The sequence below is a fragment of the Hippopotamus amphibius genome, chromosome 3, assembly GCF_030028045.1.
Source record: "Hippopotamus amphibius kiboko isolate mHipAmp2 chromosome 3, mHipAmp2.hap2, whole genome shotgun sequence".
NCBI lineage: Eukaryota > Metazoa > Chordata > Mammalia > Artiodactyla > Hippopotamidae > Hippopotamus > Hippopotamus amphibius.
Genome location: NC_080188.1, coordinates 98,707,674 through 98,839,301, shown reverse-complemented (window position 1 = coordinate 98,839,301; position 131,628 = coordinate 98,707,674). Strand labels below are relative to the sequence as shown.

General features: G+C 59.6%; 11 protein-coding genes across 59 annotated transcripts in view; 5 read left to right on the top strand and 6 right to left on the bottom strand.

Moving 5' to 3' along the window:
* The window catches only part of EPS8L2 (EPS8 like 2), a 20,129-nt gene extending 14,238 nt beyond the window's left edge, over positions 1-5,891 (bottom strand). Inside the window, exons 1-5 of one of the 13 annotated variants that reach the window (XM_057726866.1) lie at positions 5,778-5,876; positions 3,655-3,734; positions 3,231-3,353; positions 3,069-3,124; positions 2,226-2,290 (exon numbers count right to left, since the gene is read on the bottom strand). In XM_057726866.1, coding sequence (XP_057582849.1) covers positions 2,226-2,290; positions 3,069-3,124; positions 3,231-3,274 — 165 coding nt within the window. In that variant the 5' untranslated portion in view covers positions 3,275-3,353; positions 3,655-3,734; positions 5,778-5,876. Of the gene's footprint in view, positions 1-2,225; positions 2,291-2,562; positions 2,684-2,960; positions 2,982-3,059; positions 3,125-3,230; positions 3,354-3,654; positions 3,735-5,777 lie in introns of those variants that run through there. The other 12 variants (XM_057726855.1, XM_057726854.1, XM_057726856.1 and 9 more) reach the window with 12 other exon arrangements.
* Positions 5,892-7,759: 1,868 nt separating this feature from the next.
* On the bottom strand, positions 7,760-13,478 carry TMEM80 (transmembrane protein 80). 6 transcript variants are annotated; one of them, XM_057726531.1, is made up of 6 exons: positions 12,797-12,959; positions 12,034-12,222; positions 11,186-11,205; positions 10,271-10,364; positions 10,090-10,182; positions 7,760-8,773 (listed from the first exon to the last, which is right to left on the bottom strand). In XM_057726531.1, the coding sequence occupies exons 1-6, from the start codon at positions 12,912-12,914 to the stop codon at positions 8,568-8,570; spliced, it is 720 nt and encodes a 239-aa protein (XP_057582514.1). In that variant the 5' UTR covers positions 12,915-12,959; the 3' UTR covers positions 7,760-8,567. The 6 variants fall into 6 exon arrangements, with proteins under 6 accessions (XP_057582514.1, XP_057582511.1, XP_057582517.1 ...); XM_057726528.1 differs by having other exon boundaries at positions 12,034-12,197; positions 12,797-12,918; XM_057726532.1 differs by having other exon boundaries at positions 8,639-8,773; positions 10,090-10,157; positions 12,034-12,197; positions 12,797-13,464.
* Positions 13,479-13,534: 56 nt separating this feature from the next.
* On the top strand, positions 13,535-37,186 carry DEAF1 (DEAF1 transcription factor). 11 transcript variants are annotated; one of them, XR_009052579.1, is made up of 12 exons: positions 13,539-13,923; positions 15,934-16,031; positions 17,364-17,493; positions 17,809-17,928; positions 18,384-18,613; positions 19,631-19,696; positions 23,288-23,414; positions 24,187-24,315; positions 24,726-24,854; positions 26,515-26,762; positions 33,068-33,458; positions 36,764-37,186. XR_009052579.1 is itself a non-coding variant. In XM_057726523.1 (12 exons), the coding sequence occupies exons 1-12, from the start codon at positions 13,635-13,637 to the stop codon at positions 36,866-36,868; spliced, it is 1,812 nt and encodes a 603-aa protein (XP_057582506.1). In that variant the 5' UTR covers positions 13,541-13,634; the 3' UTR covers positions 36,869-37,186. The 11 variants fall into 11 exon arrangements, 4 of the variants coding, with proteins under 4 accessions (XP_057582506.1, XP_057582509.1, XP_057582507.1 ...); XR_009052577.1 differs by having other exon boundaries at positions 13,540-13,923; positions 17,782-17,928; XR_009052578.1 differs by having other exon boundaries at positions 13,541-13,923; positions 17,782-17,928; positions 33,092-33,458.
* Positions 37,187-40,446: 3,260 nt separating this feature from the next.
* DRD4 (dopamine receptor D4) lies at positions 40,447-43,322 on the bottom strand. The gene is made up of 4 exons (XM_057726527.1): positions 43,083-43,322; positions 41,447-41,559; positions 40,769-41,373; positions 40,447-40,649 (listed from the first exon to the last, which is right to left on the bottom strand). The coding sequence occupies exons 1-4, from the start codon at positions 43,320-43,322 to the stop codon at positions 40,447-40,449; spliced, it is 1,161 nt and encodes a 386-aa protein (XP_057582510.1).
* A 12,561-nt stretch (positions 43,323-55,883) lies between these two features.
* Positions 55,884-57,975, top strand: SCT (secretin). Its single transcript, XM_057726988.1, has 5 exons — positions 55,884-55,951; positions 56,042-56,143; positions 56,225-56,317; positions 56,512-56,676; positions 57,897-57,975. The coding sequence occupies exons 1-5, from the start codon at positions 55,884-55,886 to the stop codon at positions 57,973-57,975; spliced, it is 507 nt and encodes a 168-aa protein (XP_057582971.1).
* A 131-nt stretch (positions 57,976-58,106) lies between these two features.
* On the top strand, positions 58,107-64,819 carry CDHR5 (cadherin related family member 5). Its single transcript, XM_057726986.1, has 15 exons — positions 58,107-58,161; positions 58,250-58,425; positions 58,767-58,817; positions 60,355-60,447; positions 60,579-60,680; positions 60,766-60,876; positions 60,977-61,147; positions 61,721-61,811; positions 61,935-62,032; positions 62,138-62,338; positions 62,439-62,552; positions 62,629-62,713; positions 62,800-63,327; positions 63,884-64,089; positions 64,397-64,819. The coding sequence occupies exons 1-15, from the start codon at positions 58,107-58,109 to the stop codon at positions 64,817-64,819; spliced, it is 2,505 nt and encodes an 834-aa protein (XP_057582969.1).
* A 1,140-nt stretch (positions 64,820-65,959) lies between these two features.
* Positions 65,960-69,035, top strand: IRF7 (interferon regulatory factor 7). Of its 4 annotated transcripts, none has more exons than XM_057727838.1 (9): positions 65,960-65,992; positions 66,218-66,532; positions 66,616-66,778; positions 66,872-67,079; positions 67,369-67,427; positions 67,527-67,563; positions 68,022-68,555; positions 68,634-68,752; positions 68,824-69,035. In XM_057727838.1, the coding sequence occupies exons 2-9, from the start codon at positions 66,510-66,512 to the stop codon at positions 68,989-68,991; spliced, it is 1,311 nt and encodes a 436-aa protein (XP_057583821.1). In that variant the 5' UTR covers positions 65,960-65,992; positions 66,218-66,509; the 3' UTR covers positions 68,992-69,035. The 4 variants fall into 4 exon arrangements, with proteins under 4 accessions (XP_057583821.1, XP_057583817.1, XP_057583820.1 ...); XM_057727834.1 differs by having other exon boundaries at positions 67,527-67,719; XM_057727837.1 differs by having other exon boundaries at positions 65,966-65,992; positions 66,616-66,752; positions 67,527-67,719.
* A 503-nt stretch (positions 69,036-69,538) lies between these two features.
* PHRF1 (PHD and ring finger domains 1) lies at positions 69,539-95,666 on the bottom strand. 9 transcript variants are annotated; one of them, XM_057726241.1, is made up of 18 exons: positions 95,524-95,666; positions 91,742-91,920; positions 91,410-91,520; positions 87,825-88,039; positions 86,813-86,896; positions 85,360-85,478; positions 80,209-80,306; positions 79,759-79,934; positions 79,106-79,232; positions 76,089-76,216; positions 75,511-75,692; positions 74,976-75,095; positions 74,365-74,519; positions 71,224-73,827; positions 70,829-70,986; positions 70,394-70,666; positions 70,197-70,325; positions 69,539-69,873 (listed from the first exon to the last, which is right to left on the bottom strand). In XM_057726241.1, exons 1-18 carry the CDS (start codon positions 95,664-95,666, stop codon positions 69,730-69,732), a joined length of 5,145 nt encoding a protein of 1,714 aa, XP_057582224.1. In that variant the 3' UTR covers positions 69,539-69,729. The 9 variants fall into 9 exon arrangements, with proteins under 9 accessions (XP_057582224.1, XP_057582226.1, XP_057582225.1 ...); XM_057726243.1 differs by having other exon boundaries at positions 70,394-70,660; XM_057726242.1 differs by having other exon boundaries at positions 74,976-75,092.
* On the top strand, positions 95,149-112,507 carry LMNTD2 (lamin tail domain containing 2). 7 transcript variants are annotated; one of them, XM_057726256.1, is made up of 13 exons: positions 95,149-95,237; positions 107,952-108,159; positions 108,249-108,410; positions 108,808-108,895; positions 109,037-109,192; positions 109,512-109,583; positions 109,672-109,760; positions 110,096-110,397; positions 110,810-110,921; positions 111,036-111,225; positions 111,309-111,428; positions 111,513-111,709; positions 111,948-112,194. In XM_057726256.1, the coding sequence occupies exons 2-13, from the start codon at positions 107,972-107,974 to the stop codon at positions 112,192-112,194; spliced, it is 1,923 nt and encodes a 640-aa protein (XP_057582239.1). In that variant the 5' UTR covers positions 95,149-95,237; positions 107,952-107,971. The 7 variants fall into 7 exon arrangements, with proteins under 7 accessions (XP_057582239.1, XP_057582238.1, XP_057582235.1 ...); XM_057726255.1 differs by lacking the exon at positions 95,149-95,237 and adding an exon at positions 106,084-106,283; XM_057726252.1 differs by lacking the exon at positions 95,149-95,237 and adding an exon at positions 106,084-107,451 and having other exon boundaries at positions 111,036-111,153.
* RASSF7 (Ras association domain family member 7) lies at positions 103,155-105,876 on the bottom strand. Of its 5 annotated transcripts, XM_057726262.1 has the most exons (6): positions 105,507-105,747; positions 105,060-105,190; positions 104,159-104,871; positions 103,893-104,021; positions 103,735-103,816; positions 103,481-103,652 (listed from the first exon to the last, which is right to left on the bottom strand). In XM_057726262.1, exons 1-6 carry the CDS (start codon positions 105,599-105,601, stop codon positions 103,621-103,623), a joined length of 1,182 nt encoding a protein of 393 aa, XP_057582245.1. In that variant the 5' UTR covers positions 105,602-105,747; the 3' UTR covers positions 103,481-103,620. The 5 variants fall into 5 exon arrangements, with proteins under 5 accessions (XP_057582243.1, XP_057582242.1, XP_057582244.1 ...); XM_057726260.1 differs by lacking the exon at positions 105,507-105,747 and adding an exon at positions 105,754-105,876 and having other exon boundaries at positions 103,155-103,816; XM_057726259.1 differs by having other exon boundaries at positions 103,155-103,816.
* A 691-nt stretch (positions 112,508-113,198) lies between the features above and the next one.
* Positions 113,199-130,864, bottom strand: LRRC56 (leucine rich repeat containing 56). The gene is given in 13 exon segments (XM_057726269.1): positions 113,199-113,509; positions 114,756-114,889; positions 115,060-115,190; positions 115,291-115,355; positions 115,436-115,612; positions 116,002-116,185; positions 116,935-117,135; positions 117,216-117,312; positions 125,368-125,428; positions 126,025-126,138; positions 128,207-128,394; positions 128,893-128,966; positions 130,779-130,864. Coding segments are annotated over 12 exon segments (1,701 nt in total). The 5' UTR covers positions 128,931-128,966; positions 130,779-130,864.
* Between the last annotated feature and the right edge of the window lie 764 nt (positions 130,865-131,628).

Genomic DNA, 131,628 nt, shown 5'->3' with positions numbered 1-131,628 from the left:
AAATCTTAATGCAAATGTAGAACAGTCAAGAAAAATCTTAAAGAAAAAGAACAAAATTGCCTGATTTCAAGATAGCTAGTAAGCTACAAAAAGGTGAAAGTGTATGAAACAGAGAGAGTCCAGGAACAGACCCCTCCAGATCCAACTAGCTGATCTGTGATGAAGGAACTGAAGTAATTCAATGAGGGAGAAAAAAATCTTTTCCCTATAGCTGCACATCCCTACAGGGAAAGTTAGCTTTGAGTCTCACACCCAAAAATGAACTGAAATTGGATTACAGACCTACATGTAACAGCCTAAACTACAAAGTATCTAGAGGAAAACAAAGGAAGAAATCTTCAGAGCTTTGGGTCAAGAAATGACTGAAATAAGTAAGATTTCTCAAACCCCCAAAAGCCCTCACCATGCAAGAAAAAATGGATGTGACTGGACATCATCAAAATTAAGCATTTCTGCTTGCTCACACAACTTATGCATGTGCGTCAACAAGCCAGGCTGGGAGAAGATGTTTCTCATCCACGTACCTTTACCTGAATGTGGAGGACCCCCTACTGTTCAACGAGAAGCATGTACATTAGTGTGTGGACACAGGTAGTGCCACACGGAGGGTCAGGGGCCAAGTGTGGCTGGAGGAAATGTCCCCTACAGTGTCCCCTAGTGCCCTGGAGAACTATTCTCTACACACAGCGTGTTTTTGAAGTAAGTTCGCAAAGCAGAAGTGCAAAGATGGTTACAAACGATAAGAAATCATTTTTAGGGGATTTTCAAAAAGGAAAACCGTAGGAATGGAGGACAGAGCAGTGTCGCCAGAAGTTGGGAAGGGGCGTTGCAACCACATGGGGTCCGCACATGCGAGTTTTGGGGTTGAAGGAGCAGTTCTGTGTCTTGATGGGAGTGGTGGTGAACCTCACACCCCCCTCCTCAGTATCAACTTCACTGTAGGTTAATTTAGAAAAAAGAAAACAAAAACCCCACAAGGCTTCGGTCCCCCCCCACCGCCCTTCGCCCTGGCCCGCTGCGAAGGTGGGTCTGATCGTGCCCCACCTCTCACCCTCTCTTTTGGCCTCAGTTTCCTCACCTGGGAGGGGTCAGCAAACCCATCCACTTCCCTAGCCTTGTCTGCTGCTGGGCAGGCAGGAGAGGTGCCCCCGGGCCAGGGTCCTTCCACAGGCTAGCTTGGACCGAAGTCTAGCAGAAGGGCTGGGAGGCCCCGGTGGCACAGGTGGCTCCTGACCAAGGAGGGCAAAGTCCCTCCTGCAGAGTGGGGGCAGAGCTGCCCTTGGTCACCAAGCCAACAGTCATGAGCTGGCCGCACAAACCAGCCCCCACCTGCCCAGGCTGGCAGGGAGGGCTAATCACCAGCACAGCCCAACGCAAGAGCCCTAGGAACGCCCATGTCTCAGGTGAGTAAACTGAGGCTCAGGAAGCAGTGACTCACCTGGCCTCTGTGGGCATGGAGGGTTCTATGGGGAGGGAAGTTCTTACCTTCTTGGCCCAGGGCTCCCCACTTCCTGATGCAGGGCCCCTCACCTTCCTGGTCCGGGCCCCTCACCTTCCTGGTCCAGACCCCCCCACCTTCCTGGTCCAGGGCCCCACCTTCCTGATCCTGAGAACCCCATCTTCTTCTCACATCAGCTGTTCCCAGCCCTGTTGTCCTGCCAGTTTGGACGATGACCAGGAACCAGGAACTTGGCTGGCTGCCAGGAGCAGGAAGGTCATTTAAAAAAACACATCTCCTGAGTTCTAAGTGTGAATTAAAAGTGACCCAGGAGCAAAGGCCTCCTGCGCTGGTGGCTCATCTAGAGCACAGCTGCCCATCTCAGCTGTCCAGGCATCGTGGGATTAGCCATGGAGGCTGTCCCTACAGGAGCTCAGAAAAGGGCATCTGCTCCATCTCCTCCCTCCTAATCTAGTTCCCTGTTGTGGGGCAGGATGACAGTTTCCCTCCCACTGGGTCTTCCCGTCTGAAGGCTGCTGGGGGCACCCAGAGCTGGTCTTCACCTGCCTGTTGTTGCCCCTGGCATCCGTCTCCCCAAAGTAGCTCCAGGGCTCCTGTGCCCCTCAGACCATGTGCTCTCCAGGACTGGAGGGAGGCTCAGCACCAGGCGGGAGCCCAGAACAGGCTGCCTGCTGCGGGACCACATCTCCCCAGGCCTCAGTTTCCCCACAGCCCAGGGACCCCGGAGCACAGAGGATGGGCATGCCCTGCAGGGTGGGGGGCTCACCTGCACGTGGTACTGGGAAGTCTCATGCATGATGACGTTGGAGTTGGAGTACTTCTTCCTCTGCTCTGAACAAGGAGATACCATCACTCACCCCTGAGGGCGGGACCCCCAGGTGGGGCCGCAGGGAGGGCAGAGCACAGGAGAGGAGAGCTGCTCTGTGGGCCCCTTGTTGCCACCAGGAAGGACACGAAGGCAGGGAACAGAGGGAAGGCCCCTCCAGGCAGAACACGGACCTCCCTCTGTCCCCAGGGGCTGGCAGTGGCACAACTGTGCCTGAGGTCTGTCCTGGAGTGGGTGCTGGAGGCCCAGCCTCCTCCCACGGAGGCCCCCTGCCCACCTTCCTGGGGAGGGGTCTGGTCCAGGGCGTCCCCCAACTCCAAGAGCTGCCAGCTACCATCTTCCTGCCTCTCCGTGCCCCTCCCTGGGGCTCCTTGCTTTTCGGTCAAGGTGCTCTGTGGCTGGGGGAGGGTCAGAGCTGGGGGAGGTGGGGGCCAGCCAGGCCCCGCCCACCCAGAGCAGACACCTGGCACTCAGGTCGGCAGAAGCCCCCCGCCCCGAGGATCGGGTGGCGGAGAAGAGCAGAGAATCTGATATTGATGCTCCTCAATTATTAGTGAGGCCTCTCCCCTTACGCCCGCTGCGGGGAGCCCTTCAGTGGCCAGAGTCTGGGGAGGGACCTGAGCACCCGTTGGTTGATTAGGGTCCAGGGGCCTCCTCTGGGCGCCCAGGGCTGACCTGCATCTCCTCGGGTGGGGTCCTGGCACAGCCCTGGGGAAGGGCATAGGCGAGACCCTCCCAACTGAGCTGTCCCCCACGGGCCTCTAGTTCTCACACCTCACTCACCAAACAGGTCCTTGGCACTCATCTTGGCCACACCGTCAGACCGGCCCAGGCTGCCACTGCAGGGGAGGGGCTGGTGAGGGCGGAGCCCATGCCACACCCCTCCCTGGGGACTGCTGGCTGGGTGGGGGTGGTGGGAGTGAGTGGGTGGGGGTGGGGGCTCACTTGGCAGCACCCGGGCAACAGCTCACAGACCCTGATTGGCTCATGGCGTCCTCGACGGTGGCTGGCGGTGCGAGGGCAGACCTCAGAGTGGCTGGAGTCCAGGGCTTAGTGCCCGGCCCACACCTGAGTGGACAGGGGAGCCAGGCGGTCACCTTGTGGGGACCTGGCCGGGGCCTGGCTGCTCCCAGCACAGGGCCAGGGCCTCCTCCCAGCCCTCCCGGATCCAGGGCCTGGAGCCTGATACCTGGTCAGATTCCCCAGGGTGCCTGGGTGGGCGATCCTCAGGGAGGAGAGCCCCACCTTCTGGACACACCAGGACCACCCCTGCTCCTCATCCCAGATGGTGTTCTCTGCACCCCTCTCTCTCCCTGGACACTCGGTCCTCCACAGGGACCCCCAGGACGTGCCAGCAGAGGGGTCCCACCTCCAGAGGCTGTCTGGGGTAGGGCTGCGAGGAAGATGTCCTGGGGGCTCTGAAGGGGTGTCAGGAGGAGAAGGTACCTTCTGAGGAGAGGGGACAGCATGTTCAATGGTCCCGAGGCAGGTGGGAGCCAGACAAGGGAGAAAGACAACAAAGGATGAGGCTGGAGCCCAAGGCGGGGGCTGGGGGGCCTGGGGACCCAGAGTCCAGGGTGAAGTGCAGAGGGAGCCCACCCTCTGGGGGGTGAGCAGAGCCTAGCATCCCCAGGCCAGGGTGACACGTCCTGTGGGATTTTGTGCTCTGGGGGGACCTCTAGGCCCACACTGGGCCCCATCAGATGTTACCAGTGATGCCATCCGTCTGTGGCTTCAGTGTTTAGGGGGGTGCGGGGTCAGGTAGCAAGCCAGGGGTACTGGTATTCAGGGCAGGGAGCATCCAGGACTTTCTGGCTTGACCAGGTACTACCTACAGGGAAGGCTCCTAGGAGGTGTGAGGGACCTGGGGGCTTCAGGCCACCCCCTCCCTCGTGCCACCGAGGGTCCAGGCTTGGCCAGATTCCTCTGTCCATCTATCCGTGGAGAATGTCCGGAATGCTCATGACCTCAGTGGGTGAGCCCGAGTGTTTGCTTAATGGGATTCCTGGCAGGCTGAACCGAGGGCGCTGGGCACGTGTGTCCAGATACACACATACACCTGGGAGAAACCCAGGCCTGTGGGCACACACAGACAGCTAGGTCATGACACTCAGCCCTCTCCTAGGAGAGCTGAGGCCTTCGGCTCCCTGGGGCGGAGTGGGGGCCCCAGGGCCAGCCAGGGAGGTGTGTCCAGGCATCTGAGTTGGGAAGCAGCTAGGGCAGGGGCCTCTTACAGGCTGGCTCCAGCTGGGAGCAAAGGGGCTTCCTCAGCTGACTGGGGTGGGGATGACACTGGCCTGGAAGGCCCCAGGGCCCAGGCTGCACTTTGGTTTCACTGTGGCCATTTTCCGGGTGCAAAGGGAATGCTGAATATGGTGCCTCGTCAGGCAGTGGAAGGGGAGGAGGCCCCAACAGGGCAGGGAGGGTGGAGGGACCAGCTCCAAGTTCAAATTCCAGCTTGCATTTGAGTGACCTTGGGGAGGAGTTAGCTTAGGACCCAGGGAGCCAGGTAGGGCCCTGTGACTGGGGAGTCCCTTGTGCTCTGGCTGTGCCCAGGTCTGGGCGCTGGGGGCTGGAAGAGGAATAAGCCTGGGAAGCTGTGGGTGGGGAGCAGGGCGCCCGACCGTGCACTTGGGAGACCGAGGCAAGCAGAGAGCTGGGCGGGGCGCTGAGCCCTGGGCTGCACTAGGCAGAGACAAGGAGAGGCCCAGGCCGGGCAGGCTGTGGGGGGAGGCGCCGCCAGCTGGGCCGGGCCTCCCAGAACAGCTGGGACTGACTACACCAGGGGTGGGAGCAGAGGTGGTCAGCGGCGCACTCCAGAAGCACCAGGAGCCCTGCCTATCCACCTCACTGCCCCCAGGGACACCTGAGGTACAAGGGCTGCCCCAGGTCAGCCTTGCCCGGCCCAGGTGGGAGACACAGAGGCCCCTGCAGCTCGGCCCCCAGTCCCCTCCTCCCTGAAACTCCCACACCCCAACCTTGACGGAAAGCCTGACCCCAGCCTGATGCTTCCCTGGCCCTGTGCTTCCTCCTGGCTCTGACACCCAGGAAGCCAGCTGGCACGCCTCAAGGGTCTGGCGCCCAAAGGAGCCCCCAGCCTGCCCAGGCAATGTGGGTGTGAAGCCTTTGAGGGGCAGGGGCAGAACCCCCTCAACAACCCCTTCACTGGAGGAGGGGTTCCCCTCACTGAGCCCCAGGGCTGGGAGGCACCGGCTGACTCAGAAGCCACTGGCTCACAAACATCTCCAGCGCACTGCGCCGCCCCAGGACCGGACCGGGCAGGCCAGACCGCAGGAACCCGGCTCCTGGCCATCAGCCCAGGGAAGGCCCGCGGGCCCCGCGCGGCCCCTCGCGCCTGATGCCCCGTGCCCCCGGCCAGACCTGCAGACCCAGGCCAGGGCCCCGCGCCTCGGGGAAATTGAGGCCCGAAGCGGGTGCGGGCTCCAGGCGCGGCCGGGGAGTGCTGGGGCCTGGACCCCGCGGGGCACTCACCTGTTCCTCTAGCGGCCCCGCGCCTGGCCGCCCCTTGGTCCCTTCGTCCGCGCGTCCGTCCGCCCGTCTGTCGGAGCCTGGCTCCGGAGCAGAGAGGGACGCGGGGAGGGGCCGGGGCGGGGCGCGGGGAGGAACCTGAGCAGCAGGTTAGAGTCGCCGCGCGCGGGCGGGCACCGGGCAGGGGCGGGGGCGGGAAGAGGACGGCCCGCCCCAGACCCCGCCCCGCCGGAGCTCCCCGCGGACGGTCCCCACACCCACCCGGGTCCGCCTGCGCAAACTCCACCCCTAGAGCGGAGCGGAGCGGGGCGGGCCCAGGCCCACCGCTCGCAGGGGTGCTCAGGACGACAGCGCACCCTGATGCTCTGAGATCTTCCCCGGGGCAAGCCTAGCTGCCTGCGCCCCAGAGGAGTGGCGTGGAGCCCTGGGGAGGTCAGACCTGCCCCTGCCAGATGTCCCCAGCCTCAGGTCCCCCAGGACCTGTGGCCGAGTCCCGTCCTCTTCCGCTGGGGCCCCTCTGGCCTGGAGGGAACGCTAGGGCCAAGTTTCAGTCTGAGTGAATCTCAAAGGTAGGTCCATCGGCCAGAGGCCCTGCAGGCCTGCTCCCTGAGCTTGCCAGGTCCGGGGCAGGGGTCCCTCCTCCACCATCTAGGAGCTCCTAAAGTCTCTTTCTTTGTGTCACCCAGCCCAGTGTGGGCACCCCCTAAGGGGTGGGGTTATGCCAGGAGGTGGTGTCGGGACACCTGTGGCCTTCCCTGTCCTGAGTGCCAGGCTGTGAGGGCGCCCCGGGCAGTGACCCCCGTCTTAGGCCAGGCCCCAAGCTCTGCCCACAGTTCTGTCTTTTCTCCTCCTGAACTGACCCCCAGGATAGCTGTGCCCTCCAGCTGGGTGAAAAGGAAGTGGAGAAGGAGCAGAGGGCAGGCTGGGGGGTGGTGGGCACCCCCAGACATCCACAGGGACCCTCATGGCTCCCGCTATTGTTCCTGGGGTGGGGGGGCAGGAAAGGGTGTGCCAGGAGGTAGGGCCCCAGGGTTTCGGTCCTGGAAGGGCAGGGCAGCTACTGTGTTTGCCGGGAGCCCCAGAAAAGAGGCACCATGTCCTGGAAGGTCAGCGGCACCGCCCCTCCCCACATCGCCAGGACCTAATTGCCCGCTTTCTGGGGTGTTACAGGTGAGCTTGCACAGGGGCGCAGGGAGTGGCCTTCGTTCTCTGGCCCCGCCCTGCCCCAGAGCCCTGGCGAGGCCTGGCTTCCTGGTTCTCCCTCTGCTGACAACCCGGAGGGGAAGGCACACCCGCCCTTCCTGGAGGCTGAGCCCTGAAAAGGCAAAATGTGGGAGGCACGGAGGGAGGGGAGCAGCTGAGGTGGGCACCCTCTGCTTCTGAAACCAACGTGATGGTCATCAGGTCGGGAACACTGACCCCCCATGATGCAGTTGGGGGCCCAGAGTCCCAGGCTGCTTGGTGGCCGCCTTCAGTGTGGTGTGCTCCGTGGCCAAAGTGATGGGGACATCAGGGGCCTGGCCCAGACCCTCAGGCGGGCTGTGAACCAGGAAGGCAACAGGTATCTTCCTGCTCAGGGCCTGCAGGGGAGGGGCTGAGGTCCCAAGACAGCAATTGCATCCATCGTGGCCTCCCGGAGCCCACACGGGTGGGTGGTGGGGAGGTCTGCTGAATGCACAGGTGGGTGAGCAGAAGGGCACCTCCACCTGGCCTTCGGGGCTACAGGTGTGCACTGGTCCTGAGCCAAGGAAGTCAGCTGAGCAGAGAGCTCTCGTGTTCCCACTCGCCCCCTAAGGACAAGACCGACGAGGGTGACACTGCCAGCCTCCTCGCGGCCAGCCCAGTGGAGGCCCAGGCCGGGGGAGCACTGCTCCGGGGCTGCTGGGTGAGGCCAGGGCGGGGCCCGCAGGGCGCAGGCGGCCTGAACCCTGATGGGCTGAGGGAGCACCCGGGAGGCAGGTGGCTTCAGTCAGGAGCAGTTCAGGGAGATATAAACATTCCTTTATTTAAAAAATATAGTGAAGAATAAACATCTAGATATTCAAACACAATGTCATTCCAAACGTAGAGAATATAAAATTGAAATGAAGGGAAGTTACTAGAAAACATCCACTCAGATTTCCTCCCAGCGCACATACAGAGGATCTGGGAATTCTCAGTTCTTCTGGTGAGGGGGGCGGTACCCCCAGGTCTCCTCCCTCCCCACAGTGCTGGGGCTTGCTGATCACCTTTCTTCCAAATCCCCCAAGGGAAGGCATCATGGCTGCGGGGGAAAACCCCCAAGCACTACGCTGCCTGGCTCTCGGCAAGTATCTCCTGTGGGAGGCAGAGCGTGCCACCTACCCAGGGCTTGGCCCGCAGAGCCCAGGACTGCTGGCCCCTGTGCCACCCTGAAGCTGCAGGGACAGCAGAGACCTCCGATCCCTGCCTGAGAAGGAGATGCCACGGCCACCACAACGGTGGGGCCCGACTGCCTGCTTTCCAGAGTCTTGTCCCCTCTGCACCCCAGGGGTGGGTGGCTGCTGAAGCCAGATCCTCACCAGCCAGACGTCCCCGTGGAGATGCCGGGGCAGCCCCACCCCTGCCCAGCATTTTGTTCTGCCCTGGTTCCCGACCCCACCTCTGCCTCGTAGACCCCGCCACACCACCTGACCCTCCACCACCACGACAGGTCAGCATGAAGATGCCCTTCCTGCTTGGCAGCCGTCAACGGGGAGGTGGCAGCTGGGGGATGGTCTGGCTCTGAGGAGGGGCTCCTGTCCAGGGCTGTCCCAGGGGCCAGGCACCGCCCACTTAGCTGACGAAGGCAGCAATGGCCACCACCTGCAGGACAGCCTCCAGGCTGTGCAGCGCCAGCAGTGTGGCGCTGAGGGCCGAGTCCGCCCGCAGCACCAGGGTCTGCCAGAGCAGGAAGTAGACGGACAGCAGGGCACCGCCCACCGTGAGGACCAGGCTGGCGGCCAGGGGCACCTCGGCCTCCATCAGGTTGCCCTTGGTGCCTGAAGAGAACAGATGTGCTAGTTGAGAGCCAGGCTTTGGGATGCATGTGCGTGGGAGACCCCAGCGTCTTGGCCATGAGACCAGTGCCAGCTTTGACCACCATGCGATGCTTGAGGACTTCCAGTGAAAGATCCCACTGTGACCACTGCAGGGGACTCATCAAAGTGTTGGAAGACAAACGCAAAAGGGAGCATGTCTTCCTCAGTGAGGGTTGAAGACAACCGAGGCTGTGATGTTCTACTTGTGGCCCCTGGGTCAGTCATGGGGGTGGGAGAGGAAGTTTGGTTTTTTAAAAATGATCCAATTGCATTCTGACACCTTTTCCTAGTTCCACATGGACTGAGAGGATTTTGTTTAAAATTTCCAAAAATATTTCACACTGGGCTAAGGTCATTCTGGAAAATTTCACGCATACTCACAAAAACAGAGCGACTGCACATGTACAAGCAAACGCATCAGCATGGAAGACGCTGATCTCCAGTTGTCCCGGCCACGGGGGCCCAGGGCCCCCCAGTGCCATCTGCTGCCCACCCATGGGCACGGGCTCATCTGTGTCACGGGTGTGTGTGTGTGCAGGGCGGGGGTGGGGGTGGGGGCCCAACGCACAGGCTGTTCCATCAGCCATTCCAGTTCCAGGGGCACGAGTGAGTGTTTCTTAGATGTGTTGACGTGTCAGCAGAACACACAGTGTGATCCCGTTTAAAAGAGACGTGCCCATGTCCCTGTGCCTGACGGGGAATGAGGAGGCCTGGGCCCTGGTGGTGAGCTGGTGGGGCCGGGGGTGGGGGGGATGCTCTCTCGGGGCTCCTTTAGCACCTGAGCCTCAGGATGTGAGGTGGGGCGGCCAAGCGAGGCTCCAGCTGGGGGCCTCCTGGAGCTGGACTGGGGAGCCTTCCACCCTGCAGGCCCTACTGGGGGCCTGACACAACTTTCCAGATCCTTCTCCTCCTGACCACTGAGGCCAGCGGAAGAGGAGGCAGGGATGGGCAAGTGTTTGGGCCCCAGAGTCATGGCTGAGCTGGGTTCTAATCTCAGAGCTGTTTGTCAGCCGGCAGCTTGGGCACCATATGCTTCCAAACGGGAAGCGTCCCCACCAAGGACGTAGCCAGTATCCTTTGTCTTGTGGACCAAGCTCCTGCATAAACTAATTAATACTAATGACACTGTAAGGCGAGGCCTGCAAGACCATGGTTAAGCAGTTTAAATCAAAAGTGTCTCTAGGAACCATGTTACAAAATGGCGAATATTTAAAGGTTCGCACTTAAAGCTAGCGATTCTGTTATCTCAAGTACTATGCGGTTTTCAGTCAACTCACCAAAGTATAACTGCATTGTTTCCAAGATCCCCATCAGAAAGAGCAGAGTCAGGTCCAGGACCAGGTAACTGTGAGGATAAGTGAAAACCTGACCTGGAGAAAAATGGGCAGGAGAGCTGAGCTCCCGCTAGAGGAGGGAAGGCGCCCAAACCTTGGAGTTGCCTTCTCCCATGTGACTTACTTTTATACACAATCAGCAGGAGCGTAGCTAGGAAATAAAGGGCGCAGTACGTTCCACTCAGATAGAGCACCATCTGGAGCGGGAGTGATGAGAGCTGGCCAGTGGTTAAGGACTCTAAGGCCCAGTAGATGACCCTGCAAGGGGCACCCACAGTGGGGGGGGGGGGCAGCAAGAGGGGCTGCTCTGCCACCTGCTCAGAGGCCCTGCACACATGTAGCTCCAGCCCAGGCACCTATGGGTGACCACAGACACCCGGCCAACGGCCCCCATCTGGCTTCCATGACACTCCTTCCGGTGTCACCACACCTGGCAGGGCCCCTGTGGGCTCCGGGCTGGGGCCGGGGCGTCCCCCTAGGGGACATCCGACCTGGAGCAAGAGGGCCAGGCACATCCTTGGCAACCACAGGCAGGACAGCCTCAGCAGCCCCCAGGGCTTCCTCAGGTGGCATCCCCCTGACCTGGGTCCCACTTATAAGACTGAGAGCAAAAACAGACTTTTTTCACTTTCTTCAAAGAAAATGTCTTTCTCTCCTTGGGCGGTGGGGGGAGCAGTTAAATACTCACTAGCAACTTTCTAGAGCTCTGAGCACTTTGTATTTCTTTATGCTAAACACGAGTCTCTACATTTTCCAAGTGAGGGGTTTTCATTTTCCTGCCCGCTGGGCCTGATGGGAGTCAGGCAGCCACCCCTCAGCGCCAGGCTGAGCAGGAGGCACCAGTGGAGGAGGTCATACCAACTCTCTGCCTGTTAGTGGACACCCCGTCCACTCAGAGGTGCAATGACTACTCAGAACTTAAAGGAAAGGTGGGGGTGGGGCTGGGGGCTTAAAGGAGCAAAAAGCAGGAGCGGAGAGCTGACTCCCGGCGCCTGTGTCTTGGCTGACGGAGGGGCACAGGGATGCAGCAGCAGGATACCACCGTGGAGGAAGCTCTCCCTGGAAGAGAAGGTACAGTCAGCGAGGCCGCAAGTCCTTACAGGATGCTCGACCAGCCTGTTCTCCTGTTGCCACGGATTTGCGGCCGGAAGCTAGGTTCCTCTCCGGCACCTCCACACCCATCGTCCCTCCAGGGAGGACATGACCACCTGCTCTTCTGAACCTGAGGCTGGGAGACAGGGCATACCCAGGAGGCACAGCCCAGATGCATGCCCGAGGCCAGATGCCAGGATGGTGGTGGGGTCCACTTGCTGGAAGAGGAACCAGACATGCAGCTCCTCTCATCTCCTGCGGCTTCTGCATATTTGCCACACACGCACAGATGAAAATCTTTTCTGATTTAGGTTTACGAATCTTTGTCATTTGATAAAAGATGTTTGCTTTCCTCTGGAATTTTATTCACAGCCCAAATGTCCCCCCCAAAACAAATTTCCTAAGCCAGCAGTCCAATTTCTTTCCATTCTTCTCCCACCACACAGCAGTTACATATCCTGCCCCCATCCTGAGATGACAATGTATGATGACACACCAGTGACAACTTGGGATTTGCCGGCAGCAAGCAGGACAGTGTCCTCTCCTCCTCCATTTACTCCTTAGTCCCCCGGGGGCAAGGGAGAAACTCCGGGCCTGGGTGAGCCCCTGCTTCCTGGGCAGAACCAAGGTCCTCTGGGGAGTCTCCTTTGGGTGGGGGTCTTAGGTGGGTCAGCACAGGACACGGGTGATGGAGAGGCGGATCATTAAGAAACCTGCACCGCCGCACGGAAAAAGTGCTCTCTCGACCCCACCGCTTCTCTCCCGGGCCCGAGCTAAAGGAGGCCGCCTTGGTACCTGTCATTACTTGGGCGGATTTCACGTTCATGAGGGTTTTCTTCCCTTCTGACCCTCTCTTGACGGTTCGCTTCAGAGCTTCCCATCTCTTTGCTAGCCGCGCACTGCTACGGGGATGGCGGGCTCGGGGGGAAATGCTGTAGCAAACCTTCAGCGATGCGGGCCTTAAATAATTCACGCGAAGCGCCGCTGCAACCAGATACGCGGGCACAACGATTCCAGCCGCGGCGGAGAGGGCCCCGCACCCCCTGCCAGCGCCTTGCGGCGGCCGGGAGCGGGCCGCGCGGAGTCGGAGGCGGGGGGAAGAGAACTGGCCTTTCCCCTCGGGTGACACACGTGGGGCGTGCGCGATCGCGCCCCTGGGGGAACGCGCACACCTCGGCAGCCGTGACCTTCGGACCCCACGCCGGGACGGCTCTGCGCGGGGCTCGGGGCTCAGGCCTCGGGCGCGGCGTCTCCGCGGCCCCCTCGGGCCCTCCCGCCCCGGGCCCCGGGCGGCGCCCACCGAGGCTGCAGGCGCGCGGGAGCCGGGCGAGTCCCGGCGGGAACCCGAGCCACCTGGGCGTCCGCTCCTTCCGCCCCGCGCGGGGCCACCGGGGCCGGGGGCGCCTGGACACGCTGCGTCCACCGGCTAACGGCCCCGGCGAGCGCCCCCGCCGCTCGGCCTTCCCCACACCAGGAAGAACTGGACCAACCGAACCCCTCCCCCGGGGCGACCTCTGACAGCCCGCTGGCCCCCGCGGCGCCCCACCAGACGCCTCACCTCGCTGCGAAGCCGCCATCTTGTCCCTGGGCCCCGCCCCGCGCCGCCCGGCCCCCAGAGTCCGCCGCGATCCCGGCAGCCTCTCGGCGCCGGACGCGAACGGCGTCCCTTCGGCCATTTTCGCTTCTGCTCCCGAAGGGGCTCGACGGCGCCGCGTTTCGGGACTTGATTCCGAACCGTGGCCGAGGCCCAATTAGCCCTTCCGACAGCGCTCGGGCACTTTCGGACAGGAGGAGGAGGAGAGCCGAGGCTCGTGAGGATCCCGGCTCGGGAGCGTTCGGCTCCGCTCGGCTCCTCCTCGGGCGGGCTCGGCTCCCGCCGGCGGCGGGGGCGGGCGGAGCCTGCAGCGCAAGGTTCTCCAGGCTGTGTCGCGCTGCGTCCGAGGTCGGCGGAGTTGGCCTCACAGTAGGTGACCCCATTGGCTGGGGACCACGGCCCGCGCGACCTCCTAGGCGCTTAGGAGAGCTAGCACAGAGCCGCTCGGAAACCCTCGTGCTGCCTCGGACCAGTTCGGACCGACTCGGCTTCGCACTTCGGACCACTTCGGCCTCCCTCGTTTCCGGACTCTGTGTCTCGGCTCGGCTCGACCGGGCCTCTTCGTGCCGTTTCGGCCTCTGTTCGGGCAGCCCCGGCTCGGCTCGGCGGCCGGCTTCGGGCGGCCTTGGCTCGGCTCGGCTCGGCTCGGCTCGGTTCGGGCGGCCCTCCTCTGGCGAGCTCGGCTCGGCTCGTCTTGGCTCGGCCCGGCTCGGGCGGCCTCCTCGGGCGCCGCGCTTCGGGCTCCGTCCCGGCCTTCGGGCGGCCCCGGCCGGTGCCTTCGGGCGAGCTCGGCGGAGTCCGGATGGAGGACTCGGACTCGGCCGCCAAGCAGCTGGGCCTGGCCGAGGCGGCGGCGGTGGCGGCCGCGGCCGCTGTGGCGGCGGCGGCCGCGGCCGCGGCGGGAGGCGAGGCGGAGGAGCCGGTGCTCAGCAGGGACGAGGACTCGGAGGAAGACGGGGACTCGGAGGCGGAGCGCGAGACGCGGAGGGTGACGGCCGTGGCGGTGATGGCCGCCGAGCCCGGGCACATGGACATGGGCACCGAGGCCCTGCCCGGCCCCGACGAGGCCGCCGCGGCCGCCGCCTTCGCAGGCAAGTGGCGCCCGCCCGCGGCTCCCGCGCACATGTCCGCACCCGCCCCGCACCTGCCCCGCGCGGCTGCCCACCCAGCCTCCCCGGCTCAGGCCTCGCACCTGCCTCGTGGGCCCTGGTCCCCGCACACCTACCTACACGCACGCCTTCCCCCCAGACACCTTCCCTCCCTCCCGCGCTCTGTGCTCTCCAGAGCCTTTTCGGCACCTGCCTCTTGCCCGGTCCGCCCGTCCTCGGTCCCTCCTGGGTGCTGGTGACATGGGGGTCAGACACGGGCCCTGCCCCGGTGGAGCCTGGGGGTGGGTGCGTCTGGTCACCTGGCATCCCAGGGGTGGGTTCAGGTGTGACCTGAGCCCTGGGGAACAAGGCTTGGCACCCGGCCTGGGGGGCCTGACAGCCTTTGGGGGCAGTGGACCCAGAGGCCAGCACCGTACTCCTCATTCTCCCCTCCAGCCAGTCCCCGAGGGCCCCCATTTCCTGTAGGGATCTTTCCTCCTGGGGGACCACCTGGGTTGCTGTCTCATTCTCAAGGCTGGTGAGCCACGCCCCAAAGCGCCCTTTAGAGGTTTTGCCTCCTTGGCACCTCCCAAAGAGGGTAGAGACGTCCCCAAGCATGTTGCCTCCTGCTTGGGGGCTCCTGAGTGGCCGGCAGAGCTGGGAGCTGGAACCCTTGGGGAGTGTGCTGAGGCCCTTCTCCCCTAGGGAGCTTCATGGGTTTCAGAACCGGACAGCGGCCTCCCTACCTGGGGGAACCCAGCCTTTATCCTGCCCTGGAGGTGCTGGGTGGGGCCTGCAGCCCGGCCCTGTCGCCCAGTGCCTCTGGTTTGGGTGTGCTGCAGTCTGTCTAGGACCCTCGCAAAGGGCAGGAAGCGGGCTTTGTGGCCTTAAAGGGCCCCATTTTTGTAGCTAAACTGGTTAAAGTTGAGATTTTGGATGGTGAGGTGTTTTTTCAGCTTTGTTTTTTCTGAATGCAAGAAAGAAATGTGACGCTATTCACCACGACATAGCAGAAATGTATCAATAGCAGGTGTTTTTTTCCTGCAGAGTTTTATAGTTGTGTTTTTTGACTGTGTTAAACTTGTTCGTTGTGAATTACTGAGGTCAGGTGATTCCTGGGTTTTTGTAAGCAGCGGGACACGTTGCTGAGGCTGCCTCCTCTGGGCTGCTAGCGAGCTCTTTAGACTTGAGCCCCAGGCTCCCTGGGACATGGTGGAGGAGACAGGCTGGGAGCAGGTGTCTTGGAGAAGTTTAGTGAGCACGGACTGATGGAATGTGCGGGACTTGGCCAAGCTGAGCACCTCCCCCAGGCCACAGACTCTCTAGGCCCTGGACAGTCTGGAACATGGTGCCACCCCCAGGGTGGGGGGGAGTTGAGCATCAAGGGAAGGCTGTTCAGGGTAGCCCATTAGGAGTGGGCCGTGGGTGGTGGGGGGACATGGGGGGCGGGGGGCAGCACCCCTGTGTGCAGACGCTGCTGGGAGGGGCCGGGCTTGATGTTGTAGGAGGGCGGGGGGGGGGGGCACAGGATGGTCTGCCGCTTTTCAGGAGGAAGAGGTCAGTGGCAGGTGGAGGTGTGGGGGATGGTGAGGGAGGGCTGGACTTAAGCTTGTCCTGTGCTGGGGGGGGTCCCTACCCAGAAGGGAGGGAACTCTGTAGGATTTGAGGGCCCTCCTTGGAGTGTGTTTTTTCTTAGAAGGGCGCGAGAGGCCAGGTTGGTCTGGCAGAGCCATGGCCGGCTTAGTGAGTGTGTGGGGGCAGGCGTGCCCTGCAGTCTTCAGTGTGCATGGCAGGCTCTGCAGGGAGGGAGAGGTGGCCTTTTGTCCTTGGAAATACTAGGTCATTCAGACTGTGGTCTAGAAACATTGGTCAGGAGTTTCGTGTGTAGCGTGAGGCCTCCCACGGCAGTGCAGATACCTGACCTGGACCCGCCGTGCCCCGCCCTCACCCCCAGCCCTCTCCTCAGTGGCTTCTGGCTCTAGCTGGGCCCTGAGTCAGGCTCCTGTGTTGCAGAGGTGACCACTGTGACGGTGGCCAACGTGGGCGCCTCGGCAGACAACGTCTTCACCACGTCGGTGGCGAATGCTGCCTCGCTCTCAGGCCATGTGCTGGTAAGCTGTCACGGGAGCACTTCCGGCCCGAGGAGGGGGGCCCGTTCCCCCAGAGACCATGAGCCTGCCCTGTGCCAGACGCCTGGGAGGGGCGGGGAGGGAGAGCACGCAGTGTCCTCGTAGCCTGGGTCACGTACCTAGGACGCTGTGCACTTGAAAGCAGAGTGGTTGTCATTGGGGTAGCGATGGACAGAAAACTCTTGCTCCTGAGTGTAAGGGCAGCAGATTAATGAAGGACTCAGGGACACAGATTTAATCTTGGTTTATTTCTTATGGTGTTGGGACTCGCACAAGCTGATAGCCAGGCAGTGACTTGGTGCCTTCAGCCAGTGCCCTGCCTGAGGCAGTCTCTGTCACATCCTCATTTTCTAGGAGGGGCTAGAGCCAGAAGGTCGGGGAGTTAGGGAAGCCCGAGTCGGTGGGCTCCGAGGACAGGAAGACCCAGAGACTAGTGTGATCCTACTGGAAACTGACAAGGAGAGGGATCTCAAGTATCCACATGTCCCACCTGCCTTCATAAGAAAAATACTTCGTGGTTCTCAAACAAACACAAAGTATTCTGTTTTTCCAGTCGAGGGCTGCACGAGTTCAGTGGTTCGGACGTGAGCAGTGTAGATGCCCTTACTGAGGCATTGACGCTGCAGGTCTGTGAGAGCAGGCGGGTGTGTGCGTGTGCACGTGGGTGGGGGCCTCCGTCCACGATAGGCTGCTGCTCGCCTCCCTGGTGTGAAGGCGAGTTTTCAGATGCGAGGAAAGCTCTTCGCCTTAGTTTTGTCCTCTCAGCGGTGAAAGCATGCGAGCCACCCCAACCTTGGGGTGCCGGGTGTCTAGTCCACTCCAGGGCTCTCTGAGTGAAGCTGTGAGCACACATCTGGGGGCAGCCAGGGTGGGCTCAGCGCCCGCAGGGACAGGAGGGGGGCGTCCAGTGGGCTGGCGCAGGCAGGCGGCAGCATGTAGCCCAGGGGAGAGGCGTGGCGCGGGAGGCCCTGTCTCTGGTGGGCTTGGGCATGAGCAGGGGTCCTGCACCGGATCTTGGCTGCGGTTATGGACTTGGTCTCTCTGAATCCCTCCCTTGAGGCCTGTGACCACTTGGAGGCTGCCCAGGCAGATGGGGAGGGCGTTTCCTGTTCCAGGAACATGTTTATCCCAGAACTTGGACAGCCGTGTGAGCATTCGCTCAGGGTCGCGCACACCTGGCGTCGCCTCTTCTTGGCCTCGGCTCTGCATCCGGAAGAGGCGTGAGGCACAGCGGGAACCTCTCCATAGGCCCACATCCTGGCATGCAGGCGTGTGCGGCTGCTGCCACCTGACTTCCCGTGTTCTTCCCTGCAGTCGGGCAGGACAGCCCTGCAGATCGGGGACAGCCTGAACACCGAGAAGGCCACGCTGATCGTCGTGCACACGGACGGGAGCATCGTGGAGACCGCGGGGCTGAAGGCGCCCGCCGCCCCTCTCACCCCAGGTACTGCCTCCCGCTCCAGGCCGGGGGAGCAAAACGCACCACGGGCTGGTGGAGTTTATCCCTGGGGGGGGACTTTTCTATTTTGTGGGGAATTTCAAATATCAAATACTGTTTAGTGTAAGTAGAAAAAAGTGGAATATTTTAGGCAGTGAAAGAGTTGCGCAGCGTTGCAGGGGGCGGTGCACTGAGCTGGGGGGAGAACCTGCTAGAATCGAGCTGTTTGGTTTGCTTTTCTGTGACTCGGGGTGTGTTCAGGGTCTCATCTTCACGCCGCTCTCTTTGCTCAAGGCCCTCAGTCTCCTCCGCCTCCTCTAGCTCCCGGCCAAGAGAAAGGGGGAACCAAGTACAACTGGGACCCTTCAGTGTACGACAGCGAGCTGCCCGTGCGCTGCCGGAACATCAGCGGCACCTTGTACAAGAACAGGCTCGGCTCAGGTGGGCATGCGTGGGTGGGCGCAGGTCGGGGTGGGATGGGCAGGCTGCTGCGTTTGATTGGAGGACCTCCTTCTTCTTGCACCCCCCATGGTAAGTTGGGGCGAGGAAGGCTGTGCTGACGCAGAAGCTAGTTGAGTAAACAGGATGTTGAGAAATGGGGGGGCCTGTGGCAGGGGCAGGGCTGGACCACACTCTGTAAGGTCCTGGGTCAGCTGGGTGACCCATAGGCCGAAGGCTCTGCAAGTGGGCAGAGGTCACGAGCGCCCTGTGGGACAGGGTCGAGCGTGCGGTGACCGTGGGCAGCGGGTGGGGGCGCAGGCAGGCAGTTGGAAGTGCCGTGCAGACATGGGTTCACGTGGGGCACCAAGGGAGCAGCTGAGAACAGGGAGGCCGGGAGGGCAGATGGGCCTGGCCTGGCGTCAGCGGGAACCACAGGGGTGGTTTCGTCCTTCCAGGGGGCCGGGGGCGCTGCATCAAGCAGGGGGAGAACTGGTATAGCCCCACTGAGTTTGAAGCCATGGCAGGAAGGGCCAGCAGCAAAGACTGGAAGAGGAGCATCCGCTATGCAGGGCGGCCGCTGCAGTGTCTCATCCAGGTATCCGGCGCCTGCGCCTCCCCGCCTCCTGCTCAGAGCCAGAGGCCGCAGGCTCGGCTCCCAGGGCGGCCGCTGCAGGGCCTCATCCAGGTACCCAGTGCCCACGCCTCCCTGCCTCCTGCTCAGAGCCAGAGGCCGCAGGCCCGGTTCCCAGGGCATCAGCTGCAGGGCTTTCTGGGGCCCACAGGCTGCAGTTAGATGGAGGTTTGAGTCCTCTGCTCACTTGCTGTGTGACCTGGAGTAAGTCACTTAACGTTTCTGTCTGTTTCTTGATGTTTCAAATTGGATGTTGAGAGTGTTTACTCCTTACCTGGTTGTGAGGGGTGGGTGAGGCAACCTATCAGCTTCCTTTCCAGTCATGTGACTTTTGTTTATTTATTAAAAGGAGAAAATCAAACGGAAGTTTAATAATATGTATACATGGGAGAGACCCAGGAAAACTGAGTAATTTTGCCTGTGACTTTTTTTTTAACTTTTATTTATTGATTTATTTATTAGCTGCATTAGGTCTTTGTTGCTGCACGCAGGCTTTCTCTAGTTGCGGGAAGCGGGGCCTACGCTTTATTGCTATGCACGGGCTTCTCAGTGCAGTGGCTTCTCTTGCTGCAGAGCATGGGCTCTAGGCCTGCGGCCTTCAGTAGTTGTGGTGCACAGGCTCAGTAGTTGTGGTGAGCAGGCTCAGTAGTTGTGGCGCACAGGCTTAGTTGCTCCACGGCATGTGGGGTCTTCCTGGCCCAGGGATTGGACCTGTGTCCCCTGCATTGGCAGGCGAATTCTTAACCACTGCACCACCAGGGAAGTCCCTGCTCATGACTTTTTAAAAGACACCCAGCTTCTGCCTCCTTGAGCTCCTCTGTGAGAGGAGAGGGCTCCTCATTCCTGTTTCTGGTTTAGCTCTTGGGGTGGAGAGAGAGGTCACACCACACTCCCTGGAAGGGAAGAGGTAGATACTGCCGCCAGCAGCAGTGTGTGCAAAAGAGAAGATTCTGGAAATGAAGGGATTTCACCTTCATGGGTGGATTGGGGTGAAACTGGGTGAAATCTGGGGTTGTCAACTCACTTGAAGGGTCGACTTTCTCACATGTTGTGGTACTTTTTAAACTTCAGGACGGGATCCTAAACCCTCACGCCGCCTCCTGCACCTGTGCCGCCTGCTGTGACGACATGACCCTGGTGAGTGGGGCCCCCGCACGCTCCCCATGGGCTCCGCACTACCCCTCAGCTCCTCTCAGGGCTGCTTCCAGTTTAGTTTCTCCCTTAAATGCTGGTTTTCGAACATTACTCTCATGAGTGAGGCCTCAGGTGGGCCCCCGGCTGCTCAAAGAATATTAAGGGAAACTTTCTTAAATAATGGAAAGCTCCTATAACATCCCCATCTTAACTTCACTATTTTTTTTTTGTGGTGACAAGAAGTGTATGTGTACTGTTTTACAGTCTGCATTTTTAACGTTATATCATTAAAAATACTGCACTGAACTGATTTATATAGAGAGCTTTTAATGTCTTTTGAAGTATTTTCTTGTCCTAAGTTCTTAACAGTTTAAAAAATCGGACATTTTCATTAGTTTTAACGTATGTTGCTATATGGCTTTCAAAGTGTGATACTAATTTGTAATGTGTGAACTACCAGTTTTGTTTCAATCTTTCTTGCTGTTGAATATTGTTTTTTGTTTTTTTCAGTAATTGTAAGGTTACTTTTATTTTATTTTTTTTAATTAATTACTTTTAAAATTTATTCTTATTGGCTGTGTTGGGTCTTCATTGCTGTGCGTGGGCTTTCTGTAGTTGCAGAGAGCAGGAGCTACTCTTCATTGTGGTGCACGGGCTTATCATTGCGGTGGCTTCTCTTGTTGTGGAGCACAGGCTCTAGGCACATGGGCTCAGTAGTTGTGGCACACAGGCTCAATAGTTGTGTCTCACAGGCTCTAGAGCGCAGACTCAATAGTTGTGGCTCACGGGCTTAGTTGCTCCGAGGCATGTGGGATCTTCTTGGACCAGGGACCGAACCTGTGTCCCCTGCTTTGGCAGGCAGATTCTTAACCACTGCGCCACCTAGGAAGTCTGACTATTTTTTTTAAATGTCTTAAAATTAACTAAAAATCTGTTTAATGAGATTTCCTTTTTTAATTTTGATTACTCACCCGGTTAATCATTAGCAGCTATACAAGAAAACTTAATTGGAGAGATGGTCCTGAGTGGGAAAGCCAAATATTCTAAAATCGTCTAGTTCATGTATAGATCACACGTGATTCTAGTAGAACAACTAGCAGGATATTTGTATGAGAATAAAATACGTTTAAGTTTGCTTGGGAAGAGTGGTAGGTGACATCCTCAGAGGTCTTGCAGGGATAAAAGGAGCTGAGTGGGGGGGTCAGCCCCATCAGGAAGCATGGAGTACACAGTAGGGTCACTTATGGTCACTCCAAACGCCAAAATCCTCAGGTGTCACCTGGTGGCCCACGCACAGAACGTGCACACTGAATCTAGACACTGCCAACGTGAGAACTCAGAGAAGACGTGGACTGAGAGCTGGGGGCCTCGACTCGGTGAAGATGTGCTTCTCCCTGCATCGGTCTGCAGGTTTAACACAATTTCCTCAGGATCCCGGCAGGATCTTGTAAACATCGACAAGCTGAGTCTAAGATTCATGACGAAAGGCAAAGAACATGGGGTAGCAGCATGGCTTTGAGGATGAAGGTGCCTGCCGGAGGAAGGAGTCACAGCACGTGATGTGCAGACTTGCCGTTGTATTTCTGCGGTCTCGACCATGTGGTGTTGGCAGAGGGGGCCCATTGATCTAGGAGCAGACCCCCGTCCACATGGGCACCCACGAGGCGTGGGAACAGTTGGACACTCGTAGGTGTAGAGGTGACCTTTGACCTAAAAGTCACACTTTATATACAAGCAGATTCAAAATGGATCACAGAGCAAAATTTGTCCAAAACTAAACTAAAATTTGTAGAAGAAAACCTCTGTGACCTAGGGTTAGACCAGAGATTTCTTAGACATGGAACCAAAGGCACAGTCCATGAGATGAAAACTGGTACGTCCGACTTCATCAAATTGGAATGTTGTGGCTTCTGCTTCAGGATTGGTGGTGTGCAGGGCTCCACGCCCCATGCCCCACACCCCACGCCCAGGGACGTAACCCTGGCCACGAAGGCTTCTGGAGGTTGTCCTGGGGGCACACAGCAAAAAGGACACTTATCCAGGGGCATCTTGTGAGTCTGGCATTTGAGCCGAGCCCCACTCCTTCCCCGTGTCTGTCCAGCTCAGCCTCGGGAAGCTCCTCTCCAGGTGCCGTGGCCCTGTCGTCCTGGCCATTTGCCCCTACGGTGGACGTGCACACAATGGAGGCCAGCCGAGAAGACCGAGCAGCTCGGCAAGCAGGGCTGAAGGCCTGCATGCCGTTCCCACCCTGCTCCAGGGCAGCCCGTGGGAAGGAGGCTGGCAGTGCAGGAGGGCGGCCAGTGAAGCCACTCACTGGGATGGTGACCGCCCCCAGGAGCCTCCTCAAAGGTTTGTCCTAAAAGCCACCCAGTGACTGGAGCCTTAAGTGACTGGATCTGACAGTGGAGCAGTTTGCAAAGGGTAGTGCAGTTGGCTGGAAGCAGTGGAGCCCAACACCCCGGGGTAGCAGCTTGACCACTGCCAGCCGGCGGGGCAGCAGGGCCACACTGCGGCGAGGGAGACTTCATCTAGGACTGCAACCAGGAGGCCCTGGAGGAAGGGGGAGTCGTCTGCACAACCGCTCAGTGTGGCATCTAAAATGTCGTGTAGGGGGACGGGGATGTGTGAACCACACAGAAGAAAAGTGACAGGCGGCAGACACGGCCCATCGCGGGGGTGGCGGATGAGGCTTCCACGCAGCCTCTGTGTCTACAGGGCTGAAGGAAGCACGTTGAAAGGTTGTCAGCAGGGGTCTCAGTCTGTGAGGCTGGGGTGGGAGGCCGGGGCTGGGCACCATGGCCAGGCAGCTTCAGCAGTAGACATTGGCTTTCTCACAGTTGTGGAGGTGGGCAGCCCAGGTCAGGGTGCTGCTTCGCTCCCAGTGGGGCTCCTCCTGGCTTGCAGGCTGTGGCTCACGTGGCTCCTCCTACAAGGACACCAGTCCCATCAGAGCAGGGCCCCACCCTCAAGACCTGTCACCTGCTCACTCCAATACAGCCACGCTGATGGTCAGGGCCTCACAGGTGAGTGCTGGGGGCACAGTTCAGCCCAGGAGGTGACAACAACATCTCATCACATGGAGAAAACCAATAAAGGGAGGAGCCACAGGGAAGAGCCCAGTGGAGGCTCTGGGATTGACAAGTAGGACAAAAGCTCACTTGCGGGTCTACAGCGGGTGTGAATGGGCAGCAGGACAGGCCAGCGAGCCCGCAGGGGTCTTGGGCAGGAGCTGGGAGGCTCCCCTGACCGTCACGTTTTGCTGCTGTTCCTGCTCTATCGAGGGTCTCTTCTCCCGTGTGTTGGGGCTGCGGGGGCTGCGGGGCCCCTCCCTTCTCCTTCCTTGGTCATCACTTGTTTTCTGTCTTCTGGGAATTCCTAAAAATTGGTGCTGATGCTTCTCTCCTGTTTGAAGCACTGTTCCTCACACGTTCTATCTGAAAGTACGTTTTCTGTTTTCTTAAGGCCTGTGGGGCCTAAAGGGAGTTACGACCTGGGGCCGGCTCCGTCTGGGCGCGCCTCTGGGCAGGCTGTCCGTGGGAGGACAGTCTGGGGTGGCGTTTCCATGCGTCTCATTTTGCCTCTCACACCCTCCAGAGTGGGCCTGTCAGGCTCTTCGTCCCCTATAAGAGGCGCAAAAAGGAGAGCGAGCTGCCCACCACGCCTGTTAAGAAGGACGCCCCCAAGAACATCACCCTGCTTCCCGCCGCTGCCGCCACCACCTGTGAGTGTCAGTGAAGCAGCATCACCTGGGACGTGCTCTTCGCCTGTCCTGCTCACATGTGTGGCCATGGGGTCTGGGTGCAAAGCAGGCACAGCTGCCACCCCAGGGGCTCCCTGGCCTCCTCTGTCCCAGCCTGTCCTCGGCGTGGACCTCACGTTGTGACTGGGGCTCTGGGTCTCGGTCAGCGCAGCCCTCAGAGGTCTCAGACGGCCCTGGGGCTGGCGCAGCGGGTGCACGTCTAGGAAGGGGGGCGGGGAGGAGGCACCTAATCCTGAAACCACGAGACAGGGTGCTTGGGGGGGCGGCTGGGGGGGCGGAGAGGCTGCAGTGGGAGGAGAGGGCTATGTCAGTGACTCGACTCCTGCAGGCGGCAGGCGAGGTGACCCTGTGACCTTGGGTGCTGGTCGGCCAGGAGGAGACGGAGCCCCTGAAATGCCAGGGGACACGGCTGCTTTTTCTCTTCAACTTTGATGGAAATCTTTTTCTTAATTCAAACTACAAAGTCCTTCTTACGTTAGTTTAAATTTTATTTTTTGCATTCTGACAAGGCAGTACACCCAGGTGTCCGGGATGCAACAGCAGGAGCTGCGTCTGGTGGGGGGTGGGCGTCCCTGGCAACTCCCCCTTCCCCCCGCCTGGCTGTGGCCCCTGCAGCAGTGGCTGGTGGGCCGGCGGGTGCTGCTGCATACTCACCCCTCTGCCCCGGCCCCTGGGTTTTCTGAGATGTGCCCAGGAGGCCCAGCGCGCAGTGAAGGCTCTCCTGCTTTTGCAGTCACCGTGACCCCCTCAGGACAGATCACTACCTCGGGCGCACTGACCTTCGACCGGGCGTCCACCGTGGAGGCCACTGCGGTCATTTCGGAGAGTCCGGCCCAGGGCGATGTCTTTGCTGGAGCCACAGGCAAGTTGTCTCAGCGCCTGGTGTTGCAGCCTTGGGAGGCCCCGCCTCCCCCCCCCAGCAGGGCCTTTCACTGGCAGGAGCTCTGGGGACTCCCGCAGGTGGTGGGGGGCCAGGGGCTTGGCCGGTTGTGGCAGGACCAGGACCTAAAGAGTGGAGGCTGCTTGCGGAGCCTAGACGGGCGCTGTGGGGCAGCAACGGCCTGTGTGCGCCTGTAAACACTCTGGTAGCCGTGTTAGGAAAGTGAAAGGCAACAGTAGAAATCGGCGTTTGCACTGTTTTTATGTTACCCAGTACATCCCAGACACTGTCGTTTCGACAGTTCACTCACTGCACTTCCGGGGCTCTGGAGCTGTCCTGTTGGATGTGCAGCGCAGCCAGGGCTCAGGCCGCCATGTCCCTCTCCCCGACAGTACAAGAAGCAGGCGTGCAGCCCCCGTGCAGGGTTGGACACCCAGAGCCCCATTACCCAGGGTATCAGGACAGCTGTCAGATCGCACCATTTCCAGAGGCTGCATTGCCGACGTCTCATCCCAAAATAGGTGAGTGTAGAAGGGTCCCCGTGAGCGACCGTGCACTCAGAATCGCTCCTGCTGGAAGGCTCTCTGTGTGACGTGGGTGTGGGGTTCAGGCCTGTGCTCGTGAACCAGCTTTCACTGGAGCTGCTGCTCGTTTCTGTGTGGGGTGAGGCCACGCACGTAGCACCCTGTGCCCTGCAGAGCCCGCGGTTCAGCCAGGCGCTGACCAGGACCCTGTACTGGGTGTCTCTCCGGTGAGGACGCTCGGCTGGGTGGCTTCGGGTGAGAGGCTGTGGGGCTTCACAGGGATCCTGCCCCGCGTGTGCATTTTGAACGATTAGTCACTCACGGCACGTTTTGGATGCATTTCTGTGTCTGCAGTTTTTTAAAGGGAGCGTGATAACCCCAGCTGGTGGACCTTTGTGTTTTTTACATTTTTCGCTAGAGAAAAGACAGCAAGATAGAAACCTGTCCATGAGTTTTATGAGGCGCCCCTTGCTCTTCTTCTCTGCTGGTCTCACCATTTTCTCCTTTTGCTGTTAAACTCCCTCCATCCTTGAAGCTCACCCTACTCGTGGCCCTAAACCCCATCCCCAGGCCCAGGTGAGCCCCCCGGCCGGGCCACGGCCCTGCCAGCTCTGCTGGGCCGGGACCGGGGCCTGGATGGGGGAGTGTTCGTCCCCGTGCGGTCATCTGTGCCCGAGGGGGGCTGTGAGGCCCTGGCTGCTGCCGCCGTCTGCTCACCCATTTCATTGTGGACTCGTGGCTTCCTGTTTTCTTCAGGGAGTTGCAAGCTGTCACTGGGGTTATGTGTGTCAGAAGGGTCCCTGATTTGTCCGGCGGGGACCCTGACAGCGGCTGCTGTGGCCTCTGTCCACTCTGTCACGCTGCCCGTTTCCTTACAGTCCGGTGCAGCAAGGCCTGGAGGCTCATTTCAGGGTCCCGTCCCTCCAGGGCCCTGCCCTGTCGGGGGGGGGGTGGGTCACAGCTGAGGTCTGGCCATGGCTGCGGAGGATGGGCGCTGCTCGTCTGGCTTCCAAGCGTCTCGTGTGGCCCACGTCCAGTGGCCTCGGTGCTGGGAGCTGGAAGCAGGCCTTGTGGAGTGTTTACTCCAGCGAATCGGCAGACACTGCAGTCAGGGCTCTTCCCTGGGGGGATGTTAGACGTTCAGCAGTGCAGCCTGGGTGCGCTGTGCCCCCGGGCCCTCTGAGACAGAGGCGGGTAGTCCGTGCGTGTCCACATGTGCGGGTGTCCACTTCCTGTCCAGAACAGCATCCCTTCGCGGTTCCCCTCCCGCCTCCATGACTTTCTCTTTCAGCTGAGAGAAACCTGTCTCCCACATCCCTGATCAGTACCCCCCGGGTGACCACAGACATCCCCGAAGGCTTTCTGTGTGAGCAGAAACGAAACTAGGAGGTTTTAGTTCTCTTGCCTGGTTTACTTTTTACACGATTTAACCTGCTCCCTTACCCCGGTGCTGCCTTCCCACTGGTTCTGCACGAGCTCTGTGGTCACCCCGCTTGCAGCTGTAGTGTCGGGTGTGAGGGTGTTTCTGCATCCGAAGCATCTCAGGTCCCGTGATCTGCTCACCATTCTACTTTCCCATGTTGGATGAGAGCGTGGAGGCACCTTGAAGACAGCAGGCATATTCACTTCTTTTTGTGTTTTGCTTTCCATGTGCTAGTGTTGACATCCCTGCCGGCCCTGGCGGTGCCGCCCTCCACCCCCACCAAACCCGTGTCCCCCTCGGTGGTCAGCGGGCTAGAGATGTCGGACCAGCGGAGCTGGCTGTACCTGGAGGAGATGGTCAACTCCTTGCTGAGCACCGCACAGCAGCTGAAGACGCTGTTTGAACAGGCCAAGCAGGCCAGCTCCTACCGGGAAGCCGCCGCCGCCCAGGCCAGAGCCCACGCGGATGTGGAGCGGAAAGAGGTACTGGCCGCACAGCAGGTCTGTGGCCGCCGCCTGCGGGGCCCGGCTGCCCTCTTGGGCGGGGGACCCGGAGACTCGCGTGCAAGTGGAGCTTCTCCGATAGACGAGGGGCAGCCGTTAGCATCGGGCGTTTTCATGCTTCACACACACCAGCTGTTGTTCTGAGCGTCCGACCGGCATAGCCGTCACTTGCCCTGTCAGGCCGTCCTCCTCCTGGGGAAATGCGTCCCGCGTGTTATTAAGTCTGGAGAAGCGTCTTTCCATGTGTCTTTGGGGAAGGTGCATGTCTTCTGGTCACCAGCCCCCCCAGGAGCCCAGCTCTGTGCCCGCATCTCGGCCCCGGAGGACCCTCATGGGTATTTCACCGCCGACGAGGTCCCTGAGGTCCGGGAAGAATGGCACCCAGAGCGCTTCCTGCAGCTGGTTTCTGTGGCACAGGGTCCTCAGCCCCGAGGCACCTTTTTGGATGCAGTCTCCAGGGAGGGCACTGGTGCTGATGTGCGAGGAGGCGCGTCCTCACGGCCCAGGGCTCAGCAGGGGCGGCAGGAAGGGCGGGCGGGGCCCTCGTGGGGTCTGCTTGAGGCTGGACAGTGATACGTCTTTGATGTCAGTTTTCTCAGTTACAGTAACTGTGGACTTTGATTTGTAAATTAATCAAATTGAATTTTTCCCACCAAATTCATATAAGAACAAAGCTTTCATTGAGCACTACTTATTATAGATAGGAGGAAAGAAGGTGTTTTCAGGTTCTTAACTTTTTTTTGGCCGTGCCACACGGCTTGCGGGATCTTAGTTAGGGGAGCTTCCACGGGCAAGAGGCAGTGGGTGGAAAATCCACACGGTCCTTTATGGAGTCTCCTTTTCTTGCCTGTGCCCCGGCCAGCGGCTGCTCAGCATGGTTGCCTCTTCCTGTAGCTCCACTTACCTAATGTCTTGGCTGACCCTGACCTTCAGGTCGGCTCAGGACCCACTTCTGCTCACTCCTTTCCTTCCAACGGTGGACGCTCTGTTCCTTCCTCCACCTTCCATTCATCTCAATTGTCTGTTGGGCCTTTTGGTTTGTTCATGACAGAAGCTCTGGATTCTGCTGGGTTCTGTCTCTTCCCCGGAAAAGTGCTGGACTTGGTTCTCAGAAGCAGCTGAGCTCCTGGCTGCTCTCCCGTACTTTGTTGTGGAGGTGGGGGGTCTGTCTCGGTTTCTTCCACCCGTCACATCTTTAGCCCCAGTCTGGGCGGGGGGCATTGCTGCCACCCTCACGTGCAGGGATGCAGGCCCTCCTGTGGGAGGGGCACTGAGGTCTCTGCCCAGCGCTGCCTTCTTAGCCGCTGTTTCCATTGGCTAAACCTGGGGACGGCTGCCCGGGGACAGCTGCCCAGGGACAGCAAGGGCCTGCGGCCATCCTGTGCTGACTGCGCCTCCCCCCTTGGTTTCCAGGCATCTGGCAGCTCCACCCGCTGCTCACCCTGCACAGCCCAGGCTGTGGCCACACACACCTGGAGGGCTGGGGATGTCCTGAGGGACACGCTGCCCCACCTGCAGGCCTCTCCCCGCTGGGTTCAGTCCCCCCGCCATTGCTTGCTTTAGTTGCTTTCAGGCTTTCAGATCGTTGCCTTTTGTGCTCCGAGTGCCTGTCTGGGGGGCCAGCCCTGCAGGCTGCTCTGCTTGCTGGGATGGCAGCTGCTTCTCCGGTGTTTTTGGCTTTAGAGGCTGCACACGCGGAGCAAATGGGGTCTCATGCTGCTCGGTCACTGGTTTTTAATAATTTAATTTCTGTGTATTTCATGTTCATAAACATTTTACTAGTCACATTTTTAAAATCCCTAATTGTATATGGTTTTTGCAGTTGTAACCAATGTCTTGATTTTTTTTGTGCATTTGTATATTCGCATATTTCTGATCACGTAGTTTAGAAAAACCCCTAACGTGCATAAGGAAAGGGCAGTTTGTTCTTTGTTGAAATACGGATCGTATACTGTGGAACTCACTGCTATGAGGTGCACAGTCCAGTAGTTTGTTCACAAACGTGTACAGCCATCACCACCACCTGATTCCAGATCACTTCACCTCCCAAAGAAGCCCCAGGCCCGTTAACATCACTGCCCACCCCACCCACAGGCCCCAGCTGCACTGCCCTGTTTCCTGTCTCTGTGGCTTTGCCTGTTCTGGACTTTTCTTAGAAATGGAGTCACACACCACGTGGTCTTTCGTGTCTGGCTTCTTTCACTGAGCAGAGTGTTTTCAAGGTCCATCCACACTGTAGCCCGGGTCAGAATTTCAGTCCTTTTTATAGGCATCACACCACACATTGTTTTTTCACTCGACTGTTGGTGGACATCTGGGCTGTTTCTCCTTTTCGGCCACGTGAGCAAGGCTCTGCACGTTTGTGCTCAGTGTCTGTGTGGGTCTGTCGTCACCTCTCCAGGGTGTGCACCTGGAGCGGAGCCGCCGGGCCCCACAGTGCCTTCAGGTTCACTTTCTGAGGAGCCGCCCGCCTGCTTGCCAAGGCGGCTGCCCATCCTGCACCCCCCACGTGTGCCGCGTGCCGTCCCCACGGCCTCTGCACCCCCGTCCCCGCTGAGCACGTGGCAGACCTGCACGTCCTGACTTAGAGTCCAGGGCCCGGCTGCGCCCTCCTCTCCCCGGGGGTTGGCAAGGATGCCCCCGGCCGGGACTGCGGGCGGGGAAACTGCTGTGTCCCTGTCACACAGCTGGGTGGCGGGCGGCTTGGGCAGGGGTGGCGCTGGCTGCCCAGACACCCGCACCCCATCCCAGCAGGGAAGTGCAGCAGGAAAATGGTTTAACTTTCACTTTTACATTTTTCATTACTTTTGTGGAGCTTTCTTAGAATAAAATTACAAGTAATTCAGACACGTCTCCTTCCCTCTGTGAAAACCGTCCAGTGACAGATGGAACAAAAAAGAAAGCGCAGCCAGGCATTTCCTGGTTGGTCTCCAGGTTGCTGTCAGGGCACCGTGTTGAGTCAGCTCGTGGGTTGTTTTTCACACAGGAATAGCCCACAGTCACGGCCAGGCTCATCCTGCATGTAGGGGTCCAGAAGCGAAGTTCCTGTTGTGCAGAATGCCCCCACCCACCCTGCCGTGGGACCTGTGCGATGGATCAGCCAGGAGTGTCCCCCGTGGCTGGAGTGCTCAGGCCCCGCCTGTGAAAGGTTGGGCTTTGCATTTCATTTGCAATTTTATGTATTTCTAAGAAAGAAATGCGACATGAAATCCCTTTACCCTTAAACTCCTGCCTGGCTGGAGCTTCCGCCCTGCCGCGGCATCCGACACCTCCTGTGTCCTGAGCTTGGAAGTGGCTGGAGCCCTCACAGCACGTGTCCTCTCTCTGGGGCTGTAGGTGTGACATGTCCTCGAGTAGTTTCCTGTAAGCTGAGCACACGGCGGAGGGGATGTCAGGCACCCCTCCTGTCCTGGCACTGCCGGCGGGTGGGCACCAGTGTCCTCGTGTGTGCCGGTGTCCTGAGGCTCCGCAGGTGACCTGGTTAAGTTGCTCGCAGACGTGGCTTGACCACTTTCTGCACCTTGTGTGTTTACCGTTTGTAGTAGGTGATGTGTCTTATCCCTGTGGCCCAAGGACGACCACAGTGCCTGGACGCTGGGTTCCTGGGAGCCGGGCTCCTTGGAGAGATTGTTCGCCAGGATCCTCTGGGGCTGTGGGAGGTTCGGGGGGCTGAGAGGCCCTGACTTGAGTAGTGTGTGTGAGGGGACACAAAACCTGTCCCTGCAGCAGGTGACAGTGGGGAGAGGTGGCCTGCGCGGTCTGGGAGGCAAGGAGCCAGGCAGCCAAGCAGGGAGCACGGGTGGCTGTCGTGGAGGGGCTTCTGGACACCCTGACATCGCCAGGGTGAGAGGGCGCCCCCCACCCCGCCATGGATGGTCACAGGGAAAGGCAGCTCCGGAGAACTGTCTGAGCAGATCCTGCCCAGCCGTCCACAGCATCCTCCCCACAGCGCCGGGGGTTGGTGGGCGGGCCGGTCAGGTGAGGCTGTGGACCAGGGAGGGGGCTGGACCCTCCCTCCCCGGCTCCAGGTGAGGACACAGGCACTCGCAGCCCAGGGAGGGAAGCAGGCTGCCTGCTTGGGTGTTTTATTTGGAATTTCTTCAAAAATCAAGTTTTAACTCTGCTGAACTATTAAGGAGATTTTGCCAGTTTTAACCATGGGGCACTTGCGTTGTGTGTATATAATTAGCTCAGCAGAGATTAAACAGGGCAGAAGACCAGATGCCCTTCCCGTCAAGGACGCTGTGTCCAGCAGAAGCCGGCCACGTGGCTGCAGGGTGCTGGGCCCTGGCTGGGGGTCCGCACGCACTCTGGGCCCACGCCTGTGCTCTGCCTGTGTCGGTGTCTCCTGGCTCCTTCTCAGGCCTTCACTGATCTTCCCAGCTTATTTCTCAAGAGGGAGATGTGGTCAGAAGAGCAGCAGCAGCAGGGGGTCCGGACAGCACCTTGGACTGCACAGCAGATGCTGGAGGAGAGCAGGTGTCCACAGGCCGGATCTGGTGATGCCTCTTCCGGGCTGCAGATGTGCCTCTCGGCCGTGCCGCACCTGGAAGAGGGCTCTCTGGTTTCTCTCTTCTCATAAGCCTTCCCCCCCATGCCCCCCCACTGGCCACCAGCCGGCCTCATCTCACCCCAAGCCCTGGGGCCCATGCCCAGCACACACATTTGGGGGCAGATCAGAGGTTTCTGTCTGTGAAGTGATTTCCCTTTTTCTTCACTTAGTTACCCTGGGTGGGGGTCCTCCCCCGGGACAAGGGTGGTCTAGGAATATTTCAGAATTCTCCTCTGTGGGGTAATTTGTCTCTTGTACATTTGTCTGTATGTTTGTTTGTATCAAGGTGGGTTCATGGTACCCGTGTTACTTGTTTTGCTCGCCTTGTTGCATCTTTGGGAGCTCTCCGTTGGTGCCCACATCCCTTACCTGCCCCTCAGAGCACCTCCCTCCTTGCTGGCCCTAGAAGACCCTCCAGGCCCATTTTGGGGGTTCCCTGCCACAGCCCTGGGATCAGCCATTTCTCCAGAGAGCCTGGTTCCTTTCCTGGAGAACGAGCGGTCTTTGGAACCCAGACCTGGGCCTCTCGGCCAGCAGCGTGGACACGTGTGGGTCCTAACTGCTGTGTGCAGACACAGCCCTGAGGGTTTCTGTGTCCGTCCGTCTCCATCTGTATGTCAGTTGACATGTCTGACTTCTTGGATCCCCTGCTCCTGGTTATTTTGGGTTAAGAAATAATTTTCCAAGGGGATGTGTTGGGAAGGCCCAAAGGGTTGGAAGTACTTGTTACATGAGAGCAACACCCGCCCCACGAGGTCTAGTCAGGACGCAGGCTTTTGATTCAGTTCAGAGCTATTTATTGAGTGCTTGCTGTTTTCTAAGAACTGCACTGGTGCCAGGAGCACCAACACGGCAGGTCCAGGTGAGCAGGGCTCACGGGCTCTGGAGGTGGGGGGGGGAGGGGTGTGTGTGCAACACTTGGCCGCTTCCCCGAGGACTCCCTAGCTGAGAAGCAGGAGGGACCCCCGAGCCTCGCAGGCAGCTGCACCTCTGCTCCCACTCACGATGCCGGGGAATCTGTGAATCCTTTGCTCTCCGTGGAGGAATTTCTCTGTGTGGTTGCAGAGTTTGCTTCTTTACGTATTTTGTCCTTTAAAGCAGAGGCAAGGGACAAGTGAACTTAGTACCTCAGCGTCCCTGTGATGCGTGTTTCCTGGAGGGAGTGGGGGCGGGTGGGGGGGTTGGTGGTTATGGGTGGAAAGTGTTGGTCAGTGCGGTGAGAGGAGGAAGCTGGAATCCAGAACAGGAACCAAGAAGTTTGCTGCTCTGCACGTGCACGCGCACACATACAGGGAAGGAGCGCGGGGGGGGGGGGGGGGGGGGGGGGGGAGGAGGAGGGGGGCTTAGCGGTGTCACAGGCGTGTGGCTCACAGGTGTATGGGAGCAGGGGCCTCGTGCACGGGCGCTAGCAGTGCCACTGAGGTCCCCGCCCCACTGGCTGGAAGGAGCGGCTCCTTCCCATCCTGTGTCCTGTGGGGAGAGTGCACAGAGGCCGAGTTGGGTGGCTGGGGCAGAGGCTGCCCTGCTGCTGCCGATGGGGGTCCGGCGGGGGGGGGCCTCCAGGGCCTGGCTGAGAGCCCTGGTCTTCCTGAGTTGGGTTTCCCAGCGGACTTGGCCGCAGTGAAGTCCCCTGGTGTTTGGAGTCAGGTGGGCAGGTCTGCCTCCCGCCCGGCGGCGCCCACCCCGCGTCTGGGCAGCGGGGGGCGGGGACGCAGGTCACTCTGCCCCCAAGATGGACGCCTGTGTCCTCTTGCAGCAGTCCTGCGTCAACTGCGGCCGAGAGGCCCTGAGCGAGTGCACCGGCTGCCACAAGGTCAACTACTGCTCCACCTTCTGCCAGCGCAAGGTAGGCCCCGCCCCGCCCCAAGCACCGCCCCCAATCACCGCACCGCCCGAGGCCCCGCCCCGCCTCCCTGCTCTCCCCTTCCCGGGCTCTGGAGAAGCTGCGAGGAAGCCACGTGGGCTGTGGCCATGGCCGTGGCCGTGACATCAGCTGCTCCCCTGTGGCCTTGACGGCGTCGCGAGCAGCGCTTCCCAGCCCTGGGCGCCTCGTCGCAGGTCCTGGAAGGTAGCCGACTGCGCGATTCCCGTGTGTGCGGCTCTTGGCCTTTGGTTCTGAGCAGGTGAGAGCGTCTGGTAGGAGTGGCCCCAGCTCAGGCTCATCTCTGTTCTCGCCCGTACGCAGGGAGCGGCCGAGCAGTGAACTGGGGGCCCCAGGGGTTATCCTGTCCTCCTCAGACTGCCCATGTGTGGGGTGGATGGAGAGTCGCAGAGCTCGGCCCTGGTGTCCCCACACCGCCTGTGACACTGCCTCTGCCACGCAGGGGCCCGGGGCCGGCGGCTTCCCGAAGCTCCCTCTTCTGAGATATCATCGGGTGGGAGGTGGGCAGGGATGACCCCCGGGACCAGGGTGTGTGGGACACGGCACCTTCCTCCTGTGTGTCTCAGGGCTTCCGGGGGGCTGTGGGGGTCAGCACAGCGTGGAAAGCGTGTCCAAGGGCTCCCAGCTGTGCTCCTGAGCCCTGGCCTGTGCGCAGCGCTGGAAGCTTGGGAAAAAGACCCACAGGTGCACTTTTCCCTGGTCTCCCTGACAGCCCGTGGGCTAAGGAAGGGCATCCGCATGCCGGTGGACGCTGGGAGGAGCCTGGGGGGACGAGTTCCTGCTGGCTTTTGACCCCTGAGGCCAGCTGATTGGTGACTCTGCCCTGACTTTGAACCATCACAGGAAGATTCGTGGGTTTATTTCTTAGTGGAATCATGTTAACCAGATAACATTTTGTCTAAATGCAAGCTGCAGCCTTGGGACCTCTTGTGAGTTGGGCTGGTAAATTTCAGGTATAATCTTGTTGACAAAGACTCCATTAGTTGAGTATCTTTTGGGAGGAAATGTCCATTCAAATTTTTTGCCCATTTTTAAATGAGATCATTTTCTTATCAAGTGTGGAGATGTCTGTGTGTATTGAGGATACAAGTCCTCTATCAGATACATGATTTGCAAGTATTTTCCCCAAGTCTGTGACTTGTCTCTTTAGTTCTTAATAGTGTCATTTGAAGGGCAAAAGTTTTTAATTTTGATTAAGTCCAGTTTAGTTTTTACTTTTTATTGCTTATTATTATAATTTTTTTGGCTGTGCCGTGTGGCTTGTGGGATCTTAGTTCCCTAACCAGGTGTTGAAACCATGCCCCCTGCAGAGGAAGCACAGTGCCTTAACCACTGGACCCCTAGGGATGTCCCCAAAAGTCCAATTTATTTTTTAAAAATTTGTAATGGAGATCATGCTGTTGGTGTCGTATCTCAGAACTTTTCCCTGACTCAAGATTAGGAAAATCTCTTATTTTCCTCTAAAACATTTATAATTTTAGCTAATTTTATTTTTTAGCTATTTTTACTTTTTTGGCCGCACTGCGTGGCTTGTGGGATCTCAGTCCCCCGACTAGGGATGGAAGCCAGGCCCCGGCAGTGAGAGAGCAGGGTCCTCACCGCTGGCCGCTGGGGAGCTCCCATCAGCCCTTATGTTTAGATTTATGACCCATCTGGAGTGAATGTTTATGTACAGTGTGAAACAGTGTGGGCTGGAGCCCAACATGCATGAAGGTTTATATACTGTATAGATTTACAGAGTCAGGTAATTTACATGGTCAGGTAATTTTCAATTTAAAAATTTATTCTTTTGAGTCTAAAAATAACAAATGCTGAAGAGGGTGTGGAGAAAAGGGAACCCTCTTACACTGCTGGTGGGAATGTAAACTGGTGCAGCCACTATGGAAAACAGTATGGCGGTTCTGTAATAAACTAAAAATAGAGCTACCATATACGACCCGGCAATCCCACTCCTGGGCATATATCCAGAGGAAACTCTAATTCGAAAAGATACATGTACCTCAGTGTTCGTAGCAGCACTATTTACAGTAGGCAAGACGTGGAAACAACCTAAATGTCCCTTAACGGAGGAATGGATAAAGAAGATGTGGTACATGTGTACAATGGAGTATTAGCCACAAACAAGAATGAAATAATGCCATTTGTAGCATATGGTTGGACCTAGAGATGATGATTTTAAATGAAGTCAGTCAGAAAGAGAAAGACAAATACCTTGTCACTTATATGCGGAATCTGAAATATGACACAAGTGAACTAAATGACTCACAGACATAGAGGACAGACTCGTGGTTGCCAAGAGGGAGGGGAGTTGGAGGAGGGATGGAGTGGGAGTTTGGGATTAGCAGATGCAAACTATTACATGCAGGATGGATGGACAGGAAGGTCCTACTGCAGAGCACAGGGAACTGTATTCAGTATCCTGTGATAGACCACAATGGAAAAGCATACGGAAAAGAAAAAATACACGTGTGTAACTCAGTCACTGTGCTGTGCAGCAGAGGTTAACACAACACTGCACATCGAGTTACGTCACTAGAAATACAGGTAAAAAATTCATTATTCTGCCGTGCAGGCAGGGCTTGTTGCATCACACTTCTCAGATACTGGGTTTCACAGATTGAAGGTCTGTGGCCGCCTGCGTTGTCAGAGGACGGTCGGGAGTGTTAGGAGTAGGGTGTGTGTGAATGGGGTTGGTACAGTCACACACCGTGTAGCCTGCAGTGTAGTGTAAGCGTAACCTGTAGGAGCCACGGGAGCCCTGCGGTCTCGTGTAACGCGCCTTATCGTGACGTTCACTTTGTTCTCGAACGGAACCTGGAATATCTCCGAGGTATGCCTATAACGACTTGAAATTTTACTATTATAAAAATAAGGCACACTCACTGTAGAAAGTTTGGAAGACGTAGGACAGCACGAAGATAGGCAGCTGGAACCCTGCCCTCTGGGGGTCACCGCTGGCAGCGGGCGCCCTGGTCTCCGTTCTTCTGAGTGTGTGATGTTCACATCTGGTCACGTTTCACCGAAGCCTAACCTCGCCGTACATCTCGGGGGGCCTTGTCTCCACTAACCATGCCTGTGAAGTCCCCGGAGCTTGGTCCCGGCCGAGGTTGGCCCCGTTTCCCAGCCGTGAAGGGTGACAGCAGCTGCTGCCCCAGCAGGGGGCGTGTGGGGTGGACGTCCTCCTGACCTCCCTGGGGGTCCCGGCCACCCGCCCCTCGATGGACACGTGGCTGGCGCCCGCTCAGTGTCCTCACTTCCGCCATGATAAGATGATGAACAGCGGGGTGGGCAGTGGCATCGGGTCCGGGTGTTTCGCTGCAGGTGTGGTTGCTGTTGTCTAGGTCCCAGGGAGGAAGTGGGATCAGAGCGCGGACGGGGATCAGGGTCATCGTGGGCATGGGCCTTTGGAGCTGGTCCCTTAAACCGGAGGGTGGGGGAGGCTGGGAGCCCCCTCCTCGGAGGGCTGGCCGTGGCCGCCCCCGGCTCCACTCCCCGGCGCAGCCTTCTCCCTCTGAACCATAACTCGGGGTCTGTCCTTCCTTTCAGGACTGGAAGGACCACCAGCACATGTGTGGTCAGTCAGCAGCTGTCACCGTGCAGGGGGACGACGTCCACGTCGCTGAGAGTGTGATCGAGAAGGTCACCGTGTGAGGGCTCGCGGGGCCTCTGTGGCTGGAAAGGACCCTTGAGGATGGGGGCTCCGAGGACAAGGAGGAACTTGCTGGCCAAGTTATGAGCGGACGTCGGGTGCCCGGTGCCCTTGGCAGGGCGCTCCTGCCGCCCAGCACTGGGGGGTGCAGGCCCCTCCTTGGCGGCCGGTGGACACAGCCAGGGCCGCGACGCCTGCTCACGGTGCTTTTTTTATCCCTTGGATCAAGAGCATCCGGTTTTCCCTACAGGTCTGTCGTGTTCTGTAACGTGTGTACATACATGTCTGTCAATAAAGTTGATGCCCCTGCCCCACCCGGATGGGCGACTCCAGCCCCAACCTCCCTGCCACCCGGGGCCGGGGCTGTTCAGTTTCTCCACGGCGGGAAGGGCCCGTCGGTGGGACAGAGGCCGGCACCTGTCGCCGGGAGCTGGGGCCCCGGAGCCGCCAGTGAGGAAGGCCGAGCCTCCGTCCACCCTCGGGGGTGACGCTGCGTCCGGACGTGCTGCCTTTCCCTCTGCACAGAGTGCGCCTGGGACCCGCCCGGTGTGGCTCCTGCCCGCACCTGGGTTCCAGAGCCTGGGTTCCAGAAAAGCCTGGGCGCCCGTCGTCTGTGCACTGAGAGAGGAGGTGGAAGGATGAGCTGTGGGACTAAGTCACAGACTTTGACCCCGACGCTTGCCTCCGAGGCAGGGTTCCGCCATGTTCACGGCACTGCCAGCCTGCGCCTCCCAGCTCCTGCTTCCAGAAGGTTCTTCCGAATCCGTAGCACATGGAGACTTGCCTTTTGGGACACAGGCTCCCCAGTGAGCTGAGGGGGTGGCTGGAGTCCCAACGGGAAGAGGGTGTGAGCCCTGGAGGCACCCACGCCCATCCCCCAGGCCCAGCCTGGCTCCGAGTTGGGAGGACCTCGCCCCCAGAAGCCCCTCTGCCTCCGCGGACTCAGCGGGTTTGTCTGGGTTTTATTCGTTTTGTCTTCCCGCCTCTTCACCACCTTGGGAAGGCCCGGCCCGGCCCTGGGGTTTGCACAGCATGAAGGTGTGGGAAGTGAGGACCAGGGATGGGGGGCACGTCGGCCTCAGCTGAGGGGATGGAGAAGGCTGCACCCTCAGAGTCCCCCCAAACCCTAAAAGGCTAAAATGGTGACTTAGGTGGGGCGGCCGCAGGGAAAGGGTTCCAGGTCCTTCCTTGGCGTCCAGTTCCAGTCAGCAGCCTCCCCATCAGCAGACTCAGCAGCCTCAGGACCAGGACCTGCAGGGAAGCCGTCCTGGGCGGGAGTCTCCTGGGATGGGGGCGGCTTCTCCGCCCCTCTCCTTAAAGTGGAAGCCTGGAGATCGCATGTGTTGGGGGCAGTTTTCCAGTGTGTCGTTTCTAAGTCTGGGAGGCTGTCTCTGTGTCACCTTGGACATCAGGAGGCGTCTGGAAATTGCTGTCCAGATGCCAAGGGTGTGTCGACATCCTCAGTTCTGTGTCAGTGCTTCTGACAGCATCTCCTACCAGACACAGCCGCGAGGGACAGGCCAGGGTCTGGCTTCTGTGGGCGTGTAGTGTGGATAGCCACATGGCCGCTGCCAGACCTCTGAGCTGACACCGTGGTGACCCTTGGTGTCAGTGGGCCTGGCCGTGTGTGCTGGGACCCTCGAGGCACCCGCTGGGGTCCTCGGGTCAGCCAGGCTCTGTACATCAGAACCTGTTTCCCTCGTGCCCACCTTGTCCCCCCATGCCCATTTTGTCCCCGTGACCACCTTGTCCCTCCCTCTGCCCACCTTGTACCCCCTGTGCCTACCTCATCCCCTCTTCTGCCCTCCTTGTCCCTGTGCCCACCTTGTCCTCCCCTGTGCCTACCTTGTCCCCCTCTTGGGGGACACAGGAGTCTGCCCACAGGGCCAATGGGGACAGCACAGGGACACCAGCAGATACCAGCCCATCTGCAGCCCCGCCCCTGAGAGAAGTGCACTTACTGGCCTGGCCTGTTGAGCACAGTCAACCCTGTCCCCAGTACAGGAGATGAGAAGGGCACATGGATGGGGATGTGGCCTCGCCCCATACAGACCCCTGGGTGGGGTGGGCATGGCTGGCAGGCAGGCATGCTGCTCGTTGAGACCCTCTTGGCAGCAGCAGAAGCCAGCTCTGACCACCAGAAGTGACCACAGAAAGCCCCCCAAGCACATGTGGGGGCACATCAGAGATGGGCGGCAGGGCACAGGCGTGGCACGTGGACCTGAGGGACGTGGAGCCAGGCGGCAGGGCCCCTTGCTCTGACCCTGACCCTGCCGTCAGCCTGGTGAGTCTCTTCAAGTCTGAGGCTCCCAGGAGGTGCCACCAGCCCAGCTCTGCTGCAGCCGTCCTCATGCTTCACAGGTGAGAAGGTGCTGGAAGCTGAAGCAGCCACCGGAGCCAGGGTCCTGCCCCGGGGCCCCTCCCCCACCCCCATTTTGTGTGGGTCCCTGTGTGGTGCAGAGATACCGCACCCTGTATGGGCCCCCAGTCCATCAATTCTTGGTTCCCTAAGGGCAAGTCTCTCCCAGGGTGATAGGGGCAGGCTGGGGGCGGTCAGGGGGGCTTCTAGGAGGAGGCAGCAGCCGAGACTCTGAGCAGGAAAGGGTGCTCACCCAGAAAGGGACAGTGGCCCCTCTCTCCACGGAACCAGTTAGCATTCTGAGGTTGGGCCTGATGCCGTGGCCCTCACAGCCCACAGTTTCTCACATTCAGAGGAGAACTTGGCACCCGGCAGTGGCTGGCTTGGTCACAGCGTCCCTGACAGGAGGGCTCAGCCACAGCACTGGGAGCAGCAGGGGACTGGGAGGGCCCAGGTAGAGTCCAAGTGGGGCTGGAGTCCTGGGCTGGGGTCATGCTGTGGGCGGGGGAGGGGCAGCCCCTCCCCTCCCTGCTCTCGCCCTGGGCCCAGCCATGTGGGCAGAGAATGGCTGAGCGCCTTGAGGGCCTGTGCTGGCCCTGCCTGGAGGGAGGCTGCCCCCGGGAGCCCACGCAGCACCCAGCCCCACTCCTCCGGGAGTTGGGCATCTATTGTCAGGTCAGGAGCTGGCAGGGCGCTGTGCTCTGACCTTGAGGCAGCTGCCACAGTGGTGGCAGGGGCAGCTCAGCTGCATTTTGCAGGGACAGTGGATGGGGCCACCAGGATGAGGGGAGGAGTCTGCCGGCCTGGGAACAGCTGTCGGGTGGGGGTGGGTTGCAGCTGACTGGGTGTGGAGAGGAGGGAACCTGTTAGGGGAGGGTGTGAGCCCAGGGCAGCCTTCCAGGCAATGGCTGCCCCTGTTTCTGAGGCCTCTCCTCAGGCAGAGCTGAATGCACCTCCCTGCAGCCTCCCTGCCCACCCCAGGGGCAGAGCCAGGACCTGGCTTTGTGAGGGTCTGTTCTCTGGGCTTCCTCCGAAGGAAGGAAGGAAGGAAGGAAGGGGTTACCTGGCGGGATGAGGGTCAGTGGGGGCCTGGGCTCCTCCTCCGTGCCCCCTCCCCAGCCTCCAAGAGCCTTCCCAGTGGGTGTCGGGATCTGTTTAATTACTCCTCCAAAACCCAGGAGAGGCCGGGTCCCGACAGGGATTGTGGTGCCGTCGGTCTGCTCAGCAGCAGAAGCGCAGAGCTTTGCGGAAGACAGTGCGGAACTCGGCGTTGAAGATGGTGTAGATGACTGGGTTGAGTGCGCTGTTCACGTAGCCCAGCCAGGTGACTGCGCTCACCAGCCGCGGGGGCACGGCGCACGTGGGACACAGCGCCCGTGTGATGTGCACAACAAAGAAGGGTGTCCAGCACAGCAGGAAGGCCCCTGGGGGCAGGGTTGGGGCTGCTGTGAGCAGATCCCCGCCAAGCCCTCCGCCTTGGGCGCCACCTCCCATCCTGGGCGCTGCCGTCTTCCCCTCCTCCCGCCCGCGGGCCGCTACCCACCGACCACCACAGGCAGGACCCTCATAGCTTTGCGCTCCCGGCCCGTGATCTTGGCACGTCTCCTCCTGCGGGTGTGCAGCGGGTGTTCGGCCGGCATGGTGTTTGGGGGCGCGACGGCATCAGGGACTGGGGTGGCGTTGGGAGCCGGGATGCCGTCTGGGGCCGGGAGGGCGTCCTGGGGCACAGCGGCGTCTGGGGCTGGGATGGAATCAAGGGCCAGGGTGGTGTCGGGGGCCAGTGCGGCGTTGGGGGCCGGGATGCCGTCCGGGTGTGGCGGGCCGGGGCCGCTGGGGCGGCGGGGCGCTCGCCCATGCAACTTTGCGCGGCGGGTGGCCTCCCAGCGCCGCAGGCCCCGGAACGTGGCCCAGTAGAGCAGCAGCATGAGCGGGCAGGGCAGGAAGAAGGAGCACACGGACGAGTAGACAATGTAGTCGCGGTCCTCCAGGCGGCACACGGCAGGATCGCGGCCGCGCGCGTCGTTGAGGCCACACAGCACTGGTGCCGCCACCGCCGCCGACAGCAGCCACGTGGCGCCGATGAGCAGCAGCTGCCGGCCCCCGCGGCTCTGGCGGTTGTAGTGCAGGGGCACGGCCACGGCCACGAACCTGCGGGGAGCGCGGTGAGGGCAGCGGGGGCGGGGCGGCCGGACAAGGGAGGGGGCCGGCGGGGGCGGCCTACCTGTCCACGCTGATGGCACACAGGTTGAAGATGGAGGCCGTGCACAGCATGACGTCCATGGCCATGAGCGCGTCGCAGAGGCCGGGGCTCAGCAGCCACACACCACCCTGGACCTGGGCACAGGGAGGGGCCCGGGAGCAACAATAGACACAGGGCGCTAAGGCTTCCCCCGCTGCGCGCGGGCGCTGTCTTTCTGACCCCCACTGTTGCGGGAGCGGGGGCGCAGGGGGCTGAATATCAGAGGGGAAGGGAGGGGAGTGAGCAGCGGACAGCTGGGCAGTCCTGCCCACCCCTCAACCTGGGCGCCAAGAGACACCCCCTTTCCTTTCTTTTAGAACTGAGAAAGGGGGTGGGCGGGGCGCAGAATCCTGGGGGCGTAGTCACCTGAGGACTGTGACAGCTGATGCTGTGGGGCTCAGGGTACCCGGGGGCCGCTCTCTGCACCATTGCAGACCCTGCTGCCCTCGAGTGTGAGCCCAGCACCCCTATTTCCCCCCCAGCAGATGGCTAAGAGTTGGCCTGTCTGCTGAAACTCTCACTCTCTGGGCCTCTGGACGGGTCTTTTTGCTCCTGTCACCTCACCCGTACAGTGAGGGTGATAATGGCACCTACATCATTGTTACAAAGTCACTGGGCCCGGAGCTCCCCCAAGGGCAAAGGAGCAGCCAGCCGCCCCCTCCTAAATCCCCTCCTGCTGATTTGGGACGATTAGGAGCTTAAGAGCTGTCACCGTGACATCTGTCTGCGGCTTGGGGGAGTGGCAGGTCATGCTTGTCCTTGTCCTGCTAGCCTCTGCCCCAGCCCTGCCCAGACTCACTGTGTCCACCTTAGAAAAACAAGCCTCCCCTCCCCCACAGCCCAGGACTCCTTGCCCCCAACTCAGCCCTTAGCAGATTTTCTCTGCCCAAACTGCAAGTGGACATGGCTGGTGCCAAGGGGGGACCACCCATGGGCCAGACATGATCTGGGGTACTGCCCAGGTTCTCTCAGGGGCTCCAGACCCCACGCCTGCCCCTTCCCTTGGTCCCGCTGTCAGGCCCTGGTGTCTGGGTGTCCCTCTGTGCTCACTGCCCTGCGGCCCCTAGCAGCTGAGCGGCCCCTACTGCAGGAGGCGAGTCTGTGCATGAGTGAGGGTCTCCTGCCCTGGGGCGTGCTGGTTCTCACAGCTGTGGTCCTGCATGGTTGTGGTGTGGCCTCGTGCAGTGACGAGTGTGTGTCTGTGCCTCGGGGGAGCCGGCGTGGGGGTGAGCCTGAATCTGCCTGTCCAGCTGGCTTCCCTGGGGGAGTGGAACCCAGCTGAGGGGGCTGGACTGCCAAAGTCGCCTGTTTCTGGGGTCTCTGCATGAAGGACGGAGGCATTTTTTGGGTAACAGACACCAAGACAGAGAAGGAGAAGAGGAGAGAGAGACAGAAGGAGGGCGGACAGACAGCAAAGCTGGCAGATGGACAGCAAGGTGGGGGAGGGGGGCGAGGCTCGGAGGGGCCGGCGGCTCCGGTCGTCCTGGGACCAGGCGCGGCGCCCAGCTCGTGGCTTCCGAGAAGCCAAGCGGCAGGGTCCCGCGGGGTCCCCTGTGTGGCCCGGGACAGGGGGCCCGGAGCTGGTGGGTCTGCGCTTGCGGGCGCGCCGCGGGCTCACCTCGGAGTAGACGAAGAGAGGCAGCACGAGCAGGGCGAGCAGCAGGTCGGCGGCCGCCAGGCTCACGATGAAGTAGTTGGTGGGCGTCTGCAACGCGCGCTCGGCCGCCACGCTCACGCACACGAGCGAGTTCCCCGCGAGCACCGCGCCGATAAGCAGCACGCCCCCCGCCAGTGCCGCCGCCGCCCCGGGGCCCCCCGCCAGCAGCGCGCCCGCGTCCGCGGCGCTGCGGTTCCCCATGGCGCATGGTCCGGCGCGCCCTGGAGGGCGCTCAGCACCGCGGACAGTGTCCAGGGCGCCCGCCGGAGCCCCGCCCCGCGGGCACGCCCAGCCTGGCCTTAGTTCCGCTCCGCCGGCCGCCTCGGCGGACCCCGGGACGCTCTCAATTGCACCCGGTCTTTGCCCATCTCGGACTTCTGCGCTCCGGGAGATGGGCAGGTGCCCAACTCCGGAAACGCAACGGCCCAACCCGATCCTGGTGAAGCGAAGTGATTGGCACGGGCGGCCCAGCATCGGGTTGGGGGGGTGACGCGCGGGTCTGTGCCCCGAGAAACCCACGGGGCTGGAAGGTCGGCCCGACCATCCTTCGAGACTCACGGGCACCCACGCCAGCGCCGTCCTGCCCGGCCCCAGAGACCTCCCGCGTCCCTACATGGACCCAAACTGGGTGTCTCCTCCCCAGGGACGTTTCTGGTCTGGAGAGCGTCGAGGGGTACGTGGAGCCACTTCTCACTCCATCCAGGTTCACGCATCGTGGGGAGGACATCGTTTTCAGGTGCCGAGCCCAGCCTCCCCTTCAGGCCCCCTCGTGATCTGCAGTGTCCACTCCTGCTCACCCTTCCACCCTCTACAGCCTACCCGACCCAGCCTCTCGGGCCGCTTCATGTCTCCCCACAATGATTGCAGACCCCAACCCGGGGCCCTGAACTCCCCCACCCCCCACCCCGAAGCAACCTCTCCACCAGTCTGGACCACACTCTGTCCCTCTCCACCCACATGCACTGCCTGAGCCTCCATCCTCCACCACCGCCCTCTCCCGGCAGCTGAGTGGTCAACCCCAGTCCCAGCTCCATCACCTCTGAGCCTGTGACCCTGAGCAAGCTGTGGGCCCCTCTGAGCCTGGAAAATGAGCTCACCCCACAGAGCCTGAAAGGCAGTAACAGGAGGAAAGGCCATGATAAGCCCACAGGGAGCGTAGCCAGTGCCAGAGTTCTGCACCTTCTTCCGACATGTTTTACCTGAGTCACATCCTTCTCCACAGAGAAGATGAAAGCCCCAAATGAGAACCCTCTCAACCTGTAACCCCCACTTCACAAACTCACTAGATCCCGGCCTCCCTGGAGGGCTGGGAGTGGTTTTCCTTCCCAAGGCTGAGCCTGGGTCCCTGTGTACCCGTCACCCTCCATCTGCCAACACAGGACTATAGGAGCTTGGGGGGCTCTGGGTACAGGGTCCCAGACCCATGGAGGTAAGATTGCATTGTACCCATGGGACACAGAGTTGGCAGAAATGGCTGTGCAAGACAGGTCAGCTGAGACCGTCCTCTCTCAGATGATAGATGTGCACAGAAAGAACGTACAAGGAAAATGTACAGTGAGAATTTTCATCATGGACTTACTGTGACTCGGAGCCCAGTCACTAACAGGGCCAAGAGGTGGGTGATGCACCTGCATCACTCGCTGCAACCATATAATGCACATCCTGGACCCTCATTTGCATCTGTGTCTGCCTCCACCCGGGGTGGGCCAGAAAACTCAGAGTGGGCCCGAAGAACAGAGGTAATGCCAGGAATCACGGGTCCTGATTTCAAAGACATCGGGGACACAGGCTAGCGGTGCGTGTATTAAAGAGAAAACAAGGACTCTGAAGGGACAGATGCCATGACAATACTCAGATGGGGCAACATCACACGGGATCTGAAGAAGGAAGTGTGGTGTAGGTGGGCATCCAGGTCCGAGCTGCATTTGGCACCTCAATCCTGCTCATGTGGATGGGTAAGGGAGAGGCAGGATTCCTCCCTTCCTCACCTTGAGCAAGACAACGCACAAGGCTAGTGATTAGGACAAGAAGTTTCTTTTCTCACAAAAGTCCAAGGCAGGGGCACTCTGTGATCCTGGGTTGGGTGCCAAGTGGTGAGTCCAGCCTAGCCTCTGATCTGCTTTGAGTCTCTCTCCTGGTCCTCAGACATCTGCCACCATTAAGAGTGAAAAGGTAGTCCTGCCTGGGAAAGGATGTAATATAGATGCAATATAGATCTTTGATGAAGGATGAAGATCCAGAATATATAAAGAGCTCTGCCAAATCAACAAGGAAAGAAAGAATCCCATTTTAGCAAAGGTAATAGTTGTGAATAGGCATATTACAAAAGAGGGTATCCTAACGGTTAATAAGCAAGTAAGCACAAGAGAAAGTGATCAGCCCGTCCTTAGCCATCAGGGACATGACAATAAAAATCACAACAAGGGACATCCCTGGTGGTCCAGTTGTTGGGGCTCTGCGCTTCCACTGCAGAGGGCAGGTTCCATCCCCAGGCATGGCATGGGGAGCCTTCCCCCAAAATCACAGTGACATGTCATGGCACACTAAAATGGGGAGAACGTGTCAGATATGTAATCTGAAAGTATTTCCTCCCAGACTGTAGCTTGTTTCTTCATTCTCCTAACAGTGTATTTACGTTAATTTTTCTTATGTGTAAGGTATGAGCTGAGGTGATCGATTGGTTGATTGATTGATTGATTGATTTTTCTTGCCTGTGGATGGCCAGTTATCGCAGCACCACTTGTTGAAAAGACTGTTTTCTCTCCACGGAATTGCCTTTGAACTTTTGTCCAAAAGCACTTGATCATATTTGTGTGGAGCTAGTTCAGTTCCATTATCCACATGTCTTTCAACAATAGTAGAGTCTTGATTACTGTGGCTTTATAGGAAGTCATGACATCAGGTTGTGTGGGTTCTCTAAATCTGTTCTTTCACAAAATTGTTTTGACTATTCTAGTTCCTTTGTATGTATGAATTTTATATATCTACAAAAAGTATATCACAAAAAGGTGCTGCTGTTTTGTCTATGTCTACAAAAAAGTCCTGCTGGGAATTTGACTGGGGGGAAATTGACATCTTGACGATATTGAGTCTTCCAATTCATGAATATAGTATATCTCTCCATTTATTTGGAAATTCTTTGATTTCTTTCATCAATATTTTGTAGTTTTCAGCATATAAATCCTTCACATATTTTATAGGATTTATACTTAAGTATTTCATGTTTTCTGGTACGATTGTAAGTGGCATTTTTAAAATTTTTATTTTATTTGTTTATTTATTTATTAGCTGTGTTGGATCTTCATTGCTGTACATGGGCTTTCTCTGGTTGCAGCGAGTTGGGGGCTACTCTTCATTGTGATGTGCAGGCTCCTCACTGAGGTGGCTTCTCTTATTGCAGAGCATGGGTTCTAGGCTCTCAGGCTTCAGTAGTTGCAGCACATGGGCTCAATAGTTGCGGAGCACAGGCTTAGTTGCTTCACGGCATGTGTGATCTTCCCAGACCAGGGGTCGAACCCGTGTCCCCTGCATTGGCAGGTGGATTCTTATCCACTGTACCACCAGGGAAGTCCTATAAATGGCATTTAAAAAAATTGTGGTTTCCAGTTGTTCATTGCTGATGTGCAGAAACAGAGTTTTGTATATTGACCTTGCATCTTTTGATGTTGCTAAACTCTATTAGTTCAAGGATTTTTTGTTAGTTTGTTTTCTTCAGGATTTTTACATAGATAATGATCTTGTTCATGAATAGAGATAATTTTATTTCTTCTTTTCTTATCTGGATGGCTTTTCTTTCCTCCTTCCTTCCTTTCACTATAGTTGATTTACAATATTGTGTTATTTTCAGGTGTACAGCAAAGTGATATACATATAATCATAGATTTAAATGTAAAACATAAAACTATAAAAAATTTGGAAGAAAAGATGGCAGAAAATCTTTGCAACCAAGGATTAGGCAAAGTGTTTTTATTTTTTATTATTTTTTATTTTTTAAAATTACAATCCCAACTTGCAATTGGACTTTTAAAAAAAATTTATTTATCTAATTATTTCGGTTGTGCCAGGTCTTAGTTGCAGCAGATGGGCTCCTTAGTTGTGGCATGCAAACTCTCAACTGCAGCATGCATGTAGGATCTAGTTCCCTGACCAGGGATTGAACCTGTGTCCCCTGCACTGGAAGGCAGATTCTTAACCACAGCACCACCATGAAAGTCCCAGGCAAAGAGTTTTTAGACATGACACCAAAAGCATGATCTACAAATGAAAAAAGAGATAAACTGGACTTCATTAAAATTAAAAACTTTCAGTCACAGAATGGAGGAAAATACCAACAAATTGCATTTCTAGCAAATGACTTGCATACAAAATACGTAAAGAACTCTTAAAACTCAACAGTAATGATACCACAGGAAATAAAACTCCAGATAAGTATCCCTATAAATATATATACAAAACTCTTCAACAAAATATGATCAAACCAAATCCAGTAGCACTTTTTAAAGGATTATACTCAATGCCCAAATGGGGATTTATCCCAGGAATGCAAGAGTGATTCAGCAGACAAAACTCAAGCAATGTAATACTTCACATTAGTAGAATAGAGGAATACATTTAATCATCTCAACTGATGCAGAAAAATGCATTTGATGAAATCCAACACACTTTCATGATAAAAAGACTCAATAAACTAGGAATAGAAAGAAGTTTCCTTTTTTGTTTGTTTTTTTTTGTTGTTTTTAATTTTTTATTTTTTACAATAAACTGCAGATATTTAGAGTGTACAATTTGGTATCCCAGTCTCCCAATTCATTCCCCCCCAACCCTCCCCACTTTCCCCACTTGGTGTCCATATGTTTGTTTTCTACATCTGTGTCTCTATTTCTGCCTTGAAGCCAGTTGATTTGTACCATTTTTCTATACCCCACATATATGTGTTAATATATGATATTTGTTTTTCTCTTTCTGACTCACTTCACTTTGTATGATAGTCTCTAGGTCCATCCATGTCTCTAAAAATGTCCCAGTTTCATTGCTTTTTACAGCTGAGTAATATTCCATTGTATGTATGTACCACATCTTCTTTATCCATTCATCTGTTAATGGACATTTAGGTTGCTTCCATGTCCTGGCTATTGTAAATAGTGCTGCAATGAACATTGGAGTGCATGTGTCTTTTTGAATTATGGTGTTCTCTGGGTATATGCTCAGCAGTGGGATTGCTGGGTCATATGGTAGTTCTATTTTTAGTTTTGCAAGGAACCTCCATACTGTTCTCCATAGTGGCTGCATCAATTTACATTCCCACCAGCAGTGCAAGAGCGTTCAACACACTTTCATGATAAAAAGACTCAATAAACTAGGAATAGAAAGAAATTTCCTCAACACGATTAAGGCCATATATGAAAAACACACCACTAATGTCCCATACAATGATGAAAAACTGAAACCTTTCCCTCAAGATCAGGAAAAAGACAAGGATGTCCACCGTTGTTACTTCTATTCAACATGTCCCGGAAGTTCTAGTCAGAGCAATTAGGCAAGAAAAAGAAATAAAGGTATCCAAAATTGGAAAGAAAAAAGTAAAACAATTTCTATTTGCAGATAGCATGATCTTATGTAAAGGAAATACTAGAAAAAAAACCAAACAAAACAAAACAAAGCCCCAAACCTGTTAGAGTTAATAAATTCAGCAAAATTTCAGGATATAAGATTGACATATAAGAATCAGTTATATTTCTATACATTAACAATGAACAGGGCTTCCTAGGTGGTGCAGTGGTTAAGAATCCACCTACCAATGCAGGGGACATGGGTTCAATCCCTCCTCCGGGAAGATCCCACATGCCACGGAGCAACTAAGCCCATGTGCCACAACTATTGAGCCTGCTCTTTAGAGCCCATGAGCCACAACTATTGAGCCCATGTGCTGCAACTACTGAACCCCACACGCCTAGAGCCTGTGCTCCACAACTAGAGAAGTGATGGCAATGAGGAGCCTGTGCACCACAATGAAGAGTAGCCCCCACTTGCTGCAACTAAAGAAAGCCCACACACAGAAAAGGAGACCCAACACAGCCAATAAAATAAATAAATAAAAATAAATAAATAAATAAATTTATTTAAAAAAACAATGAACAATCCAAAAATGAAATTAAGAAAGTAATTCATTTGAAATAGCATCAAAAAGAATAAAATACTTAGTAATAAATTTAGCCAAGAAGGTGAAAGAACTGTACACTGAAAACCACAAAACATTGCTGGAAGAGATTAAAGAAGGCATAAATAAATCAATCTAATGTTCATGGACTGGAAGCTTAATATTGTTAAGATGTCTTTTCTCACCAAATGATCCCCAGGTTCAATACACTCCCAATTGAAACCCCAAAGGCTTTTTTTTTTTTTTTAAGACATGGGAAAATCTAACCCTAAGATCCATATGGAATTGCAAGGAAGCCCAAATAACCAAAATGTTCTTGAAAAAAGAAAAAGTTGGCACAGCTGCTGATTCCAAAACTTATTACAAACCTACAGGAATCAAAACAGTATGGTACTGGCAGTCAGGACAGACATGAAGATCAACGGAATAGAAGAGTGAGGGTTCAGATACAAACCCATACATCTGTGATCAATTGATTTTCTTCTTTTTAAAAAAATATTTATTTATTTATTTATTTATTTATTTATTTATTTATTTATTTATCGGCTGTGTCGGGTCTCAGTTGCAGCACATGGGATCTTTCGTTGTGGCACTCAGGCTCTTTGTTGCAGTGCCCAGGTTTCTCTCTAGTTGTGGCCTGCATGTTTGATCAACTGATTTTCAACAGGGGTGTCAAGACTGTTTAATGGGGAAAGAAGAGTTTCTTCAATACATGACATTGAAACAATTGGAGAGCCACACGCAAAACAATGAAGTTGAACCCTTGCCTCACACTGTATACAAAAATTAACTCAAAATGAATCAAAGTCTAAAATATTTGCTCTAAAACTATAAAAATGGGAATTCCCTGGCTGTCCAGTGGTTAGGACTCTGTGCTCTGACTGCCAAGGACCTGGGTTTGATTCTGCTCAGGGAAATAAGATCTCACAAGCTGCATGGCATGATGGGGGGAAAAAGAGTCTTACAAAAAAAATAATAAAAATAAAAATAAAACTATAAAACTCTTACAAGAAAATTCAGGGGCAAATCTTCATGACCTTGGGTTTGCGATGCTTTCCAAAGAAGGTACACAGATGACCAACAAGCACATGAAAGATGCCCTACATCACTTGTCACTGGGGAAACGTGATTCAAAAGCACAATTTCATAGAATTTTAAAACTGATCTAAAAATTTGATGATGTTTTCATTAGTATCCTAACAGTATCTTTTTGTAAACCTTGGCAAGTATATCCCAGAATTTATACAGAAATGCAGAAGGTCAACAATAGCTAAGACACTCTTGAAGAAAAACAAGGTGAATGGATTTGATCTGTCAGATATGAAGACTTATAAAAGTACTGTAATGAAGATAGTGAAGTAATGGAGGCATTGTAGCTAAGACAGTACGAGGGATGAAAATCAGGCCCATGGTGTATAACAGGGAGCCTGGACTTAGACCTAAGTGCACAAAAACAGCTGGTTTACAATGACAGTGACATTGAAGGGCAGTGGAGAAATTCAGTCTTTCAGTAAAAATATGCTACACAACTGAACAGTTGCACAGAAAAAATGAAACTTAGTCACTACCTAACACCATGTGAATACAAACTCCACATCTATATCTGGAGCATAAAATAATGATGCTTTGGGAGGTAATACATGGGGCATCTCCCATATAGTATGTTGTCATGTCAATTAAGCAGGAGACAAAAAATAGGAAAATGCTGCAAGTTTCACCGTATTAAGAATGCTGTCGGCATTTCTCACCTTCTGAGATGGCCCACACTCTGTCTATGGAGTGTGTTTCTCTCTAAATAAATCTCTAAATAAACTTCTTACCTATCACTTTGTCTCTTACTGAATTCTTTCCATGATGAGACATCAAGAACCTGAGCATCATTAAGTCCTGAAACCAGCCGGTGACCACCAAGTGGATGGTGATAAGACCAACGCCCGCTCACCGTCAACACCATTGGGGACATCTCCTGTGCCGTTTCTTTGTGACGACTTTTTGGGCACTAACAACTGGTTGGGAGACTGCCTTCGAAGGGATAGCATCTAAAATCTCTTTTGTCATTTATAGATATTTTGTGCTCTGGCCACCTGTTACAAAAAGTGCTTCATCATCAAGGAGGTTCATAAAAAAGCTATGGAAGCAGTTACGATAGTTCCACACCAAGATCGTGGCTATGCGAGGATTCCAGCCCATACTGACTTAAAACAAAGAGCTGTCCTGCCCCTGGGGCCTCTAGATCAGGAATCCAGAGATTTTTACTCCCTGACAGGCAGGGTCAATGCCCCTATTCAGCCTTGAAGCATTTACAGAAGATGGACCATCGCACTTCTGCTTCCCATAAGAATATGGGAGTAAAATCTCTGAGGGGGGAATGAAACAGGAGGGAAGGGGGCAGGGCACAACCGCTGAAAGAATGACACAGCCCGAGGACATAACAAACTGATTAGAACCACATGGGTCCGAGACGGCGGACAAGTCAACTTCCAGGCGCCATGACAGTTCCAAGGCGGACCACGGGTGGTGGCCCAATTCTGGAATATCCCGCCCACTCATTAGCCTAAGCAATCACCCACTCTTACAAAACTGACAACCCCATACCCTGGTGCCTTTCTCACCTTCTGAGATGGCCCACACTCTGTCTGCAGCGTGTGTTTCTCTCTAAATAAATCTCTGAATAAACTTCTTACCTATCAAAAACAAAAAACAAAAAACAAAAGAATGTTGTCTCCCTGTATTCACCAGCCCCTAAACTATTTATGACCTTTTCTCAGGCCTTACCAGTTTCCTGCTTTGAAAGACTCTTCTTACAGAACTGCACCCTTATCCCAAAACCCTGTAACGACCTCACCCCAACACCCTGTGAGTCATTTCCAGCCCATGCTCTTCCTGGCGCAGGTTTGATAACTTAATTTCATTTGATCAACAGGCTCCTTTGGTGATCTCTGTGGGGTAGTCAACAATAGACATTCCTTATCTTTTGGAGATATATACTGAAATCTTTACAGGTGAAATGATACAAGTTCTTAGATCTGCTCCAAAATTAATTAAAAAAAAGTCAATAGGGGTAGATAAAATTTGTCATAAGTTGTTTTTTTAAATAAATTTATTTATTCATTTATTCATTCATTCATTCATTCATTCATTCATTTATTGGCTGCATTGGGTCTTCGTTGCTGCACGTGGGCTTTCTCTAGATGTGGAGAGCTGGGGCTACTCTTTGTTGCGATGTTTGGGCTTCTCATTGCAGTGGCTGCTCTTGTTGCAGAGCACGGGCTCTAGGCACGTGGGCTTCAGTAGTTGCAGTGTGTGAGCTCAGTAGTTGTGGCGCACGGGCTTAGTTGCTCCTTGGCATGTGGGATCTTCCTGGACCAGGGATGGAACACATGTCCCCTGCATTGGCAGGCAGATTCTTAACCACTGCGCCACCAAGGAAGCCCCTGGTCATAAATTGTTGAAGCTGAGTAATGGTACATGGGAGTTTGTCTACTTTTGCATGTTTTTAATTCTCTGTGATAAGAAAAGTTATTTTCCTTTTTCTGGGCCTTAAGAGGGGACATTCATTAAGGCCACAGAAAGGCTACACTCTATCACTGTGGGTCCCAGGCTCACATCCTGAAAGCATCCACCCAAACATAACCTAAGTCACCCTGGATTTTGCGATTCTGTGGAAGGCGGGGAAGAACATCGTGGTCGTAGATTTGAGAGAAATAATTCTTTTCGAAGCCCTCCTGTGAGACTCCTAATGTAGAGCTAAGAGTAGATACAATTAACTTAAACTTGACATTTAAATCTTGGTTAAAACAAACAAAAAAAGAGTAAGGAATATTTTCTGGGCTTTAGTGTTCAGAGAATAAAACTGTGTCACAGTGAGAGAAATTCTTATGCTTCGAATATGTTCCCTCCTACGTTCTACCATGAAAAAAATAAAGCTGCTTATTCCCCCTCAGAATCCTGGACCCTGAAACTGGCCGTTATTAGGCTCCCACACCCAGAGTCATGTCCCAGTCGAGGCTCTGAATAGCTATTCACAAAAGCCGACTGTTTTCTGTGCATATGTCAGGAGTACCCAGCCGAGGCTGATGTCCTGGGGATCCCCGGGGCACCCCGTGCCACCTGTGGGTGGAACGCGGCATGTGCTCATGGAGCTTGTGTGGTGTGCTTCAAAGTAGGGTCCAAACTAGGCCAGGTGCAAGGGGCACACATGCCTTCCTGCCCCAGTCCCCACCGCGGTCCAGCCCCACTGCCCGTCACAGTTCAGCGGGAGGCGTGGAGGCAGCCCCCGTGGGTGGTGGGACCCAGGCCAGGACTGGCTCTGCAGGGGTTCCGAGCAGCAGGGATACAGGCGGCTGCTGCTTCCAGGATCCTCCGCCGTGCCGGGCACACACCTGCTTCTTCACTCAGACCTGGCTCACCCGCCTGTCCTCCCGAGCTAGTGGCAGCTGGGGACCGGAGGTGCTCAGGGCAGCAGCAGGGCGTTCTCAGGGGTAACGGACTTGCTCTGCGTCCTGCCTGTGGTGGCGGTTACGTGGGTCCATATGTGTGTGGAGATTCAGTTTTTACTGTATGTTAATGGTTTACAAGTCAATTTTACAGCATGCTATTTTATTTTCTTTTTAATAGAAAGGTCTTTCCTATGAAGATCTGCCTGGTCCCTTAAGTGTTTGAGGTGCTAAGACATCTGACTGGTTAAATGAGTACTCAGAGTCTTCAGTGTTCTCATGAATGCCATTAATTGGTCAATGTTGTTAAAGTTTAGGGGTTTTAATTTGCCAAGTTTCTGCAAGAAGAGGCCACAGCAGCTGTTTAAAAATATATGTACAGGGCTTCCCTGGTGGCGGAGTAAAGAATCCACCTGCCAATGCAGGGGACATGGGTTCCATCCCTGGTCTGGGAAGATTCCCATGTGCCGTGGAGCAACTAAGCCCATGTGCCACAACTACTGAGCCCACGTGCCTCAACTACTGAAGCCTGCATGCCCAGAGCCCGTGCTTTGCAACAAGCAAAGCCACCGAAATGAGAAACCCTTACACCACAGTGAGGAGTAGCCCCCACTTGCCACGACTAGAGAAAGCCTGTGTGCAGCAACGAAGACCCAATGCAGCCAAAAATAAATAAATAAATAAACAGAAGACAACAGTGAGATACCACTACACCTGCCCTGGTGTGAATGCAAAATGGTGCAGCCACTTTGGAAGGCAGTCTGCTGGTTTCCTACAAAGCAAAACATACTCTCACCATGAGATCCAGCCGTCATGGTCCTAGATATTTACTCAAAGGAGTTGAAAACTTACGTCCACACAAAAACCTGCACAGGGATGTTTATAGCAACTGTAGTCACAGTTGCCAAAACTTAGAATTGACCAAGATGTCCTTTAGTAGGTGATGGATAAAGAAATTGTGGTACAGTAGAATGTTATAATCATTAAAAGGAAATGAGCTATCAGACCATGAAAAGACATAGAGAAGACTTAAATGCGTATAACTAAGTGAAAGAGACCAGTGACAAAAGGCCACACGCTGTATGATTCCAGCCCTATGACATTCTGGAAAAGGTAAAACTATGGAGATGTGACGGTAAAAAGATCAGGGGTTGGGGAGGGAGGGATGAACAGGTGGCGAGCAGGGGATTTTTAGGACAGGGAAAGCTCTGTGAGACAGAGTTTACCGCAGCGACCCGTGTCATTATACATTTGTCAAAACCCACAGAACGTATGACACCAGGATGAACTGTAATATAAATCACGGATTTAGTTGATACTCATGTACAGTATTGGTCCATCCGCTGTAACAAATGTCCCAAAAGGATGCCTGGTGCTGGGGAGGTGGGCGTGTATGTGTGCGTGCGTGCGTGCGTACATGCGAGCTCCTGTACTTTCAGCTCCATTTTTCTGTAAACCTGAAACTGCTCCAAGAACAGCCTACTAATTACTTTTAAAGTGCATATGAAGTTTAACACCAGAACTACCAGCTTGTAACTCCGCTTACGAGATCCGTGATTTCTGTGGAAAGGCTTCACGGGGGCTGGTGGTAAAAGGCCGGAGGAAGGCTCAGGTCTCCCGCCCCCAAAACTGCACCCGAGGCTGAGGTGCCCCAGGCCCGGGTCTTGCGCCGCCGCAGCCCGCACCCCTCCCCCAGCCCCCCACCTGCCCGCCGCCCGGCGACTGCGAAAAGGTCACCCGGCCCGCGAATGAGGTGGCCTCGGCCTGGGTCCTGGTCCCTTCCGCGCCCTCCGCGCCGCCTGGCCGGGGCTCCGCGCGCGCCCCTAAACGCCCGGTGGGGGCTCCGAGGGGTCGCACGGCCGCCCCCCCGCAGGTGCCGCCCGCCGCCCCCGCCGGGGTCCCCCCTTGGTCCCGGCGCCCGACCCCCGTGGGCCTGTCGAGGGCCGCCACCCTGGCGCTGGGGGCGGGCGGCCGGCCGGGGCGACAGCTGGGGGGGCGGCCCTGACCTTCCCGCGCGATCGATGGGGCGCGGCTCGGGCGGCGCGGAGCCAGGGCGCCGCTGACCCCCACCCGCCCGCCCCGAGCCCGCGCCCGCGCCCGGCCCGGCCCGCGCGCCGCTATAAAGGGTCCGCGGCCCGACGGCCGCTCAGCCCCCGCCCGGTGCCCACCATGGCCACGCGGGCGCTGCTGCTGCTGCTGCTGCTCGTGGGCTGCGCCGCGCGCCCCGCGCCCCCCAGGTGAGCCCGCACCCCCGCCCCCGCTCCCGGCCCGGCCCGGCCCGGCGCTGACCCCCACGGCGCCCTCTCCGTCCCCTGTCCCCTCCGCAGGGCCCCGCGACACTCGGACGGGACGTTCACCAGCGAGCTCAGCCGCCTGCGGGAGAGCGCGCGGCTGCAGCGGCTGCTGCAGGGCCTGGTGGGCAAGCGCAGGTGCGGGGCGGCGGGGGAGCCTCGGGAGGGGAGGGGGCGCTCCCCAGTGCCAGACTAACTCTGACTTGGGGTGGGGGGCAGCGAGCAGGACGCAGAGAACAGCACAGCCTGGACCAAGTCTGCGGACGGCCACCTCTGCCTGCTGTGGTCCGACGGGCCGGCCCTGCAGGCCTGGTGAGCACCAGCCCATCCCCCACCCCCACGCCCCCACCCCCTCCCTCCCTGGGGCACAGCTGGACACAGCAGTGGGCCAGGGGTCTGGGAAGGTGAAGCCGTTAGCTCTGGTGACCAGAGGTGGCCCAGTGTCACCAGAAGGGCTGTGGTCTCCGGGGCCAAGCCCTCAGCCCCTAACCCGGCTGTCTCTGCAGGAAGCCCCTGGGGCCACCAGAGGCTCGGGCCTGGCCTCCCCAGCTGCCCCTTGGACTGAGGGCTGGGGTCATGGTGTCAGAGCCAGCCATTCCCGCTGCTGAGAGGGCCCCGATGACCCCTGAGGAAGAAGGAAGCTCTGGAGGGGAGCCTGGATGGGGGAGGGGGTGAGAGGAGGGGGTTGCATTTGGCACCAATAAAGGAGAAGTTCAGACCCTGGCCCTGTGAGCCTGCTCTGTGTGCTGTCTGGGTACTCTCAGGGAAGCCCCTGCGGGGCAGGGCTGTGGGAGGGAAGGACCGCGGAGTCCCATCTGCCCTTTACGCCTGGGAAGCCAGCAGAAAGCCGCATCTTCCAGCTTCCTCATCTCCGCCCCTTCCACTGAGCTCCCTGGAAGCCACTTGAACCCCTGGCATCCATGCAGCAAACACTCAGGGGCTCTCAGGGGATTCAGATGTCCGCCAGCTCCTGCCCCGGGGACAGGGAGGCTCGGCCAAGCAGGAAGAGGTAACAGGCAGGAGGTGTCATCCAGGAGGCCACTCCCCAGTTAAAGGACCTCAGCGTGAGTCTTGGCTCCTGGTCTGGAGGGGCAGTCTGCACAGGTGGCTTGACCACCTGGGGCCTGTGGAGCAGGGCCAGTGATGATACCCCAAGAGGTGCTGGGGCTGCAGGAGGCCTTGTAGGGCCACCAGCCAGGCAGGGCTGCTCCGGGGAGGTGTTTCAGGAGCAGCAGTGCAAGGCCTGGAGGTGGGATGGGCTCGTCACGGCAGCCCCTTCCCCACCTCCTGACCCACCCAGCTGCTGGGCTTAGGGGGCCAAGGAAAGATGGGGGGCAGTTGGGGGCCTGGGCAAAGGCCCCTCACCAGGATGCCCCTCTGTTGAGACCCAGGGTCTCCCCCCTCGGTCCCCCAGCTGCCAGCTGGCCCTGAAGCACGGCCATCTCTGTCACTGTGGCCCTGCCCAGCCCCACCTGGAGGAGCCGGCTTGTTTCTGGGACAGGCAGTGGAGTCCCCAGGACCAAATAGCCTTTCCCTTCCAGACCTAGAGGGTCGACTCAGGGAAAGGAGGTGGACCTGGAGGGGAACTGCCCACGAGGATGCTGGCAGAGAAGCCGGGAAGAGGGCATCCCAGGTTGGGGGGCAGGTACACAAATACAGAAGCCCACCCCAGCCCCAGCCCAGCTCCCCTCCGCCTACTTCCCCAGTGCTCCCCCAGCCCCTAACCCCCCAGTCCCTGCCCCACCCCCACCCCACCCAGGCCCCGGGTGCCCCCTCCCCCGCCCCAAGCTCTGGGCTCCTCTCTCTTGGGGTCTGTGGGTTGAGACCCTGTCAGCCCCTGCATGTGGCCCAGTTCTGGCCCGGTAACCACCTGGTCTCCCCCTCCTGGCAGTCGGCAAGGCTTGGCCTGCGGCCGGCGGGAGCCCCCCTGGTGGAGGCCAGCCCTGCGGTTGGTCAGCAGCCGGCTGTAAAGGATCATAAAGTGAGGCGGTGCCTGGCAGGGGCGAAGGTCGCCCAGGCGGAGACTGCGCCAGCAGCAGGGCCGCTCAGAGGGTCCCGGACGCAAAAGGGCTCGAGCCGCCCCGGGGCCATCGCCGCGGAGATGGGGATGTGGGCCCTGCTGCTCCTACGGCTGGCGGCCGCAGCCCAGGCCCAGGGTATGGGGGGCAGGGTGGAGGGGCGGCGGCAGGGGGCGGAAGGCGGCAGGGGGCTGGCGGGCACCCACCCTTCCTCTCCCACGTCCAGTCTGCTCTGTGAACAAGAACCTCGTCGAAGTCGAGGAGAACACGAGTCCTGGGCAGCCCCTCCTTGACATCTACGTTCCTGATGACCAGCAGGTGACCCTCGGACCCTCGTCCACCCGTTTCGCTTTTCGGATCCAGGGGACTCAGCTATTTCTCAACATGACCCCAGACTACGAGGTGTGGATGGTGGGCCCGGGGCTGGCTGTGCCCGGGGGGGCCATGGGGTGGGCACCCATGTGCCTCCCCAGGGAAGGGCTCTCTGGGGAACTTCGGGTCCCAGTTTGCCCAGGGGGGGCCTCTCGGGCCCCAGGCTTGACCGTGGGCTGGCCCTGAGGGGGTGGGGCCCGAGGGAGACGAAGCTGCCTGGGCCCCGACACCCTCCGGACTCAGTGCGGATGCGGAGACCCTGGGCCAGTACCTGCCGCTCCTGGCCCCAGTCTCCCCATCTGTGGAAGGGGGACAGGGGACTGGGCCAGCTGGCTAGGTGATTCCAACACCCACCTGCCCCACTCCCCCAGGAGAACTCAATGCTGCAGGCCCTCCTGGAGTGCAAGAGGGGTGACGCCGTGGTGAGTCCGCCCCTAGACCCTGTTCCGGCATTCCCACGTCCCCACCCTCACCGTGACATCAGAGTGCTCTGTTGGGGAACTCTGTACTCTGCTCTGTCTGGTCCGCCGTCACTCCCCGGTGACCTCACCCAGGGGCGTGTTCTCAAGTGCCACCTCTGTGCCAGCAATGCCCACGCGTCCTGCGGCCCCAACTGTGCCTTGAGCCGCAGACCCGCACACCTGGCCCTGCGTGGACATCACATACCAACGGACCCCCCACCCGGAGGTCCAAGGCCCTCCTCCACGAGGTGCCTCCCCGTGCCAGCTCAGTCCTCCCCCACCCCACATCCCTCCTCAAGCAGAGCTGCTGGCCCTGCCTCCAGCTAGACCCTCCCCACCTCAGGCGCCGACTGGGCCTTTGCCACCAGCGTCCCCCAGCTGGTCCACCTGCTCCCCTCCTGGTCCCGCCCACTCTAGTCCACTGTCCGAGTGGCAGGAGAACGACCTTATCCAGTAAAGCAAGTGCCGGTCCCTGCCTCCCAGACAAAGTGGGTAAAGGCACAGGGGCACCCACCCTGCCCCTGGCCGCTCAGGGTCACTTCCTCGGAGAGGCGCCCACCACCCTAGCCCTGCGCACCAGCCAGCTCTGAGGCTTCCTCTGAGCCCTCCTCTGAGCCCTGTGGGTGCCCCCGCCCCACGTCACAGCACGCCACCCCCAACCATCTCAGGACGAGCCTTCTTAAATGTTAGGAAAGAGAAGGCCACTGCTTCTTAAATGTTACTGCGGCACAGCTGTCACACCCGGAAAAGGCATGGACTCCTCCCAGTGTGACATCTGACGTCCACACTGCCCAGTCCAGAGGAGTCTTTTTCGGTTTCCTGCCTGAACTGAGACCCGGGCAAGGTCCACCTAAAGCAGCCGGCTCATGTGTCTCTTACATCTCTTTCAATCCATGTGTTTCCTGGTTTTTCCTGAGGTTTATGTTTGAAGACATTCGATCATTTTGCTGTTTTCCTCTTTTGGGGTTTAGCTGGTGGTGGCACCGCCAATGCCTGCGTGATTTTATCCTGGGCATTTGCACCTTCTGTGCTTTTCTTTATTTACTTTTGGCTGCGTTGGGTCTTTGTTGCTGCGCATGGGCTTTCTCTAGTTGTGGCGAATGGGGGCTACTCTTCTCTGTGATGCACGGGCTTATTGTGGTGGCTTCTCTTGTTGTGGAGCACAGGCTCTAGACACGCGGGCTTCAGTAGTTGTGGCACGTGGGCTCAATAGTTGTGGCACGTGGGCTCAGCACTTGTGGTGCACGGGCTTAGCTGCTCTGTGGCATGTGAGATCTTCCCGGCCCAGGGATTGAACCCATGTCCCCTGCATCGGCAGGCGGGTTCCTAACCACGGTGCCACCAAGGAAGCCTCTGTGCTTTTAAAATTACTTTCTGTTTCTCGTCTGTAACGCCTGCTGGAGCAGGCACCCCAGGCACAGAGCTGTCCTGGGAACCGCACCCCAGCACCTGGAGTGAGCCCACCCCGCTGGGCTGGGGACCCTCCTCCCTCCCCCAGGTGACCCAGCTGAGGGTGTTTGTGTCTGTGCTGGACGTCAACGACAACCCGCCCACATTCCCCTTCAAAGACAAGGTCCACCTGGTGCCCGAGGTGAGTGGGAGGGACCAGTGGTTTGTGCCATCTGGCCCCCGGGGTGGGGGGCGAGAGGGCAGAGGGTAGTGGCCGGGGGTCTGACCTGGGGGTCAGGGGTGTGGCCAGACCAAGCCCTCTCTGTCCCCCAGGACACTAAAGTGAACTCCGTCATCATCCCCGAGACAGAGCTGAAGGCCGAGGACCTTGACAAGAATGACATCCTGTTCTACACCCTCCAGGAAGTGACCCCAGTCAGTGGCCCTGGCCCCTCCCTTTGGGCATCCCCACCTCTGCGCATCCTTCCGGGGTCTCACGCTGAGTCCCCCACCTCCCCAGGGTGCCAGCAGCTTCTTCTCCTTGGTGGGTGCAAACCGCCCAGAGCTGCGGCTGGACCGGTCACTGGACTTCGACAGGTGGCCAAACATGACCTTCCGGCTGCTGGTCCGGGTGAGCAGGCCACTCCCACCCGTGTCCCGATGCCCACGGCCCCATCCTAGCCACCCCGGCCTCGGGGCCCAGGCCTGACCGCAGGGCTGGGCTATTGCAGGACACACGGGAGGAGAAGGTGGAGCCCAGCCACACGGCCACGGCCACGCTGGTCCTGGAGGTGCAGCCTGCCGACCTGCGGCCCCCCTGGTTCCTGCCCTGCACCTACGTGGATGGTTTTGTCTGCATCCATGCCCAGTACCAGGGGGCTGTGCCCACAGGCCACATACTGGTATGGGGGACGCAGGGCAGCATGGGCGCAGACCTGGCTGCCACCGGGCCAGAGTCCGTTGTGATTTTCAAGCAAATGTGAACAATCTTTTGTAAACCAACTTTGCCCCCCACCCCCCCAGTGGTGGCAAGTGGGCACAGGGCCTCTGAATTTCAAGAGCAGGAACGGGGTCCAGCTGTCCCCAGGGTAGAGCCAGATGGGCCCCCGGGACCCAGTGAGCGGGCAGTGAGCCAGGCTGGGACGTTAGAGGGACATGGAGGAGCCGGAGGGCAGCAAGGCTGGGCATGGCCAGCGGGGCCCCCTGCACCAGGCCCAGACCTCTCTGCGAGCCCTCCCCGTCCACGTGTGCTGCCTCTCAAGACAGACATGCACCATTCAGATGGATCAAAGGTCTTTGGCACGTTGACTCCTTAGCGACGGATCCAAGGCGGGTGCGGCAGTCGTGCTGGGTGCGGCCCTGGGCCCCTGGCTGCCCACTGGGGGCGACCCCAGACCTCCTTAAGGGGAGCGGGAGGGACTGGGCAGAGGCCCCGGCAGGTTCCACGGCGTTCCCTCCCCTCCCTGTTCCCACAGCCAGGCCCTCTCATCCTGCACCCTGGGCCCATCTACGCCGTGGACGGGGACCGGGGCGTCAACCAGCCCATCACCTACAGCATCATCAGGGGTGAGTAGGCCCATGCAACACCTGACCCTGTGCCCACATAGGCAGAGCCCGCAGGGACCCTGGGGCCTCAGGCCTCCAGAGCGGACCGGGGACCAAACCCTCCCTCCGCCCCCCGCCCCCCAGGAAACGAGAACGACACGTTCTCTATCGCTGCCAACTCCGGCAACCTCACCATGGCCAAGAGTGTTGCCAGTCCCAGAACCTTCCTTCTGCTGGTCAAGGTGGGTGCCCGCACAAGGCCAGGTCTCCACAGGCTCTTGCTGGGCCTCGCTGCAGGGCTCACCCTTCAAGGACCCAGTGGTCACTGCTGCCTTCCCAACCCCCAGGGGGAGCAGGATGATCTCGCCAGGTACACGGTGACCCCCGTCACAGTGGAGGCCCTGGCCGCCAGCGGGAGCCTGCCCCGCTTCCCCCAGAGCCTGTACCGCGGCACTGTGGCGCTCAGCTCTGGGGCAGGCGTGGCCGTCAAGGATGCCGCCGCCCCCTCCCAGCCTCTGAGGATCCGGGCCCAGGACCCTGAGTTCCCAGTAGGCACTGCCCGGTCCCCTGGTCTGTCCGGCCTCCCGCCGTGGGGGGTTGGGGTCTGGGGAGCTGCCTGGGCTCAGGACTCATGGGGGCCCCGTCCAGGACCTCAACTCAGCCATCACGTATCGAATCACCAACAACTCCAACTTCCGAATGGATGGGGAGGCCGTGCTGACCGAAGCTTCGCTGGCACAAGCCGGGGTCTTCTACGCAGAGGTGAGAAGCAGGCAGTATCTCCGAGGGCCAGGGATCAAGTTGGAGCCCAGGAGAGACAAGCCCCCTTCTTGCCTAGGTTGAGGCCAAGAACACAGTGACCTCAGGCACAGCGACCACTGTCGTAGAGGTTCAGGTCTCAGAACAGGAACCCACCCCCACAGGTGAGCCTCCCAGGGACCCCAGGTTGGCTCAGGGAGGGCTTCTTGCTGGGGCCAGTGATGAGCCCAAGCCCTGTGTCTGGCCCCAGGCCCCCCAGGCCCCACCACGTCCCCAGAGATGGCAGGAACGACCAGACCCTCAAGCGGCACCACTTCAGAAGGTCCCCGGCCCCCTGAGCCCTCTCAGGCGTCCTCCACGACCAGCTCTGGTGGGGACACTGGCCCCCACCCCTCCTCAGGCACAACTCTGAGGCCACCAGCCTCCTCCAAGCCTGGGGGGACCCCGGGTGTGGGAACCAGCCCTTCTCCCTCATCAGCCTCACCCAGCGGGGGCTCAGCAACCAGACCCTCAAGCGGCACCACTTCAGAAGGCCCCCGGCCCCCTGAGCCCTCTCAGGCGTCCTCCACAACGAGCTCTGGGGGGGACACTGGCCCCCACCCCTCCTCAGGCACAACTCGGAGGCCACCAGCCTCCTCCAAGCCTGGGGGGACCCTGGGTGCGGGAACCAGCCCCTCCTCCTCATCAGCCTCACCCAGCGGGGGATCAGCACAGACCCTGAAGCCAGGAACCTCTCCACTGACGTCCTCTGGGCCCAGCAGGACCCCCTGGTCCTCAGGTAGCGCCCCCATTTACTCTAGAGTCACCCTTTGGTACCTGACTCGTGACTCTGGGTGGTCACTGTCAGGCAGGGTCCACCCCAGGTCGGCCCAGCATGCCCATGGGAACCACGAAACCCCAAGGGGGGTCTGGTCTGGTCTGGAGAAGAGACAGGTTCTGGGGGGCCCCAGGAGGTAAACTGGGGAAGGTGTGTGGAGGGCAGGGCAGAGGTCAGATTTGGGACCCAGTGGCCCCCCCGCCCCGATTCCCAGGTGCATTCAGTCCACAGGGCCCGTGCTGCCCTCAGCTCCCTTCCTGGGATATTGGCCCCTGCCTCCCACCTGGAACTGGTGGGCATTGACCCCCTGTCCCCTCCCTCCCTCCAGTAGCCCGGCCTACTGGGGCTGCCTGGGAACACACAGATCCCTAGGGATGGGGGTCAGTGGTGCCCACTTCTCCGAACTTCAGCTCTGGTGGCCAGGCCTGGCCTGCTCTCAGGCTGTCCTGAGCTTGCCACAGGCTGCCATGGGGGTGCTTGGGGTGCGACAGTAAGTGGGCAGTGGTGTTGCTAGCAGGGACGCCCGGGACTGGAGGAAGCAGCACTGCAGCAGGCGGCAGGCCAGAGGGAGAACAGGCTGAGGACCGGCACTTCTCGGTGGTGGACATGGCGGCGCTGGGCGGGGTGCTGGGCGCGCTGCTCCTTCTGGCTCTGATTGCCCTCATGGTCCTCGTCCACAAGCACTATGGCCACCGACTCAAGTGCTGCTGTGGCAAAGCTCTGGTGCGGCCCTGGGGTGGGGGACAGGACAGGAAAGGGACCGCTGGAGGGACAGAGGAGAGCAGACAGAGACGGCTTGAGAAAAGACAGGAAGCAAAGGAAAGACGGAGGGGGTGGCGGAGGCAGGATGGAGGCGGAGGCAGCGTGGAGGCCAGGAGTCGTCTGGGAGGTAGAGGGCAGAGGTGAAGAAAGATGGGGTGTGGACACCATAGTCCAAGCATGGGGTGGGGAGGAGCGGCTGAGCGGCTAGCCTCCTGCCTCGGGGGCCAGGCCTGGTCTGGCTGACCACTGGTCCCTGCCCACCCCCCAGGAACCCCAGCCCCAAGGCTTTGACAACAAGGCTTTCCTCGACAGCCCTGACGAGACCAACTGGGCGCCGGCTCCTAGCCCCTCATCCAGCCCTGTCCCGCCGGCACCCCCAGAACCCAAGCCCCCCAGCCCCGAGGCCCCTAGCCGTGTCCCCGTGTCCCCTGCGGTGGCCACGGATGGGGGCAGCCCGGCGGCTGTGCGGTCCATCCTGACCAAGGAGCGGCGGCTTGAGGGTGGCTACAAGGCTGTGTGGTTTGGCAAGGACATCGGGGCAGAGGCTGACGTGGTGGTCCTCAACACACCTGCCTCGGAAGCGGACGGTGCTGGCGACTCGGGCAGCGAGGGCAGCGGTGACGAGGACACGGACGTGGGCCTGGGCAGGGGTGCCCAGGACGTGCCTGGCTCCGACTTCATCTACTTTTAGTGGGGCCTCCCCCGCCCCCCCCCAAGTGGGTCCAGACCCCAAGAGTCTTGGGTCGCTCTCCCCCAACTCCATTGTGCAGAATAAAGTGACGTTTTGGATCTGAGGGGACGCCTAGGTCTGCCCCAAGGGGCTGCTGCTGGGGGTGGTCAGGATGCGGCCACTTCGGTCCCGCCCCGCGTCCTCCTCGGATGGACCGCCAGGGGCGCCGTGGGGGCGGAGGGGGCCGGAAGGAGTGGTGCCCTGTCCGGAGCCCGGGCACCGTTTCCCGTAAACCACCTGCCGCACCCGCGGGGCTTCCCAGGCTTGGTGCCAGCTGGGTGCCAGAAAGTTCCTCTCCCGGTCTCACCACGGCCAACCCAACACGGAGATTATGTGCCTGGGGAGGCGGGGGAGCCACGGGGCCAGGAGCCACCCTCGAGAACACTCCTGTGGGGCAGCATGGGCCTGGGGACCTTCCAGGGGGTCACGGCCCTGCGCCTTGGGCGGCAGTGCGGGCAGTAACCCCCCTGGGGCGCCCGCGGAGGCACGTGGTCCAGGTGGCTGGACTGTGACCAGCGGTGCTGGAGGAGGGGGAGGTTTGGCCCGGGGCGACGGTGGCCCTCAGGCCGCGGGCCCAGGGGGCGGGGGGCCGGTGGGCCGCAGGACAGGCTGTCGTCGGGACCCAGAGCCCCTCCACCTGGCTCCCTCGGGGGCGGCCCTCGGGCAGGACGTGGGCCCCGGCCCCCGCCACTGTCTCATGCGTCCCTGGCGTCTCTCCTCGCGAAAGGGCGTTTCCACTTCCTTTCCAAGCAGTCTAACCTCGACAGTACGTGAATGTCCTTGCCTGGACGGCCGTCGCGGGCGAGACTCCGGGGCGCACAGCCGCGCTCCTCCCGCGCCCCGCCCGCTCGGCCGCTCAGGGACCCGCGCGGTGTTCTCTGGGGTTGGGCTCTGTCTCTGCTCCCGAGGCCCCCGGCCTCACCCAGCACCTTGGTCGCCGGCGCCCCAGCCCCCGCAGCGGAGGGTGAGGGAGAGGAGCGGCCGCCCTGGCCCCCCACCCCTGCCCGCGGGAGCGTGTGACGTCATCGGCCCCGCCCCTGCCCAGGCCCCGCCCCAGGCCCGCCCGCATAAAAGCGCTCGCGGCCGGGCGGTTCGGGGAGACAGCAGTTCCCGACCCGGCGGCCGCGGCACCAGGTACGCACACACTGCAAGCCCACGCGCGGCGAGAGGGGCAGCGACGGTCGCGCCGGACCCCGGCTTCGCTCCGCGGAGCAGCGCCCAGGAGGGGGAGGCGGGGGGCGCGGGTCCGCAGCTGGGGGACCTGGGGGCGGAGGCCGCGGTGACGCGCGGGGCGGGAAGGGGCGGGTTAGGTTTCGTTTACCCGAAACGCGCGGTTTCGTTTTCCCGCGGCCGCCCCAGGCGCGCCCCCGCAGGGTCCAGCCCCGACGCCGGCCCGACCTCGGCGGCCCCTTGTGCGCGCCCGCCGCAGCCGTCGCCACTCCCATCGCCGCCTCAGCCAGGACTCACGTGGGCAGCGTGGTAGCCAGAAGTCCGCAACTGCTGTCTGTGGCCCCGACACCTGGGACCGCCGGTGCAGACGCACGCGCAGCCCTCCCGGCACCCGCGCCAGCCCCCGACTGTCCCTTCGACCCCAGCCCTCGCCGCGGAGGGCGCGCCGCCCTCTCCACGCCGCGCCCTGGCGGAGGCAGCGATGGCCTTGGCTTCCGACGACGGGTGAGCCCGCTGCCCTGCCCGGGGCCGACCCCACGCCCCCGGCGGCCCGCGCGCGCCCTGACGCCCGGCTGCTCCGCCCGCAGGGGGACCCCGCGGGTGCTCTTCGGAGACTGGCTTCTGGGCGAGGTCAGCAGCGGCCGCTATGAGGGGCTGCGGTGGCTGGACGCGGCCCGAACGCGCTTCCGCGTGCCCTGGAAACACTTCGCGCGGAAGGACCTGGGTGAGGCCGACTCTGGCATTTTCAAGGTGGGACCCCAGCCCCGCCCGGGGCGGGGAGGGCCCGTCCAGGCCCAGGCCCAAGCCCAAGCGTCCAGGCCACGTACTCCACTTTCTCCCCAGGCCTGGGCCATGGCCCGCGGCAGGTGGCCGCTCCGCAGCAGCGGGGGTGCCCGGCCGACCCCTGAAAGTGCGCTCCGAGCCTCATGGAAAACCAACTTCCGTTGCGCGCTGCACAGCACGCGGCGCTTCGTGATGTTGGAAGACAACTCAGGAGACCCCACCGATCCTCACAAGGTGTACATGGTCAGCCTCGAGCCGGCGTGCGGAGGTGAGGCGGCCAGGGGAGCGCTGCTGGGAGGGATACTAGGCTCTGTCCCTGCAGCAGCCGCTTCGCCAGGTTGTCGGTTTTAGAAACTGGTGTGGCAGAGGCTGGTACTAGATTGTTGGGGATGGCGAGGGCGGGGTAAGAGGGTGTGGCTGGGGGGACTGGGGATCCCTGGGAGGAAGCTGATGGGCCAGTTGGGTCTAGTGAAGGGGCCACCCAGGGATTCACACCCAGGTGACCCACTCCTGGAGTCTCAGGTCCAGTGTCCCCCCCAACCCTAATTCTCCCTCAGAAGGCCCAGGCAGTAACCAGTGGGAGCATGAGGCCCTTGAAGATGCCCCACCTACAAGGGTAAGGTCACTCTGCTCTCCTGGATCTCACGTTCGGACTGCCTCCTCTCACTGGGGCTGGGGGGCCGCTTATTTATGCTAGGATTGTCTTCTCATGCAGGGTGGACTTCTAGGACCAAGCCTGGTAGCAGATACAGGTGAGAGGCTGGCCAGGCTGAGCCCTGCACCCTGTGCCCCAAGCCCAGCTGGAGGTGCCGGGGACCTCTTGCTCCAGGCCCTGCAGCAGAGCTGCCTGGAGGACCATCTGCTGAGAGCTGCATGGGGGGTGGATCCTAACCCCCCAGAGGCTCCTGGTGAGGGGCTGTTGGAGGGGGTGCTCTGTCCTGCAGGGTTCTGTGCCAAGGGGAGGGGCAGGTAGCACAACAGAGTCTCTGGAGAGGGAGGGCCCCGGGGGAGGGGGCTGTCCAGCAGGGATGTTGCTGGCCAGCGGTGGGCCAGTGTAGCTGAGCATCCTCAAGCCCAGAGCACCGTGCTTGGGAGCTGTACCTGCCACAGTGAATGTTGCTCCTCCAGGCTCAGGTCACAGGAGTCGGGATATGTGGAAAAGGGAGGCGTTGGGGCCCAGGTGCCAGCTCAGGCCTGCCTTTCTCTCCAGACACAGGCCCACCCCCAGCCCCAGAGCCCTGGCAGCCCCAAGAGGCAGAGCCCCACACCACAGCCTCCCCCAGTGGCTGCTCCCTGATGGCCGGGGATCTGCACCTGGCTGGTCCCATCTGCTCACAGCTCAGTCTGCACACAGAGCCCAGCCTGGTGGCCCTGGACTTGACCATCATGTACAAGGGCCGAACAGTGCTGCAGGAGGTGGTGGGGCGCCCGAGCTGTGTGCTCCTGTACGGCACCCCCAGCATAGCGGGCAAGGCTTCGGAGCCCCAGCGTGTAGCCTTCCCCAGCCCTGCTGAGCTGCCCGACCAGAAGCAGCTCCACTACACAGAGAAGCTGCTGCAGCATGTGGCCCCTGGCCTGCAGCTGGAATTCCGGGGGCTCAGGCTGTGGGCCCGGCGCCTGGGCAAATGCAAGGTCTACTGGGAGGTGGGAGGGCCCCTGGGCTCAACCAGCCCCTCCATCCCTGCCTGCTTGCTGCCCCGGAACTGCGACACCCCCATCTTTGACTTCAGCACCTTCTTCCAAGGTCAGTGACACACCTGCCCTGGGGCTGAGGCCCTTCCTGCCCCGCTCCACCCTCCCTCACCAAAGCCCTGTCCCTCAGAGTTGGAGGAGTTCCGGGCCCGCCAGCGCCGTGGCTCCCCGCACTACACCATCTACCTGGGCTTTGGGCAGGACCTGTCAGTGGGGAGGCCCAAGGAGAAGAGCCTGGTCCTGGTGAAGGTGAGGTGCAGGGTCCCGGGTGGAGGGAGCTACACACAGCCCCCACCTGGCCTGACGGTGCCTCCCTGCAGCTCGAGCCATGGCTGTGCCGGGCCTACCTCGAGGGCGTGCAGCGTGAGGGTGCATCCTCCCTGAACAGTGGCAGCCTTGGTCTCTGCCTGTCCAGCTTCAACAGCCTCTATGACGACCTGGAGCACTTCCTGGAGCACTTCTTGATGGAGGTGGAGCAGCCCGCCTAGGCGGGACCCCCGACCTCCACCCAATCCAATAAAAAGATCCCTAAAACCAGTGCCAGTGTCCTGACCAGGGGCAGACTTGAGGCTGGGGCTCAGGAGGGGCACCAGGAATGCGAGGCTCACCCCACTTCCCAGGAAACCTGTGGCCTGTGAAGGGAGCCCCCCCTTTCCTGAGAGGCAGTGAAGAAACTCAGGTCACAGTTTAAAACCAACAATTCTGCTCAAAGAGCACAGGGCCCCTCAGGACAGGTGTGCCAGAGGGGGCAGCACCAGGAACCCCATCATGAACAGGGGCTGTCTGTGCTGTGCCCAAGGCCTGGCCCTGGCCTTCGAGACCTGCCAACACTGCTCCACCTGAGAGGTGGCAGAGCTAAGGATAAACTCAAGCAACTACTACAGAACACAGTGAGCCAGACCAGGGAGTCCTGAACGGGGCCCCAAAGGAGGGACCAGCGCAGCGGCTGCCTGGGAAAGCACCCCTGCCCCGTCCTCAGTGCCAAAGGCGGCACCTTTCAAATACTGAGCCAATTGACACATTTCTAAAGATAACCGATTTCTGATAAATTAGAACACAGCGGGAACAGCGTGTCTGTAACATATGTATAAAAAGTCCAGTTTTAAACTGAGCAAGATAGGTGCACAGACCACGTGTGACCACAGAAGCCCTGAAGAAGGGGGGCTGGGTGCCCCAAGCTTTCTGCTCCAGCCGCTCCAGCCAAAAGGGCCCTGGGCAGGCAGGCCTCAGCCCTCGGTGCCCTGGGCGGGCGGCTCCTCGCCAGCCTCGGGCCGCCGGTGTCTGCGCATGTGCCTGTACTTGTCCACATAGGCCTTCACCAGGTTGCCCACCTTCACGGGGTTGATCTCCCCGCTCTTGCTGTGGCAGATCTGGGAGAGGGAGCACAGTTACCCAGACATCCCCTCACCCCACACAGCCAGGGATCACGGGGACAGGGCCCTGGGGACCACATGTGAAGGACAGCCCACTGGTAGCAGGTCCCCCTGGGGCCGGCTGGCAGGTCCAGCTCTCAGGCCCTCACTTTCCTACCCGTGAGTGGGGTGACACGTCTCGTGTCACGGAGCCTCTTTAACAAGTCAGGAGGATGCCGTCATCAGCCCTTCACAACCCCCCAGCACTGACGCCCCCCAGCGTCTATGTAGCTGAGCAACCCAGGCGGAAGCCCCGCTCTAGGCCCACAGCCCCCGCCCACCTTCTGCACAGCCTTGCGCAGGATGTCCTTGTACTCGTCCTTTGTCACCTCCCTCTTCTGGTAGAAGGGCTTGATGGCCAGCTTCACCTCCTCCACGGCCCGCTCCTGCACGTGCAGCTTCTTCATGTACTGGGGAGAGGACACGGGTGAAACCACTGCCTGCGTCGGCCCCTGGAGAAAGGAGGGGCGGGACTCACCTCCTCGTTTTTGGCCTTCTCCAAGGCTGGCTTGGGGGCAGCTGTCCTCTCCTCTGAGTTGTTGGCAGTGGCGGTGGCGGTGACAGCGTGGCCAGATGGCTCTGTGGCTGCAGCCAGGACGGTGGGCACTGGGGCTGGGCTCTGGGCCACCCCGCAGCCTGGCAGGGGCAGGCTCCCCTGCAGAAGGAACTGCACCGCGGGCTGGCCAACGGGCGCATGTGGTGGGATGCTCAAAGGCAGAGCCGAGGTGGGGGGCACGTTCAGGCTCTGTACCTGGGCGAGAGCACAGCCCACTCAGCTCTGTGCCCCAGTGCCCCCAGCACCACGCTCCCAGCCCCCACTCCCAAACCTCTGAGAGTCCCTCAGCCCAGCTCAGCCCAGCTGAGCCCGCGGGGCCCAGGCCCAAGGCCACATCCCTGCAGCCCAAGCGCACACCTGAGAGGGGTCAGCATCGGCAAAACCAGGCTCCGGAAGCACATAACTAGGGGGAGGCGGCTCCGAGAAGGGTGCCTGCTGGAACCCAGCCACAGGGCCCATGTCTTCGGTTTCCCGGATCCCTTCCCGGGGCTTCTGTGGCCTGTGAAGCGGTGTCCCTGAGGGCCAACACAGGGCAGGGTGGGTGCTCTGTGGCCACCCCCCGCCAGAAGGCTGCTTCCTGGCTGGAAAATTCCAGAAAAGAATCCAAGCAGCAAGGACCACAGGTCAGGCCGTGGCCGTCTCCCTGCATGACCAAGGAGGCCCATGAGCCGCCCAGGGAGAAGACCCTGCGGCAGCCACACTGTGTTGCCCTTACCCCCAACCCCTCCCCTGCCCCGGAAGTGCCTACTCACGCAGCCCTCTGTCCTCGGTCGGGGCACCACTGTCCGCCTCCTGGAGGTTCCAGGTGACTCTCTTTACCAGCGCCTTCACCCGCAGTAGGGGGTTTGGAGAGAGGCCTTCCTCCTTCCCCACAGACGCCCCACCCACGGCCTGGCCTCCCAGGGCACAGGGAGCCATGGCATCCTCAGCTGCATCCTGCTGGAGTGCGTGCGTGTCTTGGGGGCCCTCGGTCCTGGGCAGGGGTGGTGCCACGTCTTCACCATGGATCCGAGACACCTCCCTCCGGATGATGGCCACGGCCAGGCTAGCATCGTGCTGCTGGGTGGCCGGGGGCACGGCGGGCTTGGGTGGGAGGCCTCGCTCTGGTGAGGAGTCCGTGCTCTCTGGGGAGGGTGGAGAGCTCATGTCATCAAGCTGCATGAAGATGGCTTCGTTGGAAAAGTCCTCGAAGAGATGCCCTGCCTCCACAGAGTCACCATAATCCAGGTCCTCAAGTGGACATTCGGCTGGTACCTCTGGGACCAGGGTGGCCTTCGGGGGGGACTTGTCGACCTCAGGCCCCTCCAGCGAGGCATCTGTTCCCGCCGAGGCCAGGGGCCCAGCTGGGGTCTCCCTGTCCGGCCTGGGCTCCCCCTGGGGAGGAGGGGCCGGGGAAGCCTCTTTTGGGGCCAGCTTCCTCTCTGGGGAGCGGGAGCGGGGGCGGGGCCGTGGGTGCTTCTCACGGGACCGAGGCCGCCTGTGCTCCCGGGGCCTATGCTCCAGGCTGGGAGACCTGGACCTGCGTCGCCGCCTGTCCCGGGAGCTGCGCCTGTCGCGGGGCCGCGAGGTGCTCTCCCTATCGGGCCACTCCCTCCTCTCCCTGGGATGCCTGGGCCTCCGGGCCCTCTCCAGGCTGCTGGGGGGGGAGCACTCCCTCCCCCGAGACCTGGACCCCGACCGCCTCCTCTTCTTCCTCCTGCCCTCGCGGTGCTCGTGGGAGGAGCTGCCGGGGCTGCCAGAGCGGGAGCGGGACCTCCGCCGGCCTCGGCCCCAGGAGCCCCTCCTCCTCTCCCTGCCCTTGTCCTTGTCCTTCTTCCGCTTGGTGCGCTCGCGGCTGCTGGAGGGGTCGCTGGAAGACCTCCGGTCCCGGGCCTTGGGCCAGTGCCTCTTGGTCTGGTCCTCCACTGCTGGGGGCGACACGGACCGCGAGCTCCTGTCCCCCGAGCGGGACGAGCGGGACCCTGAGCGGGCCCCCCGGCACTCCCTGGAGGCGGCCCATGGCCTCTGGGCCTTCTTCCTGCCTCGAGAGCTCGACCGGGACCGGGAGCGGGAGCGGGTGGGGGACCGCAGCTCCACGACCCTGTGGGTGGTCGCGGGCAGGGCGTTGGGGCTAGGAGGGGCATCCGGCTCTACCACAGTCACACAGGTCACGGTCCGCCCCTCAGAGCCAAAGAAGGCGCTGCAGGGCGGCAGGTCCTCGTCCCCCCAGGGCTCCGGCGGGGACGGCCTCCGCGCCTGTGTGGCGGGCTCCTCCTCCCCCTGGAGCTCAGGTGGGCCGCAGGGCCCCTGCGGGGGCTCGGGCTCCTTCCCCACGCTGGTCTGCACGGTGTAGGACGTGACGCAGCGCACAGGTGGCAGCACTGGGGCCTTGGGGCTGTCGACAGAGATAGTCCGCGTGATCTCAGAGGGCAGGAGGCCTGAGCCCAGACGCTCGGGGCTGCTGCTGGTGGAGCTGGAGTCAGAGCCCGTGGGGTTGAAGGGGTCGTAGATCTCGCTCTTGAGCTGTTTCGTCTTCCTGACGGAGAAGAGGGGCGAGGGGCTCTCTCTCCTCTGCACCTTGCTGTCTACGGGCTGGAACGTGTTACAGAAGCCGGGGCTGAGGAGTCTGCCGGAATGGGCCGTGTTCCCAGGAATGTTGATCCTGAAGCTCTCGAAGGTGGAGCTGACACCCTTTCCCCGGGAGGGCCCCAGCGTGGTGGGGGGCTGGGGGCCACCCCCTGAGTGCGTGCTGGGCTCCTGCGCGCCCCGGCTGCTGGGCTCACCCTCCGCCCGGGCACCGCAGCCCGGCTGCCCGGGGCCCTCCCTGCCTGTCAGCCGGCTGATGCAGGAGCTGGGGATCTCGACGCGCTGCCCGCCGGCAGGGGCCTCGTCCGCCCGTCGGTCGTCTCTCCTGATCTTTGGTATCCTGGGGAGCTCGGAGATGTCCGTCCTCCTGGGAGCAGGTCTTGGGGCCTGTTCCAGCCCTGCGCTCTTGGGAGGCGCATGGGAGCTGCCACGTGAGACCTTCCATGCCGCGGACCTAGCAGGTGGAGGGCGCCTGCTGTCACCACTGAGTCGGGGGCCGTCACCTTGTTTTAAGTCGGGTTTGCTCACGCTGGAAAAGGTCTGGGCCTGGCTCGGCCGAGGGGTCACTGAAGAGTCCAGCCTCACAGCAGCGCCTGACGCAAGCGCAGGGACACGGGCGGGCGTGGGCGGGGCCGGGGGTGTACCCGGGGAGGCCTGGCCTGGACAGCTGGACCCTAAGCTCTGTGGCCCGCTTCCTGACTGAGTCCCTCTGGGCTGCAGGCTGGCCCCAGACCCAGTGCCTTCTGCCCCTTTGGACGAACCAACTGAGTTTCGCTGAAAAGAAACTGGTGCTAAAAGACAAAAAGGCAAACAGTCATCAGTCCCCACCCCCTTCTTTAAGAAGCTAGGCCTCCCCGCCCCCCCCCTCCCCCCCGCCGGCTCAGCACTGGGTGCCGGGGCGGGACGGGGCCTGGCTGTGCTGCTGCCCACGTCCCCTTCGGCCTCAGACACCACCTTCACACTCCCTGTGGCTCAGAGGGGCCTGAGCCCGGGACTGACACCTGTAAAGGGGGCAGCACCACAGTCTACTACTGACCACACCTGTGCAGCCTGCTCTGCCCTCCATGGCCAGACCCACCCCAGCCCTGCAACCTGTTGGGACCCAGATCCGTGGAGAGGCCTCCACAGTGGCAGCTGTGTGACGGCAAGGAGGACCTGTGGGCTGCCTGGAAAGCCCACCACCATCTGTGGTACGAGGAAGTGACGGGACAGGCATCTCCAGCCCTCCTACACCCTCACCCACGCGGAAGCACACCACAGCACCACGGGGTCACACACACTGCCTCTGGGGGGTGTGTCCTCAGCTCTGGGCGCGGAGGCCGCCTCACCTGCCCTCCTGGCGCTGAGGGAGCCATCGCGGTGGATGACGACGTCGGCGCCGTTCATCATCAGCAGGCGCTGGCCCGACAGGATGCTCCCCAGCAGGTCGGGGCCAGGGCCCGTGTCCACGTCTGGCTGCGGCGCCAGGGTGGGAGCGCTCCGCCTGCAGGGCAGACCCGGGGCAGGCCCCGCCGTCACGGCCCCCACACCCGGGCACCCCCACGCCCAGGTGGCAGGCAAGGGCCCTACGGGGAGGAGTGAGGCCCACCCAGCAGCTCCAACTAGAGGGAGATGGTGCGGGGGATGCAAGCGTCTGGCAGGTGGGAGCTGCGGAGCAACTCTGCCTGTGTGAGCGGGTTAATTTTTTTGAGGATTAAACAGAAACAAAGCTTGGCTTCCTGCCGGGCCCCTCCCCTGCTGTGGGATCTGCGGCAGAGCTACCACCTTGCCCCCCAGCCCTCAGCGCAGGCCTGGCTGCAGCACGTCCTCACCCCACAACCAGAGGAGAGGCCATGAAAGAGCCCAGGGCCGGGTGGCGGGGTGCCCACCCAGCACGGAGCCCACCGGTCCTCACAGGCTGCACCACCACCCTCAGCTGCCCTGTCCCCCCAGAACACACCTGGAGAGCCCCATGGAGACGGGCCTGGCCACGGGTTGGTGCGACCGCAGGGCTGACCGGGACAGAATCCTCCTCTTGGCGCTCAGAGGGGAAGCAGGGCTCGCAGATGCCTCTTCACTACTGGAAGAGGACACAAGCCAAAGGTCATGGATGACCCCGCAGGTCGAGGCCCAGGGAGCCCCCCGCCCACCCCCTCTACAGCACGTGGCATGGGTGGGCCAAGCACGGCCCCCACGGCAGCCCCCATGGCTCGACACAACCCATGCCTCGCGCAGCGGCTTAGTGTCAGTGGCTGCCCTAGCCTCTGAGCAGGGACGGTGTGGGGGGCAGACGTGCGCGTTAGATCTTTCTCCAAATCAGGGGACAAGTGGGTACAGAATTCTTTTTATTCACCACCTAAAGGAGTTTGAGAACGACTCAGAGGCAGGGATTTCACAAACGCGAATTCCGAGGGTGAGCCAGGCCCCCAGCAGGGGTGATGTGCCCACAGGCGTAAGGAGAGAGGGAATCCCACTAGCTCCCCCTCTGCAGTCACCTGTCGAAGGGGTCCAGCTCATAGGGGTCTCCAAACAGGGAGAGAGAGGCTGCCCCGATGTCTGCGCGCATCAGCCCCAGAGAGGGGTCTGCAGGCTTGTACACTGAGGGGATGCAGGCTCCGTGGGCTGGCCTGCAGAGGCCCAGGGTTCGCGCGATGCGGGAACGAGCTGTGACTTCATTCTGTACCCAGCGGACAGAGGGAGAAACATGGATCGACAGGGCTGAAGTCCACTGACCCTGGAAATGCCACTTCAACTATGAACCCGCAGCTCCAGACATGGCGGCATGACCTCCCCTGAAGCCTGAGGGTCACATGTACGCATCCCATTCGAGGGCCCCGCCCAGGCCTCACCCCTACCCCAGGTAGCAACTGCCCTGACAGTGGTGGCCTGGCCCCGCGCCCCCACGGTGCCCGGAGCACGTCATGTCTCAGCACCACCTTCAACCTGTGCTGCAGGCACGTGCGTCCTCATCGGTGACTAAGTTGTTACAGAAGAGAGGCTCCTTCCATGACACCCACTGTGTACCCACATGCAGGACTGGAGCTCGCCTAGGGTGACCCCCGCCTGACGCTACCTTTATCTTCTTCCCTTTCCTCTTCTTCACGCGACCCTGGCGTTTCCTCGACCTTGTCCCTGAGCTCCGGCTCTTCACAGATGACCTGGACTGGGTTTTCCTTCTTCCTGACGCTTTCTTCCGTCTTCCTACAAAGAGCATGATGACAGCACGCTCTTCACTGTATGCCCCCGCACCGCCCCAGGTGTCCCCCCCAAGACCTGGCTGATGGCACCTGTCCGTCATGGCCTGGAGAGTTCACCTTTTTATTTTACTTCTTTGTTCTAGGGTTCCACACACTTCCCTGCAGAGGAGAGGAGGGGCGGGGAAGCTGCGCAGAGCGAGGACAGAGCGAGCCTGAGCTGACTCTGACCTGCAGGCTTGATGAGGCCCGCAGGCATTTCACACAAACACAGGCCCCAGCTGTGCACCCGCCTGGTGGTCTCACCCTGGGGAAGGCTCTCCCAGAGGCTTGGAAACAGATGGCTTCACGGTACGTTTCCAGTGAGACGTACCCTGAGAGTTACACTGCAAGCCCAGTAGTGTTCTGCCCCCTCAGCCACCCTGGGGTGCTACAGGCTGGCTGGGGATGGCCACGGCAGCCATGGCACCCCACTTCTGTGGTGCTCCAGCACCCTTGGGCTCTCAGGAACCTCAGCACAGAAGTGGGTCCCGAGGATGGTGTGTGCTGTTAAAGCACATCCACTAACCCTGAATCCGTGAGCTCGCGATGAAGTGAAAAGCCCTACCTGATCTCCGTTTAAGGACACTACAAGCAACTCGGGTTCTGAGAACTGCTCAACAAAGGAAACAGACCGAGGTGCCAGCGTGCCCATGCTGTCCCTGGAAACCACACTCCTGGAAGCAGTCCGTCAAGAGAAAGCCTCTTCTTCACCTCCTCCGTGACTTCATGGATCTGAGCCCTGAGCCCTGGGGCCGCCTGACCATGAACAGAGAGCCTGGCAGAGATGCCTGCTGGGAGGAACCCCCCAATCCCACCCTAAGCAACCTGCAAACACCCAACCGACCCAAAAAAACACCCACCTGCACCTGAGCCAGCTGGCTGCAGCAGGTAAGGGGGTGCTGCTGGCCGTCCGGATGTGAGACCTGCCCACGAGGGACACGCCAGGACAGGAGATCCCCACTCCCCCACAAGTCACGAGGACAGAGACACTCAACAGGCAGTATTAGCGCAAGCCAGATTTCCTTTGGCTCTAGATTCAAATAAGGTATTTTTTAAAATTCCATCACATTTGTGACACAATTAGAACCTCTGACACCAACTATTTCATGGTGCTGTGGAATCACTGCTCGCTTCCTTGGATGTAACAACGGCTGTGTAGTAAAGTCAAAAGAATGACTCCCTCGGGCAGAGACATACTGTAAGACACTTATGGGTAAAACAAGGATTTGCTTGTAAACAACACAGGAGGGGTGGCCAGTCAGGAGTGGCCAGGCCCCAGCAAGATGGTGACAGGAACTGTGTGTGTCTCCCTGCGCATCCACAGGTGTGACTGTGTCTGTAAAAGGGGCGAAACATCCCCAGCAGAGACGTTAACAGCCAAACACGGGGGCCGCGCAGGACAAAGGGAGAAGCGAGCCAGTGTCTCCAGGAGCTGCAGTGCCTCTGGCTCTTACCCCGGGATGAGTCTGCGCAGCGTGGGGGAGTGACTGCTGAGCTTGAGAAGTGAGACCCTGGACACTAGACAGAGGAGATTCAGACAGGAGGCATGAGAAGCAAAATCTCTCTGAACCTGAACTTCAAGGCAGGGATCAGTGAGACCTTGGGGTGCAGCTCCCGGCTCCGTCCGCTACAGGGGCTGTGAACCAGGACCACCCACCGGAGGCCCCAGGTCTCCTCTCTGCGCTCAGCTCTCTGGGGGTGAGGGCTCTTGGGAAGAGCCTGGAAGCACACATGCTCTTGGCTCCTGGCAGGGACACACGCGTCCACTGGGGTGGGGAAGACAAGGGTGGGCAGGAACGCAGCGCAGCTACAGGGCGCACGCTGCTGATGGGAGCACACAGGCTGCGTCACCTCTGACACACGTTCACCTGATGCGCCAGCTAGCCTACTGCTCTCTACCAACCCGGGGCAGCAGGAACACCCGCCTGCAGGAAGGACCTCACAGCAGCTTTATTACAAGAGGCCCTGATGCCCAGCACAGGCAGGTGGACAAGCTGGGGTGGTTCGGCCACACGTTCCTCACCAGTGCCAGACGTTAACCCCAGACACCCCACACACAACCCCACACGATGGCGCTGGGCAACAAGCCAGAGCACACGCTCAGGACCGAGGACGGCAAAGCTCGCACCAACAGGACAGTAGGTGCCTGGGGGGTGCCGGGCGGATGGGGAGCACCGGCTGGAAGCCTCGTCGGCAGAGTGGAGGCACTCATCTCAGCAAACCTATGTATCAATAACGCTGATTTTTAGAAGACCACGCATGGTAACCCACTGAATGAAACAGCAAAACCACATCTACTGATTTAAACGAATAGTTGAGGAGGAGGCGGAGAGCTCTTTGGAGAATTCCAACCAGTGCAGGTAGACGGAGCACACAGCCAGGAACTGCCAGGATGTTAAACTGGGCTGAGAGCTGCTTTCCAGGAGGGAATGTTGACTACCAGAGAAAAACAGAACTTACTGGGACAAAACTACCAAGACTAACACAGAAAAGGACTAGAAAAGACGAACAGCACCAAAATAAGCAAAGACACTGAACGAGTCCCTCTGGCTGTTCCCACCCAGAAAAGTCTGGCCAGGGCTCTGCTGGCGTGTTGCCCAACTTAAAGGACGCATCATGACTCTTCCACAAAGTCCTCGGGACTTTTCCCGACCAACTTCAGGGAGGCCGTGTCACCCCAGTGCACGTGCGGGGGGCACAGCTGCACAAACAGCACCGGACGGGCGCTCAGGGGGAAGAGCCAGACCCGACCCCAGGTCCGCGGGCCCTCCTGCCCACTGCTCCAGTCCCCCGCAGAAACCAGGCTGCGGGGATGGCAGCGACCATGGGCCTCCGGAGCCCCGGCCAGGCCTACCTGCTTTCCTCCTCCGGCGGGTGGACGCTCGCGGCCCGGGGCGCTGGTACACGGCTGTGCTCAGCCCGGCAGCCACAGCTTCAATGGTCTCATCCAGCAGAGAAGACATGAGGTACCTTGGGACGCGCTGCACACACAGGATGGTACCGGTCAGGGGGCCGGAGCCGCCTCAGACCCCTCAGGGAGCTCTGAGGAGCCCCTGAGCCTCCTGGCAGCTGGGTGCCTCAGCCTGGCAGCAGCAGACACTGGGCAGGCTGCCAGGAGCTCCCCAAGGGCCCGGTGTGAAGCGGGGTCTGGGAAGGCCTCCCGAGGAGCAGGTTGGGCAAGAACGCATGATGAGGAGGGCTCGTGGGCCTCGAGGAGCCAGTGGGGAGCAGGGGTGCACAGCAGAGGGCACAGGTGCCAGGAGGTCAGGAGGGACTTGTGGGTGTCTGTGGGGGTTCCCGGGACCACATTCCCCACAAAGTCCTTTCAGTCCCTCCTGGTTCAGCACTACGGCCCCAGGAGGTGACAGAGGACCCCCCGGTCAGCTTCCACGATGCAGCCATGGGCCAGGCCACCAACCACCAGCCAGGCCCAACTGCCCAGCACCCCAGGGCCAGCCTGGCTTTGTTCTCTGCACTCAGCCAGGATACGAGGCCACCGGCACCCACCTCGACCCTTCTGGCTGTGGAGAGCCGGTTCCGATTCACGGTCGCTCGGACCCTCTCGCTCTGCCGCGTCCTGGCGATGGCCCGGGTCCTCCCTGTGCGTGGCCGAAGCCGGCTGGTGGTGGGCACCACGTCGGCCAAGAGCAGAGAGACCTCCTCCTCGCTCACAGGACCCGCGTCTTAGAAGAAAACACCTGGGACTGACGCGCAGTCTGCTGAGCCCTGGCCCAGGTAGGAAGGTTCCGCGGAACGGGACGCAGGGGGGCATCTCCCTGGAGCCTGGACCCCCAGGCCTTCTGTCAACCAACCCTACGTCCAGCCTGTGTCCCACCCCCACCCCCCACAGGAGTACAGCCAAAAGCTGCTCCTGCCGGAGAGCCTGACGCCATTTCCCCAGGACGAGGAGCCCGCCCTGCAGGAAGGGTCTGGGGCCGCCTGAGGGGGCAGTGTTACCAGTGGCCAGGGTGGCCCCGGGGGCAGCACATTCCGGACAGAACCACTCATCCACTGGCACCTCCTGGAGAGGAGGGTCCAAACACTCCATATGGTACCTAGGAAACGAGAGGGTATCCCCAGCCTCACTGTCCCAACTGAGCAAGCCCTGCAGCAGGCCTCCCGACGTCGCACCCTGCTGTGGGCCTCGTGGCCCCCATCCCCATGTGGAAGCCCTAACCCTGCAACGCAGCTGCATCTGGAGACAGACCTGTGGGCGACGAAGGGTAAGTGAGGTTACAAGGGTGGGACCCTGACCCAAGGACCCGTGTCCTTAGGGGAGAGAGGGACGCAGCACCGACCCCACGGGCATCATGGGCTCTGCCCGGGCTGACTCGGATGCCCCCACTGAGGACGTGCAGGAGGCTGCCTGCTCAGAGGCCAGCGCCCTCGGGGCTGGAGACACCTGTCTCCTCACTCCCCCGCCAGCATTCTGGGCAGACGGACCTGCATCCCAGGCTTATGGGCATCTCTGCCCTTCGAAAGGACCCTAGTGGCTACCAAACCCTCCACAGAGCTAAGAGAGTGGCGACTGGACCCCGACGGCGGCAGGGGGCGCGCCATCATCCCCAGGAGGCTGGTCTCCGAGGACTTGGTTGCCAGGCGGCCCGGAGTTTTAAACGTGGGCGCTGCACACTCCCTGGCCCCCGTGTGAGGAGCTAACACCACGCGCAGCACTGCCGCCCGATAGCATTTGCTTTTCCGTTGCTTCTAACTTACCCTCAAGGGAAGCAGTTGGGGAAGAGCCACCACTGGCACAGGCTGCCGGTGCCAGAACCTTCCAAACTCCATGCCAGGGCCCCAGACAGTGCCGACCCCACACCGAACACCCGAGCCCAGGCTGGACTCGGCTTCAAAGCCGTGTGCTGCTCGCAGCCCTGCCCTGCGAGGGTCCAGGGAGACAGACCCACAGGACGAAGCCCATCCTGACCCCCTGGCTGGACCTCACCCAAGCACCTTGGATGGAAGGCGGGAGGCCGCTCCCCCTGGGATGCGGCATGGACTGGGGGGGCACCCAGAACCCCAACTAGATTTCAGCCTGAGAAGGTCTTCCTGGATGTGGTCTCAGGAACAATCCAAGAACTGAGTGGTAGCTTCTGACGGAGCGTCCCCAGGACTGAGCGCAGTTCAACCCTGACCTGGCCACCAAGCGCCAGGGCCTTGGGGCCGAGGCTGGCAGGGGGGACAGGCGCCCTGCCCGGCCAGTCTGTACCCACAAGTCCCTCCACAGAGGAGACGGCTGCGGGCTTAAGCCTGGGAGAGCCCCATGATCGCCCACCAGACCTGGCCCGTGGCGGCCACATGAGCATAAGGACAGACTCCTCCCAGCGCGACAGCACCAACACGTGGCACGAAGAGGCCCTCCGCGTGAGTAAACACCATCACATAAATCACACACACGGGAAATTCCTTGGTGGTCCAGTGGTTAGGACTTGGCAATTTCACTGCCAGGGTCCGGGTTCAATCCCCGGTTGGGGAACTAAGATCCCACAAACTATGCAGTGCGGGGGCGGAGAACAACCCAAAACAAACAAAACAAACCACCCCCAAAACCCCACAAATAACCTGTACCTTGTTTCACAGAACAGTGAAAGAACTGGGCATATTCCCGTACCTTTAGACAGGCTTGTGATTTACTCACTTAAAAATGAGTCATGAAATGATCTTAGACTTATAGATTTATGACTTTAGTTGAAAGACTTAACTATAAGAAAATTTAGCAAATAGCAAGCAGCAATGTTTAAAAGCATACGAATCACTATATTTTTTAATCAACATTTTAGATCGTTTTATGTACCTGTTTTATCTATTAAGCTCAAGCACATAAAAAAGTTTATAAACACACTTTACAACAAATTTTTAACGAAGTTGCAAAAATCCCCAAGATTCACTGTTAAAACTACTAAAATTGAAACAGAACTTTTTTTTTTTGGCTGTGCCACGCGGCATATAGGACCTTAGTTCCCTGACCAGGGGTTGAACCCATACCCCCTGCATTGGAAGCATGGAGTCTTAAGCACTGGGCCACCAGGGAAGTCCCTGAAACAGAACTTGATACAAAGAATTAACATAATCAAGAATTGTAGGCTCAGACAAGGCAATCGTGAGAAAGAACAAAGCTGGAGATATCACCCTTGACTTCACACTATACTACAAAGCTAGCGTAATCAAAACAGTACAATACTGGCACCAAAACAGGCACCCAGATCAATGGAACAGAAAAGAGAGCCCAGAAATAAACCTGCACTTACATGGTCAATTAACCTATGACAAAGGAGGCAAAAATAAACAATGGAAAAAAAACAGTCTCCTTAACAAGTGGTGCTGAGAAAGCTGGATAGCTTCATGTAAAAGAATGAAATTAAAACACTTTCTCACAACATACGGAAAAATAAACTCAAAATGGATTAAAGACCTAAATGTAAGACTGGAAACTATAAAACTCCTAAAAGAAAACATAAGTAGAACACTCTTTGATGTAAATCGCAGCAATATTTTTTGGGATCTGTCTCTCAAAACAAAGGAAATAAAAGCAAAAATAAACAAATGGGACCTAATTAAACTGTAAATCTTAAAAACTTTTGCACAGCAAAGGAAACATTGACAAAACAACAAGATGACTTCCTGAATGGAAAATATTTGCAAATGATATGACTGACATATATTTTGGCTTAATATCCAAAATATATAAACAGCTCATACAACTTAATATCAAAAAGCAACCTGAGTAATAAAAGGGCAGAAAACAACAGACATTTTTTCCAAAGAAGACATACAGGTGGCCAACAAGCACATGAAAAGATGTTCTACATCATGTAAATGCTAATCATCATATAAATGCAAATCAAAACTACAAGGAGACAACACCTCACATCTGTCTGAATGGCCATCATCAGAAAGGCCACAAAGGACGTGGAGAAAAGAGATCCCTCCCACACTGTTGGTGGGAATGTAAACTGGTGCAGCCACTATGGAGAGCAGTATGGAGGTCCCTCAAAAAACTAAAAATAAAGCTATCATATGACCCAGCAATCCCACTCCTGGATATTCAACTAGAGAAAATGAAAACATTAATTCAAACAGACACCTGCGCCCCAGCGTTCACAGCAGCATTATTTACAGAAGCCAAGGCAATGGGAGTAAGCCAAGTCCACGTGAACAGACAAGTGGCTAAAGATAGGAGTGTGCGTACAAACACACACACACACCCTCAGCCATAAATAAGAATGCAATTCTGCCATTTGCAAACACACGGATGGACCTGGAAAGTGTTACACTCAGTGGAATATGTCAGAAGAGAAAGATAAATACTGTTATCACATATATGGAACGCAGAAATGAAACAAACCACTGTATGTAACAGAACAGAAGCCAACCCACAAAAAGAACAAAGTAGTGGTTAGCAGTCAGGAGAGGGAGTGGAGACCCCAAGACAGGGGGAGGGGGTTAAGAGCTACAAGCTACTCTGTATAAAATAAGGCACAAGGAGATACTGTACAGCACAGGGAAGTACAGCCAACCTTTTACAACTTTAAACAGACTATAACTGATAAAAACTTTGAATCACTGTGTTATACACCTTAGCTGTAAACCAACTACACCTCAGTTAAAGAAACATGCATGCTATGTTCCACTCAATTTTGCTACAAAACTAAAATCACTCTAAAAAAAAAAAACTACTTTTAAAAAAAAGGAAAAAGAACTGTAGGTTCCATTTGAAAGCTTAAGGGGGCAGCTCCCTGGTGGTCCAGTGGTCAGGACTCCATGCTTTCACTGCCGAGGTCCAGGTTCAATCCCTGGGTGGGGAGTTAAGATCCCACAAGTCGCAGAATGGAGAGAAAAGGAAAGGAAAAGGAAAAGAAAAGAAAAGAAAAAAGAAAAAAAAAGTGATAAAAGCTTAAGGGAGGCTTGTGAGTGAAAGCTCCAACAGCCTCATCTGCGGCTCCCCAGCGTCAAGGCCATGGAAGGCACACAGGTTCTTCTGGCACAGGGAACCCAGGCTGAGAAGGCGAGGCTGGTGACGAGGGCCAAGGGGCACAGGCAGCCAGGACCAGGCCTCTCCCTCCCACCATGTGTGGCATCTCAGGCAGCGTCCAGCTGTCCCAGGCCCTTCCTTCCCAGGCCCCAAGCAGCCACTGTCACTGGGGGAAAGGATGCGGTCAGCGTGTGAGCAGAGTTTTCAATGCTGCCACCCCTCGGCCCCATGTCACCACTCGGTCATGGAGTGTGACAGCAAGAGCCGTGAGCTGGACACACGGGTCTGCAGGACACCCACAGCTCCACTTCTGCCCTCTAGACCAGAGAGACAACAGGCTAAAGATGTGCTCAGGCACGGCTGACTTATGGGACTCCCAAGGGGCAACGGGCACCGAGGACAGGTATCCGGGAATTGGCACTGAACACGGATGCAGGCGAGAAAGGAGGGAGAACTGCATTCTCCGCTGTGTGAGCCCCAAGGACGGGGCTGGGAGGAAAGTGGGAGATGCGGCCAGGCCCGGGGGGGTGACCTGCTGTCTCAGTGCAGGGAGGTGGGGGTAGTGGGCCCTGGTGGGCAGCCCAGGCAGCATCTGCACCAGGACAAGTGCAGACCCCACAGGTGCCCATCCTCCAGGGCCTGTGCTGCTCCAGGGCAAGGAGGGGGCCTGACGAGGAGAGAAGCAGGGGACCCGACAGTGTCGAGGGACGACCACGGAAGGGGCCCCGCGTCCACGGGGAGGGCTGGCAGCCTGGCTGGAAGCACATCCCGCTGTCCCACCGTGGGAGGCTGCCCTGGCCCTGGGCTCGCACAAAGGGCAGGTCCCACTCGTGTCGGCCCCGGCCCAGCTGGCCCACACCCCGTTCTCGCCTCTCGCCTTCGTCCTGAGGTATGAGGTGCAACTCTGCAGGCAGCCTCAGGATGTCGTTTGGGAACAGGTGGAGGGTACAAACGGTGATGGGGGGGACGAAACACGTGGAGCCAAGGATGCTGGGGTTCAGATGACCCCTGGGGGGTGCGTGGCGCTGAGCACGAGCGGCGCGGGCCTGGGTGTGACGCACAGAGTAGCCCTGCGGCCCACCTCCAACAGGGCAATGAGACCAGCCCAGAGCCGCCCGCGGGATGGGAGGACTCACCCAGAGTCGCAGCCGTCGCAGAGGAGCAGACGGTCCTCCCGGTCGCTCCTGCCGCACACCTCACAGAAGGTCGGGTCTTCATCCTGGTCCTCCCCGAGCCTGGCGCTCTCCACTGGGATCTGGGGACAGGACAGCGCACTCATCACCCGGCAAGTGGGACCCAAGGCCCAGAGCCATTTCCACCACCACTCACAATCGACGTAGAGCAGACTCACAAGCCTCCGTGGGCCTGGAGGTTCTGGACTAACCAGTGACCTCTGTCTCCTAACCATCTCACAGCCGCCCCCATTGCCACCGCCCGCGCCATCTCCGTGCGACAGGCCGCCTCGGTCTCGCCTCGGTCTCCTGCCCACGAGTCCCAACCGAGGAACACCCTCTGCTCCTTGCCTCCCCACAGGGAACACGCCTGAGTCACACTCTCTGCCCCCACTCCCACACTAGGCGGGCACACGGGGTCCTCCCTCAGCCTCCTCCCTCAGCCTCCTGGGCTCCGTGCTGGAGCTGGACCCGCGGCTGTGTAAGTGGGCCCCTCGCCCATCTGAGGGCCACGCACACAATCGGCAGGTGCTCAAGGAAACAAAGCCTGCCTGTGCGGAAACTGCCAGCACTCCCCAGAGGCCTCCAGGCAGAAGAGCAGAGTGCCCGGGACAGGCCATGGGAGGCTCCACTGGCAGGCCCAGGGCTGCCGTCCCCAGCATGGTCCCCGGGAGAAATCCGCACACCCAGAGCTGGAGTCCCCGCACATCCCTGGCTCCTCAAATAAAAAAGCAGGTCTACAGCTATGAGACTCGCTGAGATGATGTAAGGCAAGTCTCTATGAGTCTTTCTTTTTCTTCTTCTTTTTTTTTTTGTGGGCTGCACCACGCAGCTTGCAAGAACTTCCCCAACCAGCGACTGAACTTGGGCCATGGCAGTGAAAGTGCAGAGTCCTAACCACTAGGCAACCAGGGAACTCCCTCTACGAGTCTTTCTAACGTGGCTCCTTAACAACAGATGACGTGTGGAGGCTTCCAGGTCGCCAAACGGCAGGTGAGCAAAAGCAGGCTCTTCAGAACAAAGAAAATCCATCCCCTTGTTCTCCTGCCACGCGCCTTCCCAAGTCGGGTCCCCAGAGAGCTGGCCTCCTCTCCCAAGTCTGGGTCCACCCTGACCTTCCCTCCCTGCTGCGGCTGCCATGTCTCACAGTGAAAGAAGCTCCGAGCTGCAGGAAAGGCGTGTGGGCGTGGAGAGGATGAAGTTTGGGAACCTGACCCCCATGCAGCGCCCACGCCGGCCGGGCACAGGGCACGACCTCTGGTAACGGGCTTCACGTTCATCGCTGCAAACAGCATTTTAGTGGATTTCGAAAATGCACGTAAGCAATACTTCAGGAAACCAAATCGGCCTCTTGAAAGCATGTTTTCCCATGAAATGGGGACCAAAGTAATACATGCGAGGGGGCACCTACACTCACCTTCTTCAAGATTTTACCGCCAAATTGAGCTCGAATACAAATACATTTAAATATAGTTCGATCAACTGGACAGGAATTGGCATTCTGTAAGAAACAGAAGTCACGTTACAATCTCACAGAATCACTCTCACTACAACCATCCCAAAACAACTTCATTTAGAAGTCAAGAATTCCTCTTGCACTAACAACCTGCTATTTATTGAATGCCTGTGTAGACCAGGCCCTGTGCTAGCTTGCTGGGGGTACAACACTGAAGAAAGGAGAAGATGTCAAATCCCTGCCACATGGAGTGGCTCTCCTGTGGGCCAGACATTAACGGTCAGTGCTAAGAAAACAGGAGGAGGGCGTGGGGTGGAGAAGAGGCGGGGTGCTCGAGGTGATGCTGCTGCTGTCAGCCTCGCTGGGTAAAGGCAGGCGCGGTGCTGCGAGACATCCACCCTCCCGGGGTCTAGGTCGGGGAGGGTGGGAATAGAAGACAAGCAGGCAGGGCCGATGGTCCTCGAGGATGGCGAAGGGCACGGGGCTGCTGGCCATGTGTCCTCAGACTTACTTCTTTGAGGTTTTTCACGAAGTTCAGAAAGCAGGGAGGGGGCACTGTATGGAAAGCTCACCCTGCAACACTGCACCACCTGGTGAACCTGTGTGTTTTACTGCTGCCCACACGACTCTGGCTCCCCCGTGTCTATGATGTGACCCTTCAGCACACGAGCACGGGCAACTCGGCCTGCACAGGCTGCCCCTGCCACTCAGGATTTCCGGTCCCTGAGGGGCCCTGACCCATCAACACCCCTCCTCATCCAGGGCTCCACGGGCACATCACCCCACAGGGAGCTTCGCCGGCACCCCGAGGGCCTAGAGCACACACGAGGCAGGGACCAAGCCCGGACGCCAGCTGGGGCTCTGACTCCTACCGTGGAGCACACTCCCAGACCCTGGAGAGGCCGGCCACGGCCGGCACACACACAGAGAGGCCAGCCCAGAGGGAGGATGTGCCCAAAGAGAAGCCGCGCACCTTGGACCACTCCGCGATGCAGTCGAGGCAGAAGTAGTGGGCACAGCTCTCGGGCGTGCCCACAGCCTGGTCCCTGAATGCATTGAGACAGATGGGGCAGCTCTCAGAATCATCGTCAGAATTAAGTGCACCGCTGGTTTCCAGCGCCCCCTGAGTCTCCACTGAGGCCACTAATGCGTCTACGTCATCGCCATCTTCTTCGGAATCCTCGGAACCTGGAAAAAGAGGCAACGTTACAAGTTCGTGGAATGGAGCACAGGAGGCGCACGGGCGCGGCTGCACTCGGGTAAGCGGGGTCCCGAATCCGCACGCAAGGGACAGATGTCACTGAGCATCTCACCCAAAGCTGCTTCCAAGTTCAGGGGGCACCAGCCCCAGCAGCCCTGCCCCCCAACTCAGAGTCAGAACCCTCGTGAGACAGGGCCTCCCCCAAGGGCCAGCGTGCCTCTGGGCTCCGCGTCGTAGCCTCTGGAGGGCGCCACCCGCCACCAACACCCTTCTCAAAACGCGGAGTCAGTGAGCCACTGCCTTCAGGGAAGGCCTCTCCTACAAGTCTTGCATTTTTCTTTCTTCGGGGATTGGACAGCTTACATTCCTAACCCGGCACACTGTCCACACAGTCCTGACCGATTTCTGAAATCTCCTGAGGCTGGGGTTTAACAAGCAGAAAAGTAAGGAGACACTTGCAGTTCAACACGACAGAGTCAACAGGTGTGTCCGTTTTCTCTCCCCACTGAACTCTGCTGACGTAAAGCTACACGTTCACACAGACACGAGCAGCAGAGCAGGGGTGTGGCAGGCGGGGTTCTCACATGCCCCCGAGACCCTGCGGGTCGCGTGGCAAAGGGAAATTAGAATACAGCCTGATGAGAACAGGAGAGAGCCAACAGCTGACGCGCCTGTCCACTGGGGGGCGACCCCCAGGAGCCAAGTGACCAGGGCTTCTCCCTGCAGCCGGCCAAAAGCAGGACTGGAGCCCCACGCCCACAGGGACCTGAAATCTGCTGACAAGCCGTGACCTTGGGGAGCACCCTGGGCCTCGGACAGGACAGCGGCCTTGCGACCCCACGATGTCAGTCGGGCGAGACCCAAGCAGAGGACCAGCCACCGGTGTCCGGCCTGTGCACCCACGAAACCTCTGAGATGCCGAGCACGCTGTCCTCAGGGGCCGTGTTTGTGACATCTGCCACAAACCAAGAGAAAACCAGCGACACTGACGTCCAGACAGTTTTGGAGAATGACTGTGCTGGGCCTCCTGCCTGGCTAAGGGCGAGGGGGCAGCAGCAGGTGGAGGCTAGATGGTCTGGTTCTTCCTCCGGAATTCTGGAAGGCTCAGGAACTGAAGGGAAGGCAGAGAGCTGCCATCTGAGGGCCACCTGAGCCCTCTGCGGTGCCTCCACCCACAGAGGACACCTCTGAAGTCCCTGAGGGGCAGCAACCACCAACAGAGAGGTGGCTGAAGACACAGGCAGGCGCCAAGGCCCTGGGCCCCCCACCTTCCCCCTTGCCCCCCGTCTCAGGGGCTGCCGGACACAGGCCTTGACCAGACAAGGACCAGACCAAGGAAGGTGCACACACGGTGTCAGCCCGGCATGGCAGCTGGCAGCACAGCACGACTGGGAATCCCAGTGCGGGTGAGGGCCCTGCACACACCACGAGGGCAGGACCACACTGGAAAGAGCTGGGAGCGACCCTTGACAGGGCTGCGCAGGGCGGGGCGTGCACTGGGCAGACCAGGACGGTACGCGCTGCCTGCAGAGCTGGGTGCGGCGGGGATCAGAGTCCCAAGTCCTCCTTGTTTATTACAAGACTTGTACAGATGATACTCATCTAACGTTGAAAACTGAGCAAACAGCGACACAAGCAAGTGACTTTCAGGAAACGACATGAGAACAGGAAAAGCAATAAGTAGAAAGACTGCCGTGGGAAGGGGCACTCGGCAGACACCAGGTCCGTACGGATGCAGGGACCTCCCCCTGAAGACACTCTCTGAGAGACATCTAAGTCCTCACCAGCCACAGAGACGTGCTCTTTCCCTGAGAGTTTCACAGACTGGCGCTGGAGAACTAGGGGTGTCTGGTGGAGTTTTACAGCTACAGTCGTGGCCGGCATGTGCCTGCCCTCCACCAGGCACGTTCCCATCACCCGTGGGCCTCCTGGGCACTGGGCTCTGTGCCAGCTGTCCCTGCACAGCAGTCCTCCCATCCCATGTGCACCACAGCCTAGTTAACCTTCCCGTCCTTCAGATCACAGCTGTGTCTTTCTAGAAGCTTTTCCTCACCAGCCCAGGCCCACAGGGTCCGAGCCCTCCCCCTTCCCGTGACGTCCCATAAACACACTTTTGCCACCTATCTCCTGACCTAACTGCTGCTTTACGCCACCATCTCTGCTGTTAGATGGTGCGCTCAGGGGCAGGGGACCCCGGGTGGCCTCCCACCTACCCTCCAGCCGCCGTTCTCTGGCATTCAACAGGCCCTCAAACCTCTGCTTGAGGGATAAACCGACAAGGACCTCATGTCCTCTGCCTCCAACCCTGTTGCAGCCACATGCCTGTGCCCAAGGCCATCTGCAGAAATAAGCGGAAAAGCCACAGTGACCTGCGAGCTCAGCACAGAACCTCACGTGCCTGCACAGAAGTCAAAATCTTACTGTGGAAGAACGTGTCCCCGACACACAAGGGGCAGCAAACTCACACTGCCGTGCTGTGCCAATGGTGTTCCATCACGAGCACCACCCCACACGTGAGGTGACCTTCCTGGGACTGTCTGCTGCCCGTGACCGCAGGAGCTCCAAGGGCTGTGGTAAACAGACCAGCAGACGCTTTGGGACGCTGACTGTATCAGCAGGAAAGCAGTGGGAACCAAGCTTCCACCCCGGCACCACGTGGGAGGGGCTGGGACAGAGCAGTCCTGCCTGGGGGCCTGCAGGTCACGTACCGGCTAGGGTGGCCGGGAAGGCCAGGGAAGGCGATGCCACCAAGCCCTCCGGCGGCGCGACCTGCCCTTACAGCTCCCTGCGTGGGAGTCCAGAGGCACAGCACCGAGCAGTGTGAGCAGATGGGGAGTTTCTTAATAAAGTCCTCCTGCCCGTCCACCCGCTCTCTCAGGGCTTCCAACAAAAGAGCGAGAGAAAGAGCCACAGGAGGCGTTGCCTTCCTGCCCAGGTGGTCCCCGGGGTCAGTTGTCCCAGGTCCCAGCAAACCTCAGTTCATGCGAACCTGCCCTGTAACCAGGCTGGTGGCCCGCTCTGCCCGCAGGTCCCGTCCGGGCACGCTCTCCCTGCAACACCCTTCACACTACTCCCTGTTCCCAGGCATCTTAACCTCCTGCTGCCACCAGAGAAGAGACCTATCCACTGTGTCGTCAGCCCAACCACATCCAAGCAGGCCAGCTTCCCAGCTGAACACAAAACCCGCAGCAGGGCACTCCCCGAGAAGGCTGCTGTGCTGGGGAGTCTCATGCCAAGTGTCCACAGCCCCGCTGGCCAGTGGTCAAGACGGCACCTTCACCAAGGCTGTGTTAGAAACAGCGACCCTGTCACAACGAGAGGAGACACGAGGGGTGGCTGGAAGGTCTGCGTTCTCACCGGATCCGTCTTCCAGGTCCCCCTCCTCGTCCTCGTCCCCCTCCTCGTCCTCGCTGTGCTCACTGCCCGTGTTGTCCTCAGAGCCCCCACTGTGGGCGTCGCTGCTTCCTTCTAGATTGACAGGTAAAAACACAGGCCCAGGGGCAGAGTCACGACCAAGCAGCAAAGAGTGAGGCCGGCTGGAAGAGGGCAGAGGCGGCCAGAGGACCCCGCCCACAGGGCGCCCAGAGGCTGCCCCCAGATAGTGAGGGGGGTGGCAGGGGCGCGCACAAGGGAGAGCACACCGTCTGCTGATTTACATCTGTACTGACTGCGTGTTGTACTGCTTATACCTGTGCACCTGAAGAGCCCGACATGGGTGTGTGCCCCCAGCTCCAGGCGGGGGGGCGGCTCACCAGCGTCACTGGCCAGGGCAGCAGCACAGAGGTTTGGGTGGCCATCGGGCCCTGGGCTTAGGTCCACAAGCTCGTCCAGGCTGTCGTCATCCATTGCTGGACATTGGAGTTCAGCTCTGAAAGAAAGCAGGGTCAAGTGATTCCCCTCTCCCAGGCTTTATGTAAAGCTCCCCGCCGAGAGCACGACAGTCACTCTCTACACATCACATCCTGCTGACGCGAGCACCCCCCGCCCCCAGTAGCACAGGAGATGTAATATGCCCAAAACTGGGCATCCACACACAGAAAGACAGGCTCCCATCTACAGAGCCACGTTCAAAGTCAGATCCCAGTTTATAACAAACCTAATTTAGCCTTGGGCTGGCCACCCACAACACTCCCCGGGTACCCCGAGGCCAGGCCTGAGGGAAATGCCTTACCACAAGTGAGGCAAAGCAGGGCTTTCAGCGGGCGATGGTCACCAGAAGGTTCTAGGGCCGCACAGGGCTCTCTCCCTCACTCTCCTGGCACACCCTTCTCAGCCGCAGCTGACCAGCCCAGCCTCCGCACACCTGACTATAGCTGGGAGGCTGTGGGCACCAGTTGAGGCTCCTCTGACCTCGCCCTGGCGTGTCCACGGGGCACTGCCGAGTCACCTGACTGCCTGGGAGCAGCACGGGGCCACGAGGAGCAGAGGTCGGGTTCTGACTCTCGGTTGCTATGTGCACCTGCTCTTGGGCTCCTGATCTCCAAGTGGGGATGCCTGTCCTGCACAGTATGCAAGGCCACTGCCAGGATAACACAGAAGATCTAGACTGATGACCTCACGGACGCAGTGGTACACAATCACCCTCCCACGCCAGGGCCTCTGACTTTGGTCTCCAAACAAGGGTTCCTTTCCCATCAGTGCTACTCACTTCCCAGGTGACCCCAGAAGGAAACACCTCAGCGACACACAGTGAAGAAACCCCTCCCCGTGGCCCAGTGTGCTTCCAACCAAGTCCAGTCTGTGTGGTCAAAGGAAAGGGGTCACAGGAGAGACTGGAAGGCAGGGGGCAAAGCAAGAACCAGGGGTGGGCGGTTAGTCAGGCTGACAGCGGTGGGCCCAGAGCCAGGAAACACTCTTATTCCTGGATTCCACATGCAGGCTTCTCTGCTGTGGGCCACACACTGTGTACTTCACATGCATTACAGCAACCAGGGGAGGGGCTGTCACCACCACCATTGTATAGATGCTCCAAAGAACAATCCCCTAATGGGGCCTGAGGCAGGCCCCCGAGTGCCTCGCTTCCCATACAAAGCCCCAGATTCTGGGACAATGTTTTCTAAAATAGTGACAGCATGTTAATTTCAGGAACCTGCCAACTGTCTTATGATGCCTTAAGCTGAAACAGTCAACTGAAATCATTAACCCCACTAAAGTCACCGCCTTTCTTCCACCTAATACCCTAAGGTTAAGAAAATCAGCCACAGTCCTACTCAGCTAAGGGTCTGCAGCCCACTCCTTGGTGACTCAGCAACACAGCTGGGACCTTCCCTGTCCTGTACACGAGTCCTGACCACGACTCCTGCTAGAAACACACAGGCCATCGGATGAGATGGTGCTGCCGTCTGTCCAGGAGGATGCCACCTTACCCATGAGCATGATGGCCACAGCGCCACTGCAGGTAAGGAGACCTGTAACCCTCTGGCCACAGCTGGGACTGGACTCCACAGCGTCATTTCAGGACACCTGCTCTCATGCCCACCCTGCCCCTACTGTGTGCAGCACAGGTCCTGCCCTGGGGAGGCACAGCCTTCCAGGGAGGTAAATACACCTAGGAACGCACCAGGGAAAACTTCAGAAAATGTAACCCCCCAAGGAGACCACAGAGCACAGCCAGGGACAGTTCACACGCACAAGGTCAAAAGCACAAACAAATAACCCCTGGCCTCTCCCATGGTGACTGAGACCTAGGCTTGCCTGCCAGAGGCAGTGGCAGGCCCTGGCTCAGAGAGCTGTCAGAAGAGGTCAGTGTGACCACGATGGGATCTGATTCACAGGGGCCTGCCAGAGACATTAGCTCGGGAGTGAGACTGACTGACTCTCTGTGTCCCTGTACCTGTGGGGTTCAGTCCCATGAGCCCTGTGTTCCTCCATCACAGCTATGAGGAGAATGTCCAAAAGCCTCCTGACACGCCTCTCCCTTCCCACATCACCACACAGTGTAACTTCTGGCAGCACCCAGGGAGAAGAGCTGGGTAGCCTCTGAAGGTACTTCCCAGAGCAAGCACTGTGCAAACACTAAGGAAGAGACCACCATTAGCAACCCCTGGTACCCCGTTTCTCTATAAGGAACCCCGCACTCAGAACACTGTGGGAATGGAACCCAGCTTGGGACCTACTGGCCCCACCAGCAGCCCCAGCTCAGACACACCTCCCCAGATCCATCATCCCAACCTCTGCTCCAATGTTCCGGACCAATGGCCAGGAAGCCTTTTCTGCAGGAGAGCGTACAGCCCCTTCCGCCTCTGGCCACCTTGGTAGTGCTGGCAGTGCTCTGTGGCTTTCCAGATTTGGGGAAACTAGGGGGAAACTGTAAACCAGAAAGAGTATTTCCCTCTCTTTTCAAATTCAGATACTCGAAGCATCTCCAATCCCAACCATCACTAAGGAACCAAAAGAGCTTCCGGTGTGTCCACAGGCAGCTGTGCCAGGACCAGAATCTGACTGCCCGTCACAGGATCTGAGCAAGTCTACCAGGTCCAACATTTCACATGGGGTCCACTCTCGTTTTTCATTCACCGTCTGCCACAGAGGCTGCAAGACCTCGAAACTGCAAACAGCACCAAAGTCAAAAAGCTAGGGCCCAGCAAAGTCGTGGCAGGGTTGAGACACACACCAAGAGTCCATGCTGGAGGCTGCTGAGAGAAGCAAGCCAGTGTGGCCCTGTCGGGGCCTTGACACCAGCCCAGTGCGAAAAAGGAACCAGCTGTTGTCATTCTGACTCAACGTTCTTCTCCCAAGAAAAAATAGGGAAGGTGTGCTAAACCCCAAGTCAAACCTCACTTCAGCCTCTGGTTCTGTCCAAGGGACCACGGGCCAAAATGTGGCTCACCAGGCTGACGACCGCTGTGCCGCCGCAGAAGCAAGAAGAGCTGAAGATGTAACACAACCCTTGTTATTAAAAAAAAAAAAAAAAAAAAAAAAAAAAGCCCGGGCCAGGAAGCAGGGCTCGGGTTAACACAGGGCCCCGGCTCCGCACTAAGGAGCGGTGTGACGTTGGCAAGTTGCTTAACATCTCTGGGCTGCAATCTATTTATCCGTGGAACGGGAAGGCTCATACCCACTCCCGAGACGCGGCTGTGAAGCCGACGAGAGTCAAGGAGTGGGGAAGCACCCCACCAACCACACGGGCCCGTCGGAACACAGACGAAGCCGATGAAAGCAAAGACGGGCAGCAGCGGGAGACGGGTGAGCAAAGGGTCCCCCGGCGCCCTCCGAGCGGGGAGAGCGACAGTGCGGGGGCCGGGCGCCACGGGGCCAGGCGGCAGGCGCCCCACGGACACGCGCCTGCAGGCCCGGGGCCTCCCGGTCTCCGCGCCAGGCCGCCCGCGCCCGCTCCCCGCCCGCCCGCCCGGGGCCAGCGCGGGGCAGGCCTGGCACCGCGGGGCAGGCCGCAGACAAAGCGCCAGGCGCCCGCGGCGGCCCTCCAGCCGGGACGCGGCGCACACCCGGGACGCCACGACCCCGCACATACCCGGAACCTCGCGCCCCGCCGGCCGTTCCCGGGCGCTCACCGCCGCCGCCGCCGCCCGAACTAGAGGCGCGATTAGGCCCGGCCGCCGCCGCCGCCGCCGCCGCCACCGCCGCCGCCGCGCGCTCCTCGACCCGGAAGTGCATGGAGCCGGCTTCCGGGGCCCGCCCACCCCGCCCGTTGACGGGAACCACTGGGACCGGGGCAGGGAGGACAGCGCTGAGGCGGAGGGGGCGCTCTCTGCTGTCGGGGAGCTCAAGGCTTTGGAAACACTGTTTCATGCGTTATCACCGTCCAGAGAGAGAGGTTTCTTGGCAGAATTTGCGATGTCCAAGCCCCCGCCCATGGGCTGTTCCGGGCCGTCCTTCCCCGCCGGGGAGCTGGTACGGTCCGACCCGCCTCCCGTCTCCCAGGGCGAATGGGAGCGGACGCCCGGAACCCTAGCCCCGCCCCCAACCCGGGCCCCGCCCCCCGCCCCCCGCATCGTGAGGCGCCCCGCGCGCGCCCCGGGAAAGCCCCGGCGGAGCGGCGGCTCGCCGCGCTTTCACGGCCACCGAACACGGACAGGCCTGCCGCGAGGACGACCCACAGCCCCGTGTCCCTCCCGGTCCCGGCGCCGCACCCAGGGACCGCGGCGAGTCACCGCGCCGCGCGCCGTGTGGCGAGCTCAGCCGTGCTCCGATTAAAAAAAAAGAAAGAAAAGTGCAGCGTGCGGGGCTCCGGGGTCGGGGGGGCTGGCCGGTGCTAGTCCGCGGGTGAGGAGGGACCTGGCCGACGCGTGCGGGCTGGGGGCAGCCGTGGGGAGAGCGCGGAGAGGCTGCCGGGGCCCCAGGAGGGAGGGTCCTGATCCCCCGGGCGGCAACGGGTGAGCGCACTGCAGCAGCCGGGGGCGGGCCCGGGGGGCCAGTGAGGACGCCACTTCGGCCATCCCCCCCCGCCCCCCAGGGACCGCCGTGGGGCGGGCTCGCGTGCAGGCAGCGTAGGTGCGGGAAGCGATCGGCTCCTGGCAGGTTCTGAAGGCAGAACGGAGGCGGGGGGTCGCTGAGGGGTTGGACGTGAGATACCAGGTAAAGGGGGACACCAGGAAGGGTTCCTGGAAGCCAGGGGAAGAAGGCGCATCTAGGAGGACGCCTGGGTGGAGCGAGGTGGGGGTCGCCTGCGACCCGGAGAAGAGCGGCGCTGGGGGCCGGGCAGCTGCAGGGGGTGTAAAGAGAAGGCGCGCAGACTGAAACCTTTCCGCGCCCAGCGGGGAACAGAAGTGGAGGCAGCTGAGAAAGAGCCCACCGAGGGAGGGTGGTTCTGTTTTTTTCCTCTTTACGACGGGAGGAGTAACCCCGTGTGCTTACAGGCTCTGGAAAGGACTTTGCAGGAAGGAAGAATGGATGGTGCCAGAGAGGTGAAGGACTCTGGAGAGAGTCTTCTCTGTGGGTGTGGGTGTGTCTATGTGTGGCTGGCGCAGCATAGTACCTCTTCGGTGTCACCCGGGCCAGGTACCCAAACCCGGACACTTTGGCTCTCAGTGGATGTGTGAATCGCGTGACCTCCGGAGAGTTTCTCAACCCCCTGTGCCTCTTGGCTATAAAATAGTGATATTGAGGGCTGAATGGGTGAGTATAGGGACAGTATTTCAGGTGGGGTCCAGCAGGGTAGACACCCTGCACCAGACACCTCCACCTCCCTCTCAGCTTGGTCTTGGCAAGTGCTGACCCTTCTAGACACACCTGCCTACCTGCCAAAGACCACTAGGTATGAGGACGCTGCCCAGCAGAGGCTCCCAAATGGGGGTGGGGTGGGAGCATGCTGCGAAAGCTCCTGGGGAAGGAGTTGGACAAGCAGCTTATGGCTAACTTGGAGTGGGACCAGCCCCTCCCAGCCTCACCTGCAGCCGCTCTTGGGGGCTGCTGGAAGATTGTCATAATAAACACACCCACCATGATGAGATGCAAACACGTCCTCAGCAGGCATCCCTGAGTAGTGCACAACCTACCCAGCCATGGCCGCCTTGCTCAGACATGGGACGTGTCCCCAGGGAACTGCCCAGAACCACTGGTCTGAGCAAAGGTGGTACTTTTTGAGAGCACAGGCACATGTCTGATGCCCCCACCACCACCACCATGCTGATACAAGTAACTCACTCTCCTACGTGTGTGGACACTTTCCCACCCTCAGTGTTGTCGACCCCTGTGTACACTGACCCGCCACTTCTCGCATGCTAGTGCCAAGCAAGGACACCTGTGTGCACTCTGCCCTGTCCCTCAGAAAACCTGGGCCCTGCAGCCCTCACTGGGCCCTGGTGTGTGCTGGCATGCCCTGTTCCTGCCCCTCAGGCCCAGGCAGCAGCCACGGGACGCATGCTGCTCTCCTCGTGCGTGCAGGAGGGTGGAGCTGGACGGGGAGCTTGCTGGGTTCTGTCCAGCTCAGGCCAGCCCTGTCCCCTGCCATCGGGCCTGCACGAAAACCAGGGCCAGAGCTGGGGAAAGGAGACAGGCAGAGCTGCGACCCCTGACTTCGAAGGCAGGTGTATCCGTGTCCTAGGGCAGCCATAACAAACAACCACAGACTGGGGGGCTTAAGATCACAAATTTCTTCTCTCACAGTCCAGGAGGCCAGACGTCCGAAACCTTGGCTGACAGCTGTGCTCTCTCTGAGGTCTGTGGGGGGAGCCCTTTGTGTCTGCTTCTGGTGTTTAGCGCTTCAGGCTTTCTTGGCTTGTGGCACCATCACCCCAGTGTCTGCCTGGTCTTCATCTGGCCTTCCTCCCCCTGCGTCTGTGCCTTCCTATTGAAAGCACACTTGTCATTGGACTTAGCACCCACTCAGGTCGTGCAGGATGAGCTAATCAAGCTGCAAAGACCCTTTTTCCAAGTAAGGTGACATTCACAGGGTCTAGGCATTTGGATATAACCTATCTTCTGGGGACCGCCATTCAGTCCACTATAGAGGGTGATAAAGGGTGCATTTGGAACCAGCAGGACTGGGGAGGGGGGCATCGCTGGGGGTCATACCAGTGGGGTGAGGCAGGAACTGGGAGTCACCCTGACTTCTGGCTTGTCCCTGTCCCCAAATTCCAGACTTCTCCCCTCCAAACCTCTGCCTGTCCTGCTCCCAGCATGCCCTGTCCCGAAGGTGCGGGCCTTCCCACAGGTTCTGAAGGGTTCCCTCAAGACCCATGCAGTCCAGGCCTGGCTGACCCCCAACAGCTGAGCCAGCTCCTCACTCATTTCCCACCCGCAGGAGCCACACCCTACAACACCCTTCCCTTGAATTTCTGTACTCAGGCTTCATGCTGCTGAGGTCCCAGGCAGGGTCAGGTGCCTCCCTGGAGGCCCGCACTTAGCCACCTGGGCAACAATTTTGAAGGAAGGAATGAAATGACCAAATGGTGGGGAGGGTACAGGAGGGGCCCACAACTGGTTTTGTGGCAGCTGGTGGGCTCCAGCCCAGGCTTACGTGGACTCCGGGGAGGACAAGGAGGGGGTGGTGAGTTGGGGGGCAGGAGGGCTGCAGGAGAGCAGCCAGGATGGCTGAGGCTGAGGAGGTACCGGCCCTGGGCCAAGTCGGGGGCACAGGGGCCCTCTGTAGCTGCCTGGAGCCAGGAGAATGGGGTCCTCCAGAGAGGGCCAGGCTCTGAGGCAGGTGCCAGAGACCCTGGTAGACTTGAGGGAGGGGGGCAAACAGGGGAGCTCCTGCTCACTTTGGAGGGGACACAGGTCTTACGAGGACCCTAACCCTAACTCCAGACTGAATGGTGGAGAAGAGAAGGGGCTCGGGCACCTCTCTGTCTGATTAGGGGTCCGGACGACCCATGATTCGGCGTCAGGTGGGCTGCGAGGGGAGTGTGAAGAAAGGGGCCAGCGCCACGACTCCACCTAGGGCTCCACCAGGAGTGGGTGACTCCGGGCCTGAAACACTCCGTTCCCCCGGCTTCTACCGCTCCAATACCCGGGCAGAGCAAGGCGGAGGACGGGGGCCAGCGCCGAGGGCCCTGCGCCCCGTGCAGTGGCCGCTCCGGACAGGGGTGACCGGGAGCCCCCAGGGTCGGCCCGCGGGCGTCGCGGAGCCAGCCAGGCGGGAGCCCAGCCCGCCAGGCCGCCCCGGAGCGGGCGCAGGAGGGGCGGGCGGGAGGCGGTCGCGAGGGCACGGCCCGGACAGCGCGTCCCGGGGCCCGGCGTTCCCGGGGAGGGGCCGGCTCGCGGGGGCAGGTGGCCGCAGGCGCCCGGGCAGTCCCACCGCCGGGGCTGGCGGGGGTCGCGCCTCGGGTCGTACCACTCGGGCGGCCGGCGGGGGAGCCACCCCGGGCTGCAGGCGGTGGCGCCCGCAGGCCCCGCCCGGCAGGTGGCGGCCCCGCCCCGAGGCCGACGTGCGGAAAGGAACGCGCCGGCCGCGCCCGCGAGGGGCCGCGCGGCGGTGGGCGTGGCGTCCCAGCCCCGGCTCGCGCCCACTGGCTGCGTCGCGGCGGGGCGGGCCCGGCTCGGCCGACCATTGGCCGCGGGCCTTGAGCATTTGCATACGGGCCGGGCGTGGGGCGAGGGGCCGGCGGGGGCGCGAGGGGGCCACGGCCGCCGCCGAAGTTGGGCCGAGGGCCGGCGACGGCCCTGCGCTGGGGTCGCAGGTGACGCGCGCGGGGTCCCCGGCCGGCGGGCGGGAGCTCGGGCCGGGCCAGGGCAGCGGGCTCGGACAGCCACGTTGGGGGGGGCGGGGGCGGCCGACCCCTCCGCCCGCGAGGCGGTCCCTCCAGGCGCAGGGCAGCCCCTGCCCACCGCACACTGCGCTGCTCCGGACCCACTGTGCGTGTGACAGCGGCTGATCTGTTTCTGGGCAGCGCGACCGCCCGGCCCCTCTGTGACCCTGCAGGGCAGGGGACAGCTGCGTCGGGTCAGAGGGCGCGCGCCAAGGCGGTGGGAGGCAGGGCGCCCCACGGGCTGGGTGCGCCCAGCAGTGGGTCGAGTGGGGGAAACCAGGGGCTATTCAGGGGCCTTGGATGCCCTCCGCTCGAGGGGGCTCAGGTTGGACTGGATGCCCTCTTGGAGGGAACTCTCTTTCCCTTGTGTGTCTCAGGGTGTCAGGATGTGCAGTGTTCCTGGGACCACCTTCCCGACGTCGCCAAGCTGAAGTCAGCCCTGGGCAGGCATGGGTGTCGGTGGCCCGACCCTTGGACGTCGGGACAAGGACCTCCAGAACCAGCCTCTTGAGGGTCAGCTCTGGGAACTTTCTTGAGGACAGAGTGCCAGATTGGATTTTTCTGTGTACGCTGCCACTTCAGCGAGGCCCCTAAGGGAGTCAGGACTCTGAAGACCGGTGTGTGGTGCCCATTGACCCGCCCCCTCCCCCCCCCCAGGTGGGGGTTCCTGGAGGCCCGCCTTCACTGTTGGGTATTCTCAAGTTCACGGTGAAAATCTTGTGGTGCAGCAGGCCCAGAGCAGCCTCTGGGCCTGCAGATGCCAGGAGGCCAGCGGCAGGCTCTGTCCCCTCTCCCAGGCAGTGGGGGCTGATGGCTGGAGCAGCCTGGTGGGGAGGCGGGCTTAGTCGGGGCCTTGCATGGATTTGGACTCCCCTTTGGAGGGACCCTGTCCTAACGAATGGGCGATGTGGTGTGCTGAGGGTCACCCCCAGTGGGCGTGGAGGGTGAGAACCAGCAGAGCTGATTCGCTGCCACTGGGCAGTGACTTACCGTGAGTGACCCTCTGTGAACCCTGGTGTTCTCGGCCAGCCCTGGAGAGCCCTGCTGCACAGGGGAAAAGCAGGAACTCAGGCCAGTTGGGGCGCCAGTGCCTTGCCCCACCGCCCCCCAAGCCTGGCCCTGCAGAGTGACTGTGGATGGCTGCCTGTACTCACACCTGGTGGGGTCCTGCCTCAGCTCTAGGGAGCCAGCCTGGTCTGGCTTGGTCCTGCCCTGCTGGTTTGTGGGCGCTGGGCCCTTCCTCACCTCAGCACGTTTCACATCATTTTCGAAGTACAGTTTAAAACTCAGAAGTAAACTTTTCAGCAACTCAAAGATTTGCTCAGCGATCTGAAACACTTCTGGCAACTTTCAGGGGTGTGGGATTTTGTGATCCTGGAACAGCCACAGGGGAAGGTTCTGCCCATTTCCCACCCCAGAGCCCCCTCTCAGCTGGAGAAGAGGGCTCACCAGCATCCTCAGAGCCAGCCTCAGACCAGGGGAAGGTCTCTGGCAGAGACTTCAGAAGGGATGGGTGTTCCTTGAAAACAGACACAGGAGACCGGGGGCGGGGCACGAGCTTGCCCCGTTCTATGCCTGCCACCCTGTGTGGGGTGGGGAAGCCCGTGACACCAGGAAGGGCGTGGGCTGGTCCTCCCCTTTCCCCTGGTGTGTAGGGTGGTCCCTGGATGGCAAATGGCCTTGCCCCCTGCTGCCCTCCGTGCTCAGCTGGGAGAGGACGCCATGCTGAGGCTCAGGGCTCGTGCCCAGAGGTCCATCCAACCCTCTGGAGCACAAGGGGAGGCTACAGGTGAAGGGAGCAGGCCCCTTGGACAATCCCCAGTCCTCCCACCCAGGGCGAGGCCTCACCAGCCTGTGCACTCTGGGCTGCACTCTTTGTGGCCTGTGCTTGACTGTATCTGGAGTCACAGGTCAGGCAGGAGTGTGGACAGGCAGGGGGATGGGCTGGGGGCTCCACAGAGGAAGCTGGGGCCAGACACCTTACGCCACAGGCCTGCGCAGCCACTCCCGTCCCTGCTGCAGCTCGGGCTCCTGGTTACTCCCATGAGCTGTGCGCTTGGTTTCCTTGCTCCTTGGATGTTCCCAACTGTCTGCCCCCAAGGAAGTGGGGAATACCTCAGGGACCACCCCAGGAGAAGGCTGAGTCCATCCCAAAGTTGCCCGCCTCCAAACTAAGCACGAAGACCCCTGTGATCTAGGCTGTCCCGTTCTCTGTTCCTCAATACGCATAGCTGCACCCAAGCCTCAGAGCCCCCTAGGTTCTGGCCAGCACAGAGCTCTCCCATCGCAGTCACAACTCTCGGAACTGAGAGCCTGTGGCCCACCCCAGGACCAGAACTGTGATTCCGATCTCGCCCTGCCCCAATTTCAAGGCTGCAGGCATGCAGCGGAGGCTTCACGCCCACCGGGGGAGCCAAGGTGAGGTGGGTGCTGGAAGGCAGGGCGGCACACCCTTCAGGGGCCAGTGAAGCTCCCTGGGCCTCCAGACCCAGGAGTCCAGGACCTGCCCCCGCAAGCTCTCAGACTCAGGAAACCTGATGGACGGGTCTGGCATGTCTCTGAGTCCTGTATCCAGGAGCCACCCCAGAGGGGGCAGCGCTTCCTGCCGCTGGTGGGGAACAGGCCAGAGAGGGAAGCCAGGTGGGAGAGGGGTCCAGACACCAGACAAAAACTCAGGTCAGGACTGAGGCCACTCGAGGCCCCTGGCACCACTGCAGACCTGGGTGCAGGCTGCCAAGGAGAGAAGACCCCCACTCGCCCAACAGGAAAAGGGGGGGGGGTGGACATAACAGCCTGAAATGTGAGCCCCTGGGATTTCCAGCTTTGGACCAGCTGACCACTGGTCCCTGGGAAACCCCCATCTCAGGATCCTTAGCTCCGGCCAGCCCCAGGCAGCTCAAGGGACCACCCAGAGACCCCACAGGCCCTGCCCAGTGCAGCCTCAGGACACGCTTAAACCACGTGGGGCAGTTTATTGAGGCTTTAGTATCGGGGTAGTGGGGCAGCACACACACACAGATGTGGGGAAAGATACCTCCCCCACGCAAGCACATACCCACAAGCTGAACACAGGGTCCGCACACCTCCCATCCCCAAAAAGGAGCTGTGGCCTTTGGGGCCTAGTGGTTTCAGGGCTGGCCATGACCCACGCTTCTCCAGGGGTCTTGGTAGATTTGACAAGGACTAGGGCAAGAGTCCTTAGCCTTCCTCTGCCCCCTGCAGCAGACACCCTAGGGTTCCAAGGCGTCCCATCTCAGACCCAGGGCACCAGGGCTTCCCCTTGCATGGTGGAAGGAGTCCTCTGTGACCACGGGCTCGCCTTCCTTTGTCTAGGCTGGGCTGGCCTTGGCTGCCCTTGCTTGCGTCAGCAGAGCCCAGGGCTGGGCTGGCAGTGGACGTCCACTCTGGGGCAAGAGCTGCTACCTCCAGGAGTTCTGCCTCATGGGGGCAACTGTGGGGCAGACATGGGCTGAGAGGGCTGAGGGGGCCACAGGAGGACCTCATCCCACCCAGAGTTGAGGAGACAGACATACTCTCTTGGCTCAGGCTGGACACTAGGGCTGGATTCTGGGGGGCTCCCGTGAGGGGCTCTTCTCTGGCCGGAGGCAGAAGATCCTGTGGGAAGAACAGGTCAGCTTGGAGCTTGGCTGGGCCCCCCGCCGACCTGGCCTCCCTCCAGAACTGCTCTGACCTGCATGCCAGGGGGGGTCCCTGCAGGCCGAGGGGGCGGGGGCAGTGCAGCCCCCGTCTGCTGGATGAACTGCTGCAGGTTACACTGACGCAGTTCCCGGTTCAGCTCCTCCAGCTCCTGGGCCTGGGCCTAGGGCACACGGGACCCTCAGGGCATGGCCGTGGAGCCGCCTAGCCTCGTGCTCTCCCTCACCTGATCCTGAGACCCACACCCAAGTCCACCCTGCGATGGGGGTGCTAGCCGGGCTGCAGGCCCTGCACGCTCACCTGCAGGGCGTGCTCGGCGGCCTCCAGAGCCCTGCCCACCAGGGCAAGGCTGCCCTGCACCTCCACACTCTGCCGCTCCTGAGTGGCCAGGTCCTGGCGCAGGCGTTCCGCAACAGACGCCGCGGGCGAGGAGGGCCCCGGGGCCTCTGCGGCTAGAAGTAACTCGGCCTCCAGGGCGCGGGCCTGAGCATCCAGGGCCTGCAGCCGGGCGGCATGCTCAGCGGTGGCCGCGCTCAGCGCCTGCAGGCGTGCCTGCCCCTCGCGCTCCCGGGCCTGCTCCCGCCGCAGCTCCTGCTCCCAGAAGGCCTCCTGGCCCAGCTCCGCTGCATTCCTGTGCACCCTTCGCTCCAAGCCCTGCAGGTCTGCGCAGCAGCCCGGCAGTGGTGCTACAGGAGCCACAGGCTCAGGTGGCACAGGACCGGGGGCCAGCCCAGGGAAGCCTAGGCTGAAGGTCAGGGCTTTGCGGGGCTCACAGTCCAGTGCTGGTCGAGGCTTTGGGGGAAGGCTGGCTCGGACTGAGCAGCGCTCAGGGGGAGGGCAGCTGTCCGAGGAGGGCCTCCCAGCAAGGCTGGGCCCTGTCCGCCTCAGGACAAACTGGACATCGCTGGCAAACTGTCCACAGGTTGCCTGGGCACCCACTGGACACTCCTGGGGTAGCAGCTGCCGTTCCTTCTCTCTGAGACGCTGCACGAGCACAAAGCGGCCCGTCTGGCCTGGAGAAGGGGAGAGGGGTCAGTAAGCCCACGTCCCGTCCCCTCTGTCCACCTGGCTTGCACAGTTGGAGGAAGGCAAGAGGGATCAGCAACAGCCCCCCCCCCCCGCCTTGGGGCAAGAAGGGGCCAGGAGGCCAGGCCCCAGCCCAGGTGCACCTGCTGGGTCCATCGTGCTTCAGGGGACTCACCTATCGCTTGGGCTAGTGCGATGACCACTTCCTGACAGGTGGTCTGCTCTGAAACCCCACAGACCACGCGCTGGATGCCATCCACCCACACCTTCAGTTCCATGACCGCCAGCCCTGAGAGCATCCCTGTCCTGCAGGGAGGGTGAAGGCCACAGGGTCAGGCCCTACCTTGGCCCCAACACAGCCTGGCCCCCTCTTCCTCCTCCAGGCCTGCCCCTCACCCCCAGAACTGGCTCAGGGGCCGCTGCCCCTCAGGGTCTGGTACCCAGCTCCACCCGCAGGCTGTGCAATCCTGGGGTGGGTTCGCAAAGACCAGCGGCCCTCCCCCCGCCCCCACGGGGAAGCCGTGTGCCCTCCCGCAGCGCTCGGAGGCTCTCCCACTTCCCAGCCTGCTCTCGCCCCGCCCCAGTCCCGGAACAAGGCAAATCATTAACCAGACCCAGTCACCTGGCTCGGAGGGCACAGCCCCTCCCGCGGGCGTCCGCGCGTAGACCTCGGCCCCGCCGATCCCCCGCACCCTGCGCCTCCCCACTCCCGCCCATGCCCGCGCTCGCCGCGAGGCCGCCGTCCCCGCGCAGGGCGGGTGCAGGTGCGGCGCGGCCCCCACGCCGGCTCGGCCCGTGTCCCTTCGTCGGAGCCGCCGTCCGGGGGCGCGCCCCGCGCTCTGGAGACTCCGGGGCCCGGCGCGGCTCACCTGGGCGCTCGCCGGCCTCCGGGACCCACACGCGACCCGGCTGCCGCCCGGCGCCCGGCGCCCGGCGCCACCGCACCCTGCTGCCGCCAGCGCCGCGGGAGCACCCCAGCTCTCCCCCGCCTCGGCCCGCGGCCCGCGCGCCCCGCCCCGCAGCTGCCATTGGCTCCGCGGCGCCCACTGCCCGCCCCGCGCCGGCACCCATTAGCCGGCTGCTCAGAGCCCCGCCCCCGGCCCGTCCCATTGGCTCCTCGCCCGCCCCGCCCCCGCGGCGCCCAGGTGTGGGCGGGGCTCGGCGGCGCCGGTCCACGCACGTCCCAAGCCCGAGAACAACGCGGAAGCGGGTGCCCGGCCGCGGGAGCGGGTGGCGAGCCGGGCAGGTTCCTGGCCGCGCGTCACGCTGACTTCCGCAGAAGCTGTCCCGTCCGAGGAGCCTCCTGCCTGGCGAGAGGGCGCTGGCCTGGGACCCCGCGAGCCCGGCCTGCGCCCGGAGGAGCAGCGGGGCCAGAGCCTCCCCTCCTCTGGCCTGATGGGTCCGCGCCGGGACGCACGGGGGTCGGGGGTCTCGTAGCGGGAGGGACTGGAGCTAGTTAGCCGCTGCTCCTCTTTAGCTTCTGCGGGGCTGGCGATCCTGCTGGAGGAGGGGACCGCCCAGAGGTTGCCTGGGACAAAGGCCCTGGGCTCTTTGTCTGAGGCTCCTTCCCCCCACCCTTTCCTGCCCTCATTGGGGCCCAAAGCCTGCGCGAGCTGTGGACACATTTCTCCACCAGGCCAGTCCTGCTGTCCTGCCAGGAGACCCCAAGCCAGAGCGGCGGCTAGAGTCCCTCATAGTCTCAATGCTGTCTGTGTCGGGGCGGGGGGGGGGGGGGGGTCCTCACTCTCGACACAAGCTCTGCAAGAGCAAAAGTTGAAAGTCCCAATGAATGAATGGTGAAGGAATGAAGGTGGGGGGCGCAGGGGGGGCAAAGACTGGAGAACATGGGTCTTATGGGTCAGGTCTGGGGCTTCACTTTTGTCTGGGGGTGGGGGCAAGGGCGAGGGAACCGTTGTCATTGTTATGTACATGTCTTCAGGCCTCCCTGCAGTGGCTCAAGTGGTGCAGGTGGATGGGGGGGAGAGTAAGGGGAGGCTTCTCTCTTGGGGGTCAGGTAAATGGGCATCAGCCGCTGAGGGTTCAGAGGCTGTAGGAGGCACTCAGGAGGGGCCCCACTGCTCGTTAGAGCTCAGCAAGCCCCCCCACCCCAGGTTCTCAGGGCTCTACCCTGCCTCATCTCCCCGCTCCCCAGTCAGCTCAGGCCCTAGGGAGGTCCACATTCTCAGGAAGGCTGTCCTGCTGGCCTGTGGACACACAGGGCAGCAATGCCTCCAATACCCACCAATCGCCGTGGTCAGGCTGGGGAGGGACCATGGGAACCTCCCGTAGGGTTGGTTGGGGGTATTGGGCTGAGGGGGTGACCATGGCAGGCCCTGCTTGTCACTCTGTGTCCCCTGGGCCTGCTAAGGTTAGCTGGGCAATAGCTCAGCCTCTTACTGCTTCTTCAGGCTGGACAAAGAGGGGGCCCAGGTTCACTTGGGGCCCTGGTCTGGGGTCTCCCTGGAGCCTCCTGGTAACAAACAGCCCCTCCCCTTCTGGGTGCAGGTATCCATGGCAACACTGTAGAGCCTTTCTCTCCCCAGGCCTGCTTGGATTTCAGGCCTCAGGTGAGTTTTGGGGGGAGGGCCCTGAGTCTGAGGAGACAGGGGTGTCACCGGCAAAGGACTAGCACCTTTGGGGACCCTTGCTCTAGGCTGGGGGGCAGGACCTCAGGTCCTGGAGGGCAAGGGTGACAGGAGATGACAGGGAATGTGTGAACACCCAAGTGACGTGGTGCCAGGGTTGTGGGTGACGTTCTACCCTGGCCTGGTCGGAAACACACAGGTGTGGACACCCATGTGACTGGCAGTGTGCTATCCTGTGGGGTAGACACACACACACACACACACACACACACACACACACACACACACACACACACACACACACACACATACATACATACATACAGACACACACACACACCCTTCCTGGAGAGTGATGCTCTGTGAACCAGCGGCGCTATTTGGGGCCATCGTACACATACTTGTGTGTTGGTCATGTAAGGAGAGCCCTGCAGGGGTGCCCCACACGGGACCCAGGGCAGACCCACCACCTCTCCTCTCAGCTCCGCCAACAACATCAAGAATGGCCCCTGAGTCTTGTCAGGAGGCTGAAGACGCCGAGGAAGAGGCTCTCCCATCCCTGGTGGACCGAAAGCCGGTCAGTGGCCACGTGGGGCCTCCAGCCAGCGCCCCTGCAGACCCGGTGGCTTCTGCATGCCCTCAGGACACCAAGCCCAGCTCCACCGGGATGCTCTCCTCTGTCAACCTGCAGTAAGGAGGGGAGGGGGGCAGTCAGCCGCTCGGGCCAGACCCGCCAGAGAGCAGGGCTTGATCAAGCGGCAGGGGCGCTGGCATTTCAGGTCGGCCCTGGAGTCCCTGGACTCCTGCACCCTTCGGCTGCTGTGGGGGCAGCGGGAACTGGAGCTCCAGGCCCTGCGGTGGGCCATCCAGAACCAGCAGGAGGCCCGGCACTGCCATATCCTGCAAGAGGTGGCTGGGCTTCCAGCCAAGAGGTCCTCAGGGTACTGCTCATCTCCCCCTCCCATCCCCCCCCACCAGTCCCCAGCCCCGCCCTAACTCCAGGTTTATGTCTGACTCTGGCCTCTACTGCCGAGACCCCAGCCCCGCCCCTGACCTTTGCCTCTAGCCCCAGTCCTTACCTGGCCCTGATTGCCCACCCTAATCCTGAAGAAGTTAATATACTGTAAACCCATCCAGACCCTAACCAGGAACATGTCCGTGGGTGCTGAACCCAACCTAGACACCACCTCTGACCCAGACCTCTTCAAGGCCTGACCTGGCCTGTCCCAGTTGCCCTCTGTGCCCTCAGGCTCTTAATGACAGTGAAGAGGAGCCCTTCCTTCTCCTCCTTGGCTGCCGTCCCAGGGGTGGGGGTTGTTGAGATTGCCCCTTCCCCAGGAGCTCGCGTAGTCAGGAGAAGTTCCTGCAAAACCAGGTCCAAAAGCTGACTTTGGAGTTGGAAGAGCAGAAGGAACAGGCCCAGCTGGTGAGGGGCGGGTCGGATCAGGGAATGGGGCATGGGACCCAAGCCCAGGGTGAGGATGGGAGGACCAAGGAGGGGTTGGCCTTGGCGGGCAGGGTCTGGAGAAGGCCCCGCCCACCTCTTGGCCCTCTTCTCTTGGAGCAGGAGAAGGCGCACCTGGAGGAGCGGCTGCTGCAGGCCAGAAACATGCTGCAGCAGCTGGAGGCTGAGCTGCAGGCCTTCCAGAAGTCCTGTCTCCTGCAGCTGGCCTGCTCCTCTTGGGTGGGCCGCATGCTGCGGTCATCCACGGGTAATGTGGAGGTGAGCCTGGCTCCCGGGCCCCACCCCTCCCAGCCTGCCCTCCTTGGTCTTCCCTCCAACAGCCAGTGTATTCCCTTCCTTCTGCTGCTTCCCCTGGGGATCCCTGGCCTGCCTGGGAGGCCTGCCCCACTCGGGCTGCCTCTGGGACCTGGACTGAGGCCTGGGACAGGGAGGAGCTACAAGCCCTGTGGTTCCGTCCACCTGATACTTAGCAAGTGTGCGCCTCAGGTGCTGGGGATGTCAGGGGAGACTGGCCTTGGGCAGAGGAGTGCACTTCCCCCCCAGCCCCTGCCCGCTGGCCTCCTGTCCCTTTTTGCAGGTGGTGACAGCAGAGACCCTGATGGACCCCAGCGACCTCTCTGAGAATGATCAGGCCGCCACTGCTGGGGAGGTAAGTGAGGCCAAAGCCCTCCAGCTGTGTTCTTGGCTCAGCAGTCCTGCGGGAGGGTCAGGTCACATGCTTGTTGCTCCCTGGCCAGGGTTTCCGGCTGGAGGATGTAGACTGGAACAGCATTGCCCACCGGTTCCCCAACCTCTTCACCAACCTTGAGTCCAACTCAGATCCAAAGTAACTGCACTGGGTGCGGACTCCCCGGGGTAAGGGGAGGGGAAGTCTTGCCTTGGCTGGTATGGACCAAAGTCCAAGTTCCACCCTTTAGTGTCCCTGGACAGGTCACTTAAACCTTCCAAGAATCAGTTCTCTGACCTGTAGGATGGGGTCAGGGATGAAGGGAAAGGGCTCTGGGGCCATCTCTGTCCAGCCATGAGCCCTTTGCCCAGGCTGGGTCCTAGGGACTGAGGCCACAACTTGGTGTGCCCTGCCCACCTTATGGAGGTTGGATGGAGACAGGGCTGCGGTCCAGGAGCTGGAGCTGTGGGCAGCAAGCTGATCTTGACCTGCAGGCATCCCCAGGCCCCGCCGCCCCCGCAGCTCCCACCAGCCACACCATCTGACCAGTGGAGCTCGGAGCTGTGCTATCGAAACAGGGAGCATCGTCTCAAGAGTGTCGAGTGGAGCGCCCTGCCCCTGGTGGGCACCAGCAGCTCCGGGGGCGCCGACTCCGAGTCCAGCAGCTGCCTGCTGGCTGTGCGTTATCACGTGCATCAAGTGACAGGGGACCCTCCACAGGCGCCAGGCCACACTGCTGAGCAGGTGGAGGCACAGGCGCAGAGCCTCTTCAGGGACACTCAGGCAGCATCGGAAGGTGGAGTGGGGCGAATCTCCCCTGGTTGCCCCCCCCCCACCTCTGCAGGACTGTGATCTCTGCCCAAAGCCCTAAAGGATGCCCCCCAGCCTCTGGGCTTTCATGGTAACCCAGTTTGAGGCAGTTGGGGCCTCTCCAGCCCCATCCCTAGGGGTTAGGATGGTCTTGGAGGACTCCTGCCACTGCTTTTGTGCTCTGGCTTGAACCCACCTTCCCCCTTGCCCCTAACAAGTACTGCCAGGCAGTCCTCTGCTTCCCTCAGCCTCCAGGGCCCAGCTATCCCTCCTGTCTGGGATCTGACCCCAGGCGCTGCTCCTCTCCCACGTGGACCCTCCGGGCGCTACAGGCCAGGTCTGGCCTCACAGAGATGTCCCCAGTGGACGCTGCATATTGGGTTTCTCCTCTGGGACAGGCCGCCTCTCCCTGGATCTCCAAAAATCCCACCTGGACAGGCAGAGCAAGAATGGCCGGGAGCCTGAGTACCCCGCGCATCCCCACTCCCGGCTTTCTGGGTGCTGTCCAAGGTGAGGAGGGGACCAGCCCAGCGCGCAGCGGCAGGAGCAGGTCTCCTAGCCGAGCCCCGGGGGCGGGGGGGCCCGGAACATCTTGGCACAGCGCCCTGCCCACGCTCGCACCAGCCCCTCGGGCGCCTGCCTGAAGATCGTGGCCGTGAGCCGCCGCCAGCGCTTCGTGCGCATCCTCAACCAGTCGCTGGAGGACACGGCCGACCTGGGTGACTTCGTGCTGCAGCAGCAAGTGCGTGACTTCCCCGTGTGCATGTACCGCTTCCCACCTGGCACGCTGCTGGCGCCACGGCACCACATCACGGTGCGCCCCGCGCCCCTCGCGGCCCGCCCCGACCCCTGCCGCCAGCCCTTTCCCCCCTCACCCGCCGCCTGCGCCTTCCCCAGGTGTGGGGCGAGGCGCCCGGCAGCACCAAGCGGCAGCCACCCTCCTGCTTGGGCCGGGAGCCCGTCCACTTCCACTCCAGCCGAGGCTGCGTGACCCTCCTCCTGAACCCCCAAGGCGAGGTCAGTGCGGGCCCCAGTGCGGGTGGTGGGAAGAGCGGGCGCTGCAGGGTGGAGGTGACCCCCGTGCTCCCCATGGCCCCGCAGGTCCTCAGCGAGCACCAGGCCCCGCACTGCGTGACCCCCGTGCCCAGGACCTTCGCCGACAACACCGACTTGTCCACCGACCGTTTCCCGCTCTCAGAGGCCCGGCCCGAAGCCGACCTCTTGGAACAGCAGCCCCAGCCTCGACCCCCGTGCGAGGGTCGAGTGCGGGAGGCCGGGGCCGGGCGCCGGAGGCCGAGGTGGGGACCGCGGGTCCCTCCGTCCGTGCCTCCTCCCCAGGCCCCGACTCGGCCAAGACCCCCCAGGCCCCCTGCCGGGACTGTCCCCCCACCTCCCCAGGCCCCGCCCTTGCCAGGACCACCCTCCAGCTGTTCAGGCCTCCCGGCAGGTCCTCCGCCTCCCCAGGCCCCGTCCCCTCCGGGACCACCCCCTCCTGCGGAAGGGCTCTGTCTCTCACGACCCCCTCCCCCTCCCCAGGACGCGGGTCCAGCTGCCCCGCCTGAACACCGGCAGGCTCTTCCGCCAGCGGCAGGTGCCCGCGCGGCCGGAGGGCGCCGCCGAGACCCACCCAGCGGTCCTGCCTGCCGTCCTCGCCCCCGGTGAGTGCGCGGCAGGGAGGCACGTGGAGGGAGGGACGGACAGCGAGGAGGGAGCAGCCGGCCGACCTCACCCCATCACCGCCCCGCGCAGAGGCCACGCTGCGCCTCCAGCACCGGCAGGCTAGGAAGGAACGCAAGGTCCGGGTGAGCGCGCGCACGGGCGTAAGGCAGCCCCGCCCCTCGGGCCCCGCCCCCATGGGCCAGCCCCGCCCCTCGGGCCCCTCCCCGCCCTCTCAGGCCCCGCCCCGCCAGGTGTGCCGGAAGAGCGTGGACCGCGGCTGCCCCATGGTGGCGCTGTCGGTGCAGAGCACGGCCGAGAGCAGGTTCGGCTTCCGCTTCCTCAGCTGCCCGCCCATCACCGCGGACTCGCGCTGGCCGGTGTAGGCGAGCAGGACGGCGGCCCCGACGCCGGTGGCCCCGCGTCCCCCAAGCCCCCACCCCGGCTGTGGCGGCGGCCCGGCCGCGGAGAGGGCGCGGGAGGCCGGCGGGGCCAGCTGCGTGGTTTATTGAGCCCACAGCGTCTACCAAGTAAACCGCGTTTCTGTGTACCTGAGAGTTCAAAATGGTTCGCTTGGTTTCTGGGAATCTGGCCCCGAGAGGAGGGAGCTGGCCGCCCCGTCCCCGCCCGGGGAGCCCCACGAGTCCACCGGGGGTGGGCGGCCCGGCCACACCCTCCCTGGGTGACCCGGGGCGAGCGCCTCCGCTTCAGACCAGGGCAGCCTGAGAGTGGCTCAGAGCCCTGGGGAGGCTGGAGGGCTGGCCGGGGGCGGCGGGGGGTGGGCCGGCCCGCCCCAGCCACCTCAGCCTCGGCCCAGCTCGCTCTCTTCCAGGCCTGCTCCTCCTGAGAAGGCCGGGCCACACGGAAGAGGTGGGCAGCTGGGCCATCCTATCTTGAGCTCTCCCGCTGCCCGCCCTTGGTGGTCCCAACTCCTGACTTCCCTCCACCAAGAGAGTCTTCTCCTGTGCCCGGCCCACTTCCCACCCCACAACACACTCGCCCAGGTGCTCTGGGCCAGAGTTCACACGGGGGCTCCCAGCATCGCTGTGGGGCCCTTGGCCACCACCCAGGCCAGCCTGGCAGTGGGTGGGGGAGTACATCAGGGGTGGGGTTGGGCCGGGGTGATGAGGTTCAGGTGCGGCATGCACTGGAGGCTGGGCGTCTGGCTGCTGGATCTGGTGCTGGCTTTGGGCCTGGACGTCCTTCCGCTTGAGGGCTGGGGCCTGAGGTCACATCTAGGGCTCTCAGAGCAGTCACTGCAGCCAGTCCCTGACCCAGGCCAGGCCTCTGACTCAGGCCAGGCCCCAAACTACCCAGGCCTCTGAGGCGACGCCCCCGGAACTGCAGATGTGTGGACCCCTGGGAGCTGCTGCCCCTGTCAGATGGCATGAGGGACTTGGGGGGAGAGGGGATCAGGTTGTAGCCCAAGGGCCTGGAAGGCTCTGGAAAACAGGGAGAGAAACAGCATGTCAGACAAGGGCCCCCAAGGAGTCAATGGGGGGGTGGTCACCATGGGCAGGGCTGCAGTGTCTGCTGTGGCTCCCCCCTTAGGCCTTCACCCCCCACAAGGCAGCACTCCTCTGGGCCACCTCCTGTGCTCTGTCACCTCTGACCTTTGCTTGAGCTGGGCCCACCTCTGGGGAAGGCTGGGCCCTGGCTTTGGATCCCTGGGTCCAGTCCCCCAGGCCATGCTCATGGGCTGGTGGCCCTGGGGCAGTTCCCAAACCTCCCCTATAGAGCCAGGCCCTGGCACCCACCAGAGGGCAGGCTGGCTGGGTGTGGCTGTGGTCACCCAGTGCCCACCTGGACCCAGACTGGAGTAGGAGGTCCTGGCACCCGTTTGTCCGTCACTGCCACTTGTCACCCCTCCAGCCACTCCTCTTGGCTGCCTGCCTGCTCCCCCTCCACCCCTCCCTAGGTCACTGGCTATTTCAGGGCCCACCTCCCCCAGCCCCTCCCCCCAGGCAGAGCTTTGGCCTGCCACGTCCCTGCTCTGTCCTGACCTCCCTGATGCAGACCCCCAGCCCCAGAGGGCCATTCAGCCAACCTTGCAGCCTGTATCTCTGCACACACACACACCTGCTTACAGTGCCCCTCCCAGTTTGCCCACCCAGCTGTTCTGCCAGTTGGTTCAGACCCTTCCTCCAGGAAGCCTCCCTGGGCCCTGCTGGGTGAGGGGTCTCTCTGCTTCACAGCCCCTGCATTTGCTCCGCTCAGCCGTGGTCACTCTGAAGCCAGTGTCCCTGAGGGAGGGCCTCGCCTGCCTTAATTCTGTGTCCCAAGCCCAGCACAGGCCCTGTCTGCAGAGGAAGGGTGGTACCCTCCCCGCCTTGGTCTCCTGCCCATCTGGTGGCCTTGCTCTCTTTTTCGGCCCTGAGAACTTCTGGTGGGCCTATCCTGCTTGTGCTCCTGGCCCCATATTGCCCCCACCCCTGGGGCCACTGGCTCTTTGTTTTGGGACCCCTCTGGCCTCTGCTCACGCCATCCTTCTCTGCAGGGCCTTCTCTCTCTCTCTCTCTCTCTCATCCAGCCCCAGTGGGGGCTCAGCGGAGGGGGACTTGGGGTTGGAACCCCTCGGTCGTGAGCCCCCACCCCCAAGAGAGTACCTCCCTGTTCCACCCATCTCAGAGCCTGGCTGAGGAGGGGGACAGAGCTGATCTGAGGTGGCATGCACAGCCGCGCCGGTACCTGGGGCCAGGCTCGGGGGACTCAGGCAAGTCTTGGGCTCAGCCTCGTCCTCTTGTTCTTCAGGGCCCCTCTGTGGGCCCCGGGGGGCTGCGGCCCCCTCCTCCCGGGCCTCCAGGCACCTACCGGGGAGGAGACTGGGGTGTGGGGAGGGGGAGGGGCTGCAGCCTTGGGCTCCCAGGACCAGCCCCTCCAGCCACCTGGGGGCCAGTGACTACTCAGCCAAGGCGGGTCCCAGCCACAAGCCCCCTCCCCCAGTCAGGACACACAGGGTGGCAGGGCCGGGGCGGGGGCAGGGAGCACCCACTGCAGACGCAGATCCCTCAAGGCCCGAAGCCCAGCCAAGGCCAGGAGATCACAGCTGTCTGCAGGGTCAGGCCCTGGGGTGGAGGCCCCGGGAGGCCTGGCAGGGGGCAGCTTCTCTGGGTGCATCCCGGCCTGGGAAGGGAAAGGGCTGGCTCAGGGGCACGGCCTTCAAGGGAGGGTGGGGCAGGTGCCGTCAGGCCGGGACGAGGCCTGCGTCGGGGGCAGGCTGTACCTGGCACTGGTGCCGACGCTCCTGCAGGCCTTTGGTGGGGTTTCCACAGAGGACCCGGCCAGCACCTGAAGAAGAGGATGCGGCTGGGCCTGGTTTGGAGCTGAGGGGCTACAGGGCCAGCTTCTCGCCAAGGTGGGTCACCTACCGTGCGTGAGGTTGCTGGCGTCGTCCTCTGGGGCGGGGCCCTTGGGAAGAAAGCCTTTAGGCAGGGGCCCCCCCGGGACCAGCAGGGAGAGGGGCCAGGGCCTGGGGCCCCAGGGCTGGGTCTCAGGCGAACATAGCTTGGGTCCGAGTCTCCAAGTGGGGGATCCGTGGGGACGACCTGCCCAATGGTCAAAATCAGAGGTCAGCAAGGCCCATACCAGCCAGCCACCCAGGAGCCCCCCAGCCGAACCCTGTCCAGAGAGCAGGGACCCCCACCTCCCAGCATCTGTGTGCCTGATGCTCAGGGCCACGGGGGGCAGCTTTGGCCCTCCTTTCCCTCTGGGGATGGTTGGGGAGGCCCCCACCACGGCTGCTCACAGGGAGGGTGTTGTGGCCTGGGGGTGGGTGTGCAGGGCTCTGGGGATGAGGGGTCAAGGCCAAGAAGGGACACAGAGGCTGCTATCCGTCTCTGAGAGGCCTGTGGGCGGGGCCAGGGGTGGTGGGGGGTGTGGAGCCCCCTCCTGGGGCAGCCGCAGCCCGCGGCCCTTGGATGGCCGCCGTCTGTACCCTGCCTGGGGAGCAGGCTGTCCAGGACGCTGTCCTCCTTGATGGCCTCCTTCACCATGAGCCAGTCCTGATCCAGCTTCCGGGAGGCCGGCGGGCCTGTGTGTGTGGCTGGCACCTCGTCCAAGACCTGCAGCTGGGGGATGAGCTTCCGCACCTCTACCCGGTAGTTGTAGCCCTGGGGCACCTAAGGGGGTGTCCAGTGGGCCCTTCAGGCCAGCATTGCCCACAGCTGCTTCCCCCAGACCTGCCGGGGGCAGTGCAGGGCAGCTGGGGGTCGGTGATGCCATCTTGCTCTGCCCAGGCTGCCAGGTCGGCCTGGGTCACTCGGGCAGTGGGGACTGTGGGGACCCTGGGCCCTTACCCACGCATGACCTCACTCTCTGGGCTCACTGCCAGGGTCCAGGGGTGCCCTCTGGCCTGTGGAGCTGCCCTGAGCTCAGAGCTCTTGCCCCGTGGGCGGCCGCTGTGCATGGGTGCCGCAAGCATCTGGGCAGGTGTGTGAGCTCTGGGTGTGCACAGGAAGGGCAGGGGTGTGTGCGGCCGTGGACAGGGTGCACAGGCCCCCTGGTACATGAGCACAGTCCTGTGGGGGCTGGAGGTGCCTCTGAATGGGGCCTGCACGGGTGTGTGTACGTGTGTATGCTTGTGTACACAACTCTGCGTGGGGACTGCACAGGACACACGTGGTTCCCCATGGCGGAGGGCACACATGGCCCTCTGGAGTCTGGTCCTAGCCCAGGAGGACGTGTTGGCGGTTGCCGGGCCTCCAGCAACAAGAGGACGAGCTCCCAGCAGAGACGCCCCCAGCTGCAGGTGGGCGTGGCCTGGCGTGTGCCCTGGGGTCTCCGGCAAGCCGGCCAGCCTTCCGGTGGGTGAAGGAGTGCCCGGGCCAAGGGGCTGGGGCCACAGAGAGCCTCCCCGCCCGGTGCCCACCTGGTGGGCGGGGCCGGGGCCTGGCCGCAGGCACAGTGGGTTGCCCTCCAGGGTGAGTGTGGCGAGCCGCGGGCACAGCTGCAGGTACCGCAGCTGCCCCGGATCCTCCACGCAGTTGCCCTCCAGGTCCAGCACCTCCAGCTGCTCGAGCAGGCACAGGGGGCTCAGGTCCGAGACGTTATTGTAGGAAAGGTAGAGTTCCTGTGGCGGCAGGGGGGCTCAGCCAGGGCCCCCCGACCCTGCTCCCTGCCCCACACCCACCCAGGGCACTGCAGACCCACCTTCAGGGCAGGGAAGGAGCCGATGCCATCCAGGTCAGCCAGGCCACAGCAAGCCAGCCACAGCACCTGCAGGCGGCCCAGTGAGGTGCCCAGGTCCCTGCAGAAGGCAGGGGGCACTCGTCAGTGCTGTCCTGGGGCGGTGGCCATGAAGGTCCTGTGCCACGCCTCGTGCCCGGCTGCCACCCACATCTGGCTGTCTCCAGGTGCAGGGGCAGTTGTGACTGGCTTGGGGGGGCCTCCAGGCCGAGGAAGGGGCTCCAGAGCCCCCCGCCCCCTGCCTTCCATGCTGGCTACAGCTGCCTGGTCTTGGGCACCTTATGCAACCCCTGCAGGGCCTGGGCCTGGCCGTGGGAGCTGCCCTTGTGCTAGAAGGCCACTGCCTGCTGCATTGGGGTGGATGCGATGTCCCCACCCCAGCGAGGTCAGCCACGGTGTCCTCCCTCCCTCTCCCACCCCCGGCCCCCTCCTGCCCCCCACCCCCCCGCCTCTTTTGTGGATGATTATCCTGTGTCACAGCCCCTCCACCAGCCCAGCTGTGCCTGCAGGATCTCCCCACACCTGCCTGGGACTTGTTTATGCCACCTTCCCTGTGCAGGTGGGCAGGCTGGGCCCCACCTCTGCCCTCGGGGGTCCTCTCAGCCTAGGTGCTCCTCATCTCCTGTCCAGGCACCAGCCCACTGTTGCACATCCTTTCCATCGGCTTTTGGGATGTTCTCTCCTGTAGTTCTCTCCTCGTGTTCCCTGCTCGCACATCTGGAGCTCAGCCTCTCTCGTGTGGTGTCTGAGAAGGGGCTCATTCTCGTCCTTTCTCGCTCCCATTTCCACATTGCTGACTTTCCTCTGACTTCTGGGAGATTCCCTTGTCTTGCAACATTGCTGTTAACATTTTTTCTCAGCTCTCATACATGTAATCCCCAAGTGCCCTTCATTGTTCTCTGATCTTTTTTTCATAGCGTGCTGTTCTTGTGTTGAGGGGCAAAGAAGCCACATCTTCCGTGTCTCTCAGAACATTCACTGAAGATGCCTGGATGTTTTACTTCCCTCCTGGTATTGTCTGTTTCCTCTGGGATCCTGTGGGTTTTTCCTGACTTTTCCCTTTCATGCTGTGGGCATCTCTACATTTCTAATTATACTATTAATATCTTCTTGGGCATTCAGATTGGGAGTGAGGGTCTGAAATGCTGCCTGGAAATGCTGAGCTGTTGGAGATGCTGAGGTTAAGGGCTTTCCTGCAGTGATGAGGTGGTGCACGTTGGTCCTTTCTGGGCAGCCACCCTGCCCTCCCTGCCCCAGCTCCAGCTGCTCTGTGCTCCCAGCACTTTGGTGCCCTGAGTGTTGGTATCTGCTCTTCCTCCTGCTTGGGTGGCCAACCCAGGCGCCTCCTCACCCCTGAGATGTCCTGACCCCCCTCACCTTTCTGCATCACTAGGACCCATCTTCCAGTCCACAAATTCCTTCAGTTACATCTCATCCACTGGTTAACCTGTACATTGTGTTTTTTAAGTTTTGTTTTGTTAACATAATCTCCATCTTTAGTTACAAAAATTCCATGTTTCTCCCCAGTCTATTGCCTTAAATGCATTTTCCTTTTCTTTTTAAATGTATTTATTTATTTTGGCTGTGCTGGGTCTTAGCTGAGGCACATGGAATCTTAGTTGCGGCATGCATGCGGGCTCTAGTTCCCCGATCAGGGATTGAACCTGGGCCCCCTGCATTGGGAGCGCAGAGTCTTATCCACTGGACCACCAGGGACATCCCTGCATTTTCCAATCATCCTTTAATTGGCCAAAATGTGCATCTTATGATCCCCTCAAGAGGGGCTAATTGAACTATTTTCCTTGATCTCTAAGTCATTCCAACATGTTGGCTGGGTATGGAATTCTTGATTCACACCGTCTTTCCATTGGGCTGTGTGGACACCATTCTCCTGTCTTCTGGCTTTGAGTATCTCTATGGAGAAGTCTGAGGAAAACTTTCTTTTTTTCTCTCTTCTTAAAGGAAGACTTGATCTCTTTCCTGGCTGCCCCCAATATGATCTGTCCAGTAACTTTATTAGGATAAGTTTCAGTGTTGGCAATTAAGTTTCAATTTTTACTTTCAATCTGTAGATGAAAATTTTCTTTTATGTCTGACAAGTTTTCCTTATTCTTTAAACATTTGTTCTGTTCTATTCTTTCTCTTCACTTCTGCAAAGATTACAATTCTGCCCATGCCAGGCCTCCCCCAGCTGCCCTCCAGGATTCTTTTAAACTCCACTCATGGAGAATGAATTTTGCTCATTTTTAATGCTCCTGTCTTCCCTACAATATCTTATATTGGGTTTCCTGCAGTATTTCTTTCAAGATTGTCTTTATTTCTGTGATGCTATTATTGTTTCATTTCATTTCTTTTCAGAGTCTGCATGCACCTTTCTGCTTGTGGCCGGTGGTTCAGCCTGAGACTCAGGGCCTGACCTGGCTGCAAGGGGACGGGGGCCTCAGGCTTCCTCTAAGTGGCTACATACCCAACTGAAAACAGGGAATCCTATTATTGTAGAAGAATAAAGACTGGGGAATAATGAGTAGATGTTGCCTCATGTCAGATTAAATGGGAAAATTATCAAATACTAATGACAAAAAGCAAAGCATACAAAATTTGTGGAACCTGCCTAATGCTGTACATAGAAAGTTAGATCTTTAAATACATTTATCAAAAAACTGGAAGGAGTAGAACAATTAAGCTAAGCTTTCAGCTCAAGGAGCCAGAAAAAGAACAGCAGCAAATGACAAAAGAACATGAAGGAAAAGTATAATCAAGATTAGAATAAAACTAGTCAGAACTCGAAAAACCACAGAGAAGATTAACACAGCCCAGTGCTGATTCTTTAAAAACTTAATAGGCAATCCTCTGGCAAGACTGATCAAGGATAAACAGAGGGACAATGCAAATAAATGTATGGAACCTAAACAGAGGAATCATAATGGCTACAGCAGCAATTTAAAATAACAAAAGACCATTATGAACAAACCATATACCAACATTCTTGAAAACCCAAAGCTGGCACCAAAAGAAAGAAAACTACACTAATAGCCACTAAAGAAATTAAATGGTGATTGACACCTCCCCCTGCTCCCGCCAAGTTCCCAGATCTGGATCAGTTTTAAAAGTAAGTTCTACCATGGAATAGAAAATCTCTACCTTCCACAATAATTTCTTGTACACGAAGTTTCAAAAAATTAAGCAGTTGAAAAGAACAATAAAAGGGAGGGCCCTGCCTGAGTTAGTCTTTGATTCCAGGATCAGGGAAGTACAAACTGGGGCGTTAAAGGACTATCACTCATAAAGACTGATGTGAAAACTGTGAAACAAATATTATTTTAATGTTACAGTGATTTTAAAATAACTCATGAAGTAGTGTTATTGCAGGAATCTAAGGATGAATTACTGTCACAAAATCTGTCCGTGGAATCCAGTCCATAAATAGACTAAAGGAGAAACATCATTTTATGATCATGTCAATAGACACAGAGGAACCCAGACACATACATATTAAGACCAGGCACAAACCAAGGATGCCTGCTACTATTATTGCTGCTGTTTAACATTGTGCTGGCCAAAGCAACAAGACAAGAAAAAGAAGCAGGAGGGGACTTCCTAGTGGCGCAGTGGTTAAGAATCTGCCTGCCAATGCAGGGGACATGGGTTCAAGCCCTGCTGTGCGACACAACTATTGAGTCTGTGCTCTGGAGCCTGTGAGCCAAAACTATTGAGCCCATGTGCCGTAACTATTGAAGCCCATGTGCCTAGGGCCCATGCTCCACAACAAGAGAAGCCACTACAATGAGGAGCCTGTGCACCACAATGAAGAGTAGCCCCCACTTGCAGCAACTAGAGAAAGCCCATGTGCAGCAACGAAGACCCAATGTAGCCAATAAATATATAAAATAAATAAATAAATAAATAAATTTATAGAAAAAGAAAAAGAAGCAGGAGGATTTGAGTGAAAGACAGTGCTCATAACTTGCTGATAATATGACCATCAATACAGAAACCCATCTGAATTAACAAATTATTTGAATTAATAGGAGAGTTTGGCAATAATGTCAAATACAAAACAAAGGTACAGTATTGCCAGAGGTAATAGACTCATTTATAAAAATCGACTGTGAAAAAAATCTATTCTAGGAAGTCCAAAAAAGAGGGGATATATGTATACATATAGCTGATTCACTTTGCTGTACAGTAGAAACTAACACAATATTGTAAAGCCACTATACTCCAATAAAAGTTAATAAAATAAAATAAAATAAAAAAATCTAGGGCTTCCCTGGTGGTGCAGTGGTTGAGAATCTGCCTGCCAATGCCGGAAACATGGGTTTGAGCCCTGGTTTGGGAAGATCCCTCATGCCTCAGAGTAACTAAGCCCACGCACCACAACTACTGAGCCCATGTGCTGCAACTACTGAAGCCTGCATGCCTAGAGCCCATGCTCCACAACAAGATAAGCCACCGCAATGAGAAGCCCGCATACTGCAGTGAAGAGTAGCCCCCATTCTCCGTTCTCTGCAGCTAGAGAAAGCCCAAGCACAGTAACAAAGACCCAATACAGCCAATAAATAAATTTAAAAAATCTATTCTAAATCAGCATAGTGTTTCTCTAAATTTGCAATGATCAAACAGAATACAATAGAAACAAGACCTCATCCATGATTATAAAAATACTATAAATATGTAGGAATTAATTCAGTTCTGGTTTCAGGGAGCCCTGCTTCAGAAGATGCTGGCATCCTTCCTGCCCTGTCCCAAGTGGTTGGTGTAAGAGAGTGTATACATGATACAGTTCTGGCCAAAGAAACACAGGAAGAGTGCAGGGAACCTTCTTGTTCTTACTGATGGACACAGGAGGCCACATTTCCTATTATGGGATGAATTGCATCCCCCCCAAATTCATATGTTGGAGTCCTAACCCCCAGGATCTCAGGATGTGACCTGATGTGGAAAAAGGGTCTCTGCAGATGTGGAGAGGAGGTGCGGCCTTATCCAGTATGACTGGCATCCTTATAAAAAGGGGAAATTTGGATCCAGACACAGGGAGAAGGAGGCCACATGAGCTGAAGGCAGAGATTGGGGTGATGAGTCTACAAGCTGAAGGACACCAAAGGTGGCCAGCAAAGCCCCAGGAGCGAGGAGTGAGCTGGGCTCTCCCTCTGCCTCGGAGACACACCTTGATCTTGACTCCTGGCCTCCAGACCTGAGAGATTCAGTTTCTCCTGTTTAAGCCACTTGGTTCATGGTGCTTTGTTCAGCAACCCTAGAAGACTAGCTAACACACTCCCTCAGCCCATCAACATGGCTGCAACAGCCCCGGGCATGGGGATGGGGGCCACATCCTGCAGGGCCTCTGGCTGAATAAGCCACTGCCCCTGGAGACAGGGATTCTTACCTGTTCTGTTCCCTGATGTATCCTCTGTGCTTAGAACAAGGTTTGGTCCGTGCTCCTTATGCACCGAAGGAATAAACAATTTCTCACTGCTTGGCCTGTTGGACGTGGGTTTCTGTAACTTGCAGCTGAAAGCATTCTAACTGATAAACTTTACAGAGGAAGTTTAAAGACTCTATTAAAAACTTAAAGCACACATGAATGGAGAGCTATACCATATTCATGGATGTACATAACTTAAAAATTAACCCAAATGAGCATGTGACTTTTTTTAACTAAAAAAAATCCTGAAGGATTAGGGTGTGTAAAACCCAACAACCTGATTGTAAAACTGAAATGCAAGAATAAGTGTTCGGGAATAGCTAGGTCAATTTGGAAAAAGGAAAACTCAGATCAGGGTAACAGATGTTACACATTAACACAAATGAAGCACCAATGAAGACTGTGAGGATGGAAAGGTCCTCACCCCGCCAGTGTCCACATGGACCTGGGGTAAAGGATGCTGGGAAAACTGACTCACCAGGTGGTGGAAAATAGAACTGGGTCTCCATCTCATGCAGGAGTGGAGGCAACCTCGCAGATAAGATTAAAGACCCAAAAGTAAAAAGTGAGACCATAAGTGAATAGAAGAAAAAGTAGAGTATCTCCAAGACCTTGGGGGGTGGACTTCTAAAATACACCCATAGCACCAGCCAGAACTGATGGATTGGAACAAATTGAAACGAGGGGTTTCCGTTTATGTGAGAACCACCATAGTCTGGAGGGAGGAGGCAGGGTGAAGAGTCCTCAAGGGGACACACACATGATTAAGTTGTAGTGAAAACTGTCGCTTCAGTCATTTTAAGAATCTCCAAGTTAGTTGTTGAGTTTTAGAGATTGTTACTGTGGTTTCCCCACAAGTGGTCCTGGTAAAGGATGTGCTTGTCTGGATGCTGGCTGGCCTGGAAACCAGCCCCATCTGTCCTTACATCAGTGACACTTTCGGGGGCTGAATTCTCCTTCAGCTTCAGATGAAGTGACAGTTGTCACATGAAAATTATTTTCCAGCCCTCGTAACACTGCCTGAGGTTTTAATGTCTTGACTGTCTCTGTCATCAGCTAAGCTGCAATACTACTTCAGTGGACCGTCATATTGAATTAGTTTCCTTTTACAAATATTTGTTCACTCTCACTCCACGGAGATTTGCAAACATCGTTTGGCCATTTCAGAATTTGATAACAGACAATGTAAAGATTCCTTACATTTTTCACCGTTGTTATCAACAGAACGACGTTTTTTCACATTTTTCACATAATTTATGATCTAATTTTTCACATAATTTATGATCTAATCTTTTCTTCGAATTGATTTTTTTTGTTTTCTTGAAATCAAATAGTTTTGTTACAAATGGTACATTGTATTTAATTTTATAACTTCCGCTTGTCTTTATAGTTTCCACCCTTTATTTTATATGTTTTCTATATATTTTATTGTTCTTTGAGCTAATTTGTAAGCTCTAATAATGAAGGGTTAAATAAGATTTTTTGTTAACTTAAAGTATTGATGTCTCTTCACAGTATTGCTGAGCCGTGTTGTCAGTACTAAAGGTGTGTCCCAGAGCCTGCTTTCCAGACCCTTCCCTGCAGGCCCAGGGGCCACGCAGGAGCCGTGGGAGCTGGTGTCCGCCTGCTTGTCCCTCCCCGTGGCAGCCATGAGGCCTCCCGTCTTCTTTGCTTTCACTTCGAGGCTTTCGGGTGTTTTATCTGATTCTTTTTGATGTTTATTTGACAAACAGCAGTACAAATAGGAAAAATTGCGCAAGGCTGTTTAATGAATACCTTTATCATCTCCCCTGGAAACGGCTGGACAACTACAGCCTGTTTAAAACATCGGGAGAACTTTCTAGAACTGGGACTGGCCTCCTGCTGCCTCAGGATATCTCTCTGGCTGCGTAAAACCAGCAGTGTTTTCCTGACACTTTTTTTTTTTTTTTTTTTTTTATTTTGGCACACGGGCTTAGTTGCTCCGTGGCATGTGGGAGCTTCCTGGAGCTGGGATCGAACCCGTGACCTCTGTATTGTCAGGCGGATTCTTAACCACTGCGCCACCTAGGAAGCCCTTCCTGACACTTATTTTGTTCAAGCACCCAATAAACTCTGATACTGCTTCAGCTTTGTTCTTTCCAGCCCTACGAAGTAAACAAAAACTTTAATCTGTCCTGAGTTTTGCATTTTGTCTTTTAAGCTAATTATTAAGATGCTGTTGTGTTTCACATGGGGCCTGAGGTCCGGCTGGTTAGCAGTGGCCGTGCCCCTCTGCTCGTCTCACTGGGCTGATGGGGGCTGGCTTGACCCCCGGCTCTGGCCCCCTACCACCGGTGCAGGGACACAGCTCCAGGGCTGCGGTGAGGGGTGTGGGGATACCCAAAATCCAGAAGCTGGTCAGTGATGAGCTGTCCAGCCTCGTGGGTTGGGGGTCCTTTGCTGAAGGTCAGTGGGCACCTTCTGGGAACCACAGGGTGGTCCCTGGACACCTCAGCAGCCACACAACCTGATGTGACCAGCCCGACCCTGTCCACAGGCTCTGGGTGGAATGCGTGACCCTCAGCAGGGCCTCCAGCTGACCAGGGTGGGCAATGTGACCAGGGCTGGGTGTTAGGGCCAGGAGCTGGAGACTGGGATGCCCAGGACCCCACCCAGGCCAGCAGGACGCTCTCCCCTCATGACCACCACAGCGGCGGGGGGAGCACTCACCTCAGGGAACCCAAACAGCTGCCATTCAACTTCAACTGGCTGAGGTTGGGCAGGTGCAGCCCTGTGGGGCCACAGGAAGAGAGGTCAGCGCAGGCCCTGCCCGCCTTCTGCACCCTTCAAAGACACTGGTGCCCCTCGGCCCCTGCTGCCCGATGGATGCTCTGAGGCCCAGGGGCAGCCTTGGGACCACATGCTAATGTCTGAGGTCTGGCTCGAACGACACAGGCCAGCAGGGCAGGGTGCAAAAGGCACCCCAAGAGGACAGGGTCACATGGAAGGCTGTGAGGCCACAGGCTCTGCGGGGAGAGGAGCCTGGCTGGCGGGGATATGGCCGGAGCTTGGGTCTCACCCCCAGGCCGCCTCCCATGGCCCGCCCATGGGCACTGCAGCCACAGACCACACAGTGGGTTCCAGAGCATGGGATCACCCAGCCAGTGTCCCATGCATCCAGGGCCCCACGAGAGGTCTCTGAGTCACTGACTCTCTCAAGGAACGGGGCACTGAGACGGAGTCCTGTGTCCCTGGAGAGCAGGGTTGCAGGGCGGGCCTATGGGGTTCAGTGGTCCAAAGACCAGAGCCTGGCAGATGTGGCCCGTAGATCCCACAAGCGTGGCCTGGCCGGGACGGCGGTAGGTGTGCACGAGGAGGGGTTCTCACCAAAGTTCCCCAGGCTATTCTCACGGGTGTTGACACACATCTCCAGCATGCTCACCAGTTGGAGGTCATCCACCTGAGCCAGGGCCTGCTGCAGGGGTCAGTGGGGAGTCAGCCAGAGGAGGTGGACAGTAGTCACCCCCCACCCCCAGTGAAACTCCTGCTTTTGGCTGCGAGGCTGACGCAGGTGGCAGGTGTTTCCCTGTCTCACCCACGCTGACTCCAGACATGGCTGGCTCTGGCTGGACAACGAGTGTGATGTGACAGGAGCAGAGGCCGTGATCGTGAGTGGCTGGTGGGGCCGTTGTCAGAGAAGGGCCTGCCCTGAGGGGTGCTGGTGTCCTAATGAGACCCACAGAACAGGCCCAGTGTAGTTCAGGGCCTGGAGCCCAGCTCTGCTGAGCACGGCTGAGCCCCAGCCTCCCTCAAACCTGTGGATGGTACACTTGTATTGTAAGCCGATGAATTTGGGGGCTGTTTGTTACACAGCATCACTATAGCAACAGCTGACTTATACAAAACTTGGGACCTAGTTGCAGGTCCCATAGCTACCAAAACAAAAACAATGAAACGAAGTGACATTGGATTGGGGACTGGTGTGTGTGGGGGGGTGTGACGTGAGTGTTACTGAAGCTGGAAAGATGGAGACCCAGGTCATGTGACAATGGAATTTTTGGTAAGGGGATCTCCTGTCATAACCTGGATGACAGAAGATGTATACAATGAACTTGTGACAGTGGGTGGAGAGGTGCCAACCAAGCTGGGGGCAGAGTGAGCTGGCCACGGTCCACTGCACTTGATGAGGTTCTACAGGAAGCAGAGCTCTGAGGGGACGCAGTGGAAATTGTGGCTTGAAAAATAAAATGACTTTTCAACTCCAACCAATGAAAGAAAGAAATGAAGGGATTGGAGGTAGAATGACCCAGTAAGACTCAGCCTCAGGGAGAAATCAGTTGCCACACACCTGCTGCACAGGGGAGGCTCTGGGAGGACAGAGGCCTGAGACGCCCGGTTGCAGCGACCGAGGGAAAGGCTTCAGCCACCACTGTGGGTGTGGCTTTGGCGTGCTGGGCACTGGTCTCAAATGCGCCAGGAAACACGTGTGGTTTTAGGCCGCTGCCTGTGGAGGCTGTCAGAAACTGCACTCACGCAGGTGGGCTCTCCCCAGCCAGGAGCTGGTGGAGAAGGGGGAGGTCCCGGGGTGGATGGAGTGGCTCTGACCAAGGCGTGTCCCCAGCACGGGGGCCTGTGCAGCAGTGGGGGCGTGCTGGCCTGATGTGACAGGTCCACGCTGGACAAGGACCCTGGGCGCTGCGAGTACTGCAGGCCTGGTTAGAGGGTGGACACACAGAGGCCATGGGGGAGCAGGGAGGGGCTAGTGGGAGTGTCCCTTCCACCTGCAGTGACCAGAGCATGTGGACCCTTCTCCGAGGTGGTCAGGAAGGTGCGTGGGGACCCCAGGCAGCCATGCTTCCTTCTGCTGAGTGTTGGGGGGTGTATAATCCTGGGGTGTCCAAGGGTCTCCTTCCATGTGCCTCCCACCTCTCACCTGGGTGCAAGTGTGGTGTGGGCTGGAGAGATGCCGGGGAGAGCCTGGCCCTCAATGTGGCCAATGGCGGGCAAGGGGCATGGCCAGAAAGGGAAGAGGTCCGGTCACTGGGAGGCACAGCGTTGAACTCTGGGGTCACTGGGTGGGAACCCACAGTCAAGAGGGCTGTGCAGAACCTGCTGGGACTCAGGGTGGGGGTGGGGGAGCGACTGCCACCCCCAGCCAAGATTTGGGAGAAAGGCTTCAATGGCTGTGCCAGACCCAGGCAGTGGGACCCCAGGACGCCCCCACCCCCCAGCAGACGCCCAGAGGATGCCTGCTCTCTCCTCCGTGCCCAGTTTGCTGTCTGTGGGTCACACACTCCGATGGGCTGTCACCCTGTTTCCCACAGGAATGAGGGGCCTTCTGTGTGGGTCACAGATGGGTCCCTGGAGCCCAGCGCACAGTGGGTGCTCAGCAAATGTGCGGAAGTGCCTGGCTTGGGCTCTTCTGTGGCCTGAACGCCTGGGGAACGGCTGTGTTACCAAGCACCTGGGGTGGGTCCTGAGGCCGGAGTGGGCACAGGGGCCCGGCAGAGCCGAACGCATTGTCAGCTACGTGGGCTCCTGCGGCCAAGCCCAAGCCCCCAAAACTTACCAGTTGGGCAGGTGACAGGTACTCCTCCACCAGCTGCTTGCTGTGGCCGCCCCCACACCTGCCCCGGGCCTTGCTCTGGGGGTGGGGGTTGGGCAGGCCCGGCCAGCTCAGCTCCCGCACCTGCACACTGGCTGTTCTGGGCCGAATCCCATGGGCTCTGTCCCAGGCCTGGTCCATTCACATCCAACCTAGGGGGCACAGGCAGAGGGCAAAGGGGATACGGCTCTGCCCTTCCTCTGATCCACAGCCCAGCTGAACCCTGCACAGACCCTGACCTAACCCTAACCTTAACCCTAACCCCAACCTTAACCCTAACCTGTCTGAGCACACAGCAGGCCCCTGGAGCCCACCTCTGGCCCGGAGAAGGCTCTGATGGTGAAGTCCCCACCTGTCTGGGGCCCTCGCAGTCCCCTTCCTCAGCCTGGGCTCACAACCCCCGCCTGGGCAGGTGGCCCTCCGTGTGTCTCTGCCCTGGGTTCAGGGTCCACACAGGGGTGCCGGCCCAGGCTGTCCCATCTGAGGCCCTGAGTAGCTGGGGTGGGGGGCCTCCAGGCCCTGTGTGCCCATTGGCCTCAGGCCTTGTGCTGCGTGTCCTTCTCCACTGGGTGGTCTCCGAGCCTGGTGGGCTCAGGACCAGGGTCTCAGGCACTCCCCTGCCCACCCGTGTGCCCACTGAGCCCCTTCACCTGGAGGCAGCTGCCTTTTCCCACCGTGGGTCAAACATCTGGGCAAGAGGGCAGCATGTGGCCCCAGGCGGCACCTGTGAGAAAGAGTCGGGTTGGCCTTCTGGCCAGGTTACCATGCATGAGGGACCTGGGACAGGCTGGGCCAAGGTCACAGGCCCAGAAGCAAGCAGGTGCAGAGGTGTGGGGCTGTCATCCTGGGGCCCTTAGGTCCTTTCAACCATCCTGATGGAGCCCCCCGGCCCGGCTGATGGGGAAGACAGCCATATGGGTGACCAACGCTGGGGTCCCTCTGGGTCTCTCCCACGCAAATGCTTGGTCTTCATTCAAATCCCCACTTCCCTCCATTCCCAACTCCACCCTCTCCAAATGGGGTCCATGGCCTGTCGCTCTGGACCGTCCCCTGTGGGCGGGCCTCCCAGGAACTCTGTCCTTCTTAGGCATTAACCCCCAGGCCCCAGGGGACGTGGTCCACCTGCACCAGGCTCACCTGGCATTGCTCCTTAAAGACGCGGATGCCTGTGCCTGGCCCCAGACCCTGGAATCATCTCTGCGGGTAGAGCTAGAAGTCTGTGGGGAATATCCTGGCTCCGTCCTCCAACTCAGGTCAGGGCCTCGCCGACCCCCACTCCTGTGCTCTCTCCCGACCTTCCTGCACTTACTCCCTGAGAAGATTGACCCGCTTCTACAGCCCTCAGTTCAGTTGAGTGCCTTGCCTGAGACAACATGGGCTCTGTGTGGGCAGGACGCTCGCCTGCCAAGGCCAGTGTGAAGAACAGGGGCTCGAGAATATTCCCCGAAATATCAGAGAATGTGGCAGATGCCGCTTCCGGCCACTGCTCTTGTCTATCACCCCCTGCGGATGGTCAAGGTTCATCCTCCCCATCACGTCTAGAACCCTCCACCCTCGTGGGGGGGGGGTGCGGTTGGTCAGCTAGCCTTTGACAGAGAGGGTGGAAGGGAGTGCCTGGCCTTTGGACAAGCTGCCCAGGCTTCACGTGCCCTCGTCTGGAAAGTGACCACACACCAAAGACCCAAAGGGGTGAAGGCCATGCAGGGGAGCCTCAGTGAAGAGCCTCACGGAATTTCTGGCCAGGATTTCTTTCCAAAAGTTCCTCTGCTGCCTGCCTTTCTCCAGCTGGTGAAAGGCCCCAGGCCTCGACGGAGGACGCAGCACCAGGCCCCCTGGGAAGATGCTGCCCCCACCTGACCCAGGGCTACCAGCCTTGGGCTCTGGGAAGGCTAAGGGCTAGCCAGGATGCCAGTGGGCCACCCCCTTTCCTCTGTGCCTGAGAGCAGCCTGACCTGAGGTCCTGCCCACGACTAGGCCCAGAGTATGGGTCCGGTTTAGCCAAAGGTCTTGGGGTCTAAGGAGCGGGGCCTGGATTGGAGGCTGAGGCTCCCATCGAGACACTGTCCCCTCACATCTACTCGCTGGCCTGGACCCACCCACACTGTTCACGGCCCTGATCCCATCCTGCCCCACCACTCTGTGAGCCCCCGCAGTTGGAAACGTGGGGGTCTTTCTCTCTCCACGACCCAGGCCAATGCCAGCTCCTGGCCGGGCTCATCCCCTCTCTGGGTCCCCTCCACCTGCCATTCCTTCTGAGGGCAGGGCCTCTCCCCTCTTAGATCCCCACCAGGGAAACCCCAGAGTCTGGGTCCCTGGGCAGGGCTTGGGGTCCCTCCTGTCCCGGTGACCGGGAGACCCTAAGCAGGGCCAGGGATTGTGGGATGGGTCCTTAGTGGGTCAGATCTGACATCTGGGGCATCACCGGGACCCCAATGTCTGGTGCTCCATGCTCCATTCTCGGCCTCAGTTTCCCCCCTGGCACGGGGGAGACAGCAAGGCCTGCGGCCCCGGAACCATAGACGGGCTCGGCTCTCACCTGAGGGGTCAGCCCCGGTGCCGCAGCCCCGGGAGCTCGGCCCTGGGCGCCCTCCTCAGCCGGGTGCTCTCTTTGACTCGGGGTGGTTTTTCCGGCCGTGGGGTTGAGGGGCCTGGGCGTCAAGGCAACGGGGGCGGGGCTTCCGTTGAATTTGTAAATATTCATGAGCCGCGGCAATCTTCCGGCTCCGCGTGGTCGAGCCACGCCCCTTAGCAACGGTTGCTAGGGCCGGGGGGCGGAGGCCAACCAGGTTGGGGGGTTCGCGCGGGTACCGCCCCGCACGCGCCGGAGCACCCCTCGGGCCGGGAGGGGAGCTGGGGAGGTGAGACGCGGCAGCGCCGGCGGGGAGAGGCAGGCAGGGCGTCTGGCCCCCGCCGAGCGGGGCTGGGGGGAGACCAGCGCCCGCCTTTCTCAGGTGGGAGGCGCCCGCTCGGACCTCCCCAGAGGCCGAGGCCCTGCGGGACCGAAAGGAAGCGCCACAGGAGAGCACGCTCTGGAGACGAGGGCGATGCGGACACGGACACCTGCAGGGGAGTCCAGGGTGGCCGCGCCGGCGAGGGGCGCCGCCCGCGATCGTTTAGCCGCCTGCCCTTCGCGTCTACGCGGGTCGGGCGCGCGAGCTGGGCTCCTTGGTGGCCGCGGCGCAGGGCGCGGGACGGCCAACCGGATCCCGCCACGGCACATGGGGTCGGCACAGTGCCGGGGGCAGGGGCGGCCCCTCAGGGGCCCGCCAAGGTCGAGGCCCGCCGTGGGATGAGCTTCTGGGGACAGCACAGCCCGGCGTGGGGGGGTAGGGATGGAAGGGGGGGGTGGCCTTGCATGTAAGTAAGGAGGCTGTGTTTACGCATCA

What these genes read in the sequence shown, in the direction of transcription:
- TMEM80 (XM_057726529.1), bottom strand. Translation starts at nt 13,215, where the DNA reads ATGGGGTCACCTACTGTGAGGCCAACTCCGCCGACCTCGGACGCAGCG. An exon ending in ATCCGCCCAAGTAATGACAG is followed by an intron (nt 11,206 to 12,033) that starts GTACCAAGGCGG and finishes CTTCTCTTCCAG; the next exon opens with GGAGAGCTTCCTCCACGGTG. An exon ending in CCTGCTGATTGTGTATAAAA is followed by an intron (nt 10,183 to 10,270) that starts GTAAGTCACATG and finishes ATTTTTCTCCAG; the next exon opens with GTCAGGTTTTCACTTATCCT.
- DEAF1 (XM_057726523.1), top strand. Translation starts at nt 13,635, where the DNA reads ATGGAGGACTCGGACTCGGCCGCCAAGCAGCTGGGCCTGGCCGAGGCG. An exon ending in CGCTGCAGGGCCTCATCCAG is followed by an intron (nt 18,614 to 19,630) that starts GTACCCAGTGCC and finishes TTTAAACTTCAG; the next exon opens with GACGGGATCCTAAACCCTCA. An exon ending in CGGATGTGGAGCGGAAAGAG is followed by an intron (nt 26,763 to 33,067) that starts GTACTGGCCGCA and finishes TCTGCCCCCAAG; the next exon opens with ATGGACGCCTGTGTCCTCTT.
- DRD4 (XM_057726527.1), bottom strand. Translation starts at nt 43,322, where the DNA reads ATGGGGAACCGCAGCGCCGCGGACGCGGGCGCGCTGCTGGCGGGGGGC. An exon ending in CTCTCTTCGTCTACTCCGAG is followed by an intron (nt 41,560 to 43,082) that starts GTGAGCCCGCGG and finishes CCCTGTGCCCAG; the next exon opens with GTCCAGGGTGGTGTGTGGCT. An exon ending in GGTCCTGCCTGTGGTGGTCG is followed by an intron (nt 40,650 to 40,768) that starts GTGGGTAGCGGC and finishes CCCTGCCCCCAG; the next exon opens with GGGCCTTCCTGCTGTGCTGG.
- SCT (XM_057726988.1), top strand. Translation starts at nt 55,884, where the DNA reads ATGGCCACGCGGGCGCTGCTGCTGCTGCTGCTGCTCGTGGGCTGCGCC. An exon ending in GGGCCGGCCCTGCAGGCCTG is followed by an intron (nt 56,318 to 56,511) that starts GTGAGCACCAGC and finishes CTGTCTCTGCAG; the next exon opens with GAAGCCCCTGGGGCCACCAG. An exon ending in GAGCCTGGATGGGGGAGGGG is followed by an intron (nt 56,677 to 57,896) that starts GTGAGAGGAGGG and finishes CCCTCCTGGCAG; the next exon opens with TCGGCAAGGCTTGGCCTGCG.
- CDHR5 (XM_057726986.1), top strand. Translation starts at nt 58,107, where the DNA reads ATGGGGATGTGGGCCCTGCTGCTCCTACGGCTGGCGGCCGCAGCCCAG. An exon ending in AGGTCCACCTGGTGCCCGAG is followed by an intron (nt 60,448 to 60,578) that starts GTGAGTGGGAGG and finishes TCTGTCCCCCAG; the next exon opens with GACACTAAAGTGAACTCCGT. An exon ending in CAGGACCCCCTGGTCCTCAG is followed by an intron (nt 63,328 to 63,883) that starts GTAGCGCCCCCA and finishes TGTTGCTAGCAG; the next exon opens with GGACGCCCGGGACTGGAGGA.
- IRF7 (XM_057727834.1), top strand. Translation starts at nt 66,510, where the DNA reads ATGGCCTTGGCTTCCGACGACGG. An exon ending in CCTCGAGCCGGCGTGCGGAG is followed by an intron (nt 67,080 to 67,368) that starts GTGAGGCGGCCA and finishes ATTCTCCCTCAG; the next exon opens with AAGGCCCAGGCAGTAACCAG. An exon ending in TAACCCCCCAGAGGCTCCTG is followed by an intron (nt 67,720 to 68,021) that starts GTGAGGGGCTGT and finishes CTTTCTCTCCAG; the next exon opens with ACACAGGCCCACCCCCAGCC.
- PHRF1 (XM_057726241.1), bottom strand. Translation starts at nt 95,666, where the DNA reads ATGCACTTCCGGGTCGAGGAGCGCGCGGCGGCGGCGGTGGCGGCGGCG. An exon ending in GGAAAGGGAAGAAGATAAAG is followed by an intron (nt 75,693 to 76,088) that starts GTAGCGTCAGGC and finishes CGCTGGGTACAG; the next exon opens with AATGAAGTCACAGCTCGTTC. An exon ending in CCGATGCTGACCCCTCTCAG is followed by an intron (nt 70,667 to 70,828) that starts GTGTGCGCTTGG and finishes GCTCTCGCCCAG; the next exon opens with GTACAGAGCCTGAACGTGCC.
- RASSF7 (XM_057726259.1), bottom strand. Translation starts at nt 105,601, where the DNA reads ATGGGCGGGAGTGGGGAGGCGCAGGGTGCGGGGGATCGGCGGGGCCGA. An exon ending in GGCTGTGCCCTCCGAGCCAG is followed by an intron (nt 105,191 to 105,506) that starts GTGACTGGGTCT and finishes CCCTCCCTGCAG; the next exon opens with GACAGGGATGCTCTCAGGGC. An exon ending in GGACCCCCCCTGGCATGCAG is followed by an intron (nt 103,817 to 103,892) that starts GTCAGAGCAGTT and finishes TTCTTCCCACAG; the next exon opens with GATCTTCTGCCTCCGGCCAG.
- LMNTD2 (XM_057726251.1), top strand. Translation starts at nt 107,157, where the DNA reads ATGGGAACCTCCCGTAGGGTTGGTTGGGGGTATTGGGCTGAGGGGGTG. An exon ending in CGCCACGGCACCACATCACG is followed by an intron (nt 111,226 to 111,308) that starts GTGCGCCCCGCG and finishes CGCCTTCCCCAG; the next exon opens with GTGTGGGGCGAGGCGCCCGG. An exon ending in TCCTGAACCCCCAAGGCGAG is followed by an intron (nt 111,429 to 111,512) that starts GTCAGTGCGGGC and finishes ATGGCCCCGCAG; the next exon opens with GTCCTCAGCGAGCACCAGGC.